General features: G+C 48.6%; 4 protein-coding genes across 12 annotated transcripts in view; 2 read left to right on the top strand and 2 right to left on the bottom strand.

Moving 5' to 3' along the window:
• Nucleotides 1-14,653, top strand: part of LOC120517815 (cadherin-related family member 5-like) — a 22,154-nt gene extending 7,501 nt beyond the window's left edge. Inside the window, exons 3-9 of the mRNA XM_039740341.1 lie at nucleotides 6,763-6,816; nucleotides 8,687-8,776; nucleotides 9,395-9,481; nucleotides 12,552-12,662; nucleotides 13,326-13,487; nucleotides 13,961-14,051; nucleotides 14,337-14,653. Of these exons, the coding sequence (XP_039596275.1) occupies nucleotides 6,763-6,816; nucleotides 8,687-8,776; nucleotides 9,395-9,481; nucleotides 12,552-12,662; nucleotides 13,326-13,487; nucleotides 13,961-14,051; nucleotides 14,337-14,653 (912 nt within the window). The remainder of the gene's footprint in view (nucleotides 1-6,762; nucleotides 6,817-8,686; nucleotides 8,777-9,394; nucleotides 9,482-12,551; nucleotides 12,663-13,325; nucleotides 13,488-13,960; nucleotides 14,052-14,336) is intronic.
• Nucleotides 14,654-15,359: 706 nt separating this feature from the next.
• cdhr5b (cadherin-related family member 5b) lies at nucleotides 15,360-35,949 on the top strand. 5 transcript variants are annotated; one of them, XM_039742584.1, is made up of 10 exons: nucleotides 15,360-15,440; nucleotides 16,485-16,691; nucleotides 17,813-17,926; nucleotides 19,253-19,316; nucleotides 24,330-24,512; nucleotides 24,850-25,026; nucleotides 25,353-25,472; nucleotides 27,604-27,732; nucleotides 34,547-34,734; nucleotides 35,269-35,949. In XM_039742584.1, exons 1-10 carry the CDS (start codon nucleotides 15,372-15,374, stop codon nucleotides 35,770-35,772), a joined length of 1,755 nt encoding a protein of 584 aa, XP_039598518.1. In that variant the 5' UTR covers nucleotides 15,360-15,371; the 3' UTR covers nucleotides 35,773-35,949. The 5 variants fall into 5 exon arrangements, with proteins under 5 accessions (XP_039598518.1, XP_039598521.1, XP_039598522.1 ...); XM_039742587.1 differs by lacking the exon at nucleotides 25,353-25,472; XM_039742588.1 differs by lacking the exons at nucleotides 25,353-25,472; nucleotides 27,604-27,732.
• Nucleotides 35,950-44,049: 8,100 nt separating this feature from the next.
• On the bottom strand, nucleotides 44,050-79,865 carry ctsd (cathepsin D). Its single transcript, XM_039738203.1, has 9 exons — nucleotides 79,627-79,865; nucleotides 74,494-74,650; nucleotides 67,615-67,738; nucleotides 65,531-65,649; nucleotides 62,270-62,469; nucleotides 53,531-53,653; nucleotides 48,899-49,043; nucleotides 48,434-48,532; nucleotides 44,050-44,568 (listed from the first exon to the last, which is right to left on the bottom strand). The coding sequence occupies exons 1-9, from the start codon at nucleotides 79,686-79,688 to the stop codon at nucleotides 44,407-44,409; spliced, it is 1,191 nt and encodes a 396-aa protein (XP_039594137.1). The 5' UTR covers nucleotides 79,689-79,865; the 3' UTR covers nucleotides 44,050-44,406.
• Nucleotides 79,866-86,296: 6,431 nt separating this feature from the next.
• LOC120516502 (cytosolic 5'-nucleotidase 1B) lies at nucleotides 86,297-120,959 on the bottom strand. 5 transcript variants are annotated; one of them, XM_039738223.1, is made up of 8 exons: nucleotides 120,830-120,959; nucleotides 120,582-120,731; nucleotides 119,550-119,618; nucleotides 111,871-112,056; nucleotides 109,110-109,239; nucleotides 103,870-103,992; nucleotides 89,983-90,146; nucleotides 86,297-87,021 (listed from the first exon to the last, which is right to left on the bottom strand). In XM_039738223.1, the coding sequence occupies exons 3-8, from the start codon at nucleotides 119,592-119,594 to the stop codon at nucleotides 86,770-86,772; spliced, it is 900 nt and encodes a 299-aa protein (XP_039594157.1). In that variant the 5' UTR covers nucleotides 119,595-119,618; nucleotides 120,582-120,731; nucleotides 120,830-120,959; the 3' UTR covers nucleotides 86,297-86,769. The 5 variants fall into 5 exon arrangements, with proteins under 5 accessions (XP_039594157.1, XP_039594182.1, XP_039594148.1 ...); XM_039738248.1 differs by having other exon boundaries at nucleotides 111,871-112,038; nucleotides 120,830-120,958; XM_039738214.1 differs by lacking the exon at nucleotides 120,582-120,731.
• Between the last annotated feature and the right edge of the window lie 7,747 nt (nucleotides 120,960-128,706).

Raw genomic sequence — 128,706 nt, forward strand, 5'->3', positions numbered from 1 at the left:
CACCATCCCCACCATATACAGTGTTGACACTGCACTGCTTCCCACTCCTGAGACGCCGGATGGTGGACCACAATCTCCTCGAAGCCGTTAGAAAGTCGTTCTCCATGGCCTCCCCAAACTCTTCCCACACCTCAGCAACCACCGAAGCCTCATTCCACTTGGCCTGCCAGTACCCATCAGCTGTCTCTGGTAGGACTCCTTCTTCAGCGTGACGGCATCCCTCACTGCCGGTGTCCACCAACGGGTTTGGGGATTGCCGCCACGACAGGCACCGACCACCTTGCGGCCACAGCTCCGGTCAGCCGCCTCAACAACAGAGACACGGAACATGGCCCATTCGGACTCAATGTCCCCCACCTCCCTCGGGATGTGGTTGAAGTTCTGCCGGAGGTGGGAGTTGAAGCTACTTCTGACAGGGGACTCTGCCAGGCATTCCCAGCAGACCCTCACAACACGTTTGGGCCTACCAGGTCTGACCGGCATCTTCCCCCACCATCAAAGCCAACTCACCACCAGGTGGTGATCAGTTGACAGCTCGCCTCTCTTCACCCGAGTGTCCAAGACATATGGCGCAAGTCCACGACACGACCACAAAGTCGATCATCGACCTGAGGCCTAGGGTGTCCTGGTGCCAAGTGCACATATGAACACCCTTATGCTTGAACATGGTGTTCGTTATGGACAATCGGTGACGAGCACAGAAGTCCAATAACAAAACACCGCTCGGGTTCAGATCGGCCATTCCTCCCAATCACGCCCTTCCAGGTCTCACTGTCATTGCCCACGTGAGCATTGAAGTCTCCCAGCAAAACGAGGGAATCCCCAGAAGGTATGCCCTCTAGCACCCCTCCAGAGACTCCAAAAAGGGTGGATACTCCAAACTGCTGTTCGGCGCATACGCACAAACAACAGTCAGGACCCTTCCCCACCCGGCGGAGGGAGGCCACCCTCTCATCTACGGGGTAAACCCCAATGCACAGGCTCCAAGTCGGGGGGCAATAAGTATGCCCACACCTGCTCGGCGCCTCTCACCGGGGGCAACTCCAGAGTGGTAGAGAGTCCAGCCCCTCTCAAGGAGATTGGTTCCAGAGTCCAAGCTGTGCGTCGAGGTGAGTCCGACTATATCTAGCCGGAACCTCTCGACCTCGCGCACTAGCTCAGGCTCCTTCCCCTTCAGAGAGGTGACATTCCACGTCCCAAGAGCCAGTTTCTGTAGAAGAGGATCAGACCGCCAAGGTCCCCGCCTCCGGCCACCACCCAACTCACACTGCACCCAACCTCCTTGGCCCCTCCCATAGGTGGTGAGCCCATGGGGAGGAGGACCCACGTTACCTCTTCGGTCTGTGCCTGGAGGCCTGGCTCCACAGGGGGGACCGGTGACCCGCGTCCGGGCAAGGGAAAATGGTGTCCAAATTTTTTATTCTTCATAGGAGGTTTTATTGAACCGCTCTTTGTCTCATCCCTCACGTAGGACCAGTTTGCCTTGGGTGGCCCTACCAGGGCATAAAGCCCCGGACAACAGAGCTCCTAGGATCATTGGGACACGCAAACCCCTCCACCACGATAAGATGGCGGTTTGAGGAGGGGTGGCTTTTTTTTTGGCTTTTTAGTAATTTAGTCAAACAGTCAAAATGAGATGTTTGTCTTGTGTAAGATACTGCAGTGTCGGCGCCGAGTGCCACCACGGCTCTGGATTCTCTGCTGTTTGAGGTGACGGCTCGCCTTTCGTCACAGCATCTGGAAAAGCCCATGTGACACTGCCGAGCTGCTCCTGCTCTGGACGAACTTGTCCTGCGCCGTTGGGTTGTGAATGAGCTGAGAATACACCACAGCACTCAACTGTGACAGTGACATGCACACGAAGGGGGACAAAAATAAAACGATGAGTCTGTGCGGCTCTTGGGCAGATGATGGCAGCTCGGCTCAGTTGGCACAGTTACTTATATATACACACACTAGCTGTACCCATCGCTGCACCCACATAGTAATAAAACAGGACAAACTTTATAAATCAATAGGCACTGGCACTGTATCTGATCGTGTTCATCTCTGACGGGAGAGCGTCACCCGCGTGGGGACAAAAGCACAAGGCTGTGATATCTCTGGCAGTCAGCAGGTACCCCTAAAACACACGGAGCTCTGATCTCTCAAAGATGTCAAACGTTACTCCTTAACAATCTGTAGATGATGATGTCTGTTGAACAAACGGGTATCACTAGCTAAGCAGAGGCGAGGAGGACTCCAACACGTGGCGACAGGTAGAGCGACTTGAACAGAGGCTGGCACGTGAATGAGGAAGGCCCCGCCCCCCCTGCTCTCTACCCGCAGCCACTCTCTTGGATTGCCGCATGTGAACTACGGTACTTGAGAGAAGTCGCAAAATCAACCAGAAAGTTCAAGCAAATTCTAGAAAACAACCCGATCTAAATCCGGTAAGTAATTCTTTTGTGAAAAGCAGACAGACATACAGAGAGAACGCGCTTGGGCCACAACATTTTTAAAACCGTTTCTTAGCGAGCACCTATGGGCCGAGGGTAACCCACATTCCAAATTTCAAGACCCAAGTCCTTGTGATGAGTGAGTCAGTGGGATTTGGCTTTTGTATATCGAGATATACTAGGGGGCTTAGCCCCCTGCCCTCTTCACCCACTACCACCCCTCCTGGCCTGTGCTACACGCCAGCCACCTCATGTCTCTGCCGCTCACGTATGCGGAGTTCACTTTCACCAAACAACAAATCATTGGGTAGAAACACAACTCCTCCCTGATGGCAACACGAGTTAGACGATCTACACGACTCAATCCGAACAACAGCCACATACTTCTGTCATGTACCCTGCAGTATGTCCACATACAGTAGTTGATCTCTTTTTGTTTTTACCTTTTCGTTAATATCGCATTGAATTTCTGTGTTGGGCAGCACGGTGGCACAGTGGGTAGCACTGCTGCCTTGCAGTAAGGGAACCCGTCTGGGTTCATTTCCCAGGTCCTCCCTGCGTGGAGTTTGCATGTCCTCCCCGTGTCTGCGTGGGTTTCCTTCCACAGTCCAGAGACATGCAGGTTAGGTGGATTGGTGATTCTAAACTGTCCGTAGTGTGTGCTTGGTATGTGTGTGTGTGTGTGTGTGTGTGTGCCCTGTGGATTGGCACCCTGCCCAGGGTTTATTTCCTGCCTTGCGCCCTGTGTTGGCTGGGATTGGCTCCAGCAGGCCCCCGTGACCCTGTAGTTAGTGTATAGTGGGTTGGATAATGGATGGATCGATGGATGGACTAAGACTAAAACTAAATAAAAACGTCTTGTCACAATTAACCCTACCCTACGGCAAAACACAGTAATGGTGCACTTTGTGGCAACGGTGCCCTTTTTAGCAGTGACACTCCATTAATACACAAGCCACCTGACAGTGACAGACATCGTGGTGGCTTTGGTCAGCCTGTCGTTCATCTATTTGACGTAAGCCATGGCTGGAGGTGGCAGGTGGGGGGTCTGCTCTCCCAGTCAGTGAAGGTCTGCAGCGTGGTGATTGCATCTGCATGAGGGTCATTAGCATACTCCATATATGGGCAGGGTGTGAAGACACTTACAGGGTGACGGGGATTTCTCAAAGGCACATGCCAGGTCTTTGGCACCCACACTGAAATCCAAGCTGCTTTATAAATGAGTCCTCAGATCCCATGATGCACCAGGCTGCTCTCCTCCATATTGACATGTCCTCAGGTCCCATGATGCACCAGGCTGCTCTCCTCCATATTGACATGTCCTCAAGACACATGATGCACCAGGCTGCCCCCCTCCTTATTGACATGTCCTCAGGTCCCATGATGCACCAGGCTGCTCTCCTCTATATTGACATGTCCTCCACCAGGCTGCTCTCCTCATGATGCATGTCCCATGATGCACCAGGCTGCTCTCCTCTATATTGACATGTCCTCAGGACCCATGATGCACCAGACTGCCCTCCTCCTTATTGACATGTCCTCAGGTCCCATGATGCACCAGGCTGCTCTCCTCCTTATTGACATGTCCTCAGGTCCCATGATGCACCAGGCTGCTCTCCTCCTTATTGACATGTCCTTAAGTCCCATGATGCACCAGGCTGCCCTCCTCTATATTTACATGTCCTCATGTCCCATGATGCACCAGACTGCCCTCCTCCATGATGCACTCAGGACCCATGATGCATCAGACTGCCCTCCTCTATATTGACATGTCCTCATGTCCCATGATACACCAGGCTTACTCTCCTCCATATTGACATGTCCTCAGGTCCCATGATGCACCAGGCTGCTCTCCTCCTTATTGACATGTCCTCAGGTCCCATGATGCACCAGGCTGCTCTCCTCTATATTGACATGTCCTCAAGACCCATGATGCACCTGGCTTACTCTCCTCCATATTGACATGTCCTCAGGTCCCATGATGCACCAGGCTGCTCTCCTCCTTATTGACATGTCCTCAGGTCCCATGATGCACCAGGCTTACTCTCCTCCATATTGACATGTCCTCATGTCCCATGATGCACCAGGCTGCTCTCCTCCGCACAGCTTCAGGTGCTGCTCTGTCTTTCTTGTGACCAGGACTGCACACAGCACTCCAGATGTGGCCTCATAGCCTGAGTGTGACGTCCCTCAGTCCTGATGATATGAGCTCACATTTTATTTGCCGTCTCAATCGCTTCTGCACTTTGCTGACATGATGAAAACGTCGTGTCAGCATAAACCCCTAAATCCTTCTAAGAGGTCACTTGCTTTAGCTGAGGGTCTCGCATCTTGTGTTTAAGTGGTTGCTCTCCTCTGCCAGCTTGTGGAATGTCAGGCTGTGGTGTCACTAGGTGGGCACAAAGGAGAAACCCACTCTCATCACTTGGTGCCCTCTGACAAACCAATGCAAACACCTGGCACGGTGGACACTTCCCAGTCACAAGTCATCAGTGACTTTAGGGCAGGTGGGCACAAAGAGGATACCTGCTATCGTCACTTGGCGGCCTCTAACACACTGCCCACACATTGCATGGCGGGTACTCTCCAGTCATAAGTTGTCTTTAGGTCAGGTCTTACTGGCAGTGAAACTGGTAGTAAGCTGCAGACCAGGAACTAAACGCCTGTCACGTGTGAGCTTGTCAGGTGGCAGCCTGAGCATCAGACACACAAGTCAGTGGACCTTCTTCATCTTCCTCTTCGCCTTCATCTCAGGAGGTTTAGTTCTTTGTGGCCAGGCTGTCTCACCAGATGCTGCAATTCCAGTTCTGGTCCCCCTCTTTTCCTTTTTTCTGCTTCTCTCCAAAATGAATTCCAACACAGAAATGGTCTCCGTAAAAACAAAGTGAGCCACAGCCTCAGAAAAAAGTCCATTAGGGGCTTTAACATTTGTGATTTTTAACAGTGCGCCTCATTGATGTCCATGAAGACCACCCTGGTTCATGTAGAAATCTTCACATTTGAAATGTTCAGAGTGCCCGTGAGCTCCATGGACATTCTGGTCTGTCACCACCGCTACAGCGGGTTTAAGGAAGGCCCACCAGTTAACAGGCGAGTTACGTGACGTGTTAGTTTAGTTACGGTGACGTCTGTGAGACCCTCATCAGTTACTCAGCAGTCTTAAGATAGATAGATACTTTATTAATCCCAAGGGGAAATTCACATAATCCAGCAGCAATATACTGATACAAAGAAACAATATTAAATTAAATAGTAATAAAAATGAAAAGAGTTAAAATAAAATTAATGTTCGCATTTACTCCCCCGGGTAGAATTGAAGAGTCGCATAGTGTGGGGGAGGAACGATCTCTTTAGTCTGTCAGTGGAGCAGGACGGTGACAAAAGTCTGTCACTGAAGCTACTCCTCTGTCTGGAGATGACACTGTTAAGTGGATGCAGTGGATTCTTCATGATTGACAGGAGTTTGCTTAGTGCCCGTCGCTCTGCCACATGATGGCGCATTAGGAGAAAACTCACCGCAGATTTGCTTCTTCTGCTGTCGTTATGGTAGCTCGTAGCCCGACTTGAGTCTGCTGAGAGATTGGAATGAAGTGCGTCAGGGGCATCAACTTGGGCATCTCATAATGGGGGTACAGGGAGGATGGCAGGGTGCCCCCTAGTGGCTGTCAGTCCAGCGCCTGCCATTGGAAATGGACATTCAGCGGCACTTGAGCGCCCCCTGCTGCTTGTTCTCCTGCACAAATGAACTGAATGTATCTCTGTGTATGAATTCCTCAACAGGAAGGATAAAAAGGTGAAAATTCCTTCCTAAACTCCAAGTTTATTACATTTACAAAATGAATTAAATGATGAATTAAGAACACAATAAGAATAAATCCAAAGTGAACACTTGAAAAAGGAATAAACAAAAAAAAAAGAAATACAAAGAGGTGGGCAACACAAAACCAAGCGAAGAGAGGGTCCGAAGGCCAACATGGAGAATACTCAGTGAACCTTTCAGAAGGGACCACCAAACAGCACTGCGCACAGCTGAGGGTCTCATGCAGGCCGTTCAGCTCACTGCAGTCCTCGTCACCTCAGCGCCTGAGGGTCTTAATGGCAGTCAACACGAAAACTGGGCAAAGGAGGGGGCAAAGCGGGGTCAAAGCTGCCCCCCAGATGATCAGCGGAGCTGTGGTGGGCTTCCTCTTGTCGTCTGTGAGCAGCCAAGTGATGGAGGACCACTGAGGGTCTCTGCTCGTTTTTTCTTTGTGATGTCTGCTGTTGTTTTCTCGTTGCCGTCTCTCATCTGTTCTTTTCTGTTGTCTTTTTTTGTTTCTTTCAGACCATGGATCCTGTTTTTAGCGTGACTGTAATCTGCAGACGCCAGCCTGACACGGTAAGACAACCTTCTTATACTGTGACGCCTGGGGGGCTTCTAGAAGTGTTCTCTTTGTTACTTGGAGTATTGATGGAGTGTAGATGTTGGCATCGTGTGTGCCAGGCATGGTGGGTACACCAGGAGTGAAGCACATGAATTGACTCTCGGGGCTCCCTGTTTTGTTCTTTGCACACAATGACATGAAGAAAGAAAAATGCGTTGGCCAAAGTGGACAAGTGAGGAGGACTCCAGTTGAAACCCCCCTTTGCTCTCCTGAAGGTTTTCATTTCTCGTAAATCTCTTTGGTGTTCCCGCTGAGGAATTCCCTCTGGCCGATGCCCCCCTGCTTGTCAGGAATGCCGCCTCAGGGTCCCAGGATTTCAAAATTAACCCCCTTAGTCAGTCGAGCCGCAGGGATTCTCCTTTAGCGTCTTTGGGCTGAGAGGGTTGTTCTCTAATCCGGGACCCCCAAGCTCACACCCTGAAGGTGTCCACTGAGTCAGGGGGTCTCAGTCGTGAGTGAAGTCCCCAGCAGATGCAGCAGCAAACGCTTGTTGAGCAGCTGTTGTGGGGTCCACTTTGAAGACCCCCTTGAGGTGGAGGCAGAGGTGTCAGATAATGGAGTTGTATTCTTTCAATCAGATTCACTTTCCTTTTGCGACTCCGTTCTGTTTTTGTTACGTGTTTGAGATGCCATCCTGTTCTTTTACTGATCGCCACCCTTTTGTGTTCCTGTCGTCAGGGGCGTGGCCCCAGTAGTTGAGTTGTGTGATGTCATCGGTGTGACACTATAAGCTGATTGGTGGACGTTGTGAGTGTAAATCATTCACAGCTGCCGCTTCCTTCCAATTCTGCAGGCTTTCCCGCTTTTCATTTCCTGGCTGGCATTTCTTGACTTTGCTGTTGGTCACTTTGAGTTTCGCCCCTCACTGGAGTTCTGGTCTCAGATTGTGGCAGCGGTCAGCAGATGAAGTAACGAGGCACAAAGTCTCCATGAGCTCCGAAGGCTCAAAAGAAAAGGCCACAAACTCGGACACGGAGACCCACATGGCGCCAGCTTAAACCACATCACATGACACGCCTTCTGTGCCCACGCTCCCATGAAGGCGGTGCCCAGTAAAAAAAAAAAAAAATTTGATGATCAAACCAAATTGTTCCAGTTTAGATCAGGTGGGTCCTCCTTGTCTGAGCTGTGAAGATGTTTCCTTGTGGCATTGACTCGAATGTTTGTAACCCAAAACTCAGGATGACGTTTTTACTGGGCAGGGCAGCCATTTTGTTTTTCTGTGGGCACTGCCCTGTTGTGACTCCGTTGTCAGGATATGTCACATGGTGGCAGGTTTGGCTGTGTGACGTCACCTTCACAGCACGTCAGAGGCTGGCACTGGGTGTTTGGTGGTGTTTGATGATCCCCGATGACATGACATGTTGGTGTCAGAGAGACGTCAGGACTGATGGCCGACTGGGAAAGGCCCATGTTGTCCCATGATTGCCGTTCTGTCCCCAGTGTCACTGTACTGGTGGACCCTGGACACACTGCATTCAGAGCTGAGACTTTCAGTCAGTTTTATGAAGAATTGAAGTGGCTGCCACCAAGGGACGTGTGGCAATCCTTACTCACTGAACAGTCGGGGGCCACGGCCATCCTGCTCCCACGGCTCCTCTTGGAGCTCCACGGCCAGTTCAGGGGTCTTCAGTTTTTGAGACAGAATTATGAATTTACATGAGAAATCATCTTTACTAAGCCTAAGGAGTGGTGACGACAACAGGAAACTGCAGAGCAGCTGATGCCCCCCACAATAAAGAACAGCTGGGGGTGCCAGTGGGGGGCTGCAGGGCTCTGGAGGTCTCCTCTCATCTGCCTCTTGTCTTCTTTCTTTCCATCCAGAATCAGCTGAATGTCATTGTAGTCATTGTAAACGAGAATGACAATGCGCCGATGTTCAGCCAAAGCGAGTACTTCCTGAGCGTCAGCGAGGTAAGCGGGCGACTGGTGGATCTGCACCTATGCCAGTGTGGCATCACTTTGGCTATTGTCTCTATTTTAAATGATTCATATTTGTATGCTTTTCAGGCTTATGACCTCCTTATGTCACGTCAGACCTGGGGGCAGGGTGCTTACCTGTGGCTCCTGGCAGCCCCTTGTACCTCTGATCTTTTTATCCAGCTAGTGCCCACCTATACGAGACCCCTGCTGACCAGTCACATTCTCTCATGGTTCTGTGCCACGGGGTCCGTGTCAAATGTCTGCCACCCAGACTGAGCTCTCAGGGCAGAGTATGAGCATGGGGTGAGTGACAATGACATCTCCTCCGTGTGCATGTGGCCTAGTGACCCTGCAGTGCAGTGCCTGTCACATCCATGTGTCATATAGCGCCCACACCCTTTGCTCATGCCTTGTGATGTTCCTGTGGGTCCCTTAACGGGCAGGTTTAGGATGTCCAGTTGTGATCTTTTTTTAAGTGCCCACCCCACCCCTCACTGCTGTGGTGAGTGCCAGCCAGGTCTGCTGTGCCAGGTGATAGGCCAAGTGCTTCAAAGCCACTTGTCAAACTTGTGACCTTGTAAGTTCAGTGACACTGCCTTTCATTTTCAGCTGACGCCAGTGGGCACCTCCGTGGAACGCATTCAAGCCACCGATGCTGACAAAGAAGCCCTCTTTTACTCCCTCGACGGGAACACCGTGAGTCTCCATCTTGTCAGCTCTGATTTCATTCTGATGATCCGTGTGTGTCGGTTATTATGATGATGATGATGATGATGATGATGGTGATGATGATGATGATGATGTTATTTCACGATAAACTCTAACTTTTATTGTTAGTATTTGTAATGAATTGTGATGTCATTTTACTCTTTTGTTGTCCTTCCTCCTGCCCCTTTAATGAGTGACAGCTCCAAATTCTCAATGTATTTACGACGCGGCCCCTCTGTGTGTACGTGTATATCAGTGAAGGGCACTCACTATATGAATAAATAAGTCTCATTGCACCGTGTGTCCCGGGCACCTCACCGGGCAGTCCACAGACGCCACACCTTTCACTGTGCTGTGCCGCGCTGGCCATCATGGCCTTATGCAAATGAGTCCCTACAAAGGGAAGTGACAGCTGGTCCCTCTTCTGACCAGCAATAATAATAAAAATAATAATAATGATGATAATAATAATAATAATGATAATAATGATAATAATAATAATAATGAAAATAATAATAATAAAAATAATGATAATAATAATAATAATGAAAATAATAATAATAATAATAATAAAAAAAATAAAATGATAATGATAATAATAATAATGAAAATAATAATAATAATAATGATATAATAATAATAATAATAATGAAAATAATAATATAATAATGATGATAATAATAATAAAAATAATAATAATGATAATAATGATAATAATAAGAAAAATAATAATAATAATAATAAAAAATAATGAAAATAATCATAATAATAATAATAATAATAATGATAATAAAATAATGATAATAATAATAATAACACATTTTATTTATACAACACCTTTCACATAGAAAAGACCATCAGATGGCTACAAAGGAAGCCCAAAGCCAGGACTGGCAAGGCTGACAAGCTGGCAAAATGCAACCCACTAACGGCAGTCGCAGTCCGTGAAACGTCGTGAAGAGTTCAGCATCTCGCAGCCCAAACCAGAACTGAGAGTGTAAAGGACGGGGCAGAATTCAAACTTTGACACCAAAGCTGACAAAAGCACAACCGCCAATCGGGCAGCAGTGCGTCCTGCGGGTGCGTCCTGTGCGAGTTTCAGTGCCCGTGACCAGCTGCCCGACGTCTCATCAGGCGTTTGCAGTTATGGCACTCGGGCAGCTGAAATCTGGAACTGGGCTGCAGTGAAGTGAAGAAGTCCCTCTGCTGTTTTAGGGGGCTTCAGTAGGTTTGAATCTCCTGATGGTGTGAAGGACGTGCTGTTTGGACTGTGAGAACATCAGAGAACTTCAAGGGGGCGAGACGGGCGGGAGAGTGAAGCCCACGGCGTCCGTCACGACGTCACTCAGCAGCACGAATTCTTCATTAAACTTTATTTAGTCTGTAAAATACAAAGAGGGCTTACAATCTCAGGGAATGATTGAGCGATGTGCCTCGAGCGTTTCTACTCCGATGATTGAATTGTGAAATGCAAACTGGCATCTGCTGGTCAGACTCCGCTAGAAGGGAGCGGCGCTCATCTGAATGAAGAGAAGAGAAAGAAACTCATTCAGGTGATGACTGCTTGGTTTCTTATTCGTTTTACTTTAGTATTTGACCTCCAAGCGGAAATTAAAACTTAACAACAACAGCAACAACGTTTATTTCTATAGCACATTTTCATACAAACAGTAGCTCAAAGTGCTTTAAATAATAAAGAATTGAAAAATAAAAGACACAATAAGAAAATAAAATAAGTCAACATTAATTAACATAGAATAAGAGTAAGGTCCGATGTCCAGGGTGTACAGAAAAAACAAAAAAATAACTCCAGACGCTCAAGAGAATAAAATAAGTTTATCAATCAATCAATCAATCAATCAATAAGTTAACAGAACAAATGGCAGCCTCCCAACACACATGAGAACTTCTGCCTTAGGGAACAAGGGGACAAGATGAGGGACAAGATAAAGAGGCAGGGAGTCACCACCGCCACCCCATTTAAGGACGAGACTGCAAGTTGGGGTCCATCCTTCAGTAGAGGTCACTCCTGACGAGCAGCCAGACTGTGCAAGGGGCGGGTCTGGCAGAGGAAGTGACATCACTGCTCTTCAGCTGCTTCCTGGTCATCTCTAGCAACAAAAAGGGGGCAGTCAGCAGTTGCAGCCCCTCTTGGTCCAGATGACCTCCTTTCTCTTGAAGCAGCAGCCTGGCCGGAGCTCCACTGGTGCCCTTCTTTGGGCAGGATGGCTGGTCTGGCTGCTCATCAGGACTTTGGCAGGGTGTGGCCCCGTTGTTCTGTGTGACGTTCCTCTCTGGCCCTTCCTCTTCCTCTTCTCCAGGCCCCCAGCTCCTCGTTGACAGATGTTGTAAATTTCCTCGTAATCAGGTCATGCCGCTCCTTCTTCCCTCTTGCTTTGTCACAACAGGGACACTCCAAGTGACCAAAGCCAGCTCTTTCCCTGGCACACAGCTCCAAGAAGTGTTCCATGGCAATGCCTCAGGCCTCCTCTTTCTACCTGTCATGACCTCCAGCTGTGCTCCTGAGACCTTTGGGATTCTTTGTCCAGATGCACAGCCTTTGAGGGGAGTCTCAATTGCAGCTGTGCCCATAAAGTGCCATACTGTTGGTGGTAAACTCAGCCATCTTCTCAGGAATTGGCTAACTGTTCTTTCTGGATTAGTGATGGTGGAGATGGTGGGTCCACAGTCAGCGGCCAAAGTGCTCCTGGTAGGCTGCCAGCCTTTGACCGAGTCCTGTAGTCATCCATTAAGGTTGTCACTAATCTTCTTCCTGGCCCCCCATTGGAGCCCACTTTCTGATTTGGGTCTTCAGCTCTGGTTTCCTGTTTAGGCCAACTGAGATCCAGAGAGGACCTGACGTGAAGTGTTTAAAATCTTAAATGGCCGGACCTCAGCAGGATCACCAGGACAAACCCACTGAGGACCCCCAGTGAGGCCTGAGATCCACAGACACAAGTGACCAGTTTAGTGACTCCACTTGAGTGAGCTGGCTGGGCAGAGTGGCACAGTTGTTCAGAGGTCCTGACCGCATGGCACCCGTCTTTTGTCTTTCCAGAATGGATCTGAATTCTTCCGACTGGCCTCCTCGAACAGCCCAAGCATCCTGGTGGCGAAACTGTTGGACTTTGATGAAGGGGAGCGGCTGGAGCTCATCATGTCAGCCAGTGTGAGTGTCCTTGAGTGTTTAGTTTGTGACAATGAGAAGGGCACAGTGTTTTGGTGAGGAGGAGGATGAGGAGAAGAAGACTTGGCCACCCCTTGGCTTAAGAGCTCATTGGTACCCCTTGACTGGCCCTGGTCTTCTGCTGTCTTCCTCTCAGCCTTTGTCCCCTCCACCTCGGTGTCACAGCAGTACCCCCTTTGGCCCAGCCACTTACTGTCACACCTGTCACCCACTCCTCTGTTTTCCTTTTCTTTCATTGTCACCGGCGAGGAGTCACTCAGAGTCTCACCCATCTCTGTTTGATGTCCTCCCTCACAGATAGTGGTCTCAGACTTGGTAGCCCCTGAGTCCCAAGGGAACACATAGCTGCTGAGCTGCTAAGTCCCCAGATGTCACCAGTGATATCACAGCTCATTGTCCTCTGTCAGACTTGAACCCAGGGGGTGTCCCAAGTAATAGCTGAGCCATAAGAGTTGTGCCCCCTCAGCCAAGTAAGCTGAGCCCCTTGAGTTGTACTGCACAAGGTGACCTGTCACACTGTGACCTCTGCTGCACTTGTGGTCCTCTAAGGGCACCTCCTCAGCCAACATGGGGATGAATGGGGATTCATTTGACTTCGTTAACAGGAGTTTCCTTCTCCTCCTCCTCCTCTTCCTCACCATGCAGGATGGCCGGTTCGTGGCAAATGCGTCTGTTCACATCACCGTTGTGGACATCGATAATCGGCCACCTTGGTTCCTGCCTTGCGACATCCGCCCGGGAGCGAACAACGCCAAGATCTGCCTGAGTGCGGGATACACTGGAACGGTGAACTTAACCGAGAAAGAGGTGAGTCCTTCTACAGCCGAGGGTCTGTCGTGGTTCAAACCCCACAAGGCAGAACCTCAGCCCCTTAACTGTACATGTGGGATGGAATGATCTGGGATCAGGAATCACGAAATGAAGTGCCACCAAAATGACCTTATCATGTCATCGGTCAGCATGGCCTTCTGGAGCTGGCAGCACAAAGGCCACCTGGAGACCTCAGGGCTCACTTGTGGAAGCCACTGTAACTCTAGTGTGTGGCCCTAGATGTCACTATCAAAGTGACGCCCTGTCACGTGGGTCCAACTCCACCTGCTGTCAGTCACCTGACACACCAAATAGCTTATTGGGGAACTGCAGAGGGAGGGACATCTGATGTGTGACAGATGGTGGCATGGGAGTGGAGCTTCTTCGGACCAAACACCACATGTCTTGTAGCTCAAGATGCCACCATTTTCTGGTAGTCACCCCCTGTCTGCCTCTCTCTTGTGTTTCAGGACAGACCCTTGCATTTCCTGCCCGGACCCGTGTATGCAGTGGACGGTGACAAAGGCCTCGGTGTCCCCATAAATTACGAGCTTGTCGGAGGTGAGCTGAAAGGCCAGGGAGGCTCGTGCGTCGGCCAGGCTTCTCCTTGGATGTCTCAGTAGGTTCTTATCGCTTTAAGAGTTTTCAGTAACCCCTGTCCCTGCGTCACTGCACTGGCTTCCAGAGTCTTTACAGCCATCATCAAGTCATCAAATGGCAGGACCATCACCTCCATGACAAGGAGACTAATAAAGAGCAGGGTCACCTGGACCGACCATCAAGTGTCCCCCTCTCAGTAGAATGCCGATGTCCAAAGACGTTTCACTCAGGTGTGTCTTGGTAAAGAAAGCCGAAGGTCTGAAGTAAGAATATCAGCCGTAAAAACTCCAAAGGAGTGGCAGGAGGTCAGTCGGAGCTTCGGCGAATGTCTTAATACGAGACAAAGGTCAACGAGACAAAGACCAGCGGTGTCTGCCCACTTCACGAATAGCCCCATATGTGAGGACGAGGTGACGGGTGAGGGACGGAGGGGACCAATAGGTAAGGCGCAAAATCACGGAGGTCCAAACTGGGATGAACATTTAGGGACTCTGGAAGAGAGCGCGGTGACCCCAAAACAGCTGCTCAAGGATGACGATGACGTGTTCTTCAGTGGCAGTTGAAGGCCAGGAGCTCGCTGGGAACTTGTGTTGATTTGTTAACCCTTTGTGCATGGAGACTGATGAAGAGTGAGGGGACTTGACCTTCAGTGGCTGGAGATGGGAACGTCAGCCATGAAATTCACTGTGAAGACGCAGCGCAACATCTCAAAAAGAACTGCAACCCTCAAAGCAGCCGGACAGACGGTGAAGTTGAATGTTGGCATCGATGTTGGTGACTCCAAATTCCAAATGGGCGACATTAGGAAAAGGTTTGGAGTAACACCATGTTAAAAAGGTGAAGAGGCACAGAGTGAACTGAAACGAAAGAACGGTGCGCCAGACTCCAGGTGGCGCTGGTGAGACCGTTTTGGTCACATGGTCAAATGGGGGGGCCAAAGGGAGAGCTGAGCAGGTCTGACATCATGACGGGTGACACAAACTAAAGAGACCCCGTGACGTCTGGACCTCCAGAATCCTCAAAGACATCAGCCAAGTCCAAGAGAGGACATCTAGTGGAGACAACGAGAATGACATCTGAGAGGGACAGCAGCAGGTGCTTCTTGAGGGAGTCATGGAGGTAACGTCATTAGGAAATGTCTGGGCGCCACGTTGGGGTCCTCCTCACGCTTCTGAAATGTCCCAAATGAAAAGAAGGACTCAGCCTGGGACTTGAGGGACACGTTTAGTCTTATCTTGCCTTTTTCTTACAGGTGACAAAGATGGCACTTTTCAGATTGACATGGCGTCTGGAAATATAACGATGACAAAGGCTGTGGGGTCGGCAGACCAAATCGTTTTATCAGTGATGGTGAGTACGGTGGGAATTCCTGATCAGAATGAGGCCCACCCTGGACTGATGCAGCCAGCCAATCAGCTATTAGCCTGAGGAGCATGTTGTTGTGATGTCATTAAAATGTGGTATGGCAGGGGACGAGGGGGAACGTGAAACATCAAACATGGGGGACCACTGAACCGCCTTCTACTTGACGTTATGACGTGAGCGCCATGATGGCTCATTTTCTGCACATCGTCATTCTCTCCCATATTGTGGGGTGGTGGGAGGGTCTAAATCCTGTAGCCACTCCCCTTTCTCATTAATATGCACCTACTCCCCCTTGAGACCACCCAATTTAAATGGCTCAGAGGTCACTGCCCAGTTTTAAGGTGTAAAAACACTCAAAAAGGAGCATAAAGGTGTGGGGAGTTTTACCTCATATATTTGAAAATTGGCTCAGAAATAATCAGGGTCTTCACAGACTTGAGCTCAATACGGAACTGAATTGGAGAATCAAGATGGCGGACTTACATGTAAGAAACAGGAAGAGGAGGGATCATGTGGGACAGGGACTGGACGTGATGTCATCAGACAGAGGTGTCTTGAGAGGCAGAGATGATGTCATTAGGAGGTGGGCTCTTCTGATAGGCTGCAGAAGGAAAAGAGGAGAAAGCATCAGAGGACAGCGCCACCTGCTGGCTCGGCTGACAAAACACTTCTGTTCGAGCCCGTAAGCCATCGAAATGTGCTCTCGTGTGTCACAAAGGGGGTCCAGATTTTTGGTTGTTGGGTATAATGCAACACAATGGAGGGTCTTGAGATAAAGTGCAGTGAGAAAGTCTCACCCTCTTGACATTTGCCCGAACACTTTATCTATATAGCGCCTTTTCTCAAGAAAGACTTGCCAATAATGGCTGGGTGATGCCCACACATTTCAAACCTGGGGGGTCAAAAGTCGGCTTTGAACCTGTGACCTTTATGCCAGTTTACGTCGGTGTAACATGCTTTGCTTCATCTGGCCATCCTCAGTGGTCTGCCTACCTGCTAACCCCTTTGCTTTGCTCATTTCCTTTGCAGGCCTATCAGACCGACGACGCCAATAAGTTTGCGCTCACGACCGTCACCATCGACGTCCTAAAAAAGAGCCTAAACCCTCCAGTGTTCGAGAAATCGACATATGACGGCTTTGTGCCCAGCGACTCTCCGGATGGCAGCATGGTCCTCGAGAGGGGCTTCGCTAGCAGACCCCTGAAGGTCATCGCCACGGACGCCGATTTCAATAATGTGAGTTCATCGAGAAAGTGACTGCCTGTCTGCCACCAGTATCCTTGGCAGGGTGGTGATGTGCGGAAAGTCTCGTGAAAGGCTGACCTTGGCCAGCTGGTGACTTCCATATTGTGCCCCTCTTGCCATTTTCAGTTGATGGCCTCAGGATGGTCAGTACAGTAACTCATGGTGCTTTGTTAGCTGCTGGACCCTCAGAGACCTGGAGAGAGTTAAGAGTTAGGACGCAGAGTGGACAGCAGACTAACCAGTTAACGGGGCCAAAATGACCATAGGAGGACTTCTGTTAATGACACACGTGTCACCTAGTATCCCTCAGTATTGCATTGCATGCCACCGATTGTACCAGCCTGATGCCCCTTTACAACACAGTAGCCGAGTGGAGTTGAAGAGACTCCTGTGGCCACAAGGGGGAGCCTGAGAGATTCAGTGAAGTTGGGGGGCAACAGAAGGCGGGCAGAGGGCGGCCATTGATGTTAATAGAGGAGCGGAAGGTGAGTGAGGGGGGGATTTCTGTGATGTCATTGGGGGCGAAGGCCATTAAGAAGCCCACCGGTGACACAGGGGTGCAGACCCACTTAAGGCATGGGCTGGGTTCCGGTCCGGTCATTTGTGTTTCTCGCTTGTATGATAAACACTCAGACTTTGGTGGGACTTTGATGTCCTTGACATGTATTATGGCTTTTGGGGGACACTCCAGGATACCCCTGGTGGCCACAGACCTTGTTTACATACTGATGGCACCCCCTGACTAATGCTACCAGGACAGGACATGGTGGTAATGAAAGCACTAAGTATAGATAGTGGCAGACTGGACTGTAACTATGAGCTGGCACTGGCGCCCCCTTCTGGGGTGAGACTGGCATGTCACCTGTTTGTGTCACCATCAGAGGCTCGTTTCCGGGGTCCGTCCATTGGCTGCTCTCTTCTGATCCTCCACTCATGCTAACATGACGCTCTGAGGTGTCATGAAAGGCGCTATATAAGGTACTGGATATTAACGGCTCACTCAGAGGGTCAGCCTTCACTTGCTTCCTTGTCCTTCCTCATCGTTTGCTTCTTCGTAATTAAGGACTGAGTGATTAATTCAAATGTATGACATTCAGCATTTCCTTTTCCAGGGAATAAACCCCGACTTGGTCTACAAGATTGAGGACAGCACAGAGTTTGTGGTGACCGCTCAGGGCTTCATCCTCACCAGCGGGAAACTCTCAGCTGGCTCAGCCAACGTGACGGTGAGTGACAGGCACTTGGTGACCGGGGTGGACGTTTGCCTTCAGAGCTGTGAGACACACTGGTCAGTAGTCCATAGGCATCATGAAAGAAGTGACCACCAGCAGCCCACATGTCCCCCATGTGGGCTCTCAGGGGCACAACATACTGTGTGTGCAGGGGGACTTGGGGGGGGTCAGTTAGTTATGAGGGAGGAGGACCACACGATGGCATCTCCACTTTAAATGACCAAGGACAAGGTAGCGAGAGGTGGACAAGGTGATGTCTTCTAATGAGGGGTGCTGCATTGACTCGCTGAATCATGTGTGGAATTGTGACTCTCTGCTTTGACCTTTGGGGACAGCGCCTTTCTCCACCAACTTCATGGACTACATCTCACGTTTAGTGAGAATCCCAGCTGAGGAGCTTCAAGCTGTGCAGATGGACGTGGGGTCTGCTTCGATATGAGGGAGAAGACCACTCCATCCTGACCTAAGTTCATGTGTAGATGACATTTCAGACTTTTATAAGGACTCTCCCCTTAGAGCCTCGGAGGCTCCTGGTCAGGGACAGGCCACAGGTGTCAGTCTTTTCATGGTCCTTGGTGGGCTGAGCTTCTCAACGTCTGTGTGGTCCTCACGATGGCTCAAATGTGAAATCAGCAGGCAGCTCTCACCAGTGTGTCTGTCATGAGTCTGGGGGTCCTAAAGGGACATCTGGAGCATTTGGCCTGAGTGTTTGTGCTCTGCTTGATCTTCGTGGACTTTGTGTGCCCACCATGAGAGGCAGTGGAGCTGTCCAGGACAGCCGGCTCCTCGTGTCAGAACTTCACAGGCCAACCTGCCTGACTGAGGGGCTTCCTTTATCACCAGGGGGCCTTTACTGCACTGTGGTGCCCAGGGTGGGGGCTGACCCTTAAAGGCCAGTAGCGACACTCATGTTTCTGGCCCCGCCCCTCATCTCTCAAGCCATACACCCGCAGTGAAGGTTTAGGACCCGCCCCAAGGGTGGAGCAATGCAGTGTCATATCTATCTATCTATCTATCTATCTATCTATCTGTTATATAGCGCCTTTCACTCTATCTATCTATCTATCTATCTATCTATCTATCTATCTATCTATCTATCTATCTATCATATAGTGCCTTTCACTCTATCTATCTATCTATCTATCTATCTATCTATCTATCTATCTATCTATCTATCTATCTATAGTGCCTTTCACTCTTTCTCTATCTATCTATCTATCTATCTATCTATCTATTTGTTATATAGCGCCTTTCATTGCCCATCACTATAGTGCGCCCTTTTCCTTCTCCTTATCTCTCCGTCCACCTTTTCTCTTCCAGGTGGTGGCTGAAGACAGGCAGAGTGGCGAGTTTGCCCGTGCGAAGATCAGCGTAGACGTTACAGGTAGGGTTTCTGTTTTTTTGAGGTGCCATCTAAACAAAGCGGTTTTCTTGTTCATGAAAGTTTAAACTAATAAGACGTTAGTGAAAATAGAAAATGGAAACATAAAGCTGAAAATGGAAGTGAAAGTTGCTGCTGCTGTCATTTTGGTGGCACTCTGGTGGTACTTGTGTTTGGGTGGCATGTCTGTGCCCGCGTGTCTGGTGTTGTTTGTGTTTTCCTCCAACCTCAGAGCCGTGAGTGTTGACAGGTGCCCGCACGTCTGTCTGTGACTCCCTTACTATTTTCTCGGATTGTCACCTTTAGACTTTTTCGTGCGGCTCCTCGATTTTGTTTCCTCTCTCGACTTTGCTCGTTTTGAACGCTGAGGTGGTGCTGCTGCCTCCCACTGAGGACACTGAGGTCTGTGCCCCCCGGCCCTCCTCTGTGTGCAGTTTGCATGTTCTCTCCGTGTCTGTGTGTCTTTCCTCCCACCGTCCAAGGCTGTGTAGGTGGTGCCCATGTGTGACTGTGATGGACTGGCATCCTGTCCAGGTGTTGTTCCTGCCTTGCACCTGATGTTTGCCGGGATGGGCTCGGCCCCTCGTGACTCAGCTCAGGATTAAACGCTTGGCGTATTGATTTGTTTTGGATGTGCCCGCTGTGCCTATCTTGTTTTTTCACACTTGTCGCCATTTTTGCTGGTTTCTCGTTGGCGGTCCTCATGTCGGATGTTTTCCCTTTTGTTCATTTTGTCCCCCCGGCCCCTTGTTGATTTCAGAGTTTTCAGTTTGTTCTTTGTGTTGTGAATGATTTCGAGACGTTTCTGAGCACTCGTCATGTCGTGTCCTTTGGGGGGTCGTGAACGGTCAATCGTGACGTGGTGGTCCCATCCCCATCCGGGTTCACAGATTCTGAGGATGAAAACAAATCCCGGCTGCTCCCGTGGTTAACCGTTTGCTGACTACGTTCAGACTTTGTCGTTTTTTGACTCGATTCTCGTCTCGTGTGTTTGTTCTTCTTCATCTTCTCTTTCCGTGTTCTGACCTCCTGATTGGCCCCTCAAACCATGTGATGATTTTTAAGGCTCCAACATCTGGAGAATCTCCAAAGAAATCGCCGCTTTGCCGTCAGGTTTGATGTCACGTTTTGATGGCCTCAGCCGTCTCCACGTGTTCTCCGAGGCCCGTCATCACTTTCGTTTGTTTCCTCCGTCACTCGCCCATCCATCGCAGTTTGTTCCTTTTTCGTGTGTCTGCCTGGCGCCAGATTGGACCAACTCATATGAATGGCCCCGCCCCCTCAGCGTTTTCAGAGCTTCGGTTGTGATTTCGCTCTTCGTTTTCTGTTTCTGCACGCGTCCCACATTCAGTTTTTGTGATTCGAGTTTTACGTTTCGTTGATTTCAATTGCGGCCATTTTGTCTTCGTCGTCCCTCGCTGTGAGGGGCGTGGCTTCAGAGCTCCTAACCTGTGGTTGATGGTGAAGGACGTCCTCTGTTGGCCCTCACACTTGGAGTTTTGCTAACGGTGCAGACGCGTCCCGCCTTTGGATTTGATTTTTTGGTTGCCCCTCAAATATTTTTTGCAGGTCTCACCAGCCCAGTAACTTCGACGGGCCTATCAGGGGACAGCAAACAAAAGAGAAATGTCCAGTTGCTCGTGTCACACAATGCATGGGGTGGTCCGCTGTAGCCCCCTTAAAGTTGCCGTTGCTGAGTCATCACCTCCTGCTTGTGCTGCTCGGCCTCCGTTTTCTGTTAGCTTTCACTTTTTAGGATTTTTTGTTAAATCTTTTTGTTTTTTGGGAAAAGAGAGTGAAGAAGAAAAAAAAAACGAAACAAATGTAAAAAAGAGGAAAATCGATAAAAATCAAATCAAATATCCAGCGAATCAGAAAAGCCATGGGACGGTGGAGGCCCCGCCCCCTTAGGCACACCTGGAATCTCATTGGCCGGCTCCGCTCTGCAGTGCGAGAGGCTCATAGTGTGTCAGAGAGCCGACAGAGAGACGGGCGCCTCAACAAAAGAACTCAATCTGTGAAAACTGGCAGACGGTCACTAAAAATAAAAACCACGAGGACCACCAGGACCACCTCAGGCCGCCGCCATCTTGGACGGTGTGTACAGCCCTCTGACGGCGTCCCCAGAGCGACCCCAGCAATGCCCACCTGCGTCTCGACGATGACATCACGACGGGCTGTCATGGCGTCCTAAAGTTCTAAATGACATTCGTGAGCTTTTATTGGCCATGAAGATGCGTTGATGTGGGGTAGTGGGCGCCATTGTGATGACCACAACCGTGTTTAAAGCCCCGTATGTCCAGAGGTTTGTCCGGGGTTTTGCTCCCCGAGTTGAAGATGAAGCCCTCCGCACACCTGCTGGGCGTCTCCATTATGGGATGGAGGAGTCGCTCAGATGAGGCGCGCAGCCCGAATTGCAGATTTACTTTTGTTGTATTGATGATATTGGTGTCATCTCAAGTCACAGCTTAATATCCAGTCACATCTACCTTGGAAAATGGATGGACTCGGCACATTTGGGCTTTTTTCATGTTGGACCCCTCACCCCCTTCAGCCTCAGACCACTGAGGGTCTTTGGAGTCACTAAAGGGGTCTTTTCATTCCAAAGTCACATCTGTAGTCACGGCAAACAAACAAGCATGGACTCCCAGCGAGGTACACATGAGCCTCCTCACTCCGTCTTCCTTTTGTTCTTTTGATGGTGACTTGTTCTACGCTGTGTACCTGATTCAGGACACTTTGGGTGTGTGAGTGACGCGTACAGCGGGTGATGGCGACTGCCGTCTGACCACAACATCACGGCCGTACCCGTCCAAAAACAACCAACATGGCATCAGCATGGCACTGAACTTAATAACAATGAACAAAAGCTGAGCGAGGAAAACTGCAGTGAACCCGCCACCAAGGTACGCCTCATGCCACACGGGCAGGTCATGTGACACACACTGAGCATGGCAGGGGTCAACACCACGAAATGCATAAGCACACTGAAGGAAACACAATGAGTGATGTTGGGGGGGCTTGTGTTTGTCATTGTCCTTCCTGATGACTCCGCTTGTCTACTCGGGCACAAGTCACACCTGGGCAGGTGAGATCATTAACCCGACAAGAATGTTTTACTGGTGACAACAGTCAGAGTCCAAAGGCCCCCTGTGACCCTCCATGTGTGACACCGCGTGTGACTCAGACACTTCATTACGCAGGCATCCACTGTTTTTATTGGGTTATAAAAGAGCAGAGCTGGGTGGTGCGCCCCCCCTCCCCCAGTGGGCATCTGCACTGAACATCACACGGTGGGCACTGGGCAACTTGGTCTGAGGAAGTCACTCACTTTTATGATTTCTCATGTCTCCTTTAAAATGATTTACACGTTTAGGACATTTAAGGTGGACGGCAGAGTTGGGGGGGGCTGCTGCGCCCCCCCCCAGCGCCTGTGAGCTGCTTTGTATCTCACAGCAAAACACTTAGATAGGGTGAAAGGCGCTATATAATAGATAGATAGATAGATAGATAGATAGATAGATAGATAGATAGATAGATAGATAGATAGGTGAAAGGCACTATATAATAGATAGATAGATAGAGTGAAAGGCACTATATAATGAGATAGATAGATAGATAGATAGATAGATAGAGTGAAAGGCACTATATTATAGATAGATAGATAGATAGATAGATAGATAGATAGATAGATAGATAGATAGATAGATAGATAGATAGATAGATAAAAAGTACAACTGAATTAAGAATTAAGAAGAGAGGGCAGCGTGGCATTGAATGAACGTGAGACCCCCTGGTGCCGTGTTTCTCCAGGTCAGCAGGAAGATGACAGCTTTGTCCATCGTGGTCTTTGTCCAGTGCAGTGCTGAGCTGGGGCTTCACATGAGGTGGCGTTCATCCTGTCTGAGGTCAGAGCCACCGGCCAGTCGGTTGCGCTACCTTGGGGTTTGGGGGCACACGAGCTGTTTTTCCATGGAGCTGTAAACCATTGTAGGGTCAGGGGACTTAGGGGATCAGAGGACATGCAGCCTTTCAGCACATTAGGGTTGGTGCCATCGCGAGGTCCTTTAGTTCTTCACCTGGTATGCTGTGAAGGTTAGTGCTGGATAGATGGCGGTGTAAACCCGAGAGAGGACCACTCAGTCCAGTCCCACTCAGTCCAGTCGGTCCCCTCATCTCTTCCAGGTTCCTCATGACCTGTTAGTGAGCTGCGGATTCTGCTTTGCAGCTCCGGACCTAAATGCCGGCGTGCGCCCCCTGCAGGATGCGTGATGAATTCCTGCACTCGTTCAGTTCAGCTGGCATTTGTTTTGGTCTTTACAGCAAAGCCATTTGGTGTTCAATTTGTGTTTCTGCTTCTGTGACGCGTTGTGCGGTTGCCAGACGCCTGGTCACAATTGGTCACCCTTGGTCACGGCGTTGTGACCAATGACGCAATGAAGGCGATGATATTTAAGGCTTTTGAACTCCAAACCACTCTTACTAAACGTTTCAGGATTTGGATTTTCGGTGACTTTTGCGCCTTTTGGTTCCCATTCAGTTGTGACATCGGATTTCTCCACTGGCACTGACCCTGGCCCGTATTTACTTGGGCTCCATCTTCTGACCTGGCCACCTTTGCTTCATTCCGCCTTGGCATTCGCTCTGCCACATCCCTGACTGATGGACGCCATTTTGTTTTCACTCACACCTTTAAGGGTCAGGGGTCCCTGGCCAATCCCACCTGAATCACAGACCTGGCCTGCCCTGGTAGGTCACCTCAGCACTCGCCACTGTCACTTCTGAGATCCTGGCACACCATTGGCTGGCCTCACCGAGTTCAGATTTTACAAAGCAGATGTCTGAAAGTCCCCGAGCAACAGTCAGAGGTCTGGGGGGCCGACATCACTGCCCTGGACAGCCTAGCAGGACCACCACATTTCTGTTTGACACAGCATTGGCACAGACTCGACCGCTGACTGCCATGGCGGCCCAGACAGGAGACTCTGATGTAATCTGATGCTGTTATTTTTGCAGGTGCCACTACTGCCATGTCCACCACTGACATTGCCTCCATACCCACCAGTGCCAGCACTACGAGTCCCATCAACAACAGCACAGCCACTCCTGCAAAGACCACAGGGGACACGTCGGCTGTGCCAACTCCTTCGCGGTCCTCCTCTCCTGCTCCTTCTGTCCCGACTACAAGTCCTAATGCAGGTATTGCTGTTAGCTGATGGGCATGCTGGTGCCCTGCCAGTGGGGGGCCACCCGACCTTTGAGGTCACTCCATGTGGCTACTTTTGTTTTATGATTTGAAATACCAGTCAAGTATATTGCTGCACAAGTCTTTACCAGGGCTGAGCTGCAAATCTGGGGAGAGTGCCCACCAAGGCTGATGCCAGCTTTCTGATTGGCCAGCAGAAGGGGGGGGCAGAGGTTTGTGGGGTTGGTCCACAATGTGCCTTAATCACAGCCTCAAAGAGGGCATTGCCATTGTGGTTTACTCTGTAGGATGCACTTTGCCACTGTAACCCCACCAATGCTACTCTTGCAGGTGCCACTAATGCCACGTCCACCAGTGATGGTGTCACCACGACTACCAGTGCCACAGTGAACACTACAAGTGGCACAACAGCTTCTTTGCTGACTGCAGGGAACACGTCAGCCGTGCCAACCCCATCGCCATCTCCTGCTCACACGTCTGCTGTCTTGACCACAAATCCCAATGCAGGTATGGCTCACAAATGGGCATCGCTGATGTGTGGAGCCCTGGCACCGGGGAGAGTCTGCCCACATTACCTTTGCTTTTTTTACATGAAGTGTGGATGCAGTCAGTATAAAGTGCCACACATACCTGCCAGTGGTCAGGTGCTCACCAAGGCTGATGCCAGGAAGGGTCTGGCAGAAGTCAGTGGAGTGAATCTCCCTGACAGGCTATTATGTGCCACGGGCACAGTCACTTCCTCCAGTGTGGCCTTTGCCCACACCGATTCTCAAAGAGGGCATCTCCACCATACCACACTTTGCTGCTGTAACCCCCCCGTGCTACCTTTGCAGGTTCTACCATGTTGACCACTCTAGAGAGCTCGACTCGGCCATTACCATCCACTGCAAGTCCTGCGTCTCCAGCGCCATCTTCATCATCCTCTCCCTCACTTGCGCCCCCTACTGGCACAGGTACATTTCTTACGCTAGGCTCACTTGAAGCTTTTGCTGTTTTGCTTTCTGCCCCTCGGTGTTGGGAGGCTTTTGTGCGTTTCAGCTGATGCCTGTGGGGGTTGAAGGTGGGCGATGCCAGCGCATAGAAGGGGTGGCATGTGGAGACGTGAACTCCAACAAGGGGGCTGCCTGGGGGGCTTGTCTCTTGCGGTGCATGTGGGATTGAAGCTCAGGCTGTGACGTCGTTGGCTTGAAAGTGGGTGACACCAACGCAGAGAAAGGGAACTCTTGAGGGGGCTCGTGTGCCATGACGCTTGGCTGGTGGCTGGCAGTGCTTGTGCTTTGTCTCTGATTTGATTTGAGGTGCTGAATTCATGACACTTTATTAATGACATTTAAAGGACATCCCCGAGAGTAAATTGTCTTCACATGACCTGTGGGGGTCTCGCCTGGTGAAGGTTGTTGAAGGACCCCAGGGAGTCGGACCCCTTCTGGGATTTGAACATTTTATGGAAGTTGAGTTGTGTTCACTTTTGAAAGGCCACCTTGGTGCTCGTCTTCAGGGAGGTCCGCGTGCTGCCATTTTGTTTTTATCTTTTCCTGCTTTCAGCACTTTTCTGTATGGACCCCTGGGCGCCCCATTTTGTGGAGATGACCCCCGTTAATCACCATGTGAAATGTGACCCTGTGATGCCATTGGAATTCTGACTCCCTGGACGCAGGGCATAGAGAAGCAGGGCTCAATTATACTGAAAAGAGAGGGGGGTCCGCATACCACCCCTGGCATCTGATAACAAGACAAGCTGCATGAAAGTTTGACAAAAACAGGAGGGGTCAGATGGGGGGATTCCTGCTATATAAATAACATGGATGATGATGATGATGATGATGATGAAGATGATTAGTGGCTGCTGTGCTCTGTCCTCCTCTACAGTGCAGCCCACCAAGTGAAATCAGCCTCGCTGGACATGTGGGCAGTGGGCAGTGGGCTTGTGGGCTGCACAGACACAACAAAACACGGCCGAGTTTAGAGCAGGGTGAGGGGAGCCATTAAAACAAGGTGGCCGAGCTGAGGCCACTCAAAGGCCACTCAAAGGCCACTCACAGCTCGTCCTCTTCACTCCTCCTCAGACACCGTCAAGTGGACTTTGAAGGCCCCTAATATCCGCCTGCTCACCGCAGTCCTCGGTCACTTGTTTAGCGTGTTTACTTCTTCTTTAGGTGAAGACCTCCTTCTGTTTGTGTGAAATGTCCCCAGCTGTGTCCCCGAGTTGTTCCTGAAGTCATTTTAAGTGACAGCCTCCGCCCATTGGGCTCACTCCTGGGTTTGGCCTTTTTAGGAGGTGAGGGTCCGCGCTTTTCCACCGAGCCCTTACTTCACTTGTGCCGTTGGGCTCCCTCTTTGGAGGGTCTGCTGTTCAATTTCCTGATCTCTGATATTTGCTCGTGTGACGCCGTGTGACATTAAAGTGGAACAACGAGTCGCGTAGAGATGGGAGGATAAGAGGATTTTAATAAAGTGTCCTCCCTCCCTTCACACAACTCCTGCTCGGACCCCAGGGAGCACGTCAGCCACGCCAGCTCCATCACGGACCCCCTCTGTCTCGTCCACAGACCCCTGTGCAGGTACTGCTGTCAAGTGACGTGTGGAGCCCTGGCTTTGGACTGAAGAGACGTGGCGGGTGAGAGGCGACCTTTGAGTTCATGTGCCACTCCTCTGTTGTCCCCAAATCTCACCCGGGTGTCACATCTCCACTGCTGCCTCGGTGGCTCATTCAGACTCCCACAAGTCTTTGCACAGAGAGCTGCATCCTGGCTTCAGTCCTGAAGGCTCTCCCATTGGTTGAGAAGCTGCCCACATGACCTTTGGTCTTTTTAGATGATGTGAACTAAGGAGGTGTGGCACTGGCCAAAGGGTGCACTAAGTATGCAGTGCCACACATGCCTGCCAGTGCAGACTTGGTGAGAGGGAAGGGGGGCTGCAGGGGTCAGTTGGGGGGCTCTGAATCTCACCCACACTACTAGCTGCTCTGTTTTCTGCTCACAGCTGCCCACTCTGATGTGCCCTTTGTCCACCTCTGATCCTCAAAGAGGCCATTGGCACCATATTCTTCTTTGCCCCTGTAACCCCACCATGCTACTTTTGCAGATTCTGCCACCACCATCACCTCCAGCACTCTACAGAGCTCAGCATCTCCATTAACGTCCACGGCAAGTCCTGCGTCTCCAGCGCCATCTTCATCACCCCATCCCTCACTTGCGCCCCCTGCTGGCACAGGTACATTTTGTATGCTTGGCTCACTTGAAGCTTTTGCTGTTTTGCTGTCTGCTCTGTGGTGTTGGGAGGCTTTTTGCATTTCGTTTGGCATTCTAGTGGGTACAGTCTGGGCTGTGATCATATTGGGATGAATGTGGGTGATGCCAACTCCGAGAGCCGGGTTTTGATCAGAGAGGGTGGCATATGGAGAAGAAACGCATCTCTCGAAACATAAGAATGGGGTGCTGAGGGGCTCGTCTGTTGGGCGGTTTGGTGGGCCGCTGTCTGTGCTTGTGCCTCGCTTGGTTGCTCTCTTTGATGGAAGGTCAGTTGTGCCCGAGCTGAGATTGCCATGTTTGCACTTTTCATATCGAATTCTTTCAACGTCACATCGATGGTGTCAGCGTGCTGCCATTTTGGGGGTCTTTTCTGTTTTGATGGCATGCACGGACACTTGGGTGCCACCAGACTGTGTTTGAAGGTGACCTCGTTACTCACTATGTGACCCGTCATGTCAGAAGGTGATGGCAACTCGAAAGTGCAAGGTGGGCTTTGCCAGGCCTCACACAGTAAGCCTGCCCCTCTAAACTCAAACCTCAAAAGGGGGCAAAGGCTTGCAGTCCGTCAAGGGAGAGGAGAATCGCAAAACCCCCGGCCCAAAAAGTGGTTTACATAAAATGAAAGAATGGGATGAAGATGGGATGAAGAGTGGGATGAAAGGACAGCAAAGTGGCGTCTGAAGGAACACAAAACAGCAGAGGAGAGTCAAAGAAACAAAAAGGAGGTCAGACTTGGCGCAAGTCGGGCTCTTCATATAAATGAGGAGACTGGCGCCAAGAGGAGAAACCCAACAGCGGAAGCACTGACATGTTGGAATATTCTGGACTGTTAAAACAAACGTGTCACATGACCACCACCTGATGGGGTCCACAAGGGGCTAGAGAAGGATCAAAAATCAAAAATGACATCACTGACCGTGAAATCCCCTAAAGCAGAGACACCCCTCATGCTCAGGTGTGAGGTCTGTCGTTTGGAACCTTCTGGGAGCGGCGAGGACCACCGATAAAGATCTGAGATCAGCAACCTCGAAACGACATGGCGATGTTACCGACCCCCAGTTTTAACAAACCTGTGACCCCGTAAGTAGGTGAACCTCTGGGGTCCGTTGAACGACTTCAAGTCTCACTGATCGGTTCTGTTACGGACCCCTTTGGTCGGCTCCTGCACAAAATGTGGTCCAAAAAGGAGGGTTTGTGGGGTCTAGGAAGGGAACCCCAAAGAGCTTGAGGTCATTCACACAAGGGGACATCGAGACGAGTGGAACAGTAGGTGACATGTGGGGTCTTCTTGAGTCAGGAGGCACCAGACGAGCAGCACTGAAGTGACATCAAAGGAATCGTTAGGACAACAAAGCAACGTACTGAGGAGGAGGAGGAGGAGGAGGAAGGTCAAACAGTCTGACCACACGGAGAAGTGTGAAGAGAGGAAGACGAACAGGAGAGCAATCTGGACAAGAAGAGGCCACTCAGCCCACCAAAGGTCCTGGTGATTGGTTTGATTTCAGCTGAAAAGAAAAGAAGAAGAAGAAGAAGAAAATAATAAATATTTATATTATATATAGAATTAGAATTAGAATTAGAACAATCTAGACGAGAACAGGCCATTCAGCCCAACAAAGCTCGCCAGTCCTATCCACTTGCTTCCTCCAAGAAAACATCAAGTCGAGTTTTGAAAGTCCCTAACGTCTTACTGTCTACCACACTACTTGGTCGCTTATTCCAAGTGTCTATCGTTCTTTGTGTAAAGAAAAACTTCCTAATGTTTGTGCAAATTTACCCTTAACAAGTTTCCAACTGTGTCCCCGTGTTCTTGATGAACTCATTTTAAAATACAAGTCTCGATCCACTGTACTAATTCCTTCATAATTTTAAACACTTCAATCATGTCACCTCTTAATCTTCTTTTGCTTAAACTGTAAAGGCTCAGCTCTTTTAATCTTTCCTCATAATTCAACCCCTGTAGCCCTGGAATCAGCCTAGTGCTCTTCTCTGGACCTTTCTAGTGCTGCTATGTCCTTTTTGTAGCCTGGAGACCAAAACTGCACACAGGACTCCAGATGAGGCCTCACCAGTGTGTTATAAAGGTTGAGCAGAACCTCCTGTGACTTGTACTCCACAGATCAAGGCGCTATATAACCTGACATTCTGTTAGCCTTCTTAATGGCTTCTGAACACTGTTGGGAAGTTGATAGCTTAGAGTCCACTATGACTCCTAAATCCTTCTCATAAGGTGGACTCTCGATTTTCTGACCGCCCATTGTGTATTCAAACCTAACATTTTTACTTCCTATGTGTAATTCTTTACATTTACTGACATTAAATTTCATCTGCCACAAATCTGCCCAAGCCTGTCTGCTATCCAAGTCCTTCTGTGATGATATAACGGATTCCAAATTATCTGCTAATCCACCTATCTTGGTATCATCTGCAAACTTAACCAGCTTGTTACTTATATTCCTATCTAAATCATTTATATATATTAAAAATAGCAGCGGCCCTAGCACTGCCCCTGCTGGTCACCACTCTTAACATCGACCAGTTCTGATGAGGTTCCTCACACCATCACCCTCTGCTTCCTGTGTCTGAGCCAATTCTGCACCCATCTAAAAACATCACCCTGAATTCCACTTCTTTTAACTTGATGCCCAACCTCTCATGTGGCACCTTATCAAATGCTTTCTGAAAGTCCAGATAAATAATCTCATCTGCTCCACTTTGATCGTATCCTTTTGTTGCCTCCTCATAGAATTCCAACATGTTAGTAAAACACGACCTCCCCCTTCTGACCCCATGCTGACTGTCCTGTCCTTGTCATGTGTTGCTCAATCTTATCCTTAATATTTCCTTCCATTAATTTTCCTGTGATGCTTGTTAAGCTTACTGGCCTATAGTTGCTCTGATCTGCCCTGTCACCCTTTTTATATAATGGGATGATATTTGCCATTTGCCAGTCCTTTGGAATCTCTCCAGTGCACAGTGACTTCCTAAAAATAAGTGTCATATAAATATGTGTCATATGTGTCAATAAAACTCGAATAACAAGCCCCTCGACGTTGGTTTCTGACAATCGCTTTCTTTCTTTGACCCTAATCTCGTGGTCAGGCCGTCATTTCTGTGCTCCTCTTCCTCCCAACATTTCTTGCTCGTCTTCATCCCAGACTTGTGGACAGACAGGAACGTCCCGGGGCCTTCAGCGCGCAGCGTGTGTTTGTGTGTTTGTTTCTCTTTCTTTCTTTCTTTCTTTCTTTCGTTTTTTCTTTTATACATTTAGTCCCCCACTCCCTTGTTTTCTTCTGTGAATGTTTTTCTATTTTTGGTGATTCTGATGTCCCCAGCAGTGCCACTTGGAGCCCATGTGAAGTTCAAGGAGGGTATCACCATGGTGATGGTGCCACCATGTCATCTAGTGGACCGAGTGTCCCTCCTTGTTCCCAGTACTAATCCAGCTGAATGACCTTTAATATCCCCCCCCACTGGTCGCCCACCCTTGTCATCATTTTCTTTTTTCAGATGTCACTGTGGGCCAGGGGTGTGCAGGTTGCCTTCCCCCTTTGAGGTTTTGCAGGTCTGGTGACCCCCTTTGTAAGTCCAGATGTCGGCGGCTGACCACCGGCGGTTACTGCAGTGGTGGGAGTCCACGACAGAACAAGGAGCTTCAGGCTGATGCACAGCTTTGTTCTCCTTTTCTGGCACCTTGATGCCCACCGCAGTGGCACTCAGTCGCCATTTCTAAAGGGTCCTTGCCAGGCAGCTTTACTAACTTTGAGACTCTCGTTGCAAGAGGAGGAGGCATTGAAGGGTCTCGTATTTCGAAGCACTTTGGCATTGTCACTTTGTCACTCGGTGTCACATGAGGCTGCCAGGGTGACTGCCGCCATTGCGCTCGTCTGTTTGTGAAGTTTACTTCAGTGCGTTGCGTTGCGTTGCGTTACCCGTTACCTCAAATGTAAGCGGACCACGTAGGACCCCTTCCTCTTAACATGTCACCCCAGACGCACTTCATTCCAATTTGTTGCCCGCGTTTATCGTGTCCTGAATGTTTTCCTCCGCTGCACAGTTTGGGTTGTTGAGTTTTGAAGCTCAGACCGACAAACCTTTACAGGCCCTCAAGCAGACGGCTCTCGTCCAATTTCAATATTTGGCTCCTTCACAAACAGACCGGAAATACAAATTAGTGAGTCGCACAGGGCACAGCGGGCACATCGGTCGTGGTGCCCAACACTGCCAACCACTGAGCAGTATGCCAGTGTGGTCCATCAGAGTGATGCCACAGGGGGGCCATTGTAAGTCCTCACGAGAACCATCCACAGGAACATTCTAGAAAGACCTGAGGTCCCATAAATGACCCCAAACAGACGATAAGAGATTTGTGAAGCCACAGAAGAGCTCCTGATTGGCGCACAGTCACACAGCCCAGCATAGGCCTTCTTGACGTGCCCACATCCTGCCGACTACACCATACGGACTTACAGACACTCTACTGCCATTGAATAAATGATAGCAAAGTGAAATCCTCATTGTGACATTTAATGACGTCACCTTTATGTGACAATGCTGTTTAAATGAAGCTGGCATCACATCTGTTAAAAGAGAACTTCATGGGGGTGCATTTACTTTTTCACACGACTACCAATCTGTTTTCAAAGCTCAGGGTGTGTTTGTCTGGTTGTCTGCTATGCAAGCCCCCATCGTTGAGCTCCCGCACAGGGCACCACCACTGTTTGGCTCTGAACTTTAGGTGGTGCCCCCCCATACACATTGGGCATCACCAGGTGCTCCTGCTAGTTTTTGCTGAGCAAAGATGTGACATGTCCATCTCCACAACAGCCACTGCAGCACTCAGAGCCAAGAACCTGAGGGCACCTCGATGCCAGGCCTGGTCTGCATGTCCCACCCTGTCATTCTTTATGTTGCTAAGCGGTGACAGGAGGGCCTGGCACAAAGAGCAGCGCCACCTTAAATCCTGTTGGTTCAATACAACGTGCAGATTTCCATTTGCTTGTTTTTATCAAAATTGATAAAAACGCCCGACAATAAAGCAATAAAAAAAACTGAGGCAATAAGGAAATTCCCACATGTGGTGAGCAGCCGTGTTTACATGGGCACTGACATTCCGGTGTTATCTCTCAATCTGCTGATGTTTATGGAATCACGAGGTGCCCCTCGCCAGCCAGTGTGAACATCCTCCTGTGTGGCACAACAGTCAACAATAAGCTCAACATGACGATCGCAAACCCATGGGGTGGCACAGCCTGGCACACTAACTCAGGGCACTTTGTGTGGACCTCCATATTTGTACAAAGAGGGTGGCGAGGCCAGGAGAGCCCAGACAGCTGAGGAACCCAATGAGGCAGCTGCGTGATGGCACTGGAGGTGGGGCTGTGACCCCTAGTGGCCAAACTCTGTGACCAATGATGTCCCAAATCAGGACGGGTACTGCTGGCCAGTTTGGCTTTACAATAAGCAGCAGACCCACCGAGGGTCCGCACCATCAAAGGTGACAGCAGAAGATGGCCTTCTTAAAGGTTTAGTTGGCTGACTGTGACCAGGGACACTGTAAAGGGACAATCTGTGTGTGACGTCACCTGCAGATGGGCGGAGTCGGACTCGGTGTCAGCACATGGCCGCATCAAGTGGGCCTCATCCTCAAACTCAAGGGGCCAAAGTCTGTAGACCCCACAAGGGAGAGGGGAACATTATAGTGACCCCTGAGCCACAGGGCCAAAAGCAAATAATAGTAAAAATAATAAAAGTAATAATAATAATAATAATAATAATAAAAATAACAATGATAATAATAATAATAGTAAAAATAATAAAAGTAATAATAATAATGAATGTTACATAAGCAAACAAACAAAATCCACCAAGCGAGGCAAATCAAAACCAGCGGTAGAGACGAACGCCCAAAAGCCGTAAAGGGGCCGAGGAGGAGCAGCACGATGAGCGGGTCCTGACATCTCAGCGCCAGGCTGCGGCCCCTCAGGTCTCGTCTGCAGGCGGACCACTCAGACTTGCGCTGGGCTCTGCACCTGTGGCAGTGAGGACCCTTGTGGACACAATAGCAGATGCCAACCTGGTAATGCCCAGTCAAATGCCACCCCCCATCACTGGAGGGGTCTTACAAACCGCTGCTCTGCTTCCCGAGACTCCCCACTTCTGCACGGTCCTTAAACGTCGTGACGTCATTTACTGTACAAGAACGACACAAGGCGGGCACCAAACAATGCAACCGACACAAGTGACAATGGCCACAAATCTTGACGACCTGCAAGGTTAATTCCCAAAAACAGTGGAAGTTCAGTTCAAAGCCCCCCAGAAGATGAGGAAGCCTCCACCGTCAAAGGGTCCCGTTACCCAGCGTAGTTTGCACGTCCCTGGCAGGGAGTTTCTCTCTTCTGGTAACGTCTGACGTTCGCTGCATTTGAAAGCCCCTCCTCTGCTCAGGACGTCCCACCCTCCTCCTCCTCCTCGTCGGCCCATCCACAGGGCAGCTTCTCTATTAAAGGTGCAGACGTCACCTCCACTTTGGGGCAAATTGAGGGGGAGACGACAAACAATAAGGAGGTGACGGTGACAACTCAGGTGGCAAGGGTCTCGGCTGGCTTTCAGCAGGGGGCACCGTGTGTTGGATTGGCCTATGGAGTGGACACTGATGGCCATTCCTGTCTGATTGGCCAGGGGGCGCTCTCTCCAGGGACACAGGTGGCTTCTCTAATGCCCCCCCCCTCTCTTCCTTATTAATTTGTGTCCCCCTCTTCTGTCTCCTTTTACAGAAGGTGTGCCCATTCCGCCGCCGCCAGGCTTTACCTCAGGTGACATGGCAGCCCTCGGTGCCACACTGTCGGTGCTTTTGGTCCTGTGCTTGGCAATCATTGGCTTCCTCATTTTTAAAGTCCATCAAGGACGAGGAGATTATGAGAAGATGGCCCGGGCACGCACTTACATCCACTCCCTAGACAGAGTAAGTATGGTGGCAGGGTGACAGCTCTCAAGGTCACCTCGTCTGCTTTGTGAGGGTCTACACTGTGAAAGGTGCCATATCAGGAGGAGACAGTCAGGCTGGGGGTCCGTGAGCACCTGTGGAGTCTGCTGGTCCCCCTCACCTTCACCTACACTTTGTGCCCATCATCCCTACCAATGTGGCCCACTGTGCTGTCACCTGTTCAAGTGGGGGTGAAGCTCAGACCTGATAAACCCCCCATGGGCTACCGTAAATGACAATGACATGTGAAGATGGAGGTCAGCACAACATAACCCCAGGTGACTGACTGGCGTCCAGGCAGACCCCCAACAATGACAGCACCAGAGAACACGCTGGGCGGACCTGCTGACGCTCTGAGCTCTCAAATGTGTCACCGTGTGACCCCCATTGTGCTGTGCCAGCCACTGGCACCTCTAGGAGGATCCCCAAGCAGAGGTTGACCTCTGATATAGCGCCTTTCCACCTCATAATGACACAATACAGGGGTCTTAGTCTTTCTGCTTCCCCCCGCAGACTCCCGGAGGGTCAGCCACATCGACCGACCAAATTCAGTTTGTTAACGATGGCTACCAGGACGACGGACAAACGAAGGCCACCGCTGACGAGACGGATGACAGGGTCCGCCAGATGGCCGACAGGCTCGCCAATGGGGTTGTGGCCTCCGCTCTTGCGGCCTCAGCCGCCAGCGCCGCAGATGCCAACAGCTTGGCCAACTCGGAGGGCAGCATCAGCGAGAAGGAAGTGAAGTCCATCCTGACCAAAGAGCGCAAGGCCGAGGACGGCTACAAGTCGGTGTGGTTCAAGGAGGACATCGAGCCCGACGCCAAGGTGGATGTGGTGATCATCAACGACGACGCTGAGGCAGACGAGGAAGAGGAGGAGGAGGAGGAGGAGGAGGAAGACGGGGGCAGCGATGAAGAGGTCACAAGGGGCTCCGACTCGACAACCCCCAGTGGACCCTCCATCAGCTATGAGCCCCCAACACCCAATGCAGACTTCGAGCAGGATATCCTGTGACCGCTACAGGGCACAGACTGCTCTCTTCTGTACAACGTGGCAAACACAAAGACTTGAACCGCCGTGGCACACGGGACCCTCACCTTGAGATTTCACTAATTTATACGCGAATCAAGTGAGCCAGCTGGCCAAATCGATGTCGATAACCCAAATTGAAATAAATGAGTTAATTATTGAAGGGCACTGCCAGTGGAGATTAATGAAGGTGTCAAGGGGGCTGGCACACCATTATTTATACGGGATAATAAAGAGAGAAAAAAAAAGGGAGTGCCAACAGGCACACAATATCACCGTCCAAGGGTGAGCCCAGTACAGCAGCATGCCAGTGGGCCCTAGACCTGCCAGAGTGCTGGTGAGTCTTTAAATGCCACATCAAATGCCATATATGACCACAGCAACACGCCAGAAGACACCAAAACTCATAGTGTGCCAGTGGATATTAAATATGCCAGGATACCAATGAGACTTTAAATTTCATTATAGGGTATCAACATGGCAGTGGGCACTGAAACATAAAGTACAAAAGTGAAATAGCAAGGCATTAGAAATTTCAGGATAGTCAGTGCCAGCGGGCACTAGACAGACCGATATGTTAGTGAGCCCTTAAATGGCACATCTTATGAAGCCTCACTGCACAGCAGTATTCCAGTGGGCACAAAAACTGATAGGCCAGTGGTGTGCCAGTGGGCATTAGACCTGCTATTGCTCCTGTGAGGCTTTAAACACTACAACAGATGAAACATCAGAGCCCAACAACACGCCAATGGGCACAGAAAGTCTGGCAGTGTGCCAGTTGGACTTTAAATACTGCAGCACACAAAACAACAAAGTACAGCTGCAGCCCAGTGGGCACTGAGACGCACAGTCCAAAGGTGAACTGGCAAAGCATGAGATACTGTACTTGGGCAGACACTAGATATGCCAGTAATGTACCAGTGTGCATTTAATTTGCCAGTATACATTGCAGCATGCCAGTCAAGAGGCGACACGTTAAATACCCAGGTCTAGTTATCTGCCAGTAGGCATTGACAGTTCTAGTGTAATGCACCCCAGTGTAAAGGCCGGGCATGAAGCAAATGCCCCAGTGGGGTTAATTTGCTCTGTCCAACGATTTATCAGTTGGCAGTAAACATCCCAGTCAAACTGGGCATCATCAAACCTACCAGGTCTAGATGTGCCAAGCACAATAACCACAAGAGTGAGGCCATATGCCACTGGGCATGGAATTGTATAGTATAACAGTGGGCCAACAAGGTGATAGGCACCCCAGTCCAGCAGTGTGCCAGTGGGCACTAAACATGCCAATGTCTTAGTAAGGCTTTAAATGCCAAGGCAGATGAAACATCAAAGTTCAGAAGCATGCCAGTGGGCACTGACCCTGACAGTCCACCAGTGAGCCTGCACAGCATTACACACTGGTCCAACAGGTGCCAGTATTACCAGTTCCAGTACAGCTGTACCCAGTTAAACAGACCAGCCTAACAATGTGCCAGCAGACAGCAAACATCCAGGAGGTCCAGCAGAAGAAATGTCAGTTCATAAATCTACCAGTGAGGCATAGAATAGCCAAGCACATTACCACAAGAGTAGAGTGGTGTGCCCCTGGCACTGAATACTACAGATTAACAGCAAGGAAGCTGTGCATTAAACAGCAGTGTGCCTGCCAGCCAGCCCTAAACAAACCAGTCTAAAAGTGTGACAATAGAATTTTAAAATGCCATTACAGCAGTGTGCCAGCAGGCTGAGGACATCCCAGTCAAACAGGAGGGTATTAAATATTCCAGCCTACAGATTTGCCACCTTAACTTAAATGTGCCACTGGGCACTGAATATAACACTGTAAGAATTGACTAGTGGGATAACAGACACACCTGTCCAGCAGGCTGGCATTAAACTTGGCATCACACAGAAAAGCCAGTGTGTCAGTTTGTACCAAGCATGAGGGTGTAATAGATGTCTAGGACAGCAGTACTGAGCAGAAATGCCATCTGGCTTTAGACAACCTGCCCCCATAGGGTGCCAGCATGGTGCTACACGTGCTCCTCCAGGCATTCTGGGCTTTGGTCCATCATGCCAACTCCACTCGGTGGACTGAGAAGAAGGAGGCAATTTGCTCTTCATTGGCAGAAGGCAGATGGGCATTTAAAGAGTGGCACTGAGCCAAGTGGGTGAGACCAGGCAAGAGAGTGGGCACACAGTACCACCTGCTAAGTGCCCGCTGGGTCAGGGAAGCACAACATGTCATCATAGGTGGCTGTATACGGGCAGGACGTCCCGCCGTCTGTCCATCTACCCACCCTTCTTTCCTTTCACTTGTCTGCCCACCAGTCTGTCTCTTTTCTTTGCCCTTTTTTGTCACCAAGAGGGTCACAGCAGGGCATCATCCACCCATCTATCACAGGACTCTGTCAATTGAAAGCCAATGGAGCAAATTGGAGTGCCAGGAGGAGACTGGCACAGAGATGATAACGCACAGGCACAGCAGGTGGTACAAATATGACAAGGCAGAGCAAAGTCATGGGCGTGGGCAGGTTGGTGACCTTGTCATTCTCGAGTTCCTTCCCAAATCCCCCTAAAGTCACTTAACTACTCACCTTACGACCCCCTACCCACCCATTTCTTGAATTCCCAGAGTCGTCATGGAGGAGCAGCCAAGTGCCCAACGGGTTAACGCTGGGCGAGGAGTGAAGGCATCTCGATCTTTGGACTTCCTTGCTGAGGGGGCCTCTGACTGGCTGACTAATTATGGGCACTCATGCCATCATAGCCTGGGTGGGGTGGCACTTCATTCCGACTCAAGGTTACTTCCTTAGACACCAACAGCACACCACTTTGGGATTCTCCTATCAGTATGCCCCCCAGTGGTGACCCCCAGGCTGAGAGCCCTGACAGCTGGCCAGCAATATGGGGGTCCCTCTGAGAGATTCAGCACCTCAAATTCAGGGTCACTGGGTGTTGGGGTGACTTGGTTGGCTGGTGGTCTAAAATAAAATCAGAGGAAGTTGTGCGGGTGCCCTGGCACTCCAGACAGGTGATAGTAAGGGTTGGCAGTGCCAAGCTGTTAGAGCACCCCGTGGAGCTGAAGAGCAGGTAGTAGTAGTGACAGCAGGGGGCTGCAGCCATGGGATTAGGTATGACCATCCAGGCTTTAATGCCCCTGTGCCAGGACCTCATAGAGCGCGTTGCCTTCCTAGTGGGCACGTCAGGAGTAAATGCTGGCTGGCTGCCCACAGTACCAAAGAGCTAGAAGCTCCAGAGCCCCCCATCTGAACGGCTGCCCCACGTGTGCTTGGGTGCCCACAGCTGGCCCATCATGGCGGCTCGTTTCAGCACATCAACTTCTGTGAGGGGCTGCTGCCCTCTCGTGGTCGTTTGTTGAATCGCAACAGAGCGAGCTGTAGGCGTGCAGTCTTCTCGGACCTGAGGATCGGCGTGGCTGTGGCTCTCCGCGCTCTCCGCGTTGGCCTTCTTGGCGGCGACTCAACCAGCAGCTTAAGGCTTACAAAAAAAATATAAATAAATAAAAAAGACAAAAGGCTCATCTGTTAGGGGAAAAAAAAGAAAACGATTTGGCGGATTTCTAGGGGCTGAGTGGGGACAGCCCACCTGAAACTTCAGAAGGTCACAAGGAGATTGGAATGGAGTTGAAATGAAGGAGCGGCACGCAGAGGACCTTGACGTTCATGACAGGCGGGACCTCCATAATGGTGGGGATCGAGGATACCGCTAAGGACGAGGGGTGACTGACCCTCCGAGTGTGCTGGGAGGCACAGCTGGTGATCGGTGAGCAGGTCTGGCTCAGATGGACAGATTAGGGTATATAGCGCCTTGCCCAGGGTCACAGGCGAGGACTGACCCCCCCCCACCACCCTACCTGCTATGGCCACACGTCCTGAATATGCACCCCCACACTCTGTTTTATATAAATATTGAAAAAAAGACACAGTACCACCTATACCCCCCCCCAGCACTGAACTGTGCGACCCCCTGACTTACCTCACCTGCCGGTGCTCAGATTGTGTGTGGCACTGTGTCTGTATGGTGACAGTGTCACAGGTGACATCCTGTGTGACCCCGAGCGCTTACATCCTTCACGTATGGACCAGATGGGCACAACACTGAAGGGCACACAAAGCAAAACTGGGTGGCACAGCAGTTAGGGCTGCCGTCTCACAGCTCCAGGGTGTTGGGTTCAAATCCTGGCCCAGTTCCCATCTGCCTGGTATCTGCATGTCCTCTGTTTGTGTGTCAAGTTGTCTGCCTACTGTGCCCTCTGTTGGATTGGCATCCCATGCAGGTTTTGTTCCTAGTGTTGTTTTATATAGCGCCTTTCCAATGCACAACGCTGCTGCTTCTTTGATGCCCTGACTTCAAATTAGCTGATCAGATGCTGAACGAGTTGCAGTGGCGCCCCCTCATGTTTCGTTTGTGTCACACTTTCCCCAAGTGACTGAGGTGACACCATGGAACACGACAGGGAGTGGAGACACATCTGACAGTCCGAGCACAGAAAGGGGTCTCGGCCCAGCGTCAGGGTCTTCAGGCAGAGTCTTCACCATTGTTTGTCTTGACTTGGGTGGCACACTGGGCACTGGGTTGGACATCTTAAGAGCGCCGTTACAAAGGGGCAGAGCATAAAAGGGAGTGTCGCTGTGGTGAAATGTGGACAGCGGCCAGTGCCAGCCAGATAGGACAGTGACAGACTTCAGTGACACCTGTGGTGGGCCTTGCCTAGCAACAACATAGCAACCAACAACAAAACCCCTCAAAATGGCTGCCAGGCCCATACAAAAAAGAAAATGGCATCATGGGAGATTGCGACTCGATATAAGCCTTCATTACTGGAGGTCAAGGGGTAACAAAAGCCTGATCAGGGTTCAAATCAGCAGCTCAATCAGGCACTGAAGCGCCCCCTGGTGGTGTCATTGAGGACAAATCAGGCGTCGTGTCGTGTCTCCATGCCCTGTGCTCTGCTAGCAGCGGCCAGCAGTGGGCGCCATTGTGGGCTCTCATGTCAAAAATAAGAGCAGATGAGGACTCGGCCCCTCATGACAATGCAGCACGCTGCCCAGGCTTTGGTGTGCGGTGGTCTCGGGTGGTCCAAGGAGCAGAACGTCTCCTCAAAGGCGTCGCTCATTTTCATACTCTTCTTCCACATTTGACGGCCTGGCGTCTCACTGCCCTTCCCTCCACGGCGTCACAGTTGACCGCAGAGCCTTCATAAGAAACGTTCAAACGTTGAGACGTCGCTGCCAACAAAACTCCTGTGCACTTCTGCCCATCTCGGACTGTCAATGCTGGACATGCTGCCCTCTGTAGGCATTTTTAGGGCACGTCTGGTGAGCTGTGACACATGGCATTCAGTCCACTTGTCACTCGTCCGTCCAGCTAATGAGCAAGCCATCCCAGAATCCCCTCGGACGCACCTTGGAGAAGCCCCTCTGTCGCCTTTGTGACTGCTGGTAACTGGAGAGTGGCTGTAGTTACCAATGTGGGTAGGTGGGCACCTGCAGGCCTTGAAGTACAACACTGTGGGGACACTGAAGCAGCAGAGACCAGGGTCTTGGGAGATGGGGGGCAGCTGGAAGACCACCTCAGGAAACAGCAGAGACCCCCATGAGCAGCTGGTGGGGCCCTGCAAGACCAGAATTGAGAGTGGGCATCGGCTAAAAATCAAGAAGATGGGACACATGGAATGTGACATGTGACAAACAGCACCGTGTGTGTCAGTGGTCAAGACCTCCACAGAGCCACCGACTTCAAAGACTGGAGCTCGCCTGTCCTCTTCAATGGCGACACCTTTCTGGACGCTCGAGCCCAGGCCACTGCAGTGTGGCTCAAATGTGACCTCTGGGACAGAGTCACCGTGTACCAAGCGGAGCGTCGGCCAGTGACTGTCAAACACAATGGAAATGCGGCTGATGTGGCAGAGGGCCAAAGGAGTGGCACCAACTACCGAGAAGATGCGTGACGCCCACATCTGGTGGTCAGCCACACGACGAGTAACTGCTGCCCCTGAAGACACCCCCGACTAGGACAAGTGCAGTGTGACGTGCTAAAGGGCGGACCCTCAAACCAAAATGTTAACAAAGAAGAGGAAGGAGGAGGAGGATGAGGAGGCAGTAATGGGGCAAATAAATGAAAAACAGAGCCGGAACCACCAAGGAGATGGCTTCAGGTGACATTAGGGGCATTTGCAGCACTGGGTGGGTTCCAGGAATGGCTCTGGTCTCAAGGGTCCTCCCAGTCAATAGACCACCGAGTTTGGAGTCAGGAGGGAAGTTGGGGCAAAGGCTCCACTGGCAGCGAGGTGGTGAATGGAGACAAAGAAAGAAAGAAAAAGGGACGCGGGCAGCACTGGGGTGTCCCCTGGAAGGCGGCCCTCCATTCCTGACTGACAGCACGTGACCCTGTGGCGGTGGGTCTGGGGGTCTTCTTCATATTTGGTATTTTCAGTCTTTTTTGACGTTCTCCTTGCCCTTCTTGGTCCGGGGGTTTTAGAGGTCACGGGGTCCCGTCGTCACGTTTCTCGATTTGACATCGTTATATTTAAATTATATTCTCCCGTGATGCCATTTTGAAAGTTGTTTTCATGGTTGCTTGCTGTCGTTACACAGGACGGTATAAAGGGGGGCGCCGAGGTGTCCTGACTTGTCCAAGGTTGCCGATTCACCTTAAGGGGGTCTCTGGTGTTACTCTTAGTGCATCATTAGGGTCCCCGGTTGTCAAATCTTTTATTTGGCTGCGTCTTTGGGCTTCACCTTCAGGTTCTTTTGCTGCGTCCCCCCAGCTAGGATTTGGCTTTTCTAGATTCTCGATTTCCCAGGAGTTTCTACTTCTCAGTTCTCCCGACTCCCAGGGCAGTCAGGACACAGAATTAGACCCTCGAAGTGACCCCAAAGTGACTCGTGTGAAGAATCAAAGACTTCCATTTCTAGGTCAGAGGGGACGTCGGCCCACCTGGACTAAAAAAAAAAATAAACAGGCCAGCAAGCTTAACGGGCATCACTGGGCAACTAATGGAGTGAATTCCTAAGGAAAAGACGGAGCAACACATGGCAGGGGCTGGCGGGTTGGTACAACGGGTTCAAGACAAGGCAGGTGACGTGTCACTGAGGGGCTACGATTCACTGAGGACCCAACTAAAGGGTACGATTGGGGGGCAAATCATCGGCTTCAGCTTGACTTTCAGAAAGAACTGGAGGAGGGGCCACGTGGGGGGCAGTCTGTAGGGGAGGGGACAAACACAGGAAGCAAAGGATTATGGGGTGGCAACGCTTTCAGGATTAGGTGATGGTGAGAGTGGCGTCCAGCAGGGGTCAGTGTGGAGGGCACCGCTGTACTTTTGAATGTGTAACCAAAAGGCTGGTGAAGTCGGCAGACTATGCCACGCTGGGTGGACTGGCAGAACCAGCTAAAATGTAACAGAGGGACTTGGACAGCAGACGGGCGCGGGCAGATTTGTGGACGATGACATTTAATGTCAGTAAATGTAAAGAGTGACACACAGTAAGTGAAAATGTGAAGGTCTGAATGCACAATGGGGGTCTGACAAGTGAGAGTCCACCTTATGAGACGGACTCGGGAGTGGCAGCCAGCGTTGAGGAGGCGGCTCACAGAGCGCCAGGTTATATAGCACCTTGACGTCCTCTCCTGGAGTGCCGGGTGCAGACACAGCAGCACCAGAGGAAGGCCACAGAGCAGGTCAGGGACAGCGAGGTCCGAGGGGACACAAAACGGAGATTGAGAGGCGTCCCACATCAGTAAAACGCGTGCCAGCTGACCCTTTCACGAACACGGCGACACGGGTACAAATTTGTCAACGGCTTATTTTGTACAAATACTGTAAAGTTTTTCTCACCGACATATGAAATAAACCGTAGGGTGCGGGCCAGTGGGGCTTTCACGTTGGGATGACGTAGGTGACCAGGAGCTAGTTGGGCCGAGTGGCCCGTTCTTGTCACACTTTTCGAATGTTCCGAATTCCTCCCTTGTGCCCAGCATTGCCCCCGAGGCTGCTGAGGTGGGCACCGACACATTCCAAGCAGAATGGCACCCGAAATGAACAAACAGCTGGGACTTTGCTCGAGTTTCTCACGTTAAACTTCTGGGCAAACCTGTGGGTCTGCTGCCCGCTGCCATCTACAATGGGCACCGATGCCACCCTGGACATCTTCAGCACTACATGCACCACCCCGTCCAATGGCAGCCCACCCATACCAAGAGAATCCTTCAAAAAAAAGGGAAAGAAACAGGAGTTCTCAGACGACAGAGATAATTCTATTAAGTGTTTAATTTATTTCTTTGAACTCATAAAACAGACGAGACTCTGCCAGTCTGCCAAGGCAGCTCACGACTTTAAAAAAAATCCCAACCAAAAGTTTGCCCCGTCAAGTCAAATAAAACATTTTCTCAAATAAAATCCGCAAAGCCCACCCTGAAAAACAAGACGTCTCCTCAGAAAGAGAAAGAAAACAAAATTAAACCCAAACTTGTAACTAAATCAGGCGAGTGAAACCGGCGAGACTTCGAGATCAACTTATTGCTGCGGGGCAGGATGGCGTTGGGGTAACGGAAACCGAATGTGTGCAGCTGTCGGACCCCCGCGACGCGTCCCCAGGAGCCGGAGGGGCCTTATTTGGATTTCGCAAAGCCCACACGATCGTTGTCTCTGTCAAACTCCGTGTAATACTGGCCGATGAAGACGTCTCCCAGAATCCACAGGGGTCCGGCCGGGGCAGGAATGTCAAGTCCCATGAAGCCACTGAGGCACACCGTCTGACCAGCCGTGCTCTCCTGGGGGAAGAAAAAGAAAGACGACGTCCGTCAATAAAACACGCCGAGGCGCTGTGAAAAAGTCTTTGTCCCCCACCCTCGTCTCCTCTGACCCTGCACATGCCACACGTCCCCAGACTGTCACACAAACTGAAGACTCGCGAGTCGGCCGACAATCGAGGGTACGGCAAAGGGAAACGGGAAATGAACCCTCCCTGCCATTCCACACGACACTAGCGGGCAGAGGGGCCGACTCTGCTGTGGACTGGCCAATGGGGGGAGGACTCTCTGAACAAATCCAAATCCTATTATGGGATGTCCTCTGCTGTTGCGTCCTGCTCTGTTAAGATTTGTATTGAGCCCCCCGTCTCTTTGACACCCAACCTACCTGGAAAGGGGGGCTTCTCTTTGAACGGCCTGTCCTGAGGGGTCTTCCATTTTTTTTCCCTACAAGGGTCTTTGCTTGTCTTCTTAGAGAGTCAAGGCTGGGGGGCTGCCTGTTAAAGCCCACTGTGTGATTTTGGGCTACACAAGAATAAATTATATTGTATTGTATTGTACTTTGCTGTTGTGAATCTTAGCCCACCTTTCTTTGCCGAGGGTCCACTGCTCAACCCAGTAACGGCACCTCAACGCTGCCCTCTTCAGACTGGCAGTAACGGCACCTCAACGCTGCCCTCTTCAGACTGGCATTTAAATGCTGAACTTAACACGGTTATTAGAACATCAGGAGACGAGAACAGGCCATTCAGCCCAGTAAAGCTCGCCAGCCCTCTCCACTTATCTCCCTAACGTCCTCCTGTCCACCACACTACTTGGTCTCTCGTTATTCCAAATGTCTCTCGTTCTTTGTGTAAAGAAAAACGTCCTGATGTTTGTGTGAAATTCACCCTTCACAAGTTTCCAGTTGTGTCCCCGTGTTCTTGATGAACTCACTTTAAAGTCACCGTCTCGATCCACTGGACTTAAACCCTTCAGTCACTCAGGTCTCCTCTTCATCTCCTCTTCATCTCCTAAAGGCTCAGCTCTTTTCATCTTCACTCCTAACTCAGACCACGTAGCCATCAATCAGCCTGGTCGCTCTTCTCTGGACCTTCTCTGGTGCTGCTGTGTCTTTATGGAGACCCAAACTGCCCCCCGGACTCCAGATGAGGCCTCACCAGTGTGTTATGAAGGCTGAGCGTCACCTCCTGTGACTTCAACTGCACACGTCAAGGCGCTATATAACCTGACAGTCTGATATAATGGCCTCTGAACACTGTCTGGAAGTCGATAGCTTAGAGTCCACTACAACTCCTCAGTCCTTCTCATGAGGTGGACTCTCGATTTTCAGACCCCCATTGTGTATTCAAACCTCATATTTTCACTTTCTTTACATTCACTGACATTAAATTTCATTGAGCCTGTCTGCGGTCCAAGTCCCTCCGTGATGATCTAATGGATTCCAAATTATTTGCTAATCTGCTGTCTTGGTATCATCTGCCAACTTCACCAGCTTGCTCCTTATATTCCTATCTAAATCATTTCTATTAGAAATAGCACCGACCCCACACTGCCCCCTGCTGGTCACCACTCATAACATCGAGTTCCAATGAGATTCCTCACACCATCATCACCCTCTGCTTCCTGTGTCTGAGCCAATTCTGCACCCATCGACACCCCACACCCTGAACTGCCACTTCTTTTAGTTTGATGCCCACTTCTCATGTGGCACCTCATCAAATGACTTTTTAAAGTCCACATCAATAATCTCATCTGCTCCACTCTGGTCGTATCCTTTTGTTGCCTCCTCATAGAATTCCAGCCTGTTAGTAAAACACGACCGCCCTCCTCTGAGCCCACGCTGACTGTCCTGTCCTTGCCAGGTGTTGCCCAATCTTCGCCTTCATTTTCCTGTGATGCCCATTAAGCTTACTGGCCTGTAGCTACTTGCCTCGGCCCCGCCACCCTTTTTGAGTGCCCAGTGACTTCCTAAACGTGTGTGCCAGGTGTCTCTATCTGCACTCGCCAGCCTCCTTGAGGTCTCAGTGGTCAATCTGATCTGCTCCTGGTGATTTGTTTCATGTCAGCCTGTTTAATCTCAGCTGCTCTTCTCTCTCTACATTTCTAAATCTCTCCTTAGTAGTCCCTGTTACTGCTCTGAGGTTATCCACTTGCTCACGTCCTCACAGAGTGTCCGCTATTTCTCAGTCCGTATCTTTTAATTCCTCTTTTGTACTCCTGATGCTCTTCTTCTCCTCCTCTTTTACTATTAAGAGTCTCTTATGGTCGTCTTTCGCCGTATCTGCTGTTTTCCTCTCCAACTGTCTTTTAGTCTCCCTGATCTCCTTCTTGATGGTTGCCCTCCTGTTCTCATACGCTCTACGATTCACTTGGCAGTCATTAGTCTTATATGACTATGAGAGTTTTTTCCTTTCTTTTTTTAACTCTTTATTGACGCACTGTGGACTTTTATTTTAATTTCCTATTAATTCCAAGTGGAGGTCTGTCCCTGTCCGGCGTTACATTTCTAAACCTGCTCCACTGCTCCTCGACTGTCTCCACACTAACAGCTCATCCCAGTCTGTCCTCCTTAGACTTTGTCCCATCTGCTCGAAATCTGCCTACCACGGTTCACGTCTTTGCCTCTGCACGCTTATAAATGGTAGGATATTCTGGTCACGTGACCCTCGTGGTCCAATCACCTCTACACCCCCATTTCTATCCTGATTCTTACGAAATACTAAATCCTGACAGGCTTCACCCCGTCTTGGTGCTTTGATGTTCGCGATGACCTCTGAACCCTTACTGCTATTTCATTTTATCGTCCTCTTTCTTTTCTTTCTTTATTTCTGTTATTTATTTGTATTTGTAAGGCAGCCTCGAGTGTTAAGAAAGGCGCCTATTAAATAAAGTGTATCCTTCTTCTTAATTCAGGTTCTGTCACAGCATCTCAACACGGTGCAGAATTTCAATTGAGTTTCTTGTGAGCCACACAGGTGTAGGCCGGAGCTCCTTGTCCTGCTGGATAACAATCCCATGATGCTTTGCTTCAGAGGTTGGCCATTCTCTTCGAGAGCATTCAAGCCCACAAGTCTGTTCATAAACGTCAAGCTCTCCAGGTCAAGCAGCAGCAAAGCTTCCCCCCATGTTTTACTGCAGGTCTGGTGGTCTCGCATACTGTGGCCGCGCTTTCAGCCCATCTGTCCACGGACTATTGTTCTGACCAAATGCACGCTGAGCACCGATGTTCCTTTTGAATGGCAGGGGTGTCCGCCTTGCTGCTTTCCCATGAGCCCCCACTGTTCCACGGGCTCTTTCTTCTTCTGCTAGCCAGTCCTTCGAGTCTTTGTTGTGCCCTTGTGGTCAGGTGGGCTTGTTCTGAATGTTCTCCGATGCACTGGAGCCCTCAAAATGGCTTTGCAATTCCTTCCCGACGCAGACATTTCAACAACTTGTCTCCTCACCTCTTCTAGAATTTCATTTGATCAAAGCCTGGTGTTCTTCCTTCCTCTTGTGGTGAGGGTCCGCATATGGCGGGCATGACATCTAACAGGCCTGGCTGTGTGCAGTCAGCAGATGTGAATTAGAGGATCTAAGGGGGCACTAACCTTTTCACAGGTGTCAGAAGACTTTAGAGCAGAAGTTTCAAAATGGCGATCGACGTACAAAGGTAGAGGGTATCGGGAAGGCGGAAGCCCCTCTTCCAGCCCCTGATGTTGGTTGCTCAGACCTCAAAACCCAAGCGGACTTCCTGTGACTGCAGGCGGCCTCTTTTTATTTGATTTGATTTTATTTTTAGTTTAACCGACACACAGTCAGAGCGCCAGCCGCGTACTGAGAGCCAGCGGCCGTTCATCTGCTTCTTAAACACACGTGTGACCCCCTTGACCCCCCGGCCCCTCACCTTCAGGATATACTGCTCTCCAGTCAGCGTGTACACCTGACCTCCCACTTTAAATGAGATGGCAGGAAGGGAAGAAACTTTTTTGCAGTCCACCATATACTGAAAGAGAAAAAACAAAGACAGCCCTGTGAGGAGGAGCTCAAGCAACGCAGTCCGTCAGTCCGGAATGTTCTAACCCACTGATCAGGGTCCCGGGGGTCTGCTGCAGCCTATCCCGGGCAGCACAGGGCGCAAGGCAGGAACAAACCCCGGACAGGCAAACCACACTTGCCGTATTTATGAGGGGCTCAACAAGCACGTGTGCCCACTGACCCGGCCTGTCATGCCTGATCAATAACTGAACACGCTGTCTGCCACCAGTTAAGTGTTTGTCACTTCTGTCACCTATCAGCACTGCTGCTGGTGGCCTTCACTTTAGACAGGTTAGCAGCCTGACCCCGGGGGGCCATCGTGGACTCGACTTACCTCGCCCTGGATGAGAGGGAAAGCTCCGATGGCCTTCTGCAGGGCCTTGACTTCTGCCGACGGGCCTGTGATGAGAGACGTTCCTGTGTCCACGATGGCTTCACAGCCCTCCTGGCACAGGGACAGCTGACTTCCCACCATCACCCTGCAGGGGAATAAATGGAAAAGCTCAAACTCGAGGCGCTCCGTATGAACCGTTCAAGCAAACGAGTGCATCGCAATAAATGAAAGTGACACTCGTATATTCTGCTGATTCACACACACACACACACAGTGACAGATCTCATTTTGGGGACTACGGCCTGCAGGTAACGAAAACTCAAAGGGCAGCATCTCAGAAAATTAGAATATTATTACACAAGACCAATAAAAATAAATGATTATTAATACAGAAATGTTGGCCCACTGAAGAGGAGTCTGTCCATGTTGGCACTCAATACCCGGCCCGGGCTCCTTTGGCATGAATGACTGCGTTGGTGCAGCGTGGCATGGAGGCGCTCAGCCTGTGGCACTGCTGAGATGTTATGGACGCCCAGGAGGCTTTGATCGCGGCCTTCAGCTCGTCTGCATTGTTGGCTCTGCTGTCTCTCATCTTCCTCTTCCTCATAGATTCTCTATGGGTGTTTGCTGGCCAGTCAAGCCCAGTGATGCACACCATGGTCATCAAACCAGGTGTTGGTACTTTTAGCAGTGTGGCGCAGGTGCCACGTCCTCCTGGAAAATGAAATCCGCATCTCCATAAAGCAGAGGTGAGCATGAAGTGCTCTAAGATGTCCTGGTAGACGTCTGGCTGTGATAAATAAGACACAGTGGAGCAACACCAGCAGAGGACATGGCTCCCCAAATCATCACTGACTGTGGAAACTTCACGCTGGACATCAAGCAACTTGGATTCTGTGCCGCTCCACTCTTCCTGCAGACTCTGGGACCTCGAGTTCCAAATGGATCTGAGAAGAGGACTTTGGACCACTGAGCTGTTAACAGTCCAGTAAGCCCAGGTAAGACACTTCTGACGTTGTCTCTGTTGACACCAGGAATGCTGTGACAGTTGTAGCCCATGGTGTGTGGTGGGCTCCAGCCGCAGTCCACTCCTTGTGAATCCCCCCAAATTCTTCACACTCCTCTCAAGGCTGCGCTTATCCCTGTTGCTTGTGCCCCTTTTTCCTTCTCTAGCAGTGACCTTTGGTGGCCGAGGGTCTCAATGACCGTCTTCTGGACCACCGTCAATGATGGTGTGGCCTACTGAAGCAGACTGAGAGACCATCTAAAGGCTCAGGACCCCTTTGCAGGTGTTTTGGGTTCATTAGCTGAGTGGAGTGTCACACCGGGGGTCCACAATGTCGAAGTTTGTCACAATATTCTAACTTTCTGAGATACTCAATTTTGGGTTTTCATCACCTGTAGGCCGTAATCAGCAAAATGAAGAGAAATAAAGACTTGAAATCAATCAATCAATCAATCAGTCAGTCAGTCAGTCAGTCAGTGTGTGTGCGTGTAGTGAATCTGAAGGATATACGAGTTTCACTCCTGGAACCGAGTTACTGAAGTAAATGAACTCTTCAATGATATTCTAATTTACGAGAGTAGCAGACCAGCCATCTGAACGCCTGCAATGAAGACATCAAACGCTTTGGACGTTTAAATCAAACCTTCTAATATTTTCTAATGATGGCAGGAACGTTTGCTTTTAAGGTCCCACTTGTGAGAATGTCACGTCTCTACAGAAGAGAAAAAGGAAATGACGGCAGCAGAAAAAAAAAAAGAAAACGGTCAGCGGTGAGCCGCACGCGGCGTGTGGAAACTGTGACATGAAGTGCACGGCGTTAATCTCCACATCCGAACAGCACCTCCAGGAAACGCAGCCTCTTGAGCAACGGCGAGATGTGAACAAGCAGAGCAACAAAGCTGACAAGCCAGATGGCACTTCAGAAACCCCCTCGAGTAAAAGGGCACCCCACGCCTCTCCATTTGTACCCCAAAGCGCCGCTGGGCACGAATCTGAATGAAAGCAGTGAGTGCGGCCACCGCGCCAAGGGCCCCCTGTAATGGTGGAACAGGTAGAGGACCCCCCGTCTGCCTGTCTGCCTGCAGCCTCAGGTGCCTCCTGTGGTTCTGTTGCTAAGCAAACAGTGGAAGACATCATTAAAACGTCACTGACCAATCAGAGGATCACAAAGACCTTGTAATGAACATACCCTCGACGCCATATAGCGCCTTTCCACCCTGACCTAAGACATCTGACAGTAGCAGACTCTAGAAGAAGGCATCAACGCCTCGGACAGGCGGACTGCGCGGTGCAGACAAGTCTTCTCGTGGCGACTGCACTGCCAAAGAGGACAACTTGAAATGTGACAAAAACAAACCAAAGAAACCTCCAAAAGCAAAGACCTGAAGACGCGTTAAACTCGCCCGCTGTGGCATATGGCCGGCCTTTCACCTCGGCCCCCAGGCGGAACCCTGCACACAACACTGAGGTGCCCCGAGTTCCAGCAGGGCATCATGGACACTGGAGGTTTTCATCACAGCCCTGCTGGATGCCAACCATGGGGACCTCCAGGGGACGCTGCAGGAAGGCACAGAGACTTTGGTTTCACTTATAACCCGGGAGTACGTCTTACTCAAGGCGACAGAGGGAATGACGTACTTCCGGGATGAAGAAGAGGACTTTTGATCTGACCCGGAAGTGATAAGAAGTCACGTGGACGGAAGGGTTGGAAACACTTCCGGGTCAGGGACTCTAAAGGACTGGGAAAGATACCAGGCGACGAGCTGAGCTGGGTGGAAGGGTGGCAACGCGTCTGGGAGTGGCGGAGTGTTTATTACTGTGTATTGGATTTATTTCATGAGTATGGTGCTTTGTGAACTGTTGGTTATTAATAAAGTCAACTACTGGACTTTGACGTATTGTCCGAGGGTTCAAGAGGAGGATAGCGCCCTCTATCTGTCACACTGTACAAGTCACAGCATTCTTAGACTAAAGAGATCGGTAGGAATGACCCCGTGAATCACTCGGTCCTCGTAATGAAGATTCAATCGTCTCCTCGAGGGCTGACTGAACTTGAAAGGATTCAATAATACGAACACTAAAGACTGAAGAGCGAAACTCCTCATAGTATTCAACCAGTCAACAGCTGCAGGATGGAATTCCGCACACCGGCCCACCAACAACTGCTCTCATATTTTAAGTGTGCATTGGCATCGACGCTCTTGGCCAACTTGTCAAAAGCCTTTAGCTTGGGTGGCACACTGTGGTTCTCCTCTGTGCTCTTCTACTCGTTTCCTGCGTCTTTGCCTCTTTTATTGTCATCCATGTGGCGAGTGCACTGGAAGTGGCCACCAGTAAGGGACCAGTAAGGGACGAGGGCCTTTGCTGCTGGTTGGGGAACAGCATGGCACGTGAAATGCACGTTTGTGTCAAACCAACGCGTATCCAATGCAGGCAGTGGCTGCAGGGTTTCATTCCAACCATCTTCTTCATTAGTGACCAGTTGTTGCCGCTAATTCACGTCTTTTGTCTTCGTTTTAATTCACTTGACTCAGACCCCCAAGTTTGTTCTTTTTCCTTAATAAGCAGCCAAACAATACTGAGACACAAAACGAGTCGCCACGTGACCAGCTCACCTGTGCCCATCACACAATATCTGAAAATACACAAAGGTGGCGGTCTCAGTAAGGCTGAACTCTCAGGTGACCACAACATCTGGGCGGCGGTCTTAGAAAACACAGAAAATCAACAGCCTGCGGTGGCAGAACGAGAGCAGCGACAAGTCCGGATACTCAATGACGGCTTTAATTAACAGCAAGAATCGACTTCCCATTAAGAGACTGGCTGGAGTCTGAAGCCCCAGTTTAGCTGGTCACCGGTCAGCTCCTTTCTGTTTGGCTGCCATTTAATGAAGAAAAGACTCAACTGAGAGGACGGAGTCCTTAAAAACAAGGGAAAGAAGTTCATTAGCAGTGAAAGTCGATTAGGAGAAGGGTTAGGATGAAAAGCTGCAGCCACTGCGGCCCCCCAGATCTGGAGATGGACACCCCGGTCTAATACTTACGGGCACACACACACACACACACGTTTGATACACAAGAGCGATGCCACCAGCAGTGCCTTTGCACTTTTAGTCACATGGTGAGGCAGTCTGTCATTCTTTCTTCATTTAATGGTCATTGGGTGTCACCTTGGGACCCATCCAAGACAAAGCATGTGGCGGGCGATCTTTGGCAATGCCAGTGTCTGGACAACATCCTCTACCCTGAAGCAGACATGTGACTGATGGTGGCAGAATGAGCATCACACTCCTCATTTGTACCCAATGTGCTAAGTCCTTGCTGTACATCAGTAGAGTGAATTCTTGGGGGCCCCCCCGAGACCCCTCGCCCCTTCCAGTGCCAGCAGACTGTGAATGAACGAGCTGCGCATCACAAGCTACCATACAGCACATTAAACGCATTCATGTGTGACAAAAGGAGTGCTTGGCCCTCATGGCTGCTCAAGTGAATCACTCGGAGCTCATCGACTTTTGATGGCTTTGCTTGCCTTGAACTTCCTACGAGACCAGAAGTCAGTCGAGCGCGACTGAGGAGGCCATTTCACTTCCTTTCACCTGCAGTATCAGCCCCACGGCGCTCACTTACCCGTCCATGTGGATCTGCCAGTAGGCCTGTCGAGTGACATTCACGTAGTTGAAGTCCCCCGTGTAGTACTTGGGATCAGTGCCTCCCAGCAGCAGCTCACCTCCTGGCTGAGTGTCTGGATTTCTGAAGGGACATTTGTAGAAATTAGCACAGAGACTCACTGAAGCAAAGCACACTGTCATTTGTACAAACACGCCTGGCAGATAAAGAAGAAATCAGGTGCCCAGGGCACCAACCTACACAAATGACCAATGGAGGTCAGCAGGCCTCTCTAACCCAGCATGCCACTGGAAGCACACAGGATGGCAGAACAGCAGCAGAACTGCTCGAGTGTTAAAAAGGAGAGGCGCTTACCTGTGGGGTCTTACTGTTTAACATGGCGAGCTGGGTGATCCATGGGCGTTCATATGGACTCAAACCAAGGCAAGGAGGGAGAATTTGACAAAGGGCAGGGGTGGCGAACTCCAGGCCTCGAGTGCCGCAGTGGCTGCAGCTTTTCATTCTCACCGTCTCCTTAATTAGTGACCAGTTTCTGCTGCTGATGACTTCTTTTAATTCACGTGGCTCAGACCCCATAGTTGTTTCTTCTTCTTTAACTAGGGGGCTTCGCTCGCCCAAACCCCTGTGTTTGGTTAATCGGATATACAATTTCAATTTTTTTGTTTCAATTTCATTATTTGCACTTTCATTAAAAAACGATATGTTTTGGAGACACCTTGGGACAATACAATGTATAACCGCCCGGGAGTGAATGTTGTTTCTGTTCCTCTAATAAATAATCCGACTTTTTCTACTGTTTGTCCCTGCGATTTATTGATTGTCACAGCAACAGCTCTTCTCACAGTAAACTGTGGAGCTCCTAATGCGAATGGCATATCACGATCTGCTTTGGTGGATGTATACATCACCTTTCTGTTTGCCTGTTAAAGTGTGCATCGCTTCTCCGCCATCATGAATACACACCTGACCAAACTGTGTATTCGTTGAAATTCAGCTTGTCGGTGCTTTGACTGTTGCAGGACCACAGATTCTCATGCGTATGGTCTACTATTATGTAAATCCACGTTTTGTGCAGAACAATGATGTGAATGTGAAAAGACGTTGCTGTCCGCTCTTTGCCTTTCATTTCTGACCTCGCTCTGTCCTGCTCTTTTTTCAGCGACACCTGGTCCTGAGGATTCATTTTCTTTGCTACTGTAGCGACGGACGTGATAAAGTGTCACAAACGTTTTACTTGAACAATCGCGGACTTCGTAAACCTCAAACACAACTTTCTAGCACCTTCTCCAACCCCTTTACCGCATCAATCAATACCCCGCTGTCTATCATATCAGTCTTCCGTCAATCGGACCGAACAGCCGCTTAAAACCAAAAAGGCCGCAACCTGGCTGGGACGCTGCAATACTTTCAAACTTTCCTGCTTTCATTCTCTCTCATCTGCCCTTCCTTTCCTCTCCAGCGCCGTTGGGCGTCTGTTCTCCGTATTGTCCCGATACGCTTTATACGAGTTTGAGAGCAGACGATCTCGGTGTGCACTGCGTGCTTTCACACGACTGGCTGCTTATTTGATGGATGTGCTCTTCTACGAGATCTTCTGTAAGAAGGCCGTGTCTTGCAAGAATCTCCTGTTCTCCTGCCCTGGCACCAAGTCTCACGTTTACGGTGCCCGCGAGACGCTCCGCGGCCAGTCTCTCTTGTCTCGCGGGTCTTTTAAATGTCTTTCGAGAACTTCAGAGAAAATCACGTATCGTCGCCTTGCTTTTGCATTCCAGGATTTCTTTTTAGGTTTAGTTTCTTTATTTATAGAGCACATTTACAACGGCCGCCCGACTGACCGCCGTGCTGTGCATTTAGAAACGTCAACAGAAAATAGAAATAGACGATTTAGAGACACACAAAAATCATCACACATCTAGGTTGGCAAAATAAAGCCTAGTAAGCCAGAGAAAACAGATTTAAAAAGAAATAGTCAGACTGGGAGCCGTTGGGATTTCAATAGGCAGAGACGTCATTCCAAAGACGAGGCCCAATGACCGAGAAAGTGCGGCCACCTCTACTAGAGCTCGAGTCTGGAGTGTGCAATTAAAAGAAGGTTCTGATCACAGGATGTCAGACTTCTCAGGGGTGAAGCAATTCAGATAAAGAGATGGGGGCTTGTTGGTGCAGTGTTAGAATACGATTTTAAAATGGCTTCTGAATTAATTAATGATGAGACACAAAACAAGCCAGCAGGTGACCGTCACACAATACCTGAAATGAAGGAGAGGTGATGGTCTCGCTCAGGCTGAGCTCTCAGGTCACCAACACATCATGGCATTGGTGCTCTTAGAAAGAACAGAAACACAACGGCGGCGGCAGCGGCGGCACAACGACAGCAGCAAGAAGCCATGGGATTAAAGAACGGCTTCTCATTAAGAAAGTGACTGGAGTGAAACTGGTTGGAGTTTGAAGCCCCAGTTTAGCTGCTCATCTCATTTCTGCTTGGCTGGCTGTCATTTAATTATCATCATCTACTGTTAAATTCTGCTCCGTACTTCTAAAATGTTTATTATTATGCTGTATTAAAGATTTGTTCTGTTCTGTGTATCGGATTTTATTGTATTGACCCCCCACTGCACGCCCAACCTACCTGGACTGGGGTCTCTCTCTGAACTGCCTTTCCCGAGGTTTCTTCCATTTTTTTCCCTACCAGGGTCTTTTCTTGTCTTCTCAGAGAGTCAGGGCTGGGGGGCTGTCGAGAGGCAGGGTCTGTTAAAGGCCATTGCGGCACTTCCTGTGTGATTTTGGGCCACACACAAACCAATTGTATTGTAATGAAGAAAGGAGTCCATTCAGAGGGCTGAACTCTTCCAACAGGGCCATTAAAGTGAATTAGCAGTGAAAACTGGGCGCCGATTAGGAAAAGGGTGAGAATGAAAACCTGCGGCCCTCCAGGCCTGGCGTTGGACACCCCTGTACTCGGGTGTTGTGCCGTGTTAGCCATTATGAATGTAGTGACGAGTCACACAAAATGACGCCTTTTATTGGCCAAATAAAAAGATTACAATCTGCAGGCTTTACAGGCAACTCAGGGCCCTTCTTCGGGCAAGTTGTAATCGGCAATAACCGGACGGCTTCACCTCCATTTTCAACAAACAACGACCACCATCTGAGAGACAAAGTGTAATAATCACTGCCTCTGAGCCCGAGCTGCCTCGAAAGCTGGCATATTGCAGTAATCTTTTTAGTTGGCCAATAAAAGGGCTCCTGTTACTTGACTTGTCACTAATTCTCCTGAAGACGATGAGGAAGCAGCTCATCACAGTACCCACACGTGTGCCAGTTTAACTTTATTTTTTCCAAAACACGCGATTTTCTGAGAAGCACCCAAAGCAAGTGTCTCACACATAAATCAACCCGAAATATCAGTTTATGGGTGCTGTGGCTGCCAGTTTACAGTCTCTTGTGGCTCGAGACGCGCATGACAGCTGCCAGGACTGTGTCACAAGCTGGCTGCCAGGCTGTCTTCGCATGACAGGGGCGAGGACGGCACAGCGCGACGCAATGTGGTTTGTAACGCCTTTCATTATGAATGCCAGTCTTCATCTACAAAAACGTGTTCAGCACCACAATTAGATGTCCAGTACATCGATCACCTGATGTCGGTACCTTGCTTTCGATCTCGATCTCCAGATCAATAGCATCGGAATCGGAGGGCGACAGGTCAGAGTCCAGTTCTGCGATAATATATAAGACGTTGTTCACGGAGTGGTTTGCTTTGCCATTTTTTGTCGTGGTTTGCTCTTCACTACTCCTGCAAGCGCACGAGAATCTCGGTCAAGCCAATCCAGCCAACTTTCCTTCTTGCAAAGAGAGTCGAACTAAAGCGTAACGGCAGGTTTTGTCACCATTACTGCGCTCAAGCCCTCCTGCTGACAAAAGTCAACATGCGCCCTGAAGGAGCGAAGCAGATAAGAGGAGAGTTGGAGGAACGTCAGTGAAATTAGCACACGAGTGAGTGGCGGGCCTCTCCTTCCTCTCAGTTTGTTACTTCAGTTATTCTGGGCCCCTGAATTTACAGATAAATATGGTTAAGGCCGAGCCTGCAGAACCCGCTCCATTATGTGGGATATGAAGATGGGCCACGAGAGACAAGAACTTCAAACTTGAAAAGGGTCCTGAATTAGAAGACACAACAACATGCTGGGGTTAACGTTAGGCCCGATTTGAAAATGGCGAGTCCCAGCTAATGTCGTTTTGGTTTAACAGCATCAGGAAAAAAAGACACTGCGGTGGGCTGGCACCCTGCCCGGGGTTTGTTTCCTGCCTTGTGGCCTGTGTTGGCTGGGATTGGCTCCAGCAGACCCCCATGACCCTGTAGTTAGGATATAGTGGGTGGGATAATAGATGGATGGATGGAGGAAAAAGACAAGAGCAGAGCAGAGCTAACGAACTTCAGGACAAGGGGATATGAGAGACTAACAAAGACTGAATGACTTGAATATCTTCATCTAACAAAATGGAGATTAAGCAAAAGTGTGTTATCATGAACACATGGCCGCTGCTCTCATAGGAGCGCCTGACTCGGATTTTGTAAATGTTGGCTGCTCTGTCCTAATCTGTCCTGGAGGTGACGTGGATTCTAAAGTGTCACACGCTTATTTTGAGCTCCCGGTGGTTTGGACGTCTTTTCTTGCGGCCTTTCCGGTGGCCTCCCAATCAGCCTCGCAGGATTACATGTGGCCGACTGGACCCAAGCGAGTTTAATATCGGCCTGTTCTAATGGACACAACTCAGAAAGAATCCAAAAAGGTGACTTTTATGACGGACAGGGTTCAGCCCCTGGACGAACTTTAAGCAAGTCTGCGTTTTCAACCCGATTACGGAGAAACCCTTCGATTGTCTGAGAATGGATGACTATTAATGGAGAGTACAAGCGGAGGCTTTGCCGTCTGGAGGGCAGTGGGGTCTTCTTTAAAAGACGACACAGGTAATGGCGCAGACAGATTGTGCTCCAAGGGTGTACCACTCACTGCACCCTCATTTCACGCCGACGGTTTCCACAAACTGTTAAAACTACAGTCGAGTACGCTCACCGAGAGCGCCGACCAGTGAATCACCAGACAGCATCAAAAACTTGAACAGCTTTCTCCCGATGCCACAGACTTGATTACTGGGCAGTTCTACTGAAGGCCAGGGGAGAAATCTCAACCAGGTTTGTGTCACTTGTCACAACAGAGTGCTGGCCAGTGCTGCAAGAACATGAAAGTTCTGAAGTTAAGTGACTGGACTCATCGCATCGTAACCTCGTGTCCCGTTTCTGTATGCAGCCGCGTATCGACTTACAGAGTTAAAGCGATTCGTACTTATGGCTGAGCTCCTGGCCTCGCGTCACTCTGGTCTATTATTTTACAGGGTCTCAGACGTGTTCGGACTCTCGGAGGGCCCGTTAAGGTTTGTTTAGCTCGGCGCTGCTCCACGTGGCTAATTGTTACGTATTCGGCCCGCACCGTGTTTCTCAAACTTTATGACCCCACACCCCCATTTTGATTTGTTAGTTTCATTCATTTACGACCCGCCAGTAGCAACTGCAAACCACCCTCTTGGTGAAACGTATCACGCAGGTCTGCCAGTTGCTTAGAAGACACACTCGTGAACCAATGATGGCAACCCGTGACCCACCAGGACCAGCGTGCAGCCGCCGAGACGTGAAGACCGCTTTGTGCTGCTCTGTCCTGCCAGTTCAAGTTGGCATACCAGTGACTCACACCAGAGAATCGGCTGCAATGTCCTGAACACGTTATGAGCGACAACTTGACGTACGGCCTAATGGAGTCGTAGGTCGGCACATGACTGTACTCGTATATCTGAGGGTCTACAAAAAACTGCAAAGGTCGGTGAGGCACCTGCCAGACTGTTTGGGATGATCGTCCCAAAGCCTCTTGGAAGAGTCGGGTCACATGAGATAAAACTTATTAATCCCATGGGGACATCTAGAAACATAAAACACCTACGTATGTGGTGGACATCAATGTGCTGACTAATAAAACCGACAAGTGTTTGATAGTGATCGTTATCATGTGTTCCTGACCCTCACCTCTTCCGTTTCTCTTCTCGGTACCCACATATGCCACTCGGTGCCACGGCCCACCTGCCATGTTGTTCTGCCCACCTAAGGTAAAGTCATCTCTGATAGAGGATCGCAGGAATCATCGGGTAGAGGGGTCCTGTCATCGGATTGACCAATAGGGGGAGGCAGCTTTATGGCCGAGGTCTCCAGGACTTTCTGAACAAATCAGAATCCTATTATGGGATGTCATCTCCTGTTGAATTCTGCCGTGTACTTGTAATTTACAGGGTGGAGTGGTGGCTCCGAGGCTAGGGATCTGATGACTTGTGTTCTGTTCCGTCTATTGTGTCGTATTGACCCCCATTTTTTTTTTTTTTGACACCCACTGCACGCCCAGCCTACCTGGTAAGGGGTCTCTCTTTTTTTTCCTAAGATGTCTTCCATTATTTTTGGGAGTTTTTTTCTTGTCTTCTTAGAGAGTCAAAGCTGGAGGGCTGTCAAGAGTCAGGACCTGTTAAAGCCCACTGCGGCCCCCCTTGTGTGTATTGTATTTGTACACACATGTGGCACAACAACGTCAAATCAGTCCAGGTCTATCCTGACAAAAAGGCCTCACATTACTAAAAGATTTAAAAGTACTGCTAAACAATAGCAAGAAACACAATGGCCACAGACGGCTGTGGTAAAAGGAGAGGCCCAAGAACAAATAAACTGCGAGCAGACAAACAACGGTAAGCAAATAAGGACGATGGCCGTCCGTCACAGTCAAGGCACTAATGCAGTGGAATGTGCGGGAGACAAACCTCAATTATCAGCGGCTCAAAAATCCAACTAATCCCACGTAAGACTGGAGACGCATGATTTTAATTCAGAGAGCCGTAGAATAAAATGAGGACTTCGGCTAAGAGGCGGCCTCTGCCTGAACAGGAGAAGGTCAAAAATGATCTCCACGAGACTAAAGCCAAGAAATCTTGGCCAGTTAAGCCCTTTGAAAGATGAGCAGTCTCTGGATTCACAGACCGTACCTCAATTCTGAAAACAAGCAAAGGCCAACTTCTAATATCAGAAAAAGAGGCCAATTCAAAGGGAGCTGGGAAACAAAACTCGGGCCAATCTGGACGCACAAAAGTGAACCAATGGAGTCACCGTAGCAAAGGTTTGCTGTCCGCCTTACGTTTAAGTTGAGAACTTCCTTTCTATGCACACTTTAGCTTGTCGGCTGATCCTGGACTTGTGAAGTAGCACAACATGAGAAGTTTGGGTGGTTAGGTTGGCATCTCCGAGGAGCTCCCATCATCCACGGGGTCGTCACAGGGCTGCTGTCTCTATCAGGATGTCCAACTCCCATCCTGCAGGTTCTCATTCGAACCATTTTCTTCATTAGTGGCCCACTTTTGATGCTAATTAAACTTCTTTTCTCCTCATTTCAGCTGCCTTGCTATTCCAGACTCGGACCCTTTAATTGCTCCTTTTTTTCCTTAATTAACAATGACGAGATACAAAATGAGCCAACACATGACCTGCTAACCTGTGTCCATCATCTCAACATATAAAACCCAATGTCTGTCTGTCTGTCTGTCCGCTTTTCACAAGAGAACTACGTGACAGATTCTAGAATTTGATTCCAACATTCCGGTTCATTTTGGGACTTCATGCTGAATATCACAGTCCGTCTGCATTCTCCATTTATTTTTGCAAATCTGAAAGACACACAGTGGGCATTTGGCGTGGCAGGACCATCTTCACTCACGTGCCACCCTCGGGGTGTACCTTTCCTCCTCTTAGCTAGCCAATGAGTGAACTACTTAATAAAGTCAGATTGGGTTTTTTTTTTCTAGAATTTGCTTGAACATTGCGGCTGATTTTGCGACTTCTCCCATCATGCCGAGTATCACAGTTCACTTGCAGGAGCGAGATATTCACGAGGGGAGGGGGGAGCGTGATGTCAGCAGTGGGTGGAGCCCTCCTCACGGTCCCGTTACAATTCCACGAGGGCGGAGCCACAGAGGACATCAGGATGAAAGATGACCTACAGATTGTGAGTAAATGAAGATCAAATCTTGACATGTCCACATACGTCGGTTCGAATCCTGTAAATGCCAGAAGGCACTCTGCTCTGTTGGGCCCTTAACCTGCAGGGAAAAACTTGGGGGTTGGTGGCAGAATTGGCCACCATAAAAAACCTCCCACTGTTCCATTCCATCTAAACTGGTGTGGTGCTGTGGTGTCACCCATTGTGTGGCTGCACTCGGGTCTGAATCTGGATCCTGAGTTGGTTTGTCGTGTGATGGGTGCGGCAATGCCCTGTATCAGTGCCCGCTCCTAACCTCCTCCTCCTCCTCGTATAAAATCTAAATGATCGCTTCATGCGGTGCACGGACCTTCTGCCACATGACTGGAGTACTTTGAGAGACTTCAGACTGGGACATTTCAAGTAAACGACATATCACGCTGCGTCCGCCTCGTTTTTCTTGTCATTAATCAACAGCAGCTGCAAGACTCTGGAACTCTTTGGTAATCAACTGCTTTTAATAATTGGATTGTCTTTGTACCCAAGCGTGTGTGACAGTTAATGGCTTCTATAAAGGGCGCAGTCCAGACTCCGACAGACACACACACACACACACACACACACACAGACAGAAGACTCTGTAAAAGTACTTTCATATATTCGATAATCGGCGTCTCACCTGTTCAGGTAAAAGGAGAATACGTTCTTCTCAACCTTCTTCTGCTTCATTATATTATCAAACACCGGGATGACTCCGTCGACTGCGATCCTGGGGTACGCCATGCCCAGAATGCCATCAAACTTGGCGGCAATGAAGACAACTCCGGGCTGCTTGATGGCTTCACCAAACACTTGATTCTCGACCGCGAGGTCCCCGATCTGAAAACCAGGTGAATAAAATCAGCAAGCGTTCCAGTTACTAAGAATAATAATAATAATAAAAAAAACAAAATAATAATATTTTACAACTGAATTGGATCAATCTTAATTATTCAGGGCGCACCTATTTTAAAAAAAAAAGTCTCGATCATAATATGTAATATTTAAAAAAAAAAAGTCTCGATCATAATATGTAATTATTTTTAAAAAAAGTCTCGATCATATGTAATATTTAAAAAAAAAAAAGTCTTGATCATAATATGTAATAATTTAAAAAAAAAAGTCCCGATCATATGTGATATTTTTAAAAAAAGTCTCGACCATAATATGTAATATTTTATAAAAAAAAGTCTTGATCATAATATGTGATATTTTTAAAAAAAGTCTCGATCATAATATGTAATATTTTTAAAAAAAGTCTCGATCATATGTAATATTTAAAAAAAGTCTCGATCATATGTAATATTTTATAAACAAAGTCTTGATCATAATATGTAATATTTTAAAAAAGTCTTGATCATAATATGTAATATTTTTTTAAAAAAGTCTCGATCATAATATGTAATATTTTATAAACAAAGCCTCGATCATAATATGTAATATTTAAAAAAAAAAAAAGTCTCGATCATAATATGTAATTATTTTTAAAAAAAGTCTCTTACATAATATGTAATATTTAAAAAAAAAGTCTTGATCATAATATGTAATATTTAAAAAAAAAAGTCTCGATCATATGTGATATTTTTAAAAAAAGTCTCGATCATAATAGGTGATATTTTTAAAAAAAGTCTTGATCATAATATGTAATATTTTTTTAAAAAAGTCTCGATCATAATATGTAATATTTTATAAAAAAAGCCTCGATCATAATATGTAATATTTTTTTAAAAAAAGTCTCGATCATAATAGGTGATATTTTAAAGCCATCTAATAATTGCACAGTCTTAGTGTGTGTTCTGTGATGTCAACGGATTTGTTTTTAAACGATGAAAGAAATCTTAGAGGAGTCAGAAATCCAGGGAATAAGGACAGTTTGTGAGTCTGTCTTACACTCCAGTACATTGTGGTGAAGGCTGGTAACAGAACGTCTAGTGCCATTGCAGAGACCTCTTGCTGGCATGAGGTGTCCGAGAAGCATGACGAGTGAACCCATTTTAAGTTTGAGTTTATGCGGAGGCATGCCAGTGGGAGTGAGACTGTTAAGAAATTCTTTGGGAATGAAAGTTGATCTGCGGGATCGTCTGTGACGATGGAGTCAACGCAGGTGAAAGTTACTTCGTCGGTAGGGAGAAGTTTCAGTACAGTTCATTAACTCTTTCTGTAAAGCAATGGTTTCTCATAGAAATCAACATATAACATCAGTTGCTGCCTGCTGTGGCTGCCAGTTTGCCAAGAATATGCGTCACGCTTGCTGCCAGGCTGTCTTTGCATGGCAGAGTCAAAGTAACAGTGCATTGCAATCTGGTTTCTACCTCTTATCATTGTTAAGTGGCAGTCCTCCCTGGCAAACTTTGTCAGTAAAACGATTAGCTGGGGACCAGTCAGCTGAAGCTGGAACCTCACATTCGTTTTCAATCACTTGTATCAAATCTGAGTTTGACAAGTCATAGTTCAGTTCAGAGAGAACAGGCAAAACGTCATCCACGGAGTGTTTTGCTTTACGCATTCACTTTGATCTCTCGCCAAATGTCAGTGCCATTTCTGCCATTGTTTGCACCTCGCTACTCACATGAAATCTCGGTCAAACAACCAGCCAGTAACTTTCCTACTAGCAGCGAGAGTCCGACTAAAACATAACAGTTGGTTTACAGTCCATTACCATTGTCAACTCCTCCTTTTGACAAAAGTCGACATCAGCCCTGAAAGAGTTAAGGTGTAGCGAGTCTTCGTTGGTGACACTTAATATAGATAGATTGCGCACCGAGTTTTTCTGGAGTGACAGTTGAGAAGTCGATGTCGCCATATCGTTGTTGAACAGGATCAGAATTAAAAGGAAAACAATGTGAAGGTAATGTTACAGCTGTTCTAACATCGAGGAGCCATTTTGCGAAATGTCGTTCGTGAGGAAGAGCTCTCATATTGGTCGTCAGTGTAAGAACATGCATGTGACGCCACAAAGGTTGCTTGTTACGCATAATGACGGGGAGTATTTGTTGGAAATCTCCACTCAATAGTATTGTTTACCCTCCAAATGGCTGCGTGTCACCCGTGAGGTCACATAACAACCTGTCAACTGCCTGGAATGCGTATGCATGTGACATTGGCGCCTCGTCCCATATCATCGATTTGGACTGCAGGAGATGTTGAGCGCGTGGTGAGGTAGGTTTGATGTTGCATGTGGAAGTAGTAGTTGACTTCAACGGTATTTTAAAAACGGAATGTGCAGTACGTCCACCCGGTAGCAATGCTGCAGCTATTCCTGTAGACGCTACGGTTGTAGGAATGTCTCCCGTAGCTCTGATGGTATGAATCAAGGTTTTGGAGACAAAGGTTTTCCCGGTTAACGTAGGACCTTCTAAGAAGAAGCCTGTTTGTCGCCGATGGGAGTCGCCGTATGCAGCGTGTAAACGTGTGTTTGGCGAGGTGTTGGGGGCGGGCACATGAGCAGGCAGTGCGCATGCCTCGAGAGTGAGGGTGGGCGCGGGAGGACGGGGCTCCGTCGTGCGTACCCCATGGTCAGGCGACTTGGTCGATTATACATATATAGATTATGAAATAGAAAAAGGCTTCCAATGACAATCAGGTTCTTGTTTTCTTCTTAGCCATTGGTGTCAATTTGACTAAAAACGTGAAATTCATTATTTGATCGAAACAAAACCGAAGGGTTGCGTCATGAATGTCTTTTGCAAAGGGCCCAGTGTGACTGGCAGGTGCCAGCTACGAGACTGAACGTGGTCATTTCTTCACTTTCTAGTGACAGTCCTTCCTCCCTTGAGTGTTTCATCAGAGCGCTCACGTTTGGCACAACACGCCATGCTGTAAACTCACCACCCGCTCTTACACCCGATTTTCTATTGAATTTATTAAACCAGGGTGGACCTTTAAAAAGGCAAATCTTTACCTTGCAGGTGTCCTGACTGAGGTACCCAGAAAGGCTCCCAGTGCCATACTGGATCGCAAACGCCGTTCCATTCTTGACGTAGGTGCTCGATTTGGCAGAATTATACTTGTGATGAACCACTGAAAAAGACCAAAGAGGTTACTCAGTTTCTGTCTGGCACTTTACATTCAACAGGCATGTTAACGCACGCTGAACTGCACCCTTAGGCCAGGAGCTCAACTGGAATTTTTCTGAGCTGCCAGTCCCACGAGGTGAAGAAACTGAAACAACAAAAGTCTGGACGTGTCTGGATGAAGGAAGGAGCTCTGAAAGAAATCCGGAGGAGCAGCAGGCTGACCCTTCACACACCCACACATTCGGCGGCTCAAGCGGTTGCTCGCGTCTCTAAGGTCACCTGACCCGGGGCTCTTGTGGAGCCACCAACAGTTTACGGAAGCTCCACCGGCTGGGGACCGGTGGGTCTGCACAACTGTCCTTGATCGGCAGGAGCCAACTGTCAGGTCCTGCATGAGATACAGCAAGTCCGGTGGTCTTCTGCGGTCACCAGAGGCTTCAGCCCCATCGCCCTCTAATGATTAAGCAGAACTGAGAATGTGCGGCGATCACCTTGAAGCTTCAGACACAGCGAGGATTAGCGCGAATGTCAGGTCTCACACCTCCGCCATGGGGGACGGACCGCCAAACTGCTCCATAAGCAAATCTAAAGGGTGACCCCCTCCTGCCAAACCAGTCACAGAGCTGCCCAGGATTTATTAAGCACAGGAAAAGTCAACAAAAATACAGCACAGTGATCCCTCGCTGTATCCCGCTTCGACATTCGCGGCTTCACTCTATCGCGCTTTCTTTCTCCTACACGCTTACGTCACTACGCATGCGCTTTCTGAGAACTTGTATCTGAGGCCTACGATGGCTCCTAAACGTGCTGCTTTTTCTAAGCCTTCGGACAATAAAACTAAGCGCCGGACGAAGATGCTTACTAGCCAGGAGAAGGTGAAACTCGTAGATAAGATTAAAGATGGCAATAACCTACAAAAGCCTCCTCACGCCTATGAAAAGACCGCGGCAGCAACTGCCTATCAAGACGTTCTTCAGCCGCACACCCAGACGCCCACTGCCTACTCCTAAAGCGGAAGATGACGACGACGCACCACCTGACGACTCTCCTACCGAGGTCGTGCCTTCATACGTTAGTGGTTGTGTGCAATTAAATGTACAGTACAATAATCTACTAGATATAACAGCGGTCGGGATTGTCCTTCCGTCCCGTGAGTGCAAAGCGTATTCCGCTTATCACAGACTTACTACTTGCGGCTTGCGGTACGAAGCGACGCGATGTGAACAGAGTTCTGGTGCTGTCACCGTTTGTTTCATTTTGTGTGCGATGCGCTAGAAAAAGAGACCAAATGATGTCTCTGGAAATAATTCACGTTGTGGAGTACAAACGCCTCACCGCGTAGTAAATATCAGGGGAGATGGTGCTCGCGTATTCTCATCTGTAGCTTATTTAGTGCATGAAACTCCGTCTTTAGCGGTGCGGGCTGACGTTGTACGACTTTGGACGGGCACTTTGATGTTCTCATTCCCTACACTTACGACGGGCACTTTGATGTTCTCATTCCCTACACTTACATGCCCGATGTACACGTGGAGCGCACAAAAACGGAGGATAAAAGTCGGTCGCCTTAAAAAGCGGGTGCGCCCAGTAATAATATGATATTTGTAACGTCTAATATGTCTTGTTTTGTCTAATATATTGGGTAATACGTGTGTAATGGTGACTAAAGGGTGTTATTTCATGTCTAGAGGGCTCTAATATGTTAAAACACGTATTTAGAAGGTCGTAAACAGGTTTTCTATACTCTGCGAAAATATTCAATTTATAAATAAAGAATCCTACTTCACGAAAATTCATTCATCACAGTAGAGTCTGGAACGGATTAAGAGCGATAAACGAGGGCCTTGACGTTCTTAAATGGAGAAAGTTAAGCACTTTGTCAAAATAAACGTTCATATGGAGACGAAGAACACATTTTAATATCTTCAGTTAGTCCAACACAAACACAAACTCGTGCCAACCGACTTACAGCAAGCGATATCTGTGAGCGAGCAGTGGACGGAGGGCACCCACAGGTTAGACGAGCCGGTGTCAAAAATCACCGTGAAGGGCTGAGGTGGCGTCCCAATCCCAATATCTCCATAGTACTGGGCCTGTGAAGGAAGAACAGAAGACAATGAGACCACCGAGGGAAAGGAAAGGGGCTGCACAGTCACTGCAGTGCCACCGACGGCCAGGCAATTATCAGCGACTTTTACATCAATTTATGAATACAAGTCGGCGACGTCATCGACATCTCCAGCTTCATTCCGTCGGCCCTTAGAAAGTCAGCCGTGACATCATCAGAGCTCACCTAACAGGCCATCTGCCCGGCTGGGGTCCTCTTGTCTACGCGTCCTGGGAAAGAAAAACGAAATCAAACGGCACGACAGGCTAACAAGCAACAGGACACTTCGGATGTCACATAAATAAATAAATAAATAAATAAATAAATACAGATGGGCTGTCACGAGCGCCTCGAGAGCGAGTACACCTTCACACGGTGGAGACCTGCAACGTCTCACACTTCACCTCACGTCTCACTGCAACTTTTAATAACGTCGTCGTCGTCATCGTCTTCGTAAGGTCACTGTCATGGAAGGTGTTGTGCAACACGCAGGGCTTTTCCACCGTTTATGGTCGATTTTGTCCGTTGAGATTATTATTTCTTATGTTTTATATATTTTTTTTTTTATTTGTGTGGCAAATGAGATTATCAGAGGCCACCATGCCAGGCTGTGGCTGAAGCTCAGACCCCTTGTAGTGTGCGAGTTGAGACGGGACACTGCAAACGTGTTGCCCTGCGTCAGCGTCAGCGCATTGCTGTCACCGCGTCATTCTCGGGTCGCCTTTACTTTTCAATTAATAATCACAGAGGGGATCAACACAGAAAGCACCGACGATGGAACTGGCATTCAAGTGCGAAGGGCACAGGACCTGCAGTGGCACCATGCTGCCCTCCTCGGACACAGGAGCCAGAAACTTCTCCATCGTGAACAACTGCTCTGCAGGCGGCACCCAGCGTACCTACGGGGCAAAGTCCGCTCCTTAAGATCATGTGACCAGCGCCAGCTCAGCAGCAAGATCAAAAGGGGGCCGGCCGAGGCTGGTTTAGGCCGGTTGTGCGCTTATGAAAAGGAGCTTGAAACTGCCCGACCTTGACTGGTAAACCGTCAGATCTGAGGCTCCGACTAGGCAGACATCATCAAATAAAAAATAGAAGGCACAAAATAAACGTCAACGGCTACACCAACGTTCATGGCAAGAGCACTGAAAACAAACAAAGGTGAACATCCGAAGTGACACACCGGTGGCCTTGCTGGACGTCTTCACTTCTAAGGTGACCTCGAGGTCACAAACACCTGACACGGCCGAGGGCTTACAAGCTGGGACTGCAACCACTGAGGCCCACGTTGGCATGTTTACCAACACCTGAAAAGTGCAAACTAAAGAGCGAGTCGGGGACTCGACAAGAACACAGGAAGTGCTTCTCCAAATCCCATGAGCCGAGGGCTCTCTCATAGCGGTAAAAACACGGGGACGCCAACATCAGGGCAGGCTTTCATTCTTCTTCAACGCTCACAAAATGTCAAACCCGAGTCGGTCAAAGTCCTTTTCAGTTCAAGCTCAGCTGACCAGCCATTCCGGGGGTCCTCCTCTCTGCTCACTAAGGTGACAAACCCAATGACTTGCCCTCAGTCTGTGAACAGCTAAGAGACCAGGGAGGGCAGCAAGTCACCCGCCGTGTGACGCCACCAGCTGCAAACGGCACCGAAATGAGCTCAGGCTTCTGGATGGCGGGAGTTTAGGGAGCTGCGGAGGTGGCCGTCTTCCTCGTGGCATCAGATGTGCTGCACGTGAACGAGTCCAGACTGACGTGCTGCTACAATAATATGAACTCGCTCGTTGGCACACAAAACCCATGATGGCGTCTTGTACTCTGACGAACAGCAGCGCTTACTGTAGGTGTGACACGGGCTCCTGCCACCAGTTGACAACAAGGTGCGCACGACAAAGCAGCGGACCAGCCAAGTGGCTCCCATTTAAACCAGTGGCTACGCATCACAAACGGTTTGTGCTAATAAAAGAAAAGGGAAGGAGCATAAAGTTCAGATCTGCTCCAGTCCATAAAACATACAAACGTCTACAGTGAGATGAAGGCCCACCTCACAGCACCAACCTGTTCTTCTTTCAGCTGCTCGCGTCAGGGGTCACCATCTTCTGCATCTCTTCCTGTCCTCGTCACCCCCGTCACCTCCATGTCCCCTCTTCGCCACACCCATAAACCTCCTCTTAGGCCTTCCTCTTCTCCTCTTGCCTGGCAGCTTCACCATTATCACCCTTCACCCAGCATCTCTCCAAACCAACGTAATCTCGCCTCTCTGATTTTGTCTCCCACCCGTCCCACTTGAGCTCACCCTCTAATGTCCTCGTTCCTAATCCTGCCCATCCTCATCACACCCAATGCAAATCAAATCAAAGTTTCATTGTCAGGAAGAAGTGGCAGGAACGAAAACCTGCAGCCACTGCGGCCCACCAGAGAGAAGCAGTGACAAAAGCAGGCCGGTTTCAACTGGTTCCTAAAGTCCTGCCATCGTTGTCTGCCCTCCAGAAGCCCGAGTTCATGCTCTACACGTATAATCTTATGGAATATTTTTAAATAGTCGGTTCACTCGAATGAAACTGCAATCAAAGTTTTATGAAAACTTCACTGGACTGGGATGGAAGGCAAAGACAGGCTGGCATCCTGGCTGTGCTGGGAGGTTGGTAACCTCATAATGGGCGGAGGACAAGGGTGGCTTTGCATCCCAGCCGAGGTGGCTCACGTCCCCTTCCCAGATGAGGAGACATACTGGAAGAACAAGAGGCCACATGTTCCTCCAGTCCTCCAGGTGGCAGCATCTGTCTGCTGTTTGGACACCTGCAGGGCTGCATGGGAGTTGTAGTTTTAGAGGATGACCCCAGTGGGGGCCACTAGAAGGTGCCGTTGGGGCAGAGGTGCCACCTGAGCCAGAAGTGCCTCCATGGTTTGGGTGAAATGAGCCCTCCACCTGACCCAGGCGACTATCAGGGGGTCGAGTCCAACAAAACTCAGCTAGGAGAAGAGGAGGAGAAAGAAAAAGAACTGAAATGTGTTACAATGTGGAAAGAAGAAGAAGAAGAGGAGGAGGGCTGTGTTAATTCATCAAAGCAAGCCTGGGCCTTGTGTGGGTGGAGCAGTTCCTGGGGTTTGGGGTCCATTACGCCCCCTACAGGCTACAAGAGACACACAAGAAAATATGAAAGTGTGGCCCTCTTTGATCTTATTGGTAACAAAATAAAACTAAACACCCCGCCCCCAAGCGCCCCTTCTGACACCCACCCTTCCAGACTTCCAACAGGACCCTAAGAAGAATGACCCCTGGAACACCTGAGGTGCTCTAAGGCAGCCCCGAACTGTACAAGCGAGACATCCGGGAGGATTCGGGTTAAAGATGGAGGACATCCAGTGAGCTCAAGTGACCGAGTCAGGGGGTCTCCAGCACTAGTAACTCTGCTGAGAGAGGAGAGTAATCCAAATAGAGGAGACCCCCGGGGGGACAAGCGTGGAGAGGACTGAAGACGGACATTTGGGTAAAAGCAATCAGAAAGACGCAACTGCCAGGGCAGGTGGAAGAAATGGCTGGAAATGTTTAATGCTGCATCTTCATGATCTTCATTTCAACCAAAGATTCGGGTTTATGTCATACAATTCATGTCACCTAAACTCTGCTGGGGTCTCGGACTGCACACGACAACAGGAGAAGCCCAAGTGATGTCCGCCCTCCTCATCCTCGATAAGCAGCGGCTCTCGACGGAGGGGCACTCCGCCATGCTGACTCCGTTGGCACAGACTGGGGGCGCTTTACTAGTCAGTCGCTCCTCCTATTCTACAGGTCTTGTGGAGGCAGCCAGTTACTGAGAAGGCACAAATGTTAGTTCATGTGGCACTCAAAGAGGGTCCTCTAAAGAAAGATGTCTGGGCACACACTCGGTGCCAGCTTTACTTTCCAGGGCCTGTTTATGCCCAGCTATTCACCGCCACACAATGCTTGCACCCAAATTCTGTTCAGACCACCCGACTCATTTAATTTTTTCCGCCACTTCCCCCATAACCCCCAGTGGACGGCCATGAACTGTGTAACTGGTTTGTTTTTTTTGCTTGGCATAGGGCTGAGCGGCGGCTTTTTTGATAAAAATCAAAAGGCGCGTCGTTTATGATCAGTCAGCAGTCTGCCAAACACCTCGTCATTTCCAGAGTGCATGTGTGAGTCTGCTAAAGGGGCCTTGCTGTGAGCGTTAACACGGGCGTCACGCCGCACTCCTGCTGGCACACAATGCCTGAAAACACCAAACGGGCAGCAGCTCTGACAGGAAGTGGGTGAGGAACGAACATCAGAGGGCAAGGCCGAGATACGGGAGAGCACGTGTCCCACTCGGAGGGTGACGGCTCTCCAACGTGATGGCCGTGAGGATGAAGCGCTGCAGACGCTCTAAACGGGCACACCGTTGCCAGAGCACATGCAGGTCGGTGTGAAGCTTCGCTTGTTAGCAGAGGACACTGAACTCTGCCAAGGACTGAGAGATGCCAACACTCACCGAGCACCATTCAGGCCTCGAGCATCATGGGTATGAGAACGTCAGGCGTGCAGGGTGGGCCTGCTGTGCGCCATGGAGTCATAGAACTTCATTATTAAAGAAGGGGAGACGACTACAAAACACCAAGCTGTGACGAGAAGGGCACTGCCATGGATATAAACAGATAACCTGCTTACGCTCACGAGCCTGGCGACTAAACCCTCAATCCGGTTACAGAAAGGGACTCGTTGGTCTCCATTGATTTCTCTGCAGGTAACCCGCTTATGTGGCCACGTCAACCCTTAACCGGGTTACAGCCGAGGACTTGGCAGTCTGCGCTCGGATCGCCTGCTTAGCTCCACAAGCGCGTTCAGCAGCCGCGGGTAGAACTGACCGCCGTCATCAAGTGCGCACGCAATCGCGTCAGTCCTTCTCCTCGTTGAAATAATCGTCTTAGCATTTCAGAAATCGTCAAGTTTACGGTAAGCCGATGAGCCAAACACTCACAGAGGGCTGAACCCGATCAGCGGCTCCATCTCAAGGGCAGGGCGACGCGTCAAAACGCACGCAACGTTAAGCAGTCCGATGACTTCCTAAAGTAACGAGTGACCGAACACACAACTCCTTTAACTGCATTATTATTCTAATTATCATTATCATTATGGCTATGGCAGGGGGCACACGTATCGCCGCTCCACTCCCTGGCAGGGCTCAACCACACAGCCGAGCAGAGAAGAGAGTGTGGCGTCAAACCCTATTAAGGGTGCCACTCTAGTTTGAATCTAGTGATCTGCTCACAGGTGTGCTGAAGCCGAGTGACCAGGTGACACGGCGGTCATATGACGAGTCTTTGGGGACCGAGGTCGAGGATGTAAAGTGAGGGCGAGTGTCACCTACTTCTGGGCACACCAAGGACTACACGGAGTTAGAAACCATCACAGACTTCAGGGCGGCAGAGGAGGACGTTTATCTCAGTTTAATGACGCTGGTGTGTTTAGCCAAAGAAGATTACACAGCCAGGCAAACGTGGTGTAGAGATGCCACATGGGCAGGATGGGCATCCCGGCCAGGAGAGGGAGCAGACCTGGAAGGATGAACTGCCCATTAAAAAGAAAAGATACCACTGGGGGGTTTCTATGCCCTCAGCACGCTAGATGGCAGCAGCCCTGGTTATCGGCGTCCAGCATGGCATGCTGGGAAATGTAGTTAGGCAGAGCAGCCCTGCTGGGGTCACAGGGTACCGCAAGAGGGCGCTGTAGGGTAGACCTGCTCCAACATGTGATGATGGACTTGTGTGTGACCCAGAAGTACTTTGATCGGGCGATGGCCCTGGCACCTCAAGTACTGCCGGGTCTGTAATAAAAGGGGGCACCTCCCTTAACCAAGGAAAGTCGGAGCTGGGAGGTAGAGGGGCAACACTTGACTGGAGGAGGGCGGTGCGGTGGGGAGAACAAAACCTGTGTGTTTGTGCTTGTGGTGACATATTGGAGAGGAGGTGGTTAATCCTTTATTTGAACCCAGGACTGTGCCCGTGTGTTTGTGTCGGGGTTTGGCCTTGCGGACCCCCGAGTTTCCTTCCGTCTTCTGCTTGAACCGAGTTCCTCGCCTTACCCCGGCTACATCTGTACATGGAAACGCACTGATTGAGGTGAACAGCTTGACTGAATTCTCTCTAATTTGACTAAAAGCGCATTACAGTTACGAATACGAGGGAATACGAGGGAAGCCGCAGTCGCCCACTGCCCCTCATTCGTTTACGGCCTCCTGACACAAAACGGGCTGCCCACCCTTTACACAGTCCTACACTGGCCGGGTAGGGGAGTTCTGTTCACCCGTTTCTCACTCCATGGGGGCATCTCAGGCCAGCCTCCTGGCTGAGACAGCGCAGTGCCTACCCATCTTCTGTACCATCCATTACATTGGCACCCCAGCCAGACAAGAGGACAGGGTCCACCTCAGCTGGGATTCCATTTATGATAATAAAATATCAAAGTGGCACACACTTGGAATGGCGCACCACCAGTAATGTGAAGTAACTGGGAACAAACATCACTTCTGGGAGCGGCAAAGCATTCAGAAGACACGCCTGCCATGTTGTGAACGAATGATGGTGGCAACACAATAAAGAGGGAGGGACGTGCAGCCAACGCCAAGGGGGAGTAGAGGCGGCCGGTTAAGATCACGGAAGAAATGTCCGACACAACTGGGGGGGCAAAAAACAACTCAACAAAAAGTCGAGGACCGCTTTACCCTTCGAGTGCTGGCTACTCACGTCAAGGTAGTTCTTCAGAGTCTCCGGGGTGGGCTCGTTGCTGGGTGGGAAGCCCAGATTGTACTTCAGGGCCTTGTCGCCTGCCAGGAGCTCTTCAATTGTTCGACCCGAATCAGAGAGGGTCCGTCTGATGGTGCGGAACTTTTTAAGAGGGATTCTGGATAAAACAAAAAAAAAAAATGAATAATAACAGACAAGAAAAGCACAAGGCGTCGACACTAATCAAGAAAGAAAGAAAGAAAGAAAGAAAGAAACTATATAATAGATAGAATGAAAGGCACTATATGATAGATAGACAGATAGAGGCACTATATAATAATAGATAGATAGATAGATAGATAGATAGATAGATAGATAGATAGATAGATAGATAGATAGATAGATAGATAGATAGATAGAATGAAAGGCACTATATGATAGATAGATAGATAGACAGATGAAAGGCACTATATAATAGATAGATAGATAGATAGAAAGGGTCCACCAGTAGTGAGCGTCACAGGGAGACCCTATAAATGACACGGCTGTGACAGTACCATTAATGACGGGACAGACAGGGCTTGGAGGAACAGCTAACGTCCCCATTCAAAGTGACAAACTGAAGGAGTCCCGTGACATGGAGTGGCTTTTCACGGCTCATTCCATCAGAGTGTGGCGCCTACTGGGACGTCTTCACATTCAACACAATAAGCGAGGGCCGCGATGGCGAGACTCCAAACTGGCGGACAGGCGTAGAGAAGCCGTCGAGAAGCCGTCAAAGCCACAGAGGAGTCGGCTGCACTCAGACATGTGAACGAATTCTTTTTTTCTTTTTACTTTTCAATCACAAAGTGCAGAAGTTCCTCTCACTCGCCCTCAGCAAACAGAACTTTTAACGTTGGCTCGAGATCAAGAGAAGAAGAACCAAAACGCTTCTTGTGTTCAACAACAGGACTGAAGACGTGACTTTCTAAATCATTCCAGACACAATAAGACCGACTGACTGACTGACTGGCACCGTATTCCCTTTGTGACAAATAAAACTTCAAACAAACAACAATAGGCCCCCCCCCCTCAGTGATACGACAGCAGTCCCAGAGGTCTCTAAAGGGGTGTTGCTGTTGGCATGAAGGTGCCCCCCTGGCGTTCCTGGACAGACTCCTCTTGGTTGCTACATGCTAGCGTGGCACTGACAGGATGGCCGTCAGTCACGTTTGTCTTCATCGTCTCCTCCAGCGGGTGCCCCATAACTGAGCCCGCCTTTGCCCCTCCTGAAGTGACGCTGACAGCACAGCACACAATCTGTGACACAGGATGTCACTCGTCACATTAACAGCTCAGCCTCCTGAGCACAAAGCGGCCCGCTCTGCCGTTTCTTCTCAAGTCCCTCTGTGTTACACGCCCAGTTCACGCTGTCATTGACGTGGACCCCCAAGTACTGGTAGCGATGGCCCACCACCACATCCTCTCCCTGAATAGCGACAGAGGCTCTTTGGTGTGGCAGACATCAACGACTAGCAGCTTTCTAGCCAATCAACAGTACTTTTCTATTATCGTGACGCAAACGACTGGCAGTGCATGGCAGTGGGGGTGGCGGCCCCACCGATTTGTGCCACGGTAGTAGAGAAGTACCCAAGAACCTGTGACCAAAACCAAAGCCCCCTCTTTAAAAGACCACACCAGGATTTAGCAGAATGTCCGCTCACACAAAAGGCACCCGTTAGTTCAGCAGCGGGCACACACACCGTCCATAAGCAGCGCACCATCGTGGGTACTTCACAGATCTACCAGACCCTCGGCTGGCCGTCTGCCCTCACAGCATCGATGCCTCCGAGACGTGAAGCCAATGTGGGACACCAAGTGCGGCTCAGAGCGGCGGGCACAGATCACCACTCTTGCCTCTCAAATCTTCTTCACGCCCACTGGTTGTGGAGCTCGACTGGCACTTCAGCTCGTGCCACAGTCGCCTGGCTGAACCGACGTCAAGTAGCGTTAGATAATCAACGCCTTGTTGAGGGCAGCACTCCGGTACTTTCCTCTCTCTGTAAGTCAGGGCACTGCCTTCATGCTCTTACAGCCAGGCACACCATCCAGGTTTACATGTGGCATTCGATTCATGTCAAAGTGGCCAACGGGTGCCATGGAAATAATATCCCTGGAGCTGCACTGCCACCAACAGACTCCCAGCACTTAATGGATCTCAAGGCCTACCCGTCGAGTGACTTTCTCACTCCTCCCGTGCCCAGGACTGGCAGCAGCTTCCTTAAATCGCTGCAAACACGGCCGTTTATAGAAAGTCATCAACTGAGACGAATTACGTCTTTTTAAGAACCGCCATTGGGCTGGTAGTTGTGCCCTCCTATAGCCAGCCGGTCGGTCTGCCAGTCTGCACCGTCAGCCCCTTTCCTGAAGGGCACCACAGGGCTATGAGGAGAGAGGTTAGCAGCGTGCGATGCCACCGTACGTTACTACACCCCCACATAAGTGCAGCCATGCGACGGGTGACACCGCGGCACCTCGCTACTTCAGGTGAGACGGACCCGTGGCAGGTGTTTTATGGTGGCTGGAGTGCCAAGCTTGCCACCAGGTTTTCCCTGGAGGCTGGAGAGTTCAATGCAGGCTAGCGTCACACAGGCTAAGGGCCCAACAGAGTGGGATCACTTCTGACGTTTATGGGATTTGAACCGGCGACCGTGTGGACCCCTCGCCTCAGGGCCACCACTCTGCCCAACAGGACGAGACTTGTTTGATATTTTGCGGTGGCACCCTACCTCTTACACACGTGTGACACGGCAGCTCTCAGCTTACGACAAACTCAGTTTAAATTTCTGGCTGACATCTTAAAGAAACTTCTGGAATGAGAAGTCGGTCGGCGATTGCGGCTTCTCGAGACTTCGTGTGTGCGTTCGACCCACGCGTGGACTGCAGTGGCAACGGCCGAGACGGGGACAGCAAACCCAAACTTTATTAAGGATCACAGCTTATATGCTTAGGCCCCAGAAATCTCGGGATTTAACACACTAATGCCAGCTGATGGCGACTTCATACACGTCTAGAATGTTCTTAGCGACGAAGTGCCTCCCAAGACGCTTAAAACTGAGGAAGGACCAGAGCTCAGTATGGGCACACTGGACAAGGGATGGCACCGATTACAAAAGACGCAAAAGTCACGTCAGCCTACCACTGAGAATACGGAGGAAGAGCCAACAAGAACATGAAGAGGAGGAGCGGGCGTCACGATGATGAAGAAGAAGAAACTGGCCATCGGATTAGGGAGCACACAGCGATGCCATCGGCAGAGTGGCACAGCAGTCCAAGCTATGAACTTCACACCCAGAGGCTGGCACTGCCAGGGCTCCACTGGAAACATGAAAGAAACTGCACTTCAAAGGGTGTCAGTCACTTTGGATGAACGCGTCCGCCACAGACGAAGCGAATTAACAAACACATTTCAGGTCGGAGTTGAATGAGGAGCTGCGTGACGCGTTTTCAAAGCACACTCTCTGTCTCGGACATCATTTGGTGCCGCACTGCCAGCCTTCATGCCCCCCAGCACACTCACCGCACATCCATAAACTTCCTCTTGCCTGGCAGTTCCATCCTCGACATTCATTTCCTGATGTACCCCACACGTCCCCAACCTCAAGATGACGTCCCCGTGTTGTCCCCCTCACACACTCCTTCCTAATCCTGTCTACCCTCGTTACTCCGAGTGAAAGTCGTGGCATCTTCTTTTGTTGGTGCCACCGTCTCCAGACCACACAACACAGCCGCTCGCACTTCCCTTTCACAAATCACTCGTGCCACTCGTTCCCACCCTGCCCGCACGCTCCGTAGCTTTGGACTGTGGCACCCCCTGTGTGATTTTGGGCAATATGAACACGTATTGTATTGTATCTCCTTTCAGGCTCACCCATGTCCTCGTCTCACTCCCACTCACTCTCATTCCCCTTCTCCAGGCTCTCCTCATCCTGCCGTCTCCTCTCACTACACATCAGAATGTCACCTGCGAACATCGCAGTCCACGGAGACTCCTGTCTGACATCATCACCACCACCGTAAACAGGAAGTTCCCCGATGAGATCCCACTGTCACCTTGAACCAGGCTGTCACCCCCATCGTCACTGTGTGACCTGTGATGAACACATCTGCAGATAACTTGGCAAGAGTGGAATACCAAGTTAAAAAGTAAATGGACCCACTCGGCGTGCTGTGCATACGAATATAAAACACAACTGAAAGAAAAGACACTGACAGCTCCGAACTTGAGCCTGTGAGGGACATTTTTAAAACAGTTTGGGCACCAAAGTGTGTAGACGCCGTTTACAGGATGATACAGCATGACGCCGATCCATTGGCACTGTGCTGTAACAGCCATGGAGGTTGCACTGCAGTTTTAATCATCCCCATCACTAAGCTGCCATGTGATCCTGAGGGTCAATGGCGATCACAACTGTAGGAGCACAAAAACAATTCAGCAACAAACACAGCGACGTACTCCATGTGTAGGCGTCACAAGAACAAACAAACGGGTAGTAATAGCAGGGCATCAGACTGGCAATCAATGGCAGGGCAACAGAGGACCATATGATGTCGTCTGAAAAACACTCGCCAGCCTGCCCAGACTTTCATACGACGATGTAGTAATCGGAAGGTTGCCGGTTCGAATCCCGTAAACGCCAATAGGGACTCTGCTCTGTTGGGCCCTTAACCTGCAACTGCTGGGCGCTTTGAGTGGCGAGAAAAGCGCTTTATAAATGCAAAGAATGATTAGTAGTCTGTGGAGTCAAATGGATCGGTATATCCGCTCGACTCATCTAAAGAGACGTAAAGCGCGCATTCAGAGTCTTGGCTGTCACTTGTGGGCGCCCGGAGTTTAACGGCATCTCACGGAGTGCTTGACAAAACGACAGTGTGACCGAGGCTGATTGTTTAAGAAGATGCTGTCACATCCTCTTCATTTCGATGAAGGTGCCCTGGTCAGTTCCATCTCGCGATGCTTGTTCTGCTATTACTGGACATCATTCAGTTTAAACCGTCCATTGTTTCAGTGACGGTAATAACTAAGACGCCACGAACGAGCGCAGGCTCTCTGCACGCCCCTCACGTTTCTCGGGTCTTTCAAAAGCTACTCGAGTCCCGGGCTGCCCTTACCTGACCAGAGCGTTGCTGATCCCAACGAAGCCGGCGAGCAGGAGTAGGAAAGTGACTTTCATCGCGCCGTTGTCCTTGTAGATGTTAAAAATGAATGGAAAATAAAACAAACAGCAGGCGAACGAAACCGGCAAGCAACTCGCGCAGCAGCAGCAGCAGCAACAGCAACAACAACAACAACAACAGCGGAGCTGCCTGCCAGTCGGGACTTAACAAGACGTTAGTCTGTCAGCTGACGGTGAGATTGCAGAACTAGTCATGTGAGGCGGACTGCGTGCGCATGCGTGGCCGGCCCACCCGCTTGCTTGAGGGCGGGAAGCAGGGGTGGCGACCGGCCAGGATCGCGTGACTTTTGAGCATGCGCGTAATTTCACCGTCGACAGAGTTTCACCTCCGTTTGAGTTTTAGAAGACGGACTTACTGGTTTGTCCAACTTAACTGGCGATCACTTTTACTTCTGTTGTTTCTGACTATGAAAAGCACAATTAACACAACCTCTTAAGCGTGTATCGCATTGCTCCAAATAAAATAAGACCAAACGAATGCCAATACTACCGAAGCGTATTAGGCCCACGGAGAAGAAAAAAAATACGGGCTCAGTCAGGAAAAAAAGTGTATGTCGGGAATAAAGTCGACTTCTCCACTTTAAACTTTTTTGTTTTTCCCTCACTCTGGTTTAACTTTGTAGCAGTACCGCTATACCACCGTGCCCATACACCGATCCTACCCGTTTAATACACGCTTGGCCGCATTTGACCATGAACATGATATCAAGTACAAGTGTATGTTTCTTAGCATTCGAAATGTCTTGAGAGCTGGAATATCATGAAGTGAACGACTGTGTGTGCCGATCGCTGCCAGCGGCTTCTCTCAGTGCACGAGGAGGTCCGGTTAAGCAGCACGTAGCGGTTAACTGGGACGGGAACACAGAATAGGAAACATTTACTGCGCTACGTGAGTTATGACGGGTCTGAGACAACCGAGCAAAGGAAACATTGACTTTAAAATGAAGTTTACGGCGTTCTGCTCTAATGACAAACTAAAACTACGAGAGTCGAGTGGGCTTCATTCGCGAAATGCACTTTTTTTTCTTCACCGTGGCCGTATAATAGTCTTCAAGTCCATTTCCGAGACACGTGCTTATTATTCTAAAGCCTTTATTATTACGCGTGGTGAGTTTTCAACGTAACGTTACGTTACAGGCTGGCGAATTCACGCGAGGTGTTCCAGCGGAGAAGCTCGTATTTGCTGTTTTAAAAGCAACAGCTGCTCTCATTGAGTTAAAACACAATAAAAACGGGGAATGGCGTTTGTATGGAGAGGGAGCTTTTGGTCGCCGTCCACCCAGCGTTGTGTTTATGTCACGTTCCTTAATTGACCGGTTATCCCGTTGTGGGTCTCGCCTGAAGGACGGCGCCATTTTGACATTTTCACTGCATTGGGGTCCACATTGAGCCTAACAGGTTAAGTGCCCCCTGCTGGTCTCACCCACACCTCTTCCAGCAGCAGCTTTTCCTAGGTGGTCTCCCCTCCGAGTCCTGGCCGGACCCCCACGTGTTCAGCTTCAGGTGGGTGACCTCTTCTGATGCGCAGGTGGCGCGGCTGCCACTTTGTCTCTCACGGTCCCGTTAATCAGGAGAAACGCTGGACGGCACATCTCCGTGGCGGGTGGGCACCAGCGTGTCAAACGACAGAGCAGACGTGAACAACAAAGGACCAAGTGAGACGTTCATGACAGACAAAGTCACGTTATGTGTGCCACCTGATCCACGTGCCAGTCACCCCGTCGCGCCCATGCAGCAGCCACAGGTGGGCTCACATATTGTAATCCAGTCCTTGGGGGGTATCAGCGTGGTGCACGAGGCCCAGTTTTTCAGTCGAAGACCCCCACGTCCCACTCATTCGCTGCTCTGGAGTCCCAAGTCACCTTCTTTACTGGACTTTGGGTGACTGCGTGTGTTTGGGACGCTGGGGCCAATGACTTGATAATCGGGCTACAAGACGAACTGCGGACTTTTTATTATTCAGCATTAGAATTGAAGTCCAGTGCATCATAATCTTTGTGCTCTCCGTGATTAAAATCAATGCAAACGCACCTCCTAAGTAGTTGGCACGGACCCCTCTCATTTAACATGGTGGGCAAGCGGGTGACGGGGCACCAGAGCTGTAGGGTCTGGCTCTGAGGGTCCGCAGGAGACCCTCTTGCTCTTGTTCGCTCCTCTACTCGGCCACGCATTTGTTTTATTATTTTATTTAATTGAAGTCTGATTTTTATTCCTCTCTGCCTCCTTTACTTTTTGTGTCTTGATGCCTGGCATGTTACACACTGGTGGCTTTTCATCCTGCGCATGCTGCTTGAACGTTGGTGGCTTCCCGTGTGCCAGGGGTGACACACCTTGACGCTCTTCTTCAATTTATGTGCCACCTCCTCATTACGTCTTCACCCGTCGACATACGCGGCCCCCTGTGGTTTTTAACGTTCCTAACTCTCTGGATGTCATCTGCCAACACCCATGAGGTGTAAACTGAACCCCAAATCAGAACTCTGATGCACAAACCAAAAAGAAAGTCAAAGTGGGCACACTGAGGACCCAGGCTGGCACTCCCTGGTAGGCACTGTAAGTATGCACTGAATGGTTTGAAACAAAGAAGAAATCCTTTGGTCGAGGATGGCCAACTGCTCATTAAACCTCAGCCACTTGGGGCAAAGCGGACACATCTGGGGCAGCCTGGCACCTCCACTTGCTGCCAACTTTCACTTGGGCTCCTTCATTGGCACGTCCATTGGGGCCGCTTTGCCAGCTGAGCTTGTCTGCCACTCCTATAACACAGTCATTCATTTTGTCAGCTGTTTAATCTGAGGCAGCAGTGCCAGTCACTGTGCCACCACTGCAAACCCCCAGGGTGGTATCTGAGCCGAGTGCATAGAGTACGGTCTCATCCATTAGACTTGCTTTAAAGAACTGTCACTATGGTGCCATTTGTGACCACCGTTATTACAGATCTCGTTACAGGCCACCATCGGGCTTCCAGAGGGGACGCTGTAGCGGTGCCACTTCTGTTCGTGTCTGATGGCAAATGCAGCCATGAAGAGCGCTCTGAGCTCGCTGATACAAATGTGCCCGCCTGACAGCACCACTGCACGTTTATGGGGTGGACATGAGCAGACGTGCCAACCGCTGAAGAGAAAGACGATGCCTGAAAAGAACACTGGGGGGCTGGTGTCTCAGCCACAGTGGAGGTCAGGGGGTGACTTGACCCTGGACCCCCAACATGTGCTTTATGTCTGAGATGTCACCTCCGCCGTGTCACACCATGCTGACACTGGCACACTTCATTTATGCCAAGACAGCCATTTCTCTAACTCTCCGGTTGTGCAAAACGCCACTGAGTGTGTCAAAGCACTTCCTGCTGCCATCAGCTGACTGCTCACCACATGCGTGTCACTTAAAAGTCCAACGCAGTGACATTGGGAAACAAGCAAGAAAAGTGTCTCAACTGAGTGACCCTTCAAGACGTGAGTCACCACGTGAACCGTCAGCAGAAAAGGGGCGGGGGTTAGGGGTGGGGGATGCCTGACTTACCGCGGCTTTGAAGTCTACTGGCTCCGGGGGTCTCTGACTCGCTGTTGAGGGGGCCGCCTGCCATTCCTCGACTTGGGCCTTTGATCCTCACCGTGTTAAAGCTGTTGAAATGATCTCCGATCTCCACGTGTGAAGGGGGCATGGAGTGTGGCACAGTGCGGCCCCTCGTCACTGGCACCCCACCCACGTCGTCTCGGACACACAGCAACAACCGGCACGTAACCTCAGGTGGCCAACGGTCAACTGACACGAGTTCAGCTCCTGTAGGGTCTTCGCTCTGCTTTGGCCCCCCGTGGTCGAAGGGCTTCTGTGCGGCACTGCCACCCCCACTCCTGACTGGAGGCTCACCCCTACGGACCCCCTCTGCGGTTGCATTGCATCCTGGGGTTACAGCGCTCCGTTAATGGCTCCGCTAATCCTGGTATAGTAAGGGTTAACCCGTGTATTTTTTTTTTATTTTCCTCTTTGCATAGCTCACTGCTGCGAAGCTTAAAGACTTCAGTCCAGGACACCACGTACTCTCGGGGGGCCAAGCGGACCACCGTGTTAACCCTTTCGGCCCTGACAGGCTTTCACTAGTATGGTGTGTTGGCAGCCATTGGAAGCGGGCAGACTGGCGAGACTGGCATACGCTTCCACCAAACACAGAAGTAATGCTGGATACTTCCGGACTGTGCACCCCCCCCCACACGGTAAGTAGCTCCTCTTTCAATCTCATTTCCTCCAGAAGACTGGCATATTTGGCAGCTCCTGTACAATAATAGTTATCATCGTTTTGAACTTCCTGGACACCCCACAGGTAGAATATCTCATAAAATTATTTTTCCCATAAAAACAGAAAATCCAGGGCCGAAAGGGTTAAGAAATGCAGCCACTGAGGCCTTTGGCCCTGAGAGACCACCAGACGGGGGGGCCGTGTGCCTCAGCCTCCATGTTTGCCAGTCTGGACAGGTGATGAAGAAGACACGGCTTAGAAGAAACAGCCTTACTGGTGTAGGCCCAGCATCTTCTGTGGGGGTCCGCCTGATCCCGACTTACTGGTGGGAGTCGACTGGCACGTTTGTTCTGCCTGCCTCAGGTAAAGTCACCTCTGATGGAGGATCGCAGGATTCGTCGGCTCGAGGGGTCCTTTCATCGGATTGGCTGACGCGGCTGTGGAACGGCCAATAGGGAGAGGCAGCTTGACGCTATTATGGGATGTCATCTCCTGTACTTGTGATATTTCTATTGGACCGTCGTATTGTGCCGAGGGTGACTTGTCTTCTGGGTGTCGTGCTGTACTGACCCCCCACTGCACGGCCCACCTGCTCGGAGAGGGGTCTCTCTTTGAACTGCCCTGGTGTCCCGAGGTGTCTTCAATAGTTTTTGTTCCCTACAAAGGGTCTTTTCTTTGCCTTCTTAGAACTGGGGGGCTGTCAGAAGGCAGGGCCAGTTAAAGCTCATTGCGGCCCCCCTTGTGTGATTTTGGGCTACACAATAATAAACTGTCTTGTATCGTAGAAGTAAGTTTCTGAGACCTACACAGGGTAGGTCAGTCAGGTGATGGACATCATCAGGTCATGGTGGGCTTGAAGAGCCAGAAGTGAGAAGAATTGTCATAAAGCGTCGGCTCGCTGAATTCACTAACCGCTCATCTCACGCGACTCGACTCGTCTGCGCATCACGTAATAAAACTCGAGTCTGCTGCCATCCTGAAACTCCATGTGACCTCTTTGAGGTTCTGCTCTGTCATCGTTGGGACACAATAAAGGGAACAAACTCTGCAGGAAGACGATACATGAACATGAAAACAGCAACAGGCCCCATCGTCACAAAGGTCCTCTGCTGTGCTTTTCTGAGATTGCAGAATAAGGGAGAGCGAAACGGGCAGGAGAGGGACGAGTGACACCTTCGGGCGGGTGACAGGAAGATGGACTGACCCTGAGCGACTGGGATTCTTACAATAGCAGCAGAGGGGACAGAAGACAAGTGACCACCCAGTAGTCACATCGGGGTCTGCACTGCAATACCATCCATCCATCCATCCATTTTCTAACCCGCTGAATCCAAATACAGGGTCACGGGGGTCTGATGGAGCCAATCCCAGCCAACACAGGGCACAAGGCAGGAACCAATCCTGGGCAGGGTGCCAACCCACCGCAGCACTGCAATACCTCGAAGAATTTGTTTGAAAACAACAAGACACAACCACACCCCCGACGCGGCTGGGCGGGCAGGCTGGCATTTTCGTTTTCATTTTCCAGCTGAGGGAGTATCGATTCAAACGTCGGTGCCAGTTCATTAATTGGCATGTCAAGAATCGGGCCACCTGCTCCCCTTAAATTCAACTCGTGGTTTCCATGCAGGCCTCTCCCATTCCCTCACTGGTCGTATCTTCAGTTTATGAGGCACCCCAATGCTTGGAGCGCAGGACCGGATGACGCGAGTGACGTGACGTTATTTTAGATCGCTTGCCATCGTACAGCATTGGTCCCCACAGACCCCCACTCTGCGATCTCCATTTTGAGATTAAAATCTCTTCATCTTGGGGTAAGCGACGGATCAAAATCTCACTTGAGGCCACAGATTTCCTTTAAGTGCGCCACTGAAGTGACAAGTGGGGGTCACCGTTGGGCGCTTAGAGAGTAAAACGTGAAAGTCGAGCCACTAGTCACGCGTGTGCCCCCCTGGCTACAGTCTGAGAGGAGTCGCTACGTCTTTGGAGATGTTTACGTGGCACTGCCATCCTGTGTGACGTGACCCCGCCAGCGTGTTTGTGACGTCACGCTCCCTACGCGTCGGTCTGCGCCAGCCCTCGGTGAATAAGCGACGCTTGGTTTCAAGTCGTAAAGTTCGCTTATTTCCCAAGTGGGCCCTAGCGGTGGGTTTGGGTTGGCTTGTCGACTCTCGTTTTCGCCCCACGACTTGCGATTCCCACCTTAAATTTGACTTCTGGTTGTTTTTGTGATCTCGCGCTTGTAACACTTTGCTGTCTCTCGCACAGTAACTCTCGGACCACCCTAGGAGGTCCCTTGCCGATATGAACCCAGCAGAACCTGCCACTTTTTTAGGTCCCTGTCAGTCACGACTGTCACTCAGAGCCAAGAGCCGATTCCCTGGACAGCCTTTATTGGAGACATTAAATACAAAACATTCTCAACGGGACCACCATTTGGACGCCCTGCAGTTTTCCCGACATTGTGAACCCACGTGCTTCATTTCTAGGACAACGCAGTCAGAGAGATGACAGGTGACAGTTTTCGTAAACCCCTGTCACTGCGCATCACGAGGACGTGTAAAGCGAGTTAGTGATCCAGAAACGAGGGCACATGGAGGCCAACGAGCAGAAAGAATTCAGACGTGGACAGAAAATAAAAAAAAAAAACAGAAAAAGTCCCAGCAGAACAACAGTCAAAGACACGGCGTGCCAATTAAGAGAGCGTTAAAAACAGCGCCCCCTGTGTGACTGTTAGGGCAACGCCAGTGTGTGGCACACCTCAAGTGAAGCACACTGCCAACAGAAAGAGAAACAGCGAGAGGGGGACGAGGGGACAAAGGGACAGGCACACCTGGCAAACGCTCAGAGGTGACGGAGGCCGTCGTCAAAGATGACGTGCGGCTGGATCTGCAGCAGGACCGGACCCTTGGGGGCGCCGTTCAAGAAGAAAACCTCGTCCACCTCCAGGCCCCAAGCCCGTAAGGCGCGCAGCGCCGTGGCGCTCATCTCTCGGTCGCTGTGGGTGGTCGTCAGGTAGACGTTCAGGGGGCTGTTGTAGATGCTGAATTTCTTTCTCATCTCCCCAAGGTGCACTGCAAACTTTATTAGGGGGTCCTGTGAAAAGCAAGAAGAGGCACCTGAGAATAATAAAAAAATAAATAAATAAAACACAACGCAGAGGAGCAGCTCACCGTGTCCATCTGTCTAAGGCCGACTCATCCCAGCAGAGCAGAACCGACCCCAGTGGCATCGGGCACCAGACCACCACCAGGTGCAGCCATTCATTTGCCAATCGCACACATCATCAGCTTCAATATATAGCGCCTTGTAAAAGCCTTCACTCACATAAACTGTACGGCTGTCACAACCTGGGATTTCAATCAATCGGACTTGGAATTTATAAATCAAACAAAAGGAATTAATAAACGGCCACAAATGAAAATGCAGAAGACACTTTGTAAGCCTTCATCCCCCTGGTCAGCACTTGGTCGAGCGGCCGCTCTCCGCTGCGACTGCCAGTCAAGGACTCTGCCCCGTCCTCCTGGCTGGCTAGCGGGCGAGCACAAGTGGGCAGCAATCTTGGGGGCTCGTCACGTATGTCTGATGGGGTGACGGTCAGGAGTCTGCCTTGGTCACTCAAGGACATGGTGGTGGTCTTCTCCCCTTTACCTCTCGTTCCCTCCCAGACTTTGGTCTTCATTCCTGGTTTGCACTCCAGTTTACTGTTGAACCGCAGTGACAGAGAGAGGACTGGCAGCAGATGAGCCTGCAGGTCACACTGAGCAGAGGGGGCTTTAGGCTGACAAAGGGGACGGAGACTCGCCAGTTGCATTTTTTCCTTTATAGCAAATTGTTGAAAGGTTTTCGGTTTGTTTCTTTGGATTTGATGTGACGTGTGCTGTTTGGTAGGTCACCTGGAAAAATTCTAATTCTGTTTACAAATCGGACACAATAAAATGCGACAGTACTGGGGGGGGCCGAATCAGGGCAATCAGGGTATGTCTGATGGGGTGACGGTCAGGAGTCTGCCTTGGTCACTCAAGGACATCAAGTTTCTTCATATGAAGCCACTCTGTTGCCGATTGTCCTGTGCACAGACAAACTTCCTCCCCTAGCTGAAGCTTTGTGGCCGATGGCAGCAGGTGTCCCCTCAGGATCCATCTGTGAGGCGCAGCACTCAGTCCCAACAAGACTGCCAGTCCCATCAGCCCCAAAACGTGACGCTGTCACAGTGGCAACGGTGTCCCCTGCCTGTTATTCTACGTTAGATTTATACAACACATACGTAGCCCCGTGTAGTGTTTAAGCCAAAAACAGAGGAGTAGAGCGACAAGGCCGATTCCAGGGGCACAGGAGACGAGTTCTGGGGAAAGATTGAAAGATCCGAGCCTCGTCAGTTTAAGATAAAAAACACACGACTGAAATCTTTAAGATTATGAGGACTTCGGAGTCGTGGTGGACTCGTCACTATCAACTGGCAGACAGTTCTCAGAGGCCATTAAGAAGGCTGACAGACTGTCAGGTTATATAGCGCCTTGACGTGTGGAGTACAAGTCACAGGAGGTTCTGCTCAAGCTTTATAATGCACTGGTGTGGCCTCATCTGGAGTCCTGGGGGCAGTTTGGGTCCCCATAAAGACACAGCAGTACTAGAGAAGGTCCAGAGAAGAGCGACTTGGCTGATTCAGGGCTACAGGGGATGAGTTAGGAGTGAAGATTCAGAGAGCGGAGATCAACACTTGCATCAAGTTCAGGTCTTATTAGGTCTGAATACACAATGGGGGTCTGAAAATCAAGAGTCCACCTTATGAGAAGGATTGAGGAGTCATAGTGGACTCTAAGCTATCAACTTCCAGACAAGCCATTAAGAAGCCATTAACAGAATGTCAGGTTATATAGCGCCTTGACGTGTGGAGTACAAGTCACCGGAGGTGACGCTCAGGCTTTATAACACACCGGTGTGGCCTCATCTGGAGTCCTGGGGGCAGTTTGGTCTCCATAAAGACACAGCAGCACTAGAGAAGGTCCAGAGAAGAGTGACTGGGCTGATTTTGGGGACTACAGGGGGAGATTCAAAGAGCTGAGCCATAAGGAGATGAAGAGGAGACCTGACTGAAGGGTTTAAAATGATGAAGGTGATTAGTCCAGTGGATCGAGACGGTGACTGTAAAATGAGGTCATCGAGAACAGCTGGACACTTGCTAAGTGTAAATTTCACACAAACATCAGAAGAGGACCACAGCACAGACACTTGCAATACATGACCAAGTGGTGTGGTGGGAAGTGGGACTTTAGGGACCTTTAAAACTCGACTTGATGTTAGTTCACAAGAATGAAGTGGACAGGAGTGGCGAGCTTTGGTGGGCTGAGTGTCCTCTGCTCGTCCCGACTGCTCTAACGCGTTTTCATCTCAGACCACAAGACTTTCTGTCACATCACTGCAGGACTGTGCACGTGACGAGCAGGGACATCTCGTTTCTTTCAGTTAGGACTCCTCTCTCCTCCCACTCTTCCATAATGGCCGTGTTCTTGCAGTGCTTCGAGATAATCGAGCCGTGAACGTCCCCTGCAATCACCGTAGCTGACCTGAGTGACCTCACGGTGGCCTCTCTGACAAGTGCCATTCTTGGAGGGGTGGCCTGACCTGACAGTGTGGCTGTAGTTTCTTCTTTTGTGTATGGAGGTCTGTCCAGAGCCTTTGTGGTGGTCTTCTCCCCTTTACCTCTCGTTCCCTCCCAGACTTTGGTCTTCATTCCTGGTTTGCCCTCCAGTTTACTGTTGAACCGCAGTGACAGAGAGAGGACTGGCAGCAGATGAGCCTGCAGGTCACACTGAGCAGAGGGGGCTTTAGGCTGACAAAGGGGACGGAGACTCGCCAGTTGCATTTTTTCCTTTATAGCAAATTGTTGAAAGGTTTTCGGTTTGTTTCTTTGGATTTGATGTGACGTGTGCTGTTTGGTAGGTCACCTGGAAAAATTCTAATTCTAATAAACTGTATGTTTACAAATCGGACACAATAAAATGTGACAGTACTCCGAATCAGGGCAATACAATTAAAAATGAAGAATTGACAAACCTCGCTGATTGGGAAGGACTGGAGATGACTTTCAAAATTATCAATCCCCTCCAGTTTGTTCTCCTGGAAGATGTGCCTAAGAATGGTGTCGCCATCAAACATGATCTTGAGCTGCTCACAGGTGGCGGGGGCTCGCTGCTTGAACAACAAAGGGGCTGGGAAACCTGAGGGAGACACGAGAAGCAAAATGAGTAAGGAGAAGGAATGGAAATGATTGGGAGAAACAGGATATTAAAAATAAAATAGTATCTGCAACCCAAAGGGAGAGCCTGGCCTGTTAGGGGCTTCACATAAAACCATGAAGGTCAGCAGGGTGGTCTCACTGGCTTAAAAACATCTCTCTATTATAAAAAACAAAATCCTGGAGAGAAACAGCAGGGCGACAAGACCATGGAAGACACTTAAAAGACCCGCGAGACGATAGAGATTGGCCACGGAGCGTCTCGCAGGGACCTTAAACATGAGACTTTGTGCCATGAGATTGTCCCAGGACCGTCTCGCGATGGCGCAGAACATGAGATTCTTGCAAGACACGCCCTACTTACAACCAAATAAGAGCACGGGCAGCAAAACACACTCAGTCGTGTAAAGTTAAGACTTTGAGCAGACACAGATCCAGGGTCTCAGCTGTGGAACGAGCCCCGGACACAGACAGACAGACAGACAGACGGGCATCGTTTTGTCACCCAACACACACATTTATTTACACTACTATATTTACAATTAAGTGCACAACCCAGTGCTCCAGCATCAAGACTCCCAAAGTCCAGGCCTCTCTCTTCAGGCCGCCTCCACTCCTCTCCAGCAAGACTTTGTCCTTTCCTCACCTGACTCCAGACATCGAATGAAGGGAGGCGGCCCGTTATATACATGCCGGGATGGGCTCCAGGTGCTTCCCGACACTCCCCTGTGTGGCGGAAGTGCTGGCTGCACACCCGGAAGCGCTCCGGGTGTCCCCAGTCTTCTTCCCCCCCAGCACTTCCAGGTGTGGCGTAAGTGCCGAGGTCCTGAGAGCCCCCTGGTGGCGACCATGGGCCCCTACAGGGTTGAGCTTCCAAGCTCTGCACCCGTGGTCCCCAGCGCAACCAGGGTGGTCGCCCCCTCGTGGTCTGGATGAGGCGCAAACCCTCCTCTGGTCCTCTTGGGCGTCCCGGCTGGGGTTGGTACACATAGCGCATATAAAGCGTATAAAGACAATATGTTATAAATGAAACGTCAACGACCAAGCGAAGAAGAAAGCAGCGTGGAGAAAAGAGACTCAGAAGCATTGGAGAGAAAAAAGAGCAAAAAAGAAAAACAACAAGATGCAAATTCAGAAAATAAGGAAAGTAATTATCAGCCTGGAACAAGTGGAGTTGCGAAAAAAAAAAAAAGCACATCCAATCGGGCTCAGAATTAAAAGACAAACTTCAAATCGACGTTCACAAGCGCTGGCGCTGTACACATGCAGAGCAGGTTAGAGATTATAAAAGCAGTGGAATTTGAAAGGCTCAAAAAAAAAAAACAGCGTGATATATGTGTGGAGAAAGTTAAAGAACACGAAAGTAGGAAAATTAGAAAGTATAAAAAAAAGAAAGTAAAGATCACAGGAGCGCAAACAAAAAGAAATTATTAGTCGAAAAAGGGAAAATAATCACCAGACCAGGAGCCTCATGCATAAACGGTGTGTTGCACAGAAATGTTGCGTAAGAACGTTTCCACGTTCAAATCGTGATGTATAAAACCTAAACTTGGCGTAAAGCCGCGCACATTTCCACGGTAGCTCATACCCTGGCATATGCAAGTTCTCCGCTCGCTCTGTTTTGCAGACTGGCGGCACTCAGCGTCATGGCAGTGCTACTCTTCCTGTGTGGCTTATCTTTCTTTTTCAGATCCACATCCCTGACACGGCTTTAAAAATACACTGAAACTAACTGCATATTGTTTATTAGTGTAAGGCATCTGATTGTAATTAACTTGTAACAATATAATGGTCCGCAGAATGGCCAAACTATTCTAAATACCAGAACTGCTTTAGCGTCGTTACTCTCACTGCACCTTCTTCTCTCAGCTGCTCCTGTTAGGGTTGCCACAGCGGATCATCTTTTTCATATTCCTCTCACTGCACCACTCGGAGTATTTCTATCACTGTATCTGAGTGGGAATCACAGCAGCTGACCGGAAAGAGAATTATCAGGATACAGCATCAAACACACGCTGCCTCAGCCATGCGCTCAGTCTATTTGAACTGCTCCCATACGTCAAACACTTCAGAGCCCTTCCTGTACGGACCTCGCGCTTCACAAACAGTTTCATCCCGAGAGCTCTAAACGCACTCAGTCAGCCATCAGGTGCTCCTGGTAGACCTGTGAGGACTTATAAGTACAATCACCTCACTGGAAACGTGCGATACAGTTATAATATTACACAACCTGCGCCACTTCATAAAGCGCATATTTAAATATGATGACGAGATCATTTTTAAGATGAAATGCAGCAAAATGTTTATTATATTATACAGATAAAACTTTAACTTCATTTAAGTAATCTAACATGTGAGGACACGGTGCCAGCGCTAGCGACAATCTGGCGGCCCGTTCACGTATTGTTCCTGTCTCGCGCTGTATTTTTGCTGGGTCAGGCGTGACACTAGAAGAATAGATGGATAAAATAATTAAACACGTACTACGAAGATATTACAATGTTCCATAAAAGTTTTGAAGAATCGGTGTTCTCAGTTTACAGATAGCTTAACGTCTATCACAGAGCTGATCATGTGGCGATTGGGTATTTGGAGAAAGAAAAGTAAGGACAGGAACTGGAGGCGAGTACGTTTGAAAAAGATAGTACTGCTGCTATAAAGTATTTCATCGAAGGTCGCACACTGCACAGCAGCATCTTGTGTGAGACATGAACAATCACTGCGCCACCGTGTTCACATGTTTAATAACGTGCTTTAACTCCCATCATCATGACAATGACATCACGTATACATCTCAGTATTTTAATTATTCAGAGAGTTGTAATATCACGAATGTCATGGATTCTGTGTCCTGTCAGAGGAAGAGAGCCGGTTTAAGAAGCACGTAGTGATTCACACACACAGAGCACATATGAGTAGAAGATCAAATACAAAACAAAGCATTTAACGTGCAACTTTAGTTACGATGTGATTTGAGAAACTGGTTAATTAAACGATTTTAAGATGAAGTTTATGATGTTCTATTTTAATGACAAAATAAACTACGTGATTAAAGTGGAAATTTCGAGATTGAAGTTGACATTTCGTGCTTTTTCCCCACTGTGTGCCTATTTTCTTTTTTCTCTGTACCCTAATAAGCTGTCATGTGACGCTCAGACGGTGGGCTACGTCATGACGACTTTGATATGTGACAACTTTTTCATTTCGGGCACTGTGCGACTTTGTGAACTTGAGCTTTTGAGTTTCTCCGACACGCCATGTCACTCGATCAACTTCCTTTTGTTATTTATACCACTATTTAAACCAACAAACAGTTCGTTTTTCCTTTGCCTCCACTTGGTATTCGCTGAAATTCTTCTATTTTCCCCCGTGCTTTTCCCATTGTCTTTTCACAGAACGCTGAGCTTAAGGGCTATTTATGTTGATTTGCATATTCAAAGAGGCAGAATTCTGGGAGGAGCTGGGGCGGGACAGCAGGCGCGTGCACGGGCGTTACTTTTCACGCTTACTGGGATTTATGTAGCGGAAGAACGTGGAAGCTGGCGTACACACAGATTTGTGCATCTGGATTTTTCTGTGTGTACGCACATTTTTGCATTTGTCTGTACGCCATGTTATAGTGCGAATTCTACGCACGGCGTTATGCAGGAGGCCCCTGGTATCATTGAAACAAAAGCAGGATAAAGTGAGGTCAGAAATAAAAGACAGAGTAGAAAACAAAGTAAAACGTCATAAAAAGGCTCAAAAAACAAGGGGCCAAACACATGCAGAGCAGGTTAGAGAAAATGAACACTGGAATTCAAAAGACTTGTAGAAACACAAGTAGAGCGAGATACAGAATATGAACGCAGAAAAAAAAAACGACAGGGTCAAAAAAAAAAGAAAGTAAAGATCGCATTAGCGCAAAGAAAGAGAAATAACGAAAAGGCGACTAGAGACCCAATACATGGACACAGGCGATATGTCAGGAGTATGGAAATATTGTAAGGCTTTGAAGTTTAAGTCAAGAGAATTTCAAAAACGGACTTTACCGCACATGCATTTATTGGTTACTTTGCAAAAAAAAAGATAATTAACTGCTGATGATGAAGATCATTTTCACTGGAAATCAGTTTTATGTGAAAACCAGCATTCTCATCCATCATGCAAAGTCATCAGGGAGACGTGTCTCTGATTTGTCCCAAAGGCCCCCAAATCGTCAAAAGAGGAATCCTGAACCAGATGGTTCGTGCGCCAGATTGCCACATCAGCGAGCCAGTCTGGCACCACAAGTTGGCAGTGGAGGGGAGCTGCAGGACACTGGACCAAAGAGAAGGTAGCGGGTGGGCACCAAATGTTCATTTTGTTCAGATTTGTTTCTCCTTACTGCTCTTTTATTGGTTAATAAAAAGTATTTCTGGGTTTATTTATGAAGCTCTCTGGCCTTCACGAGTGCCTACGACTTTTGCCCAGAGGATACTTGGGAACACATTCTGTAATTGTATAGAATTGTATTTATGTTGAATGCTATTTCTTCTTTTTTTTCCATTGTATTTTGGTCACCTTTTTTGATGAGACAGTGCTGGGGACACGTGACAACAAATGTGACTCGACAGCAGCTGTGCGCAAAAGGGCATTTTGAAAAATACGACATGTCACAGCTTGAAAGTGTAAAAGGCAGACACTAGTTATTGACTGGCTAGTTATTATTAATTATCTCGTGCCCACTCTTGTTGGTCAGACTACCGTGGGCACGAGATAATTAATAACTAGCCAACCCACGGCGTAGCATACGTCGCATAATCAGGCCACTTTTTAAATGATTTTTAAGCACAGAGGAAAAAAATAAACATTTGAAAAATCCGTAATTTAATAAGCCACCAAGAAAAGTAACATTACAACAATGCACGCTACGAACCAACATACAATTGTCTGTGACTGAAATCTGGAGGAGCGCCGTCGCGCTTTCTCCTTCCAAAGCGAATGACGGGGTTGAACGGCGCTCGTTCAGTACGCACTGCCCGCTTATGTGCCCACCCCCAACTCCCTACCTGTGAGTCACGTTGACTGTTAATTTTCCAAACACGCCTCAGTCGGTTTCCACGTTGATTTTTCATTGTTCTTTGCAGTTCCGGCTGCTTTGTTTTTATATATATAATCCACCAAGTCACCCGACCATGGGGGGCTTTATAAAGGGCAGAGACGTAATCAGTGCAAGCGTATGATCCGCACGTACTGGGAATTTCTCGTTCGTGGGGAACAATTGCAAGCCACGGTCTCCATCACGAATGGGGTTCAACGGCCTCCCCACGCCGGGTAGACACACGTTGATCCATTCAGTGTAGCGCGCGTGCAGAACCGGACATACAAGTGCATCACAGACCTGTTAATACTCAATCTCACGTGGCTGAAAGCCACTTGTCCCTCTAAGAATTTGGACGCCGACCGCTGTTGGGTCGTGTAACTATTTAGCAGGCGGAGTCTCGTCGTTTTCAGAAATAACAGCCAAATCGCTCCACCAACTAAGAACTGCCATGCACCACCACCCACAGAATCGAGAAAGAGCCATCAGTCTGTCAATCCTGTCCGTGTCCGGGCCCGGTGAGGTGTCCTGTGTTGAGTCAAATGAAGCGAAAGGCTCCACACCTGGTGGTGCCCTTCCGTCAATTCCTTTAAGTTTCAGCTTTGTAACCATACTGCCCCCTGAACCCAAAGACTTTGGTTACCCGGTTGGCTGCCCTGTTGCGGGCCTGCATTGGTGAAGCAGGTGAGGCGGTAATGAAACAGAGGCACAGGGCTTATTGGTTTTTAAAGACTGCTTCCTTCATTGAGTTTTAACCAATGCACGGAACGAACCAACACACAATCGTCCGTGTGGTGCGGAGGGTGGAACGGGAGGAGAGGAGAAGGACGTCCACTCCGCTCCCTCCGTCATGCTAGTCTGCTGATTTCTCGTTCAGTATACACTGCCTGCTCATGTGCCCACCTCGTCACTCGAGTTGTTGTCATCTTTGTACAGTCCAGATGTACTTGTGACTCACGTAGACTTTTTATTGCTCTGTGCGGTTTTGGCTGCCTTTCTATATATAATCCACCAAGACACCCGACCACGGTGGTAGGTAGGTAGGAGGTGTGTACAAAGTGCAGGAGTATCTAAGAAGGCGCATGTTTGTCGCGGATGCGAATTGCTGTATGTAGCGTGTAAAACAGTTTGCTATGGTGCATGCGGTTGTGCGTCGTAACCGAAAACTCCTTTTTTCAAGACTGCTCACTTCATTGTGTTTTACCCTCATTTGTAAAGGAACGTTTTAAGGATCCCATGGGATACTCCTCGCAAACCGTTTTACACGCCGCATATGGCGATTCACCTCCGCGAGAAACACGCCTCTATTAACAGTCAACGTGGGTCGGAGCTGCATGTGACCTCACGACAGACGAATATAAATGACGCCGGTTTTTCTGTGTCGTCGCGTCCGAGTTGGTGGGCGTGGCTCTGCGAGTTGTCGTCGTATCCAAAGGTCTTGGAGTTGGTGGCCGTGGCTCCTTCCTGTGTGCGCCATAGGTGTCTCACTTTGTCGGCTTAGTGAATCCACGCCCCTTCCGGCGTGCTTTCCATGGTCGTCTTGCCTTAGTGAATTATATATATAGATAATAATTCTTTGCATTTCTACAGCACTTTTCTCACTACTCAGAGTGCTCAGCCATTGCAGGTTAAGGGCCCAACAGAGCAGACTCCCTATTGGCATTTATGGGATTCGAACTGGCAACCTTCCTAATGCCAGTGCAGATCCCTAGCCTCAGAGCCACCACTCCGCCTCAGATCAACTCAAATGAACATCTGAAAAATTTCGCCCATTACAACAACTCTTGTTTTCTGTTGTAACATACAGATGGTGGGTCAGAACTGGGCATAAATAACTTGAGCTTTCAATCCCTCCGCCTGATGCCAACAGTGCACACTGCTGGTGGTCTGATGCTGTCTGACGGTTTCCATGGTGCCTATTAGGCCTCCTAATGCCAAGTGGGCATCATTTGAATGCCATCATTTGTGTGCCTAGGCTTTGCTGTTGACCACGTGCACCCCCATGGGCACACTTTGTAGCAGGGCTACATAATAATAAGTATTTGGTTTCTTGGTCTGTGCCGAGTGGGTTTTGTTTTCATCGTCCCGTTTGCGATGCTACGTGTGTGTATCAGTAAATGTTGTCCCCGTAAGATAAAAGGGTAAGGATGATGAAGGGAGATGGGGATGACCTGTTGTTTCCCACCAATTACATCCGGGACTGTCATGATTTAAACTAGAGGAGCGTAAAGGAAAAAAGGAGCAAGCGAGAGAGAGAGAGAGAATGAAGATCGTGAGCAGGAAGGCGCCATCATTTACAGTCATGCCCACCCATCATCCTGTTTATGGTGCCATTCCTTTACTTACTGTTTTCAAGATTTACAGCAACCTGTGCAGAGAAACCCCGGGGTTTGGATTCACACCAACCATTGCGGAGGACACATACAAGGAGGTCAGGAGGAACTGAATATCACATCAGCCATCAGCCAGTCGTCAATGTCCGCCAGACGTTTACAGCTTTGGGACTCACTGATCAGACATTTCATCTGCTGTTTATTATCAATCTGTGTTCGTGCTTATGTGTTGTGATAATCCGTTAATTGTTTAGAGGCGAGGGAGGTCTTTGTAAATAGTATGACTGTGGAGTATCTGTGCGCTCGCGTATATAATATATATATATATGAATATTCACAGGTGTCAATAGGATAAGCGGTGGATTGGGTGCACTTACATATTATTAAGTATTTATCGGTCCTCGTGTCTGTACATACTTATCACTTACATTATTTCCGCATTTGATTTTACATTTCTGTCTACTATTTGCTTGTTATGCCGTCGTGTCGGGGGAAAAAAAAGGACAAACTGTAGAGAGTACGGCTTGTTATCATCTTGAGAGTCTTCAGGTTAGCCCAAGAAAATGTCTTGGTAGTGTAATGGCCAGGCTGGGTAAAGGGCTCGCCCGTTGCAAGTTGGCACTTTCTGAATGACCAAGCACACATCATGCTAAGCTGACGCAGCGAACACGGCACTTTGGTCAACCGACGCTGAACTGACATCTGGGGACCAAAAAACCTGCAGGGACTGCGCGAGGGTCTCGAGTTCGCATTGGGCCACCTTGTTGAATCCATGCAGAGTTCAGAATGGTCTTGTGGCACAAGCAGGTCCTCGCCAGTGCTGGACAGACAGACGTAATAAAGTTGTGTTTCTTCTTTTTGGTGTATCTGTTGTGTCTTATTTAGTTATTTATTTCTTCTTATTGTCTCAGTTTCCCTTTTCATCATAACGCTCAAACGTATCTCCCTTTGTCGGATAACAAAGTCCATCCTGGCCGTAATAAAACCACAGAACTGTTCAGACCCGGCGAGTGTCCCGCGTCACTAGACCACCAGGATCCAAAGCTCTTTACGGCTTTTTCTACGCAAACTGTTGAAAGTTGTGTGGATATAAAATGTCAAGTCATGCCGACTACAAATATTATTAACCACAGAAGCAGGTCAGCAATAACACACTTCTGATTTATTTAACTTTAATACAAGAATTCTGACAGGAAGTATCAGCGCCTGGCGTGACAGCAGGACCACAAGGCCGTGCAGAGAGGGGGTCCCACCAGCTGAACGCTTCACCGCGAGTGCACTTCCTCAGCCTGAGGTCATCTCTGTGTCAGAATGATCGTTGTCAGAGAGACCGAGGAGGACCTGCAGACCACAGTCCATCGGCATATTAAATAAGGACAGCATGCAGAAATACATTCAAACGTTACATTACTGAAGTTACTTTCTCATTACTTATCATACTTATATTTCTATTAATGATTTGTATTGGCATTTATAAGTCATGTGCTATGATGGGTGTGCAGAGCAAGGTGACGAGGACAGGAAGAGATGGAACAAGATGATCTGCTGTGGTGACCTCAACAGGAGCAGAAGAACAGCCATTGTCCCTTGATAGTCATTGACATTGAACAACTAAGCGTGTCACTTCATGTCGTACCGTAGGTACACTTTGTATGTGACAAATAAAATGTGACTTGGGGCAGTCTAAGAAGATCCAGCATCTTCAAAGTGAAACGTCTGTCAACTGACCAGATCTCAATGGTCACATTAAATGGACAGACGCTGTTAGGACCCCCTCGAAGCCGTCAGTTTGAAATGTCCCTGCTTTACTCTTTCTTTAAACTTGGACTGCAACAACACATCAGTGTCAACTACGGTAATCAATGATGAAATTAACTGCCATCAAATTTTGGAGTCCTGCTGTGCCAGTTGGTGCCACACCGTCTGAGATTCTGCCATGGGATTAGGCAGCCCAGCACAAACTCTGCTGCAGAATGACCAGAGGGGTGGGTGGCCAGTTGGCCAAGGTCACCAGCACCAGGACTGTGACGATGTCCCACTTTGTCTGCCATAACTGACTGTGGACCTCCACAAGTTGACCTTCTCTGTTGAGGCTGATGGCTGCATTTCTGCTTTCTTCTGCTCAGTCATCCACCGGACAGATCTCAAGGAGAACATTAAATAACGGACGGGTGGACACTGTTAGGGTCCAATGAAGTTCATCAGACAGATGCTGCTTTGTGTGAAGCCCAAATCACACTACGTGACGTTTCCAGCGACGTTCAGTCATTGCCATCATCTTAGCGAGTCGCAGGCAGTCAGCGGTGTGCTCTTGTGAAACTAATGTGACACAGCCAGCGACTGATTCTCATTGGCCGTAGGGGTGGGCTGTGTGTGTGCAGGAGAGCTGACAGCCAATGAACACTCAGCTGGGAGTACAACACATAAAACACGGAGCACACGTTCTGCACGTCACAAACAGAAGAAGGTTTAGGTTTAGGTTTAGTTTATTTATATAGCACATTTACAACAGCCACACGACTGACCAAAGTGCTGTACATTTAGAAACAACAACATAAAATAGAAATATACGATTTAGCCAAAAGAAGCACAGCAGAAACACATAAAAATAATTTGTATAAATATATCTATACATATACATATATCTACACTTACACACATCTAGGTAGGCAAAATAAGGCCTAGTAAGCCAGAGAGAACAGATGTGTTTTTAAAATAGATTTAAAAATAGTCAGACTAGGAGCCATTCGGATTTCAATAGGCAGATCATTCCAAAGACGAGGCCCAATTACAGAGAAAGCACGGTCACCTCTACGCTTTAGTCTGGAGTGTGGAATTAAAAGAAGGTTCTGATCACCGGATCTCAAACTTCTCAGGGGGGTATATTGGTGAAGCAATTCAGATAAATAGATGGGTGCTTGTTGGTGTAGTGTTTTAAAAACAAATAATAAGATTTTAAAATGTATTCTAAATTGAACAGGCAACCAATGAAGGGACTTCAGAAGCGGAGTCACATGATCCATTTTTTTCTTTTTTAAAAGAAATTTAGCAGCTGCTAAAAACTGCTCATCCGTCTGACGGCTCGAGTTTCAAACACTAAACAGAACAGAACAAGAAAAGTAAAATGGCGCTGAGCTCACCGCGTGTTGAAGTCAGTCTGTGCCTACACATGGAGGTTAAACGTCACTGCATTTAACACCTTGGAGCGGCCGTGTCTGCGCGTTTAAACTTCGGCCTGCACTTCCTCTTGAATCTCATCACTTGGTGCCCGCTGACCTCATCATGTTTATGAAGGGCTGCGCTTTCAAGTCTCGCATTTGTTTGATGACGGCCCGCGTGTTTTAATTGAGTTTTAAAGACGTCAACAAGAAATATAAAAAAAGTCAGATGTGAGCGTCAGACGCAAGGTTATTATAGTTAATGAAAACTAAAATCAAAGAAACATTTTAGTAAACTGCAATAAAATAATTAACAAAGCCGGGATGAAGAACTAAAACTTAACAAAACCATTAAAGTAGCTGGAAAGACCAACTGAAACACAATACAAATGTACTACAAATATTAGGGTTAGGGTGTAGCGGGTTGGAGAATTGATGGATGGATGATATTCGTAGTTTTCGTTTTTGAATGAATATTCTTGCCGTTAGTCTTTAACCCTTTTAACTCCTGAACAGAAAGTCCTCGACCACAAGCCGCCCGCGTGTCTTCATCCGGTGATCACACAGCACTGGCGCCGACCGGCGAGCTGAACACGGGCACGTGAATCGTGTGGAATACAAAGCGACTTACTGGGCCGCCTTTCTTTGTGCTTCTTGATTATCGAGGTGTCAGTTAAACGCCTGAAATCAGAATGTGCTGCTCCACAAAACCTTCACCGTATGGACAGGAGAATCACAAGTGAGTAACGTCCGAGTTTAGGGGTCTCGGGTGTCTGCGTTTTGACGACAGTAATTCACCTGCCACTTCGCACAGGAGAAATCCTTTCTGAAAATCAAACGAGAGACTGACGGTCGTCACACAAGATCAGCGTATTGTTGCTGACCAATCACTTTTACTTTAAAAACGTCGTTTAACAAGAAAGCGACACAAACCTGGTGAAACTCCTGAGTTGGCGACGTCTCCACTGAACTACAGGTAGGCAGGCGAAGAGAGTCTGCCAAGTGGAGAAAAGCTAAACCTACTAATGTGTTTTGTATTTCTGTAGTTGATATTCACAGCTCAAAATTTCTGTAGTTGAAAATAACAGTAACAAAATTAGGTTGTAAAATATCTGTCCTCCTTTATTTCAGTAACTCTCTCTAGAACAGACAGCTGAATATCTCATTCTCTTTGTTCTTCACATCAGTCGTATCACACATATTGCATATCAGGGATTTCTCCTGCCTTGTATCCAGACCTGCCGGGTAGGCTCCAGGTGTCCTGTGATCCTGCTCTGTATAAACACGTTTAGATCTTGTCGTATGTGTGTATTGTTCTTAATCTCAGACGCTCTCTCTATCGTTTTGTGCCCCTCTACACTCCTATTACCTGCTCTTCCTCTGCTCATTAAGTGTTTAGGTTCTTATGGTGGGCTATTCAAGTCTCACTGCCCCTAACTTCACACTACATGCTTGTGTTTCTTTGTTTCCCTCAGGTGGGGTCTGCACACTGACTCAAGCCTAAGACCCCTGTTCTTCCTAAGCCCCCGTGATTTTCATGGTCACACCTCACAGTCGATTCTGTTGTCTGATTTTTGATCTTTTCAGGCCTGCAGGTGTCAAAATTCAGTCTATAAATTGTTTGTGCCTGAGATGGAATCAGAGATCAATATGGCGGACAGAACACAACAAAGCCCAGGATGGGAGATTTGTGACTGTAATACTGAGGGCCTTCACTGTAAGCACATTGTCTTGGAGCAGGAGATGTGCTGTGCTGTAGACACTGAGAGTGAAAAACCCTCACACCTTAAAATTCACCTCAATTTCATCACATTCTGGGCAATAAAAAAGGATAAAGGATAAAAAGTGTCAACAGTCAGCGCAGATTTGTTCAGCACAAATGACAGAAAATATTTTAAAAATGATGAACTTGTTCCTATTCAGTACCTGGTTTTGATTCTGCTCATTTTTATCGGTCAAAAACAAACACAGACAGTAAACCGTGGAGTGGAGTCTGATTTTAAACTCGCATCCTAACCCGTTAAGTGTACAGTTCTGTCCGATTGTGACACAAAACTAAACTCACGCCATAATTACTAAAACTAATAGGTATAAAATAAAATAGAAATGTCTTTGTGAAACTAAAAATACACGACGAAAGAAAACTAAAACTAAACTGAATTTCCAAGTAAGGCCAGAAAAAATATAGAAATAAAAGCAAATATAAAAAGGCAAAAGTATAATAACCTTGGTCAGTAGGAAGCAAGTTACTCAAACTCTTCTCTAACATTTCAGTAATTATTTACCGCTCTGATGCTGATCTGCCTGTTCGATACGAGTTCATAATTCATTGCAGAATTACGGTATTTGAGGGCCTCTTTCTCTTACATGATTTGACTCAGAATCTAATCAGCACTTCGTTATCCCTTGACAGGCTGAAGTTTCAAGTTTGGTGTTTTTCCATCCAGCCATTTTAGCCCAAGACCGCCCTCAAGAAACACAGAGAGAGACAGAGACACATCATTCATCGAGATATCAGGGGAACCTAAAACGCTGAGATCCAGTGAGAAACCGCAGATCGAAATTTTTGATGCAGCTAAAACTTTTGCTCATCCCCCAGAGATGAAAGGTTATGGGGAGTTGTAAAGTAAAAAGCACATTTATTCAACGCTCAGAACTTTTAAGATACATTTCAATACATTTAAATATTTACTTATTTTTAATCTGAATACTCAAATCTTAAATTCTGACAGCCCTCGTTATTAACTCGCATCAGGCCTCCACTCCACCGGGACACCGTGGCTGGACCGTGAGGGAGTTGGCCTCAAAACTCAATGAACTTAGTGGGACGCCACCTCTCCGAGACCTTTCTTTATTTGTGTATTTTTTTACATTCTCACACATGGCTTCTGCATTTTTTTTTTTTTTACAGTAAACCCGACTGACAAAGCCAAGCCTGTTCAGTGCTAGTTGTATGTCACCTGATGTTTTACGTCCCGTTTTAGGACCTAGTGAGAGTGAGATGATTGCTTGATACGTCCCAACATTTAAAAGCATTCAGCTGAAAGCGGGTGCACTTACTTTCTCACACGGCTCAGCGTGTGGTCACTCAGTGCTGTGTGGCTGGACTGAGTGCTCGGCGTAGACTGCATGTCCGTGAACTAAGAAACGCACCTGTCCTGAGAGCACTGAAATCCTCCTCTTCATCGGACGACAGGAACAGCTTGACATTGTTGGTCGTCAGGTAATTTGTGCAGTCCACGTTGGCAGCAAAACAAAATCTGGAGACGTCCAGACCTGCGGGGTAAACACAGACGTTAGTCTCACTGGGCCTCCATTGGCGTTTACGTGTATTTTATGTTCTCTCAAGTTTGCATTTTATTTTTTAGGGTTACTGTTGGTTTTGTCTGTCATTGTGAGCCGTCACTTTAAATGCGAGTGCACTCCATGTGTTCTGTGGGATGGGTACACCCCCAGGAGGCGGAGTCACCATGACGTCACCGCCCTTCAGGCCTCCATCTGCATATTTTAAGCGCAGTGCAGAGAAGAGAAAGTCCAGGCAGCGGGGCGTCGAAGTTTTGTGCTTCTCTCTACTGGCTTGTGTACTGGGACTCTGGGGACGCCTTTTAACAACTCCATTTTTGAGAACTGATCATCTTTGAAGTCTCAAATTCAGGTGCATCTCAATAACTTAGAATATCATTGAAAAGTTCATTTATTTCAGTAATTCGGTTCAAAAAGTGAAACTCCTGTATCATACAGATTCACTACACACACAGTGATAAATTTTATGTGTTTATTTCTTTTTATTTTGCTGATTATGGCCTGCAGGTAATGAAATCTCAGAAAAAAATTAGAATATTGTCACAAACTTCAACATTGTGGACCCCCGGTGTGACACTCCACTCAGCTAATGAACCCAAAACACCTGCAAAGGGGTCCTGAGCCTTTAGATGGTCTCTCAGTCTGCTTCAGTAGGCCACACCATCATTAACAGTGGTCCTTGAAGGCAGTCATTGAGACCCTCAGCCACAAAAGGTCACTGCTAGTGAAGCTGGCTCTTCACAGAGTGCTGTGTCCAAGAAGATTAATGGAGAGTTGGGTGGAAGGAAAAAATGGGGCAGCAGAAAAAGGGGCACAAGCAACAGGGATAAGCGCAGCCTTGAGAGGAGTGTGAAGAATTTGGGGGGATTCACAAGGAGTGGACTGCGGCTGGAGCCCACCACACACCATGGGCCACAACTGTCACAGCATTCCTGGTGTCAACCAGAGACAACGTCAGAAGTGTCTTACCTTGGCTAAGGAGAACACGGACTGGACTGTTAACAGCTCAGTGATCCAAAGTCCTCAATTCTGCATTTCATTTGGGACTCAAGGTCCCAGAGTCTGGACAGACACAGAATCCAAGTTCCTTGTGGTTCCAGTGTGAAATTTCCACAGTCAGTGATGATTTGGGGAGCCATGTCCTCTGCTGGTGTTGGTCCACTGTGTTTTATCAAATCAGCGCAAAGTCAGCCCAGCCAGATGTCTACCAGGACATCTTCGAGCACTTCATGAACACCTCTGCTTTATGGAGATGTGGATTTCATTTTCCAGCAAGACGTGGCACCTGCCCACACTGCCAAAAGTACCAACACCTGGTTTAATGACCATGGTGTGTATCACTGGGCTTCACTGGCCATCAAACTCGCCTGACCTAAACCCACAGAGAATCTATGAGGAAGAGGAAGATGAGAGACAGCAGAGCCAACAATGCAGACGAGCTGAAGGCTGTGATCAAAGCCTCCTGGGCGTCCATAACACTTCAGCAGTGCCACAGGCTGAGCGCCTCCATGCCACGCCGCACTGATGCAGTCATTCATGCCAAAGGAGCTCTGGCCGAGTACTGAGTGCCAACATGGACAGACTCTTCGGTAGGCCAACATTTCTGTATTAAAAACCATTTTTTTTATTTGGTCGTATGTAATATTCTAATTTTCTGAGATACTGAATTTTGGGTTTTCATTACCTGTAGGCCATAATCAGCAAAATGAAGTAGACACTTGAAATCTATCACTGTGTGTGTAACGAATCACTAGAATATACGAGCGTCACTTTGTGAATCGACTTAGTCAAATAAATTCACTTTTCGATGATATTCTGGGGCGGCACGGTGGCGCAGTGGTAGCGCTGCTGTCTCGCAGTAAGGAGACCCATCTGGGTTCACTTCCCAGGTCCTCCCCGTGTCTGCGTGGGTTTCCTCCCACAGTCCAAAGACATGCAGGTGAGGTGGACTGGCGATTCTAAATTGGCCCTAGTGTGTGCTTGGTGTGTGCTTGTATGTGTGTGTCCTGCGGTGGGTTGGCACCCTGCCCAGGATTGGTTCCTGCCTTGTGCCCTGTGTTGGCTGGGATTGGCTCCAGCAGACCCCCGTGACCCTGTGTTCGGATTCAGCGGGTTGGAAAACGGATGGACGGATGATATTCTAATTAATTGAGATGCACTTGTACATTTTTTAGCTCTCATTTTGGCGTGTCCTTACTAGCCACAGTTTTCACAGTTTCTCCCTCGAGTGAGCCATGCGTGTTGTTTTTGCGACCTTATAATAAATATTCTCAGGTCTACAGGCCCGCTGCTGCAGGTTTTGGGACTTGCCGGCCCCGGGTGAGCCGTTCCTGGCCCGCACTGTGACTGTTCTTTGGAGGCCTCAGACCTTCTCACTGCGTTTCCGACTCTGGCTTACAAGCGTAAATCGTGAATGTCTGTCCACAGGGACAGGTTTGACCCACGGCACTCCCCGGCTTCGGGCACTGCCATCGTACGGTGGACCCTATGGACCGGAGTCCAGACAGACGGTCAGTCTCCACAGCCCGGGCTTTGTCCGCATGACTCCAAGCTTGCGATTCTGCCTTTTAATTAGCTGAGGTTTCTACAGGGAGACCCTGGGATTGATGAAATCTGCGGCTGCTAATCCCGAGGGTGACAAGAGAAGGTGGAAAACCTGGTGAGGACCACAAGGGGCTGTCATGTGTTCATACTAAAGAGAAACTACTAGAAAAACAAAGAAGGCATTAGGGGGAAAGTGAGGCACCGCTGCCATTTTTGATGACAAACAATGGGACTCCCCCTTATTTTAAAAGTTCTGTAACCTTCTCAGGTCCCCTTAATTTGAATCGAGGTCATGGGGGAGCTGCACGCTGTTCAAGAGAAGGACCCTGCCAGTCCATCAGTCACAAGGGGGGCTAATTCGGAGATCTGAGGGGAAAGACACACAGAGACATGAGGAGAACACGGAGACTCCAGCAAGATTATGGCTGCCTCTCCTAATGCTGTCAACGTTAAGCCTGCCTCGCATGACCACGAGGAGTTAAACTGGCAGCCCTCGGGCTACAAAAGGAGTTCTGTGGATGTGGATGTGGAAGAAGAAACTCGCACTGGAAATGTCTGGAAATGGAAATAAATCAATAAGTCGATAAATTAACAGATAAGCAGAACACTGCATTACGAGATTTTAGAGTGCATCGATAAAATGACAGAGAAGCAACAGAGGAGTGTACTGTGAATCACAAATAACGGTGCAGTCAGACCTCCATCTCGGGTCACAGCCTGTGAGGTTACGGGACCACCGGCCAGGATAAAAAACAACTTAAAGGCACTGTGGTACATGTGTGTGTGTGTGTGTTCATTCTGTATACTGTACATATACACACATATGGTGCAGTGTAAAAGTATTGGCCCCCTTCGGGATTTCCTCCATTTCCGCTTATTCCTAACTGATTGACTGACTGACTATCTCCAAACGAATTTAGGGAATATAAAAGACAATCTGGGTCAACATAACACACAGCCTTAAAAGATCATTTGATTTACTAATTTGGGGAAGAGAGGTTTATTAACACCTAAATCACCTGTGTGAAAAAGTAAATGCCCCCTAAATGTAATACTTGCTTGTGCCTCCTTTAGCAGCGTCCACTACAATCAGACACTTCTGGCAACAGGAGCTCCGTCTTTAGCATCGCTGTGGAGAAACTGTGCCCTGCTCCTTTTTACAGAGTTGTCTGCATTCAGCCACATTAAGTGTTCCCCCCTTTTCATTTAATTATATGATTTATTATTTAATTGTTTTTAATGGTGGAGGGTTTTCATCTATGAACTAACTGCCCATTTCAGGTCCCACCACAACATCTCAAAGGGGTTCAAGTCAGGACGTTGACTAAAGCATTTCAAAACCCTATTTTTGTGTTCCTCCAGCCATTCAGAGGTAGAATTGTCCTTGTGCGTCACATTGTTGTCCTGCTACATAACCCAGTTACACTTGAGCTTCAGATGATGGACTGATGACCAGATATTCCCCTTCAACACTTCTTGACAGAATTTTGGGGCCAGGCCCTGAAGCAACCAACCATCTGCACACCGTCACTCGACCACCACCATGTTGGACTGTGGGCGCGATGTTCTTATTGGGTGTTTGCTTTACTCCAGAGGTCTTCCAAAGAGTTCCACTGCTGACTCGTTAGTCCCCAGGACATTATCCCAAAAGCTTTGGGGGTTATCAAGGTGTTTCTAGCAGATTTTATACAAGCCTTTACATTCCTCTTGTTTTACGGTGGGTGTTCGCCTTTCAACATTCCCATGGATGCCATTTCTGCCCAGTGACTTTCTAATGGTGGAATCAAAAGTGCCGAGAGTAGCTGAGCTGAGAGAAGCCTGCACTTCATTACACGTTTGGATGAGTTTTCTATGTGCAGTTGGGAGTCATTTTGCCAGGCTGGCCAGAGTTACCACGTGGTGTGAGTTTTCTCCTTTTGGAGATGTTGGCTCTCACGGTGCTTTGCTGGAGTCCCAGGGTTGTAGAGATTGCTTTGTGGTTCTTCATTCACTTCCTTTCTCAAGTCTTCACTTGACCGAGGCCTTGTGTGCTGCATGATGAGACCTTTTAGTTAATGTCACATTGATGGAAAGGTTCGACTGAAGCGACATTTAGGTTCAGCTGGGTAGGCGGCAAACAGGGTTGGGTGGGCCACGTCTCTCCTTTATGTTTGGTTCGCTGGTTGCTTGACTGCCAAAGGGGGTGATTACTTTTTCACACAAGTTATATAGGTGTTGTTGAACTTTATTCCCTTAAATAAGTAAATGATCATTTAAAAACGGTGCATTGTGTTTATTTAGGTTGTCTTTGTATTATAAGAAATTTGTTTGGAAATCACAACAGTCAAGCGTTACAAGTAAATGAGGAATGATGGAGGAAATCGGAGAGGGGCAAATACTCTTCCACAGCAGAGAGTGCATTTACTATTCTATTATTAGTTATATTATTTACGTTTCATGCCATATGCGTTTGTGTGTCTACGTCTGTCAGTATTTTATTACTCTCAACTGTTCCAAGAAGAAACACAAGTAAGAATTACACACAACCCAAACTTGACGGTTATTACCGTAATGCCGGACGCTCTTTATGACCCTTGATCCACTCTGCGGGCTGCTCTTTGATACCAGGATCATGTCGAACAGCAGCGTCTCCTCAGGATTCTTTTCCAACAGTTTTGCATTCACCATCTGGACGGCCTGCAGAACACAAAGCAGCAGCTCTGGTTAAAGAACACTGGAACACTCTGGACGAGAACAGGCCATTCAGCCCAGCAAAGCCCACAATCCACTTATTTCTTCCAAAAAAACATCAAGTCGAGTTGTGAAAGTCTCTAATGTCTTACTGTCTACCACACTACTTGGTCGCATATTCTGATTGTCTATCATTATTTGTGTAAAGAAAAACTTCCTAATGTTTGTGCGACATTTCCCCTTAACAAGTTTCCAACTGTGTCCCCATGTTCTTGGTGAATTCATTTTAAAGTCACTGTCTCGATCCACTGCACTAATAACCTTCATCATTTTAAACCCTTCAGTCAGGTCTCCTCTTCATCTCCTAAGGGCTCAGCTCTTTTAATCTTTCCTCATAATTCAACCTCTGTAGCCCCAGAATCAGCCGAGTTGCTCTTCTCTGTATTCACATAGCAGGGCCTTGGATGTCATCACCATATTTTTAGTGTCCTTCAGACTTCATCACACAGAATGGAAACCTCAACGTCTGCCATCGAAAACCACAGTCACACAGGACCATTGAAGATCTGGCAAAACCTTTGAGTCAGATGGGCCTTTTATAACAGCGGACAGCAACATTTTAATGACTTCAGTGAGCTGCTGCTGTTGCTGCTGCTGGATGAGGTTGCAGGAAATCATGGCCTGGAGACTCACCCGAGTTCTGCTTTTTTATCTTTTGTGCATTAGTGTTGCCTTTATGTTGAATCACTTTGTGTTGGACTCAATTTTGCTCATCTGCTTTCCTTGTTAGTTATAAGTACTGTAATTATAAGTATTGGAGGAGGTCAGGACTACTGGATTAGCTTTGTATCTACTGAATGTTAGGCTGCTGAAGTGGCTCAGGTCAGTTAATCTGCTCTTTGTTTTATTCCTGTTGTTGTTATAAAAGATCATTTTTAATATGATGTCAACTATGCTGTTGGTTTAGTTTTGTCTCTGTATCTACCGTATATACTTGTGTATAAACTGGGTCTTGAAACCCGAAAAATCGATCATAAAATAAGACCCCGACTTATACGCCCGTTCAAAGATACGACACTATTTGTGTTTTTTTTTTTTTTTTTTACACCTTCTTGCCTCCTCCAATCTCGCATCAGTTTCTCAGACACATCAAATTTTGTTACCAATTTCTTTCGCTACTTCAACGACTTTTAATTTCAAACCAGCTTCATATTCTCTTCTGATTGAACGCTCCATCGCAGAGAAGTGATGCTCTTATGATAAACGTGTATGAGGGTGTGAGATACAAAAAACACAAATCAGTGCAAATGTCGCTTTGGAAATAGTGCGGCCACGTAGGCACAATACATAGAAAGAGAAAAGGCCGTGTGCCAGGTGGTTCCTCTCTCAGGTAGGCGGGCGTAAGCATATCGTCCTCTTTTGGTCCAATAGCGGGAGATTTCTGCATTCAACTTATATGACCGACATAAAATACCGGAAATATACGATAAAATCAAGTCCGACTTAAACACCAGTAAATACAGTAATGTCCTACTTTATACTGATGTGATGTTTGTGAGTTTGATCATTTTATGTTAACTATGTACTTGGTGTTTTTTGTTATCTGCTCTTCCTCCTGTACATGCAGCCTAAGGAGGTCGGACCACCTAATTAGGCCGTAGCCTTTAAGCCAAGGTCGAGGAGGGAGAGACAGCTTTGGCTTTGTGTTTTGCCGGCTGTCGATTCCTGTTTAAGATTGTTCTGCCTCTACCTTGAGCAAGGGAATGGTGCTATATAAATGAAATGTATTATTATTATTACTATTACTTAGACCCCTGCTATCATGGAAGGTACTGACCCCAATTTTGTGATTTCTGGTTTTGTTCACTTTGGGTTTTTCCTTCAAAAATCCATCTTCGCTCATTCGCTTTACTTATTTCGTTTTCCTGAATGAGATATACACACAGTATATGAAAGTACCAAAGGACCCTTGTTTGCTCTTATTTGGCCAGAGGGTTTTCATGCCTGACCACCCGCCACCCCCCTCCCTTTATCCAGAGGGTATTTAAAAAGTTGAAATCCTGAGCCTCATTTTGGGCCTGTCCTTTGAGTGCGGGGCTACCTGGGGTGAGGCCTATCTGAAGGACTGCCGTGGGCTTTGCTAATTGTGCAGCCTTCTGGTATTGCTCCGTTCACAACACTCAATTGATTACAGAGGCCTTATGCTAAGCAGCCAATATGTTAGCTTATTATATTTTCTTTTACTTTCATTAGATCTCATTGTTGTGTGGCACTTTGGACTGTAACAAATAGTATAAACTTTTAAAATATTACTTTAGCCTAGCTTTGCACTTGTCTTGAATCTGAGGTATTGTGGGGGGTTAGTAGGTCAGGTCAATCCATTGGTTTCACTGAAGACTTAAGGACGTGAACCACAGGACAACTACAAGTAATCCAACCAGAGCTCTGGAACTCCGGTGGGGACACTTCAGGGCCTGAAGAGCAGCACCATGGCCTGTGGATTTGTCATCTCTTAGCCTAGAGGCAGATAAAAAGACCCAATCCTGGGCCGCACCTCCAAGAATAAAAGTCAATTTAACGACAAGGGGGCCGAGACAAAGCAGCAGTGTCACTTCAAATATCCAAAAAGTAAAATACCTTCATAAAAGAAAAAGCTCGGCCCTCCTTTAGCAGCTCGTTCTCATTGAGCACCTGGCGATTTTCAACCTCCTGACCGCCGTCTCCTGAAACAATCTTGTGGTCCGTTCCCAAGTCAAAGGCTGCCTGGTCCGAGATGGCAATCACAAGGGCGCGGTTTCCATCTTTCTGAAATTGAAAGAACAACTGAGAGCACACGTGAAACGACACTCACACAGGCTGGGCAGAAGGGCAGGAAGCCACCAGCCCCACTTCACAGGGCATCAAGGAAGAATCACCAGTTCACCTAAAACACACCTCTGGGGGACAATTAAAGGCCACAAAGCTAGCAAGATAAAGTGAAGATTCAACAGAGACTGGGCAGGCAAGTCAAAGAGCAGAAGAACGGACTTCAAAGAGGGGGAGCCTCACGTGACACAAACGTTAACCCCAAATGTAAAGGCTGCCGTGTGAATGCCAGTTCAATCTGAAGACGGCGTCAGCGTCCTCATTTTGGGGGTTTCCCTCCCAGACAAGAGACAATTCTAAGTTGGGTTGTATGGACGGACGGACAGATGAAAGGCATTATATAATCGACTAGCAAAATACCCGCGCTTCGCAGAGGCAAAGTACTGCCTTACAAGTTTTATTAAGAAGAAAATTAAACCTTTTTAAACTGAGTGTAAATATGCCAATAATTATTTGTTAAGGATCTCTTTGTATACCACATTGTGAGTTCGGCCCTCCGGTTGTAATCTGACCAAGCTGTGCGCTGAGCTTACTCTTGAGCATGTAACGTACACTGTGTGCACAATTATTAGGCAAGTGAGTATTTTGACCATATCATCATTTTTATGCGTATATTCCAACTCCAAGCTGTATTAACTTGAATGCTTATTGGATTTAAGCACGTCAGGTGATGTGTATTTGTGTAATGAGGGAGGGTGTGGCCTAAGGAGATCAACACCCTATATCAAGGTGTGCAGAATTATTAGGCAGCTAGTTTTCATAAGGCAAAATGGGCCAAAAAAGAGATTTAACTGACTCTGAAAAGTCAAAAATTGTAAAAAGTCTTTCAGAGGGATGCAGCACTTTTGGAATTGCTAAGATATTGGTGTGTGATCACAGAACCATCAAACATTTTGTTGCAAATAGTCAACAGGGTCGCAAGAAACGTGTTGAGAACAAAAGACGCAAATTAGCTGCCAAAGATTTGAGAAGAATCAAACGTGAAGCTACCAGGAACCCATTATCCTCCAGTACTTTCATATTCCAGAGCTGCAACCTACCTGGAGTGCCCAGAAGTACAAGGTGTTCAGTGCTCAAAGACATGGCCAAGGTAAGGAGGGCTGAAACCCAACCACCACTGAACAAGAAACATAAGTTGAAACGTCAAAACTGGGCCAAGAAATATCTGAAGACAGATTTTTTCAAAGGTTTTATGGACCGATGAGATGAGAGTGACTCTTGATGGACCAGATGGATGGACCTGTGGATCAGTAATGGGCACAGAGCTCCACTCCAACGTGGAGGTGGGGTACTGGTATGAGCTGGTATTTTTAAAGATGAGCTAGTTGGACCTTTTGCATTGAAGATGAACTCAAAATCAACTCCCAAACCTACTGCCAGTTTTTTGAAGACACTTTCTTCAAACAGTGATACAGGAAAAAGACCATGATTTTTATGCAGGCCAATGCTCCATCACTTGCATCGAAGTTCTCCACTGCGTGGCCAGGCAGTAAAGGCCTTAAAGATGAACAAATAATGACATTGCCCCTTCCTCATCTGACCTAAACCCTATCGAGAACTTGTGGGCACTTCTTAAACGCTAGATTTACGGGGGAGAAAAACAATACACCTCTCTGAAGAGTGTCTGGGAGGCTGTAGTCACTGCTCCACAAAAAGCTGATCGTCAACAGATCAAGAAACTGACAGACTCCATGAATGGAAAGGCTTATGACTGTTATTGGAAAGAAGGGTGGCTATATTGGTCATTGATTGATTGATTGATTTTTTTAAAATGTCAGAGATGTTTATTTGTACATTTTGAGGTGTTTGTTTATTATTCTCACTATAACAGATGAAAATAAACAAGTGAGATGGGAAAATTTTCATTTTTCCTTTAGTTGCATAATAAATCTGCACACTAATAGTTGCCTAATAATTGTGCGCACATATGTATTCCCCTGATGATGTTCACACTCGCATTTCCGTTGTGAAACATTCAGGTTTATTAACATTTTGGATTGACTGATAGCACTGTGTTTGTTCCATATTAAAATTAATCCTCAAAAATACAACTTGCCTAATAATTCTGCACTCCCTGTACAGTCGGCCATGTGAACAGTAATCTTGTCTCAAATCTCACAGCTTGGATTGTTGCTGTCATAATCGGTTTGAGTTTCAATGACGACAGTATTTGTAGGACTTGTGTTGAAGTGACATTCAGCATCAGTTACGTGTTGTAAGCACACAACCGGTTTCAGCAATAAAAATCACATCCAGCTTTTCAGAGTTTAAACATTCATAAACATCAAAGTGTCCACTACTCAAATCGTCACCTGTCAGTCTAAGATGTTTAAGAGGCATTGGCGGTTGTCCAAAGGTGTCAAATATTTGGCCATTTCGGTACACCTGAAAGTGACAAATTTTGCGAAGATGGGGCCATAAATAAGAAAGTTCAACATGGCGGACGTTGTTGACCGTTATGACCGTTACGCATAGAATTTCGAAATGAAACTTGCTTAACGTTTGTAAGTAAGCTGTTAAGGAATGAGCTGCCAAATTTCAGCCTTCTACCTACACGGGAAGTTGGAGAATTAGTGACGAGTGAGCGAGTGAGGGCTTTGCCTTTTGTTAGTATAGATAGACAGACAGACAGACAGACAGGCCCCATCTGAAAACCAAGAGGCGGGTCCAAGTCTTTTCTCAGATTGGCAGGGTGCCGTCACCAGTTTGTGCCCCATTTCTCAGAGAGAGCGGCGCCCTTGACAAACCTCACAAGGAAGAGGAACCCAAATTATGTGGTATGGGATGAGAAATCGGAAACTGCATTTTGTGACTTGAAACAAGCCCTTACGTCAACTCCGATATTCAAGGCTCCTAACTTTACTTTGCCTTTCAACCTCCAGACACAGGCCTGGGTGCCATACTGAGCCAGAGTGTCGATGGAGTTGAACATCTTGTCATGTACCTAAGTTGGAAACTACTGGACTGAAAAACCAGGTATGCGGCAGTGGAGCGAGAAGCACTGGTAGTTAAATGGGCGATTGTTCAGCTGAGATACTACCTTCTGGGCCGGGAGCTCACCCTTGTTACGGACCGTGCCCCACTACAGTGGACGGCCTTACACGAGGAGTCGAACCCTCGTGTTCCAAGGTGGTTTAGAGATCTACAGCCTTACGAGTTTTTGGTCGTTTACTGTCAGGGTTCCCTGCAAGCCAATGACGATGCCCCTTCTAGGTGTCATGACCTCAGGGTCTTATACACCCGACCCGAGGGGCCTGCTGTGTCACATGCATGCCCATGGAAGCCAGCCACAGGGACCAAAGAAAGGGAATTCTCTACCCAGCCAGGGGCTGGCGGGGTGCATTCAACCCTCTTATTTTCTCCCCGCAGACCAGACATGGGAAATCCTACCTGAATACGAAGACGTCACTTCCGCTTTGGCTGTGAGGATGTCATTTCCTGTCCTGGGCCCGAAGATGACATCACTTCCTGTCCCAGCCCAGAGGACGACATCACTTCCGCAAACCTCCCTATCAAACCCCACTGCCTTCCCCGTTGATCAGTTCTGTTTCGGTTGTACTGAATACTTTGCCTTATTTTGCAGGCGAGCTCAAGTACACGGGTGGCTGTCCCAGACCTTTGTTTTGTGTCAAGGCTTTTTATTTCACACACGATATAATCAATAGATGTGAAAGGCACTATATGATAGATAGATAGATAGATAGATAGATAGATAGATAGATAGATAGATAGATAGATAGATATTGCATAACCAACAAGAAGACCAAGAGAGAGTGAAAGGCGCTATATAACCGACAGAGCAAGCACAGGGTCCTTGGTCAGAGCACTTGAAGCAGCTGCACCAGACATTCACGCTAAGAGTTCAGAATGGACGCCTCACACTGGCCTGGACCGCCTTTCCTTGAGGTCTTTGCAGTCACCCTGCACAACTTTTAAGTCAGACAGCCTGTCACAATTAACAGCTGCCCTTTCTGACCTCGTCACCTTGATGAACTACAAATCGCAGGTGACGACATCATATACGTAAACTTGGACATCCTCAGCGACTCCATCCGACCAGTCGGCAGCTTGTCCAGAAGTTACTGGGAGGCCGCTGTGTGTGCGACTGCTGACAGCCAATTAGCCCTCACCTGGAAGTAGAAGGCGTAGAATTGGGTGATGAAGGATAAGAAACGCAGCGGTTTGGACCTCCCAACCAGAAGAGGAGCTCGTCTGTCTGATGTCTCGTGGAATGGAAATAAAGAGGAGAACAGGAAGGGGCAGAGAGTGCGGCTTTACTCGCCTCACCTGTAATGCCTTCATAAAGGAACGACAGCACAGCCCACCTCAGGAAATGTGTAACTGTGCTGGAAAGTCATTATGGGAGATGGGTAACTGGCAGTAGCTACGACAGAGGTCAGGTGATGCCCACGACGTCAGCTAACCTTAGCCGCAATGCAATGCGATGGGCATTTGTGACTGACCTCCTAGGTGCTCTTCTGCTGCAGTATGCAGTGAATTCTCGTCGTGTAATCTGACACCCACTCACCGTGGAGAAACCACCGACGTTGAGGGGGATTTCAGAGAAGGACACGAGCATGACGGACTACCTGATTTATCTCGCTCACCTTGTGCACTACGCTTATTCACTGTCATTTTCTGACTAGCAACTGAAAACTAAACACCACGTAAAACCAACGCTGAAATCTGCTTTCCTACAGTGCAGTCGCTGGGCCTTCACCGACACATACAGTATAGAGACACCTGTGAAGTCCTCTGCTTCTTCTTGACCACTCAGCCCCCCGTGGTATCAAATCTCAATCGGAGACGGTAGAATGAGCTGCCCACCTCCAGCTCCCTACGATGGCTTTGAAGACCCCCATGTCCAACTGATATTAGCTGATCGGTTTTGTATTCTATAAATCGTTAACGCAATGTATTTTGTTTTGAGCTTTTAACATGCGGTGATGAATTTTGTCCCCTTGTCCTGTCACATTTGTTCCTGAACTGTCCCCAGACTGGCATCCATTCCATTCTGTTGCCCTCTTTTGTTGGTCACTTTGGATGAAAGTATTAAAAAAAACAATTAAAACTATTATTATGCGCAAGTGCCTTAGAGGAAGACAAGGTGTCCTGGCCAGGATGGAGGATAATCTCTTGCCTGGACTGGATGCCTTAATGGGAGACACAACCCGGCTGGAAGGCCTTATAATGCAGTGGACCCCAACCCCCGGTCCGCGGCCCTTCACAGAGGACACTTTTCAGAACGCTAGGCGGGCGGCGCTTTGCAGCGGGGCAGAGAGGCGAGAGAGTGTTACAACAAAGTATTTTTATGGTCCATATGACACGAGTCCACAGAAATCTCGTTACTACGAAGTCCATTCAGCAGCAGACACTTTCATTACAACGAAGTGACCTTGAAATGCTTGAATGAATGATCCGCAGAGCAGGTAGTTCTGTGGTCGCAGCGCAGTTGTGCGCGACGATCTCCAAACAGAAACATTGTAAAATAATCTTCTTTCTTTGAACTTTCCTCTTACTGTTTATTTGCCATTTTTCTTTTCTGCGGTTTTCAGTGATACCTTTTGCTTTCTGCTCATCAACATTTGAAAAACATCCATCAGAATTTTAACTCATTGTCACCCTTCTATAGAAACGGCAGACACGAAAAAACGCTAACAGTGTGATGACAGTTTGCGACGTGCAATCTGGTGGAATGACAAATGCAATGTCTTTGTTCCATGCAAAAAAAAAAAAAGAACAACAACAATCTCGGGTTGCAAACGTATGCGAACCGCTGCATTTGAAGAAGGCGAAAACGCCATTTTTATGTAGCTGAGTGACACTCCTTCAAGAAGCCTTCCTATTAATGCGGCACTCATCGAAGAACACGTGTGGTTTTTAAACTCTCTTGGGACCGCCGTCAACGGGACAACACACTGTAAGCCTGCCCCGGTAAAGGACAAACAATCGCGCTTCGGGATGCACTTCAGTGTGATGTTCCCATTGGGTGGGGGGGATCCCAAAAGAGTTCAGAAACCTCACCATACAAAGAAGAAGAAGAGGAGGAGGAAGAGGATTATTCAGCTTCGGATTGGTAACCGTGCTGCCCACAACATGCTTCCACATTCAGATAACGTTCACGTTGAATTCCTCCACGGCAGTGCTTCAGCCATTGGGTTTGGGGATCATTCGCACCCTGAAAGTGTGTCATCGCAAGGAAATGCTGAGAAAATTTCTCGTCGGCGTAACTTGTAGGCAGGAGGAGATTAAATTTAACACGAAAGAAACTATTGAAGCTGCTTCCATTTCCAACATCCTATCTTTGTGAGGCACGTTTTCTGCAGTGACAGCAACCAAAACGAGATGACGGAGTAGACTGAAGATAAGCAGCACACTTCGCGTGTCACGGTCTTCCATCGTCCCCAGATGGGATCTTCTGGTTGCAGGAAATCAAGCTCAGGGCACCCACTGATTCGGCATTACAGTAAGCTGTATCATTTCTATTACTAAATCATAACTTAATAATAATAGAAATGTAATGTAAATTGTGTATAAAACTGCCCCTAATCCCCCCCACTATGGTCCCTGGTATAGGCTTCTAGTAAAGTGGTCCTTGGTGTCAAAAAGGTTGGGGACCACTTCTATAATGGATGGACTGGCCCAAAGTGGATTCCAGGAACAGTTCATACCCCCAAACAGAAGGTGGCAGTGTTCCTCGAGGCTGATCCCAGTCAGGACACCCACAGGGTTACACGGGAATTGGAGTCCAGAAGTGCTGCCCTGACAGGGCAATGCAGGGACACCACAAGCAGTCACGGGTTTTGCTTGAAGAGAAGCCTGCTGCCTTACATCAATTAGGCAGAGCCAGGAGGAAGAGGAGGAGGAGGAGGAAGACGTTTACTTGTCTGGAGTGTTTTGGCTGGCATTGCTGTGTAATAAGTGTTGGTGAAAAATAAAAAAATATATTTTATTTGAACCCAGAGTTATGTGAGGTAGCATTGTGTCGGAGGGTTAGAGCTCAGTGGCGCCCCCTTGTGTTCACATGTCATGTTCTAAATACCAAGATCATTCACAATATTTTCATTGACACAAAATGCTGCTTTAGCACCAGAACACTTTTCAAACTATACAAATTTTGCACAAATAGTGTACTCTTATGTCCGATCTAATTCCACAACGGGATAAAAGTCACCTTTTTCTTTGCCTTGAAAGCTCAGCCAGATATTCCCGTTTTATTTTGTTAAACCAGGTGGGATTCCCGGAATCTCATACAACTTCAAGCTCCGTGACAGGACACTGAAAACGCCATCAGCTCACCTCAGACCTTCGCCATAACGTTAATGGGTCGAGAAATCAGAACAGAAACCTCCACTGTGACCCGGTGTTGGATTTAGCAGGCCGAGCTAAAGAAAGTTGTGTCGGGTCATCAGAGTGTCACTGCGCTCAACGTCAGAGGCGGCTCAGCTCACCTGCTTCACGTCCGTGTTCAGGACGATGTGCCCGTCCGGCTCCATGGTGTCTTTCTTCCTTGTTCTTGCCTTTCCCAAAGAAGAAAAAAAAAAAGATGAAATGAATGACCTGTGCCAACTGGACATGCCAATCACCAGACCGCGTGACATTTGAGCACACGTGTGCCAGTAGTCTGCTGTAGCTAAGCACTTACCTTGATGAAAGGGTCTGCTCTTATATAAATCCAAGGTGTGTGACGACCATTAACATTAACAAAGACTCTACTTCACAGCACTAGTGGGGGGCTTTGTCCTGACCAGATGATACAACATTTAGGGGGACTCCACTTTAAAAAGTCCTGAGATAGCCTCCGCCTTTCTGTGGCTTCCATTATTTGTATTTATAACACTGCCGTTGGCCACTAGGAGGCCCAAGAACTCCACAAAGATCCCACCTTACATACCCAAACTAAGAGACTAAATCCATCACTAAGTCACAAATGACTTCACAAACTTAATAAATGACACTTAACCCGAGGCTTGCCAGTGCCACCCTCAGTTCACCAACACCTGTAATGCACTTGAAAGGTGCTATATAAAATAAAAGGTTCATTTGCTGGTTTCCATTGTATTGTATTTGTAAAAGTCTACCAGTCTTCATACTGGTCCATCTGAGAAGGCGCTTTATGGTTAACCTGAAGTGTCCAGGACATCTGCTCACCCACGAGTCCGTCAGCGCCGCTCCACCGGCCAGTCGAAGGCCATCAGGCATCTCCGAGTTTACTACATTTTAGAGAATATTCTATTCACTTTACGACTATTTATTTCTGTTAAATGTCTCCGACGGCTCTTTGTTCTCCGTTACCTGCTGACATCTTCACATTTCTTTACCTTCTAGATGGGCCATCTGATCAGGACACGCGGCGCTATGTAACTGTGCGGTGTGTTCTACCGGTCTGTGATGTTGTACAGACTGTGACGAAACGTGTCATTAAATCCGTCATAATGCACCAATGGTCCAACGGTGAAGTTTAAACGTTCGTCTTAACTCACCGGGCCCCGCTGTCTCCTTAGGCGTGCCGAGCTGCACGTAGATGCGGAGTGTCACGTCACGCCGAACATCCACTACTCCTAAGAGCGGCACCTGAGACGCCCCGAGCCGTAAGGACACCTCCGAATCCCACAGCGCCTGCAGCACGAACGCTGCCAGTACAAACAAAAGGACAGCGCGTCACGTGTGTGTCACTAGTCCACACGTTCAGCTGATGTCAGGCGGACTGTCGAGAAAGAAAGGCACCTACTTGATACAAGAAAACCTCCTCCCGTCCACGGCGTTCACATTGGCAGATGCCGCTTTACTTTCCCCCTTTTTCTCTTGGTCGGAGCCACTTAGCAGTAGTAGAAGTAGTAATACTTTCAGGAAGTTGACATTTACCAACAAAGCGTGGCATCATGGGATTTGTAGTCTTCGAAACACTTGAGCCCATTGACTGCAGACAAAATGGTGTGCGTTAAAAACTACAAGTCCCGTGGAACCAAGCTGACCCTTATCACGTGACCAGGTCCCGCCGCGATAGAGCGCTCGCTAAATGTAAAGCTGTGGATCTAACAGAAGGCGGCGGAGTTTGCTCGTTCTTGGTCTTTTGTTTTTCTGGCTATTTCGCGTTGCATATGGCAGGCCTTAGTTAGGGAGATCTTAAAACGCAGTTCAGCTTTTCTGACATGTAAAAACCGTTTCAGGAATCCCAGAATTACTTCTTTGGTATTTGAATGATACCCGCAATGCATTTTAACATCTCTCATATACTGTAGTTCTCTCAAGGTAATAGCCCCAGGGGATCCGGTCATATGGGATGAGATTCCCAATAGAAAGGACACAATGGCAATGAAACAGGCAGTCGAACAATCGGCAATGATGATCACCATCAGGTGCATCTGCGGCAAGCTATGTAATAAGGAGAGAGGCCTCAAAATCCACAAAGCCAGGATGAAAAGCATTGCACAGAAGCTAATCCTGGTGAGACGCAGGAGGTGCCCGGCCAGGTATCACCCCACAGAGGGCCCTTCAACTCCCCACTCTCTGCATAGCATCAAAGAGAAAGAAGATCAGGTGGCCTCCAGCTAACAATCGAAGTGAATGGCGATAACTTGAGGAGGACATTTGCGTATCATACTGACCGTGTAATGCAGACTGCCGACTGCTCAGCATGGCATCTGTAGTTACTAAGTAAGCTGGAGATCAGAATGGCTGTGTAGAGATGGAAAAATGAAGGGCACCTTACAACCAAGAACTGACGAGCCGTCCACATTAAACAACAGCGGCAGGAGCTTCGGACACTAAGGAAAGAAAATACAGTAAGTGTGCAAGGGAGGAGGAAAAGTATCCACTCGTAGAATTCAAGAACATCCTACAGAAGGAACTGGCAACGCTACAAAGGGCAGGGTGGCACAGGAGACAGAGAAGGGAGAAGGCCAGGAAATGAGCTGCCTTCCTATCCAGTCCATACCGCTTCGTAAAACATCTCCTAGGGGACAAGCGCAGTGGACACCTCTTATGCTCCCTGGAGGATGACAACAATTTCCTCAAAAACACCTTAAGTGATCCTTTGAGAGAAGAGGCGCTTGAATCCCGGAAGGCTCTCATTAACCCACCACTCCTAAGGTAAACTTTGTCCTAAGAGCGCCCAGTATAAAATGGTCCAGGAGGCAGTGAAAGGGAGCAAGATAAGCCTCAGCTCCTGGGCCCAGCAGTGTGCCACACGTGAGATGTCTAGAACATCTCAGGAAGATCCTGAGAGTGGTCTACTGGAGAGGAAGAGTGGCCAGTCAGTGGAGGAGTGCAGAGGGAGGATGGATCCCCTAGGAAGAGAACTTTGAGAGCATTGAGCAGTTCCATGTCATCTCACTGCCCAGCGTAGTAGGCAAGATCTTCTTGATAATCTTGTCCTGGCGCCTAATAGAGTTTCTCCTTTGAAATGACTACAATGATACATCCATGAAGAAATTAGGGTTCCAGGAGTACCAGACGGCCAAGAGCACAGTGGTGTTGTCACCCAGTTCATCTGTGAAGCTCGTAGAGGAAGGGGAGACCTGGTTGTGTTGTGGTTGGACCTGACCAGTGCCTATGGGACCATATTACCTTACCTTAGACATCATGTGCCCAACAACGTCAAAGACCTTGCTTGTCCTGGATTATTATAATAATTTCAGGCTAAGGTTCACTCCCAGATCCATGACATCAGATTGGCATAGAATGAAGAAGGGGATAATAACAGGATGTACCATTTCGGTTACCCCGTTTGTCCGAGCCATGAACGGGGTTGTCAAATCCGCAGAGGTGGAATGCAGAGGCTGCTTGATAAAATCAGGTGTGTGGCAACCAGCAATTAGGCCTTTCATGGATGATCTTACCATCACCATGACATCTGGCCCTGGAGCAGGATGGATCGTCCAAGGCCTAGAGAAGCTTATGAAATGGACAAGGATGAACTTCAGACCAAGCAAGTCTAAGTAACTGGTGTTTGAAGGAGGGTCAGGTGGCAGATAATTTCGGCTTTGCACCAGCTAGTGACATCATACCATCCGTCACCAAACAGCTGGTAAAGAGTCTGGGGAAAGTACTGTATTTGGTACCAGCCTCACGGAATCCGTTTCCATCTAAATGACCACTGAGGACCTGGAAAAGTGGCTTATGAAGGTGGACAAATTGCGTCTACCAGGAAGATTTAGGACCTGGGTCTACCAGCATGCCATCCTGCCCAGGAACCTGTGGCTGCTGCTACAAAGTATATGAGGTCCCATTGACAACAGTCGAGCTCATGGAGAAGAGGACCAGCAGCTACCTGTGGAGGAGGCTTGGTCTCCGTCTAAAGCCTTAGCAGTGCACCACTTTATGGCCGCAGTAACACCTTTAATGGCCTGAAAGAGGAGTTTATGGTGTCACGCCCACTCCTACATCGGTATTCGAAAGACCCCAAAGTAGCCGCAGCAGGTATTGCAGTGAGAACTGGGAGGAAGTGGAAGGCAGCTGAGGCATCACAGGCGGCAGAATCCTGGCTGAGGCAGAGGGAGCTGGTGGGCAATGTGCCCAAAGACCAAGCTGGTCCTGGCTACTTCCACAAGACTCAAGTTCTCTGGGCAAAGAGAGATGCCATCTTGTCCAAGCTGAAATTCGAGCAGGTGTAGAGAAAAAAAAGAGCAAGCAGGATGGTTGGTCTAAAACGTCAGGGAGTTTGGACAAGATGGGACTTGGTGACGTGAAACAACACCCTGCGAGTAGACAACGACCATGTCTGCTTTCTGATTCAGGCTGCGTATGATGGTGTTGTGATGTGAGATTTGCATACAAGTTGATAAATATTTTGTATGTCTTTATTTGTAATTTAGGCAAAGCCGTGTGATATTAGTGTTACATTAGTGAGAAGCATTCAAGTTTGCCCCCCTTTTGGGACGGAGTCTCTTTGAATTGTACGACAGGATTCGGGGAAGTGCCTGAAACCAGTGTGGCGAGTGTCTCTCTCTGCCAAAGTCTCTCAACCCTGTAAGAACGCCAGGCTGCGTAACCGCCAAGCTTTACCTTAACATCTGGTTTAGGCGGGCTGGTGTGAAGATGTGTTCTGTTCCCTCATTGGTCTGAAGTATGGCTGTTTGGGATTGGCTTGTATCAGAAGCCTTGAAGTACCACGATGTCCTATTGGCTCTAGGGGTTGGACAGAACATCTATGAATCTGCTTGCTTTACTCACTCTCTCTCTTACCAAGCTGGACGAATAACCATGTCACACCTTGAACTGAAAAGGACAACACAATGGAGAGCACAGCTCACTGGGCAGCCATATTGAGACTGGCATGCGGCCTGCTCTGAAGAAAGCTGTGCACCGATGAGGCCTTAACTAGAGACGAGTCTGTGTGCCGCCTGAACTACACATCACCATTTATCAGGTTGTATGGTTGCCAATATTTAAATGTACTTTGCATATTGTTATTATTTATGAATATTATCAATAATACATTGTTTAAATTGTAACTTAACTCCTGCTTGTCTTTTACTACACCTAATTGCCTGAGGTTATAGATGTAGGGCGGAAGGTGGAAAGAAGTTATATACTATAATATCTTATAAAGAGAGGTAAGTCTAGGAGACTTGAGGCGTTCTGACAAAGGCTACACATTAATGATACAAAAGGGGAAAGTAGAGTAAAATAATATTCTACAAGACAACACAGATGGCCTACCGAGTCTGTGAAACTCCATGTCTGGGGCAAGAGCAAGTCACCATCTTAGCTCTCTGCTCGGGTAGAGGACCTCTTGAGCACATTCTCAGTAGATGCCCAGAAACACTTGTGACCGCGTGCTGAGAGCAGAGAAAGTTGCTGCTGCCATAACCACCAGCATCCATCTGTCCATCACCTTCATCAAGGCAGATGAAGTACACCACACAACCCAGATCTGTAGCGGGCCTCCTTGACTCAGCTGCCGATTGGCATAGGAGGGTAGACCTGGGCAAGCAACTAAGGTTTCCAGAGCACATTGCCACAACTTTACTCTGCCCACACACAGACAATTTTTCTAACGCCACTGAACAAGTGACCATGATGGAGGTCACTGTGCCCTGGGAGGGGCACATGAACAAAGCACAGGAGAGGAAACGTGCAAAGTACCAGGAGCTCCTAGAACAATGCAGGAGGCACAGAGCTGTGACTCGAGGATTTGTGGGCCAAAATGGCATGGGGGGCAATGGGAGGGTCTCGGCAAAGAGGAGAGCCCGAAAAGGCCATTACAGATACTGCAGAGAGGACCACTAGGCAGCAGGGGCTGAAGAGGGAGGCTCCAGGGTGACAACCACTTGGAGGCAAGGTGGGGACAGATCACCCCCAGCTGGGTCACTCGGGCGAGGGTCTCTGATGAAACACCTGAAGACCCCAGAATACATCACTGAACATCATCCCAGTGCATCCAAGGGTCTATCTATCTATCTATCTATCTATCTATCTATCTATCTATCTATCTATCTATCTATCTATCTATCTATCTATCTATCTATCTATCTGTTATATAGTGCCTTTCATCTATCTATCCATCTCTCTGTCATCTACTATATATTAAAATGCTATGCTGTGTGTGTGTTACTGGTTACTTAGTGGTAGGGATGACATTCACCAGTGTTACATTTTATATATTCTGTATATGTGGCCAGAAGGAGTCGCATTGTGTCTTGTGGACCTGAGAAGCCATACAGTATGACAGGGTGACTGAGAGGAGCTGTGGTATTGGATGAGGAAGTCGGGAGTGGCAGAGAAGTACATAAGAGTGACACAGGATATGAACGAGGGGAGTGTGACCGTGGTGAGGTCTGCAGTAGGAGTGATGGAGGTGGGATTACATCAGGGATCGGCTCTGAGTCCTTTGTTATTTGCAATGGTGATGGACAGGCTGACAGACGAGATTAGACAGAAGTCCCCATGGACTGTGATGTTTGCTGATGACGTTGTGATCTGTGGTGAGAGTAGGAGCAGGTTGAGGAGACCCTGGAGAGGTGGAGATATGAGAGGAGACGAATGAGGGTCAGTAGGACCACCAAGACACAATACATGTGTGTGAATGAGAGGGAGGTCAGTGGGATGGTGAGGATGAGGGGAGTAGAGTTGGTGAAGGTGGAGGAGTTTAAATACTTGGGATCAACAGTACAGAGTGACGGGGAGTGTGGAAGAGAAGTGAAGAAGAGAGTGCAGGCAGAGTGGAGTGACTGGCAAGAGTTAAAGAGAAGGTCTACAGGATGGTGGTGACACCAGCTATGTTATATGGGCTGGAGATGGTGGCACAGGAGACTCAGCTGGAGGTGGCAGAGTTAAAGATGCTATGATTTGAACTGGGTGTGATGAGGATGGGCAGGATTAGAAATGAAGACATTAGAGGGTCAGCTCAGGTGGGATGGTGGGAGACAAAGTCAGAGAGGAGAGATGGCGTTGGTTTGAAGAGATGCTGGGTATAACATGAGAAGGGTGCTAAGGATAGAGCTGCCAGGGAAGAGGAGAAGAGGAAGGCCTAAGAGGAGGTTTATGGATGTGCTGAGAGAGGACATGCAGGTGACGGGTGTGACAGAGCAAGATGACGAGGACAAGAAGAGATGGAGACAGATGATCTGCTGTGGCGACCCCTAACAGGAGCAGTCAAACGAGGAAGAAGAAGAAGAAGAAGGAGTGTACTGTAGATGTATTTGTGTATTTCGAGAACAGCCAAGTGGTTACCGCACTGAGCGACGCTGGGTTACTAAATACTAACGAGGCACCACCTGAGTATTTTATTTTCCAGAGTGACGTTTTCGTGGTGGGCAGTGGGTGCCCGTCTACCTCTGCTGTCAGTCTAAAGGTGAACAGGAGGCGAGTGAGGCACCTCAAAATGGCCGCTGGTGAGATGTTGGCTTTACGTGAGGAAGCGCCGGGCACGTGAGGTGGAGAGGCACAGGATGAAGGTACGCAAAGGGAAAGAGAAACCAAACCCGTTGAAACTGGCTCAGTTACTGGTTTTCGACGGGTGGCGTTGCCAGTTTCAAAGTCAATTCCTGCACATTTCTAATCCGTTTGTCGGGTATCTCGGGCCGACCTCCTGCATTTTAAGAGGCCCAAACTTGAAGATTTGAAGAATTTCTTCCTTTTTTCCTTTTTAGGTGGCGCTTTGACACGAGTGCAGGCGCGGAGAGCGTTGAGTAAACCTGCAGCCGCAGGGCCAATGACTCGATTAGCATGGGCACACATGCGGATTAGCTTAAGCACACAGTACAGCAGCAAGTTGAAAAGGCTTAACGTGAATAAATCAGGACAATGTAAGCTCGGTGACATTCACTTTGTTTTTCTCTTCTGTGAGCGCTGCGATGAGTCCGCAGGTAAAGACGATTACAAAACGTACAAATGCTTCTTAATGCTGTCTGTTATAATGACAAATGTTTGTGATGCGCCATCTGTTAGAATGAAAAACGCAGCACCTTTTATTACTACAAATGTTTGTGATGCGCCAGGATACAGGATGTACGTTGTGGTTGTCCGAGGAATAACAGGCTGGTGCAATCGCAGCACTTTGGGGTGCCAAGCCGGCTGCCCCCGATTACTTGCCAAAATTCACAAATAATATGCGATGGCGTTTAATAACAGTGGAAACAAACTAAGGAATCCCCTTAACTAGCAGGTCATCAAAGCTTCTTCTTGTCAGACTCTTTCTGGTCAGCTTCTGGACGGCCCCTCCTTGGTCACTTAAGTCAAAAGTGACATCTTCCTCAGGGTGGTCTCGATTTTATAGTCCAGAGACAAGAAGGAGTGGAGTTAGTTGGCCTCATTAGGTGGTCTTTCTGGGCTACGGACCATAAAAAAGACAAGGTAGTTAGCAGAGGCAGCGCCCCCTCTTGGCTTGGGGTGGCATCAACTACCCACAAAGAACTTGGAAGGTGACCCTCTGGCACGCATGCGTGACAACACACAGACGCCTCTCCTTCTGTTAAGGTGGACGGTGCCCCCACAAGTCCATGGAGGGTCTACTCACAGTAAGTTCTGGAAGACGCTAGTGAGGCGTCACCCAGGTCAGGTCTCCGTGTCACCAAAAAGACACCGCAGCACCAGAGAAAGTCCAGAGAGGCCTGAGACTGAAGGAGCTGAACCTTTTAAAGCAGGTGGAGGTCTTCTACTCCAGGGGTCCTCAAGTCAGCTCCTTGGGCTGCCAGCTTGTGTTCAAGCCACCTTCTCAATCAGTGAGTCCTTTTGAGCAGCACACTTTCTGTGACAGCCAATGGCGTGATGGAGCTGGCACTATGCGAAGGGTTAACAGGTCTCAGCCCTTGTTCTTGCCCTCAGAAAGTACCGAGACCCCCTCACTTTCCGCACACTTTATTGTGCTGTAGATTTACTCTGAAATGGATAAATGGGCCATTTTCAACCATCAGTCCACACTCTATAAGGACAAAGAACAAACACGGGACCCGAAACATCAGGTTATAGGAGCATTCAGACCACCGGCTATGGTGCCTCCTCATTGCTTTAATTCTCCTTGAGACGTTTCTAGGACTTGATTGGAGTCCACCTGTGGCACGTTGAGCTGGATGGACTTTATATGTGAACCTGCGTACTGAGGGTCCCACAATTCACAATCAAGTCTGAGGCACTCCCTGTTGACCTCCATGATGAAACTGTGGT

The sequence above is a fragment of the Polypterus senegalus genome, chromosome 1 (assembly GCF_016835505.1).
Source record: "Polypterus senegalus isolate Bchr_013 chromosome 1, ASM1683550v1, whole genome shotgun sequence".
Classification (NCBI taxonomy): Eukaryota; Metazoa; Chordata; class Cladistia; order Polypteriformes; family Polypteridae; genus Polypterus; species Polypterus senegalus.

Bases quoted from the DNA above. Each gene is read 5' to 3' on its own strand.
- cdhr5b (XM_039742584.1), top strand. From the start codon at position 15,372: ATGGCGTCTGGAAATATAACGATGACAAAGGCTGTGGGGTCGGCAGAC. The intron at 17,927-19,252 runs GTGAGTGACAGG...TTTCTCTTCCAG, and splicing joins CTGGCTCAGCCAACGTGACG to GTGGTGGCTGAAGACAGGCA. The intron at 34,735-35,268 runs GTAAGTATGGTG...TTCCCCCCGCAG, and splicing joins ACATCCACTCCCTAGACAGA to ACTCCCGGAGGGTCAGCCAC.
- ctsd (XM_039738203.1), bottom strand. From the start codon at position 79,688: ATGAAAGTCACTTTCCTACTCCTGCTCGCCGGCTTCGTTGGGATCAGC. The intron at 49,044-53,530 runs GTAAGTGAGCGC...ATTCCCCTGCAG, and splicing joins TGGCAGATCCACATGGACGG to GGTGATGGTGGGAAGTCAGC. The intron at 48,533-48,898 runs GTAAGTCGAGTC...TTTCTCTTTCAG, and splicing joins TCCCTCTCATCCAGGGCGAG to TATATGGTGGACTGCAAAAA.
- LOC120516502 (XM_039738214.1), bottom strand. From the start codon at position 119,594: ATGGAGCCGGACGGGCACATCGTCCTGAACACGGACGTGAAGCAG. The intron at 109,240-111,870 runs GTATTTTACTTT...TGTGTTCTGCAG, and splicing joins GAGCTTTTTCTTTTATGAAG to GCCGTCCAGATGGTGAATGC. The intron at 87,022-89,982 runs GTTTGTCAATTC...TGCTTTTCACAG, and splicing joins AGTCCTTCCCAATCAGCGAG to GACCCCCTAATAAAGTTTGC.